This window comes from Phascolarctos cinereus, unplaced genomic scaffold (assembly GCF_003287225.1).
Source record: "Phascolarctos cinereus isolate Bilbo 61053 unplaced genomic scaffold, phaCin_HiC Scaffold_5;HRSCAF=322, whole genome shotgun sequence".
In the NCBI taxonomy this organism is placed as follows: Eukaryota; Metazoa; Chordata; class Mammalia; order Diprotodontia; family Phascolarctidae; genus Phascolarctos; species Phascolarctos cinereus.
In genome coordinates this window covers 221,634,517-221,778,695 of record NW_027555958.1, presented here as the reverse complement: position 1 = coordinate 221,778,695, position 144,179 = coordinate 221,634,517, and the positions used below count along the sequence as shown (strand labels likewise).

General features: G+C 38.1%; 4 protein-coding genes and 1 long non-coding RNA gene across 5 annotated transcripts in view; 1 reads left to right on the top strand and 4 right to left on the bottom strand.

Annotated features, from left to right (window-relative positions):
• The first annotated feature begins 26,453 nt into the window (after positions 1 to 26,453).
• Positions 26,454 to 44,914, top strand: LOC144457584 (uncharacterized). Its single transcript, XR_013487012.1, has 2 exons — positions 26,454 to 27,131; positions 42,254 to 44,914. It is a non-coding gene; the product is annotated as an uncharacterized LOC144457584 (long non-coding RNA).
• A 3,318-nt stretch (positions 44,915 to 48,232) lies between these two features.
• Positions 48,233 to 61,482, bottom strand: LOC110213513 (cytochrome P450 2K1-like). The gene is made up of 6 exons (XM_078155662.1): positions 61,356 to 61,482; positions 58,605 to 58,754; positions 57,377 to 57,537; positions 53,097 to 53,238; positions 51,849 to 52,033; positions 48,233 to 48,427 (listed from the first exon to the last, which is right to left on the bottom strand). The coding sequence occupies exons 1-6, from the start codon at positions 61,480 to 61,482 to the stop codon at positions 48,233 to 48,235; spliced, it is 960 nt and encodes a 319-aa protein (XP_078011788.1).
• Positions 61,483 to 69,866: 8,384 nt separating this feature from the next.
• On the bottom strand, positions 69,867 to 95,566 carry RHAG (Rh associated glycoprotein). The gene is made up of 10 exons (XM_020993894.2): positions 95,312 to 95,566; positions 84,374 to 84,554; positions 82,612 to 82,762; positions 81,910 to 82,060; positions 79,773 to 79,939; positions 78,574 to 78,711; positions 77,641 to 77,762; positions 74,811 to 74,884; positions 73,690 to 73,763; positions 69,867 to 71,482 (listed from the first exon to the last, which is right to left on the bottom strand). Exons 1-10 carry the CDS (start codon positions 95,484 to 95,486, stop codon positions 71,408 to 71,410), a joined length of 1,308 nt encoding a protein of 435 aa, XP_020849553.1. The 5' UTR covers positions 95,487 to 95,566; the 3' UTR covers positions 69,867 to 71,407.
• A 9,572-nt stretch (positions 95,567 to 105,138) lies between these two features.
• On the bottom strand, positions 105,139 to 105,811 carry LOC110213546 (5-hydroxymethyl-dUMP N-hydrolase-like). The gene has a single exon (XM_078156773.1). It carries the CDS (start codon positions 105,809 to 105,811, stop codon positions 105,254 to 105,256), a length of 558 nt encoding a protein of 185 aa, XP_078012899.1. The 3' UTR covers positions 105,139 to 105,253.
• A 31,528-nt stretch (positions 105,812 to 137,339) lies between these two features.
• The window catches only part of LOC110213545 (cysteine-rich venom protein-like), a 17,480-nt gene continuing 10,640 nt past the window's right edge, over positions 137,340 to 144,179 (bottom strand). The window contains 2 exon segments of the mRNA XM_020993929.1: positions 137,340 to 137,467; positions 143,752 to 143,840. Of these exon segments, the coding sequence (XP_020849588.1) occupies positions 137,340 to 137,467; positions 143,752 to 143,840 (217 nt within the window).

Genomic DNA, 144,179 nt, shown 5'->3' with positions numbered 1-144,179 from the left:
AGAATGAGAAATGCACTGCATGAGACCACTGATGGAAACGCAGCAGATATCAGAGTTAAGAAATATTTGGTAAATGGAAGCAAATGTCATTACCCAAAATGATTGCATTTGTCAATATCCACAGTGCCTTCTGAATTTTCTTGATCAGCATAGAACTTTTGCAGGATGTTCGTCACAGAACATTTACTGTGGAGCTTTTCATCATGAGAATTTACCTGGCTTACTCTTGGAGGTATGGTAATAGTCCAACCTTGTATTGATACCAAAACACTTGCTTCTATTTTGTGTTCTAATTTTTTTTTCTCCAGAAATGGGTGCAGAAATGAATGAAATTTAGAAAGGGAACATAGTGATTCAGTTATTAACATAGATTCAAATCATCCATTTGGCAAGCATAGGAGACAATTTAATACAGTTGTTTGCATGTTAATACAATCAATTGTATTAGGCATGATGAACCTGTGATAAATTTTATCTTATACTTTATTAATAGCATCTACTCTACTGAAGTCATTATTTTGTTGATCTCTCAGGTGTCCATTATTAACAGTCAGTACCTACACTGAGTAATTATAACTTGGCTGAGGACTCAATTATATTTACTTATTGGATTGAAAAGTCTTTTGAAATCTAAACTCATATCTAACATTCTGGGGAAGATTTGAGAGGGAATACACTTTGTATTAGTGCTAACTTGAATAGCATACTTGCAGCATGGAGTGAGTTACAAAAAGGAGTTGAGTTAGCTTGAGAAATTTAGACAGTTTCCATTTGTCAACAAGAATTTATTAAATGCTTAATTAAATTAATGAATTTGAATTAAATTAAATTAAAAAGCCAGACACTGTGCTAAGCAATGGGGATATGAAAAAAAATTTTTTTTAAAGTCCCAATTCTCAAGGAGAATTAGTGGAAAAGCCCTGGTTTTAGTTCTGGCTCTTCCCCTGTGACCCCCAAACTCCAATCCAAAGTGCAAAAAAGAGACAGGGAGGCACTCCAAGCATTTTCAATTTATTAGGGAGTCCAGGAGTCCCTAGTTAAATGGGTATAAGATCTTCCTTATGATCAGGGACCCCTCCCCTTGAGTGTTAGTTACTTTTATACAGTTGGGAGAGCATTAAAAATAGAATGAGAAAGTACAATTTCATGATTGGTTAGCACCAGAGCAAGGAAAACTCTATGATTGGTTGAGGGGCATGTCCATCAATCATAACAACTTTGTCAGCAAGCTTTTGAGTCACTAACTGCAGGTGTTTTCCCTGTAAAATCATTCCACCTGCCACCTCAGCAGGGATTTTTCTAGGAAGTAAAATATCTGGTGTTTTGGCCTGCAGTATTCTAGGAAGTTAAGGAAGTGGTGGGCACACAGAAAGATCACAATGGAGCAGTGACAGTGATTCATAGGGGTAAGGGGTGTCAATGCTGCTAGAACAAACATTAGGGTCAAATGTAATGTGCTACCCTAAAACAGTCATATGATTGCATCCTATAATCTACAATGACATCACAAATACATAATATCAATATCACTAATCCATAGGAGGTTATTTGGTGCTAACATATCCTTATTCTTATCCTAAGCATTATCCTCTTATCCTAACAGCATTAACTTATATAACTAATTTAAACTTGATCCTATTTGGCTTGAATTCATTAATACAGTCACAAGTACCCATTAAATCACAATAAACTGAGTAAATGATGATGAATTTGAGTAAGGAGCATCAAAACTATCATCACATAATTTACTATAGCTTTGGGTAAGTTATTTCATTTCTCTGGGTCTGAATGGGTTGGACTATATAACCTGTAGCCTACCTTCTAGCACCAACATTTCTTGATTTTTTAATTCCTCATAATTCAAGGTTTTCAGGGTACTTTTGTTTCATTATTTCCCTGGAAGTGTATTTTCTGAACATGACACACACTTTATGGTCAAATGTGACAACAAATCAGAGATGTTTTTAACTGGGGTTTTATTTTTCTTGCTTTCTAGATTGGTGGGAAGAGGTGGGAGAGAGAGAACACAGATCTAAAAATAAAATACAGCTTTTATTTTAAAGAACAAATCAGAACCTCAAGACAAATATTATTTTTTTTGCAGCAAATGTTAGAGGACCCTTGAAATTAAACTAGAATTAACTGAAACAATTACTTCAGCAAAATAGCGGAACATAAAATAAACATCTAGTCATTTCTGTATTTAACAAGGACTGGCCAGCTGTGGGCATTATTGGGACTATACTTTCAAAAGGTTCTGCCCACTGTAAACCCACCTGGCAGGGTTGAAGATGTACTCTCCCTGATTCACACCACCTACATATACTCTTAGACTGTTTGCTACCTACTCAGTGCAAGGTGAAGAAAAGCCTTTTAATTGTCTACCGATCCAGAAGTGAGAGTACAAAGGGCTCCAGTGAAGAAACTTGATCTTTCTCTCTTTTTCTTCCACAGTGGCTGTCAAGAAAAAAAAAACTGTAGGGGCAGCTAAGTGGTGTAGTGAATAGAGCTCTGGTCTTGGAGTCAAGAGGACCTGAGTTTAAATCCGGCCTCAGACACATAACACTCACTAGCTGTGTGACCCTGGGCAAGTCACTTAACCCCAACTGCCTCAACAAAAAAACAACAACAAACAAACTGTAAACCAAAGTTGCCAAACTCCCAGCCCACTTCCAAGAGCAGAGCAGAAGCAGATTAAAATGTAATTTGAAAATGTTCAACAAAATAAATAAAACTATATATAGTACAACATAAATGTTAATTTGTTGTTTTCCAAGTCAATATGCAGCTTGTGGGGCTCTGTTTCAATTTGAATTTGACCCCACTACTGTAAACAACAGGGTGGGGAGAGAAACCTTTGACTCTGATTTCCCCTAGCCTGACATGTGGTTTGTGAACACCTGGCTCTGTAATTTCTCCTTTCCCTGCAGTGTTTATTCTCTCCTATGTTAGGTGGAGTATTGGAGATTGAATGACCTTGTGAACTTCAAAATTTCATAAAAACCAGCAGTTTTCTAGCAACCAAGCCCCATGAGGAGCTAGACCTCAGGACTGACCTGCTTAATCCAAACCAGAAGTCAATGAAACCAGGGGCAAAAGCACCATGTCCTGTAAGCAAGGCAACAATTCATTGATCAGATACTCTGTACCAAGAGAATTTGGGAACCTTGAGATGCTATCTTCTCCCTCCCCCACAACTGAAATCTCATTTATCTTTTAGAGGCCCACTCAAAGCCCAAGTCTTCCATGAAATGTTTCCTGGTCCAACCACTCATTAATGACATTTCCTTCACAAGCATTTGGTTTCTACCTCTCTTAGGCACTTAGTACATTATTTTCTGTTTTAGTTATTTGCAGGAGATAAGGGACACAATAAATAGAGGGACAGATTTGAAATCTGGGGCAGCTAGGTGGCACACTGGATAGAGTACTCTGCCTGCAGTCAGGAAGACTCATCTTCCTGAGTCCAAATATGGCCTCAGAAACTTACTAGCTATGCAATTCTGGGCAAGTCACTTAACCCTGTTTGCCTCAGTTCTTCATCTGCAAAAATGAGCTGGAGAAGGAAATAGCAAACCACTCTGGTATCCCTGGCAAGAAAACCCCAAATGGGGTCATGAAGACTTGGGCACAACTGAAAATGACTGACCAGCAGCAATTTGAAATCAGGAAGAGCTAGGTTCAAGTTCTTCAGATGCATACTAGCTGTGTGATCACAGGTAGTTCAGTGCCTCAGACAACTCCAAAACTATAAGGTGTAGAAGAGATGGCTATCTGCAATTTGACTTGTGAAAGGACTTTCCATCCAAGAATTCCCAACATGGATCAAATCATTAATTTACCTCTCCCTCCACTTAAAAAAAAAAAGTTTATGAATGTCTTACAATTCCTATGAATTTATAAAGACCTCTAGGGAAGGAAATTAATCTTAACTGACCTTTATCTCTCTTCCAAGCACAGTACTCTGTCCACTGTAAGTTCCTAATAAATACTGATTTGAATAGACCCAGATTTTGGAGAGTTCGCTTTATTGTGATCAAGGCTATGCAGTTATTACAACGTGCACTAGATGGCAGACCTAAAATCTAAATGCAGTTCCACTGTAGATAGAATTGGCATTTTGGACACTAAGAGGGACATTGAAGCATCTTTAACAACTAGGGATAGTATTTTTGGTGGAGGGAAAAGGCCATCAGGGTACTTGACAGTCATATTATCATTTAGTCAGTTCTAAGAGATGTAGCAAATAAAGTGAAATTGTTTTTTAGGCCCCTTCTCACCATCCTTATCAACTCACTTCTCCTATGTCAGGTTGTCCTTCCTCCAATCCTCATTTACTATTTTATTTTATTTTATTTTATTTTATTTTATTTATCTATCTATCTTGTTTTTTGGTGAGGCAATAGGGGTTAAGTGACTTGCCCAAGATCACACAGCTAGTGTTAAGTGTCTGAGGTCGCATTTGAACTCAGGTCCTCCTGACTGCAAGGCTGGAGCTCTATCCACTGAGCCTTCTAGCTGCCCCTGTTTATTATTCTATGCTCTGTTCCTATTGGCCTTGCTCTCAGTAACCTCTCAGTAACATAATACTGTGTGCAGGATTCTGATAAAGGAAGCTGGACAAGTTGTTAGTTTTAACTTAAGGTGTTATTCCACTTTCTGGGAAGTATTTGCATTTTAAGGAGGTAACAATAATAACAACAACTCACATTTGCTTCCTTGAAGGGCCTTCTTCATTCCAGTCTTGTAAGGTAGATAATACAAATGCAGCTGAGAATACAAGGGCTTAGAGAGGTTAGGTGACGTAGGCAAAGCCACTAGGCTTGCTAACGAAGAATGAAAAAGCTGAAAACTGAAAGACTGATCTCCAATCTATTAATTATTCCATAATTTCTATTCATAGAGTTCAGACATATTGACAGCCTGATGGGAATGAAATTTATAGGCTAGATGACAGCACCTCTCAAATCATACGTACAATTCTACCTACTCAAAGTCTTTTTCAACACTATTGCATTATCAAGGGGAGGTCTGCTGTGGGACTTTCGCTGTTAGCTGGAAATGGAAGAAAGTGTGAAATATCACTTTCTCTTAAATAAATGACTATCACCACTATTTTACTTAATAATAAATAATATAATAGGGTCAGCTGGGTGTTGCAATGAATGAAGTACTGGGCCTTGAGTCAGAAAAACCTTAGTCCAAATCCAGCCTCAGACACTTGCTAGCTGTGTGAAACTGGACAAGTCATTTAATCTTTGTTTGCCTCAGTTTGCTCATCTACAAAATGGCACCTACCTCTCAGGTGTGAGGGTCAAACAAGATAATAATTATAAAATGATTAGTGCGGTACCTGACACATAGTAAGAACTATATAAATGTTGCTGTTTAGTTGTTTTCAATTATGTCCAACTCTTTATGTTCTCTTTTAGGGGTTTTCTTGGCAAAGATACTGGAGTGCTTTGCTATTTCCTCCTTTAGCTCATTTTGCTGATGAGGAACAGAGTTCAGTGACTTGCACAGGGTCAAGCAGCTATTAAGTGCCTGAGGCCAGATTTGAACTCAGGAAGATGAGTTTTCCTGCTTCCAGGCCCAGTGCTCTATCTACTCTGACACCTAGCTGCCCATATAAATGTGAGCTATTATTATTATTATTATTAATATACTCTACTTGTGCATTAAAATTACTTATGTAATTCCATAGCCTTCTGGTCCTGGGCATAAGTTGTAGAAAGAAGTAAATTTAAATTGGACATAATGAAAAAAACTTCCTAACAATTAGAGTGGCCCCCAATGTGTAATGAGTTGCCTTGAGTGGTATTGGGTTTTCCTTACTGGAAATTTTCAATCAGAGGCTACACTGTGTCAAGAGATATTTTGGTTCAGGCTGGAGTCCTGTGGGACCTGGCCAGGAATCTTATCTCCCACTTACTAGCTATGTATTCATAGACATATTACTTCCTAGTTTTAAACTTTCTCATATTTTAACTGGGGATAATACCTGTAGTACTTACCTTATGGTGCAGCTAGGTGGCGCAGTGGCTAGAGCTCTAGGCCTGAAGTCAGGAAGACTCCTCTTTCTGAATTCAAATCTGGCCTTAGACACTTACTAGCTATGTAATCCTGAGCAAGTCACTTAACCCTGTTTGCCTTAGTTTCCTCATCTATAAAATGAGCTGGAGAAAGATATGTCAAACCACTCCAGTATTTGCCAAGAAAGTCCCAAATGGGGTCATGAACAGTCGGACAAGATTCAACAACACTTATCTTATGAGGATTAAATGAGATAAGATATATAAAGTTCTTTGTAAACCTTCCCTTAATGCTTTGCCTTAGGACTTCCATTTTTTTCCAGGTCTTTTTTACATTCAAGATATATACAGAGAAGGGAATAAAAGATCCTACTTTAGAGTGACGACAAAGGGGAAACTGTGACTAGGTGACTGCTGGGGGTGGAGGAAGTTGATTCACTGAAGATCCCCTACTCTATTCCAATCAGTATCAATCAATTTGATATATTTGGTCCCAGAGCTGTGAGCTGCAGATGGTGAGATCACTTGTATAATCATGAGAAGCTGACTGGAAGCCCTCCACCCTTGTTTTTCCATGATGTGGTGACCAGCCCAGTGTGGGAGATACCCAATGTGGTGACTCAACTACCCGGAAAGTCCCCAAAAATTATTTTGTACCTCTGGACTATTCTCTCTTGTCCAGCATGCGCAGGTGCTCATTTTTGTGACCATCTTATGACCAACTAGTCAGCAGAGATGTACCTTGCTTTGCCCAACTCATGACCCTGGTGATATATTGGTTTGCTTATTTCGTCTATGTGTCATGTCAATCAATGAAAGTATTCCGTATCCAGTATAGCAGTTCTTGAATGCTTACATATTGAACGCTATAAAAATAGGGTCCTAGAAGGAGGGGGCATCTCAGATTGGAAGGAAGATCTGAGGTCCACTGCATTAGAGGGGACCATGGACCTTTTAATAAAGTGCCATTGACTTAGAGTTCTACCTCAGTTTCTCTTATTATAGGTTGAATAATTTTTATCCCCACAGGGTTATCCCAACATCCAGATTCAGCTGTGCTGTGATTTAACGCTAAAATCAGGATGTTATCCTCTTATGTCATCCTTCCAAGCAGTGCTGTACTCTAGAGATGTTTAAGGAGTCCAGTCCTGCCTGGGATGGTCATTTGTAATGCAAAATAAAGCTTTCTTAAACAATAGCGGCCATAGGGCAAAATTACCCATTTTAGCTTTAATTTATCTTTAGATCTTTATGGATTCTGGAGACACTGCTAGTAGACAGATTATGTGCAAAATTCCCTGGATTCTAGGACTGACTCTTCCACTAACTAGCTGTGGGACCTTGTTTGTCACCTCTTCCCGGGCCTCAGTTTCATCATCTGTAAAATAGGAGGGTTACAAGAGCAAACTCTGATGATTGTAGTAACTCATATTGATCCTGGAGGATAGATAGATGATCAAGAACACCTTCCCACTCCAGGTAGCAAGCTATTGAAGAAAGTTTAGTGGATGAACTGTGGGACTTGAAATCTGGAAAGCAGGTTTGGCTCCTGCCTCAGTCATTTACCAGCTATGTTACCCTTGGTAAGTGCCTGAATCTTTCTTGACCTGAATTTCTTCTTCTGTAAAATGGGGGTGGTGGTAGAATAAAATGACCTCTAAGGTACCTTCCAACATTCACGTAGTGCTTTAAGACTGTCAAAATGCTTTTCAAATATCTCATTTTATCCTTTCAAAGGGTAAGGAGAGGTGGGTGCTATTATTATTCCCATTTTACAGATGAGGAAACTGAGTCAGATAGCCATTAAGTGACCTACCTAAGATTTAACATCTAGTTAGTGTCTGAGGCCTATTTGAACCCAGCTCTTCCTGACTCTCAATCTAATACTCTATTACATTGCATCTATCTACCTATAGTAATGGTCTTATGACTTCAATTGAAGTATCATTTTTGCATAACAGTTTTTCCTTTAGAAGGTTATTTCTTTTTCCTATCACAAAATTCTCTCTCTCTCTTTCTCTCTCCCCCACCCCCGTGTGTGTGTGTGTGTGTGTGTGTGTGTGTGTGTGTGTGTGTGTGTGTGTGTGTGTGGTGGTGGTGGTGGTAGGGGTGGGGGGGCGCTCATTACTAATGACCATGGCATAATGACCATGGTACTTTTTAAAAGCATCAATAAAACTTCTAAAAAAAATAAAAATAATGAAAGAGATGTATTATAAGGTCTCTTCTAACTCTAATGTTTTATGACTCTCTTTATCTTAGTCCTTCAACCCAGCCCATTTCTCTGTTTACTTTAGCCAAGTATCACTTAGTTCAACCTCCTCAGGATATCTAGACTAGGGCATATCCTACACCCTTCTAATAATTTATTGAGCACTGATGGAATTTAGAGGATTAAGACATCAAGTGGTTAATTGTTGTGACTCAATACTGAAGCTAGCTTAGTTTCTATTCAATTATGGGCCTAGTCCAAATTCTTGTTTTATGAATTGTGGAAATTAGGAGAAAACCTTATTGTACTGTTTGAACCTAGCCCTTTGTGGCTAGAAAGTTGGACTACCTCTACCTGCTGTTTAGAGACTCTTGAGTAAGGTTTTGCTGACCAGAAACTCAGTCAGATCCAAAAATTGATGCAAGTTTTCTCACAATTGTACATCTCAAACAATCCATATGCCTTATCTGAAAACTGGCCAATACTGATCAATTAGTTATTGTTTCTGGGGGATACTTCCTTTTCTGAATTCAAAGAATTATATCTGTTTACTCTCCCCTTCCCAACTTGGAAAGTCTTTAACCTTTCATCCAATTAGAAATCAAATTACTAGTGTTACATTGTTGCCTTTTAATTAATTGGCCTTATTTGATTAATTGTTTTTAATATATAAAAGTCTATCTATCTCCCCTCCCCTGTATTCAAGGTCTAGCCTTACATTGAGGAAGGGACCCAGTCCTGCTTTATTGGACAATTGGCATGCATTGCTTAATAAATCAATATTCTTGGAAGATGGAACCTTTGTTTTCCTCAGTCATTTCATCTTTCATCCACCATAGCACCTACTCTTTGCAAGAGATTGTGTTTAGAATGTTATGGGGGCTATAAGAGGTGTTAAATTCAATATTGGCTTTCAAGGCTCACCTTGAATGGAAATGGAGATACAGCGGAAGTGGGCAAATAAAACATAAACAGATGAAAAGATAGTTAGCCAAACCAAGCAGTATACAATGTGCTAAACAAGTGATGGATGGAAACATTTAAGTAGAAAAAAAAAAAGAAACAGTAAGTGGTATAGTATTTCAGGGGAAGGAGAGAGAGACTGAAGGAGTTGTTACCTGAGCAGCTCTGTTCAGAGCTAATCTACAGTACATTCTCCACATTGGAAGCAGACCTCTACCTTAATAAAGAGTTTATAACTCAAGTAATTGGCTGGGATCATGAGCAAACCTCACAAGAAGTGTCAGACCATAGAATCTTTTTTGGTAACAAAGAAGATCAAAACATACAACCAGAAGAAGACAACAAAGTCAAAGCTCCTACATCCAAAGCCTCCAAGAAAAATATGAATCAGTCCCAGGCCTTGGAAGAGCTCAAAAAGGATTTTGAGAAGCAAGTAAGAGAAGTAGAGGAAAAACTGGGAAGAGAAATGAGAGTGATGCAAGAAAATCATGAAAAACAAGTCAACAGCTTGCTAAAGGAGACCCAAAAAAATACTGAAGAAAATAACACCTTAAAAAAATACCCAAAGGGCAAAAGAGATCCAAAAAGCCAATGAGGAGAAGAATGCCCTAAAAAGCAAAATTGGCCAAATGGAAAAGGAAGTCCAAAAGCTTACTGAAGAAAATACTTCCTTAAAAATTAGAATAGAGCAATTGGAAGCTAGTGACTTTATGAGAAATCAAGACACTGTAAAACAAATCCAAAAGAATGAAAAATTAGAAAACAAATAAATAGGTCCAGGAGAGATAATTTAAAAATTATTGGACTATCTGAAAGCCATGATCAAAAAAAGAGCCTAGACATCATCTTTCAAGAAATTATCAAGGAAAACTGCCCTGATATTTTAGAACCAGAGGGCAAAATAGAAATTGAAAGAATCCACTGATCCCTTCCTGAAAGAGATCCCCAAAGGAAAACTCCTAGGAATATTGTAGCCAAATTCCAGAGTTCCCAGGTCAAGGAGAAAATATTACAAGCAGCCAGAAAAAAACAGTTCAAGTATTGTAGAAACATAACCAGGATAACACAAGATTTAGCAGCTTCTACATTAAGGGACCAGAGGGCATGGAATATAATATTCTGGAGGGCAAAGGAGACAGGATTACAACCAAGAATCACCTATCCAGCAAAACTGAGTACAATCCTTCAGGGGGGAAAATGGTCATTCAGTGAAATAAAGGATTTTCAAGCATTCTTGATGAAAAGACCAGAGCAGAATAGAAAATTTGACTTTGAAATAGAAGACTCAAGTGGAACATGAAGAGGTACATAGAAAAGAGAAGTCATAAGAAACTTACTAATGTTGAACTGTTTACATTCCTGCATGGAAAAATGATATAACTCATGAGACCTTTGTCTCATGACTTTGTCAGTATTAGAGTAGTTGGAGGGAAAAAAATTATATGTATGGATACAGATATAGAAATAGATAGATAGATAGATAGATAGATAGATAGATAGATAGATAGATAGATAGATAGATAGATAGAGGGCACAGGATGAGTTGAAGATGAAGGGGTTATATCTGGAGAATAAAATTAAGGGGTAAGAGAGGATTATACTGGGAGAATAAGAAAGGGAGAGGTAGAATGGAGTAAATTATCTCACAAAAAAAACAGAAAAGAAAAGGCTCTTACAGTGGAGGGGAAACAGGGGAAGTAAGAGGGAATGAGTGAATCTTATTCTCATAGGATTTGGCTTAAGGAAGGAATAACACACACACTTAATTGGGTATGGAAATCTGTCTTACCCTACAGGAAAATAGGGGGGAAAGGGGACAAGACAGCAGGGGGATGATAGAGAGGACGGCAGATTAGGAAAGGGGATAATCAGATGCCAACACTTCTGAGGAGGGACAGGGTCAAAAGAAAGAATAGAACAAATGGGGGGGGCGGGATAAGTTTAAGGCAAATAGAGTTAGTTTTTCACAACATGACTACTATGGAAGTGTTTTGCGTAACTACATGTATATAACCTATACTGAGTTGCTTGCCTTTTCAGTGAGGGTGGGCGGGGAGGGAGGAAAGGAGAAAATTTGGAACACAAAGTTGTTTTGGCTTTTTTTGAGGCAAGTGGTGTTGGGTGGTTTGCCCAGGGTCATGGGGCTGGTGGGTGTCTGGTGTTTGGTCTGAGGCTGGATTTGAGCTTGGATCCTCCTGACTTCAGGGCTGGTGCTCTATCCACTGAGCCCCCTAGCTGCCCCAGGAACCCAAAGTTTTAAAAACACATGTTTAAAAGAAAATGTTTTCACATGTAACTGGGAAGTAAGAAATACAGGAGATGAGGTACAGAAATCTACCCTGCCCTACAGGAAAATAGAAGGGGAAGGGGATAAGAGAAGAAGGGGAGAGATAGAAGGGAGGGCAGACTAGGGGAAGGGATATTTAGAATGCATGCCATCTTGGGGGTGTGGGGAGGGGCAAGTTGGGGTGAAAATTTAGAACTCAAAATCTTGTGGAAGTAAATGTTGAAAACTAAAAATAAATGAATTTAAATATACATATGTATATATATATATTATATATATATATATACATATGTATATATATATATATATTATATATATAAAGTGAATGTACCTTTGTTACACAGAAGTATTGTTCAGTTTATTGAGACCCAAATCAAGAAGGTTATCTTCTGCTTGCCTTTAAGCTAAGAAAAGAGTGAAAGTACCTTTGTTTAATTCAGTTAAGAGAAGTAATCTTTTGAGTTCACCTTTGACCAGATTGAAAGGGGAATATTTAGAGGAAGTGGTTAAATAGGTATTAAAGGCTGGGGGAGGGGGAAGATATTTCTCCAGGGGTGTGTCGTATAGGAACATTTTTATAATTCTGTTTAGACTTTGTACCCTTGTATCAATATTTCTGTGGAATTTTTTTGTTTGTTTTGTAATCACTATAAAATGTAGGAAACTGCTGGAGTCTATTGCAATTCCACATCAAACAGCACTGATTGTTAGTAATAAATTGTCAGAATTTGGCTGAAAAAAATCAGAGAAAAGTTTTTTTTCCACAATTAGTGCCCTAAAAGTAGAAAAGTGGGAGTCACTGAATCATGCAACTACATGGCATTGTGGATAGTGTGCTAGATTCAGATTCAGGAAGACCTGATTCCAAATTCTATGTTTACTCCCCTAGTTGTATAACCCTGGTTGATCATTACTCTGAAATGAGTTCAGCACAATAATATTCCATCACATTTATATACCATAACCTGTTCATTCATTTCCCAATTTATGGGCATTCCCTCAGATTCCCATTCTTTGCCATCTAAAAAAGAGCTAAAAATATGTATATTTTTAAATATTCTTAATAATTTGCTCCATTTACAACTAATCCATCCCTTAATCTACCTGCTCTCTAATTCCTCAGTAGCTCTGGTCTTTTCATCAGGACACTTGGAAGTCTCCTATTTCATTTCTCCTCCTGCAGCATTAAATTCTGTTTTGCTGGATAAGTTATTCTTGGCTGTAAACTCATGTACTTTGCCTTCTGGGATATCATATTCCAAGTTCTCCCCTCTTTTAAAGTGGTGGCTACTAAATTATGTGTGTGATCCTGACTTTATTCTTTATTTTTCTTTTTTCTGCTTTCTTGTAGCATTTTTTCTTTGACCTGGAAGCTCAGAATTTTGGTTATGATGTTCCTGAGAGTATTCTTTTCTTTCCCAGGAAATGACCAGTATATTCTTTCTATTTCTCCTTTGCCCTTGGGTGCTAAGGGATTTGGGTTGTTTTAATACTTCTTGAAATGTGATTTCTAGGTTCTTTTTTGTGGTTGTGGCTTTCAGATCAATGATTTTTATTTTTTTCCCCTCTTCATTCTGTTTTCCAAGTTAGTTGTTATTGCCATGAGATACCTTATATTTTCTTCTATTTTATTTTTTCAGTCTTTTGACTTTGTTTTAATAGTTCTTGATGCCTCATGAAGTCTTCAGTTTCTATTTAATCCATTTTAATTTTCAGTGAGTTTTTTGGCTGGGCAAGGTATTGTACCTGTGGTGCCAAGCTCTTAATTCCCTTTCCAATTCTTTCTTCCACAGCTGTTATTTCTTTTCCAATCTTTTTCTCAAGTGCTCTCATTCCATTTATTAAAATATTTTAAATTCTTAAAAAACAAAACAAAACTCTTTCTTCATCTCTTTTAGGAATTCTAATTGAGTTTGTATCCAGTGTGTGTTTTTCTCTGAGACATTGTTTATAAATGCTTTGGAGTTATTCTCTTCCGTGTTTGTGTCTTGAGCATCCCTGCCACCAGAATAGCTCTTTATGATGGTCCTTTTCTCCCCCCATTCTTCCAGCCTACTTCCTGACTTCAGATTTAACATTAGAAATAAGCTCTGCCACATTTCTGAAGGGAAGGTCTGGGTTGGTTGTGTTGCTGCCTTCTTGGCATATTGAACACTACTCTAGGATCTCAGGTTGGGGACCTGTTAGCTTCCAGTGTTCCAAAAGTGCCATGATACAGGGAAAAGTCTGATTGCTGCCTCTCTGGTCTGAACTCTACAAGTTCCTGACCTGGGTTTGGGTCTGTGCCAGAGTAGACTGCTTTTGGATTCTGCTTTTATCAGCTAGCTAGAAAACTTTGTTGGTTCAAAGTGACAGAATTGTAAACTCTCCTTTGGTCTAGAATTCTTGTCTTGGTTACTGCTCTGCAGACTTGCTCTGAGACCCAACTCTGAGTCTGAGATCTGAGACCCACCACAGTTGCTGCTAGCTTCTGAATTTCCTCCTTTCTTCAAACACAACCCAAGACTTCCACCTTGGAATACCACCCCCGTGTGCAGGTCCCCTTCTTATTCCACTTTGGTTTTGTGGCCCAGAACTAGGTAGTGGGTGACTAAGCTACCAGTTTGTACCTGTCCCCATCACAATACCCTGGTTTGGATCTGGTAGTATCCCAGTACCAGTCTGGAACCTTTCCTTGCCATAGGCAAGTTTCTCCTTGGGCCCTGGAGTGTATTCACAATGCTCCTGGCCACCCAGTTACCATTTTGCTAAACATCTCTCCAGCTGTCTCCCTATATGGGCTGGGCTGGACAAAGGACTCACTTTGTCAGGATTTTCACACCCAGATTTGATCTTGGGGATTTTTCTAAATTGATTTGGAGGAGTCTGTGGACAGAAACTCACTGAATGACTTCCTTTCATGTCACCATCTTGGCTCTACCCTTACCCCAAAGAGTTTCTGTTTAAATGCATTACATATTGATATTTATTGTATTAGTAATTTACTGCATCAGAAATTAAAACAAAATTTTAAATATTTATTCATTTAAAATAACCATGCTAAACCATTACTTATTAACAGAACATATTTTTATGAAAAATACATTTTCCAAAACAAAAAAAAATAGTGAGAAGAGTGGCATTGATTTACACAACTTTGTAAATCCTTTTAATGTCGGCTTAATAGAAGACAGATAAATTTTCATATTTGCTTCTGCATTCAATCTGTTGTGATATGTTATTTTGGTTGAAGTGTATAAAGAAAATCTAGTCTTACAGACATACAATTGGAAAAGAGAGTAGTATTTTAATCAGCAAATAAGGTCTTAGCATTATTATGAAAATAGTGTTGACCTTGTGGACCCCCTGAAGGGGTCTTAAGGATCCCTAGTGGCCAATTATCCCAATTTTGAAAATTGTTGCTCTAAGAAATCCAGATTTTGAAAAGGAGACCATGCATCCTAATTATCATGTAATTTTCTTTAATATGAAGGCAAGGATGTGCAAGAAAAAGAGCTGGTTGTTAAATTTTCAGTGTGAATATTTTGCCAAAATTGGCAAACACCATAAATTGGGGTTTCATTTATTATTTTCTTAATTGTCTAGATTGAAGAAAGTAACTGAGAAAATGTTAATGATGCAGATTAAACTTTAAAGTGTATTGACATTCCAGATCTTTGTAGACATTGAATATAAGGTTGATGTAAAGTTGACCATCCACACTTTGTATCCTTAGCATAATACATTCATATGTTACCTTTGAAATTACTAGAAGGAGTTAGATATCTTTGGAGAGATGCCTTGTACACATTGGAAATCCTGTTGCTAAAATATTTTTTGAAGACAGTATCCTAAAAGACCAAAAAAAAATAGACTGGGAATCAACATGTTTGTGTTTTAGTTCTATCTTTGTCTCTGACACTAATCTACTACATGATAGGGCAAATTATTTTTTCTTTATTTTCGTAATTTTTTAAAATTTGGTTTAAACTTTAACTACAAAATGAGGGGGAAAAAAGAACATTGCCACGTACATAGCAGAGCATAAGAGAGGATTCAATATAAAACAATAAATTTCCATTTTAAGAAAACTTACCAAATAAATACTACCCATTGTTTTCAAGGTCACCCAACATTTCTTTGCTTCCTTGTAGGCATTTTTTGTTCTCTGTGTTTTCTTCTGTGCACTTTTTATTTCATTTCACCCTTTCCTTTCCTCGCCCCCACTCTAAAAAAGGCTACAATTAAACATGGATATGAGTGTGTATACATATATGTATATATATATATGTATATACACATATATATACATATATATATATACATATATATACACACACACACATACACATACATACACATATATACACATATACACACATATGTATGTATGTATATGCATATATACATAGATACTGTATTTCACTGCACAATCATCGCAGATTTTATGCTGAATTTTTTTTTTGCAAAAAAGTGGGGTGCGACCATTATGTGCAGCTTTAAAATATTCTTCTGGTATTACTTAAAAATCATTTATTCCTAAACTGTCTTTGGTGCAAGGTATTTACTCATAATCAGAAAAAAATGCTTCTCATGTTAATGTATCACTAGCCAACAAACTATACAGTTTAACTAGTGTGGGAAGATGCAAGTCTTACCGTATCATGTGACTTACTCATAGCAGCTTTGCCTGCCTGCCTGCTCCCCTTGTGCCTACAGCTCCTCATTGGGTTGAGTGACAATACCGTCAGTCAGTACTGCAGTGTTCTAAATAAACTCTGCAAGTTGGCCTTTGGAAATATACAGACAATGTGCTTGCTCTGAGAATTCTAGGCTTGGACTCCCAATGCTTAGTAGCTAAATGTGTATCAACATGGCACAGGTGAATACATTACTGCTCTGATTGCCTTTTAAGCTGTGTGAAGAACAGAATTATACTATGCCATGAGAAAGTTATGAACCAATACTTGGACTGGGAAAAAAAGTCCCAGGGTGTGACAATTATGTGGTGAGATATGGTATTTCTAAACATACATATATATACTCATACACATATATGTAAGACTATACTATGCATATTTTCCACTTGTCATCTCTCTCTGAAGGTGAATAGCATTTTCCTTCATAGGTCCAAATCTTTCCATATTTTTCTAAATCAACCAGCTCATCACTTCCTACACTACAGCAATATTCCAACACAATCACATCCCATCTGAGAGATTGTCCGTGAAAGTTTTTCCCAATTTTCTGCATTCCTCCTATACTTGACCACATTGGTGTTATTTATATAAGAAAAATTTTAATTTAAAATAATTGAAATTATTTATTTTACACTTCAATAATGCTCTCACTTTATAATATAGTTTACGGTCTTATACAATCTTCCTTTATACCTTTTTTCTCCTTGTTTCTTTAAAATTTCTGACCTTTTCTTTTTCCAAATGAACTTTATTATTTTTTCTAACTCAGTAAAATATTTTTTTCATAAATTAATTGGGATGGCATTGAATAAAAGATTAGTTAGGTAAAATTGTCATTTTAAAAATCATAATAGCTTTACCTATCTATGAACAATAAATTTTACTCTGATGACATGGTAAATTATTTTCCCTCTCTGGGCCTCAGTTTCCTCATCTATAAAATGAATAGGTTAGACTAGATTATAATTATATACAAATAAAACTATAGTGACTAATTATAAGGATGATTTTACTTGAAAATTTCCCTTAATAAATCCTAACTGGCTTCACAGTTTTCTTGTTGAATCTTCTGTATTTTATTGAAAGCTGTGAAAAATGATGAGCAAGTAATGCTTTCTCCTGAATCAGACCTCTGGTTATATTCAGGATGAATAAGGGCAGAAGCACACAGAGCTGCCATGGGGCTGCAGGGTGAGGGAAGAGGGGAATCTGGTTGCCTCATTATCATCATTACATTGTGAAGCAACTTCCTGTTACACATGTTGATGACTAATAGAAATCAGCAAGCCTTACCTGAAATCTCGCCTGAAGCTAGGATGAAACATTGATTGTGTGATGGGTGAGCATATGAAAAGAACCTCTAATAATGGAGCTATTTGATCCTAAAATAAAATCTGAATGAAATCCTCTTATTCAAGCAAGTGCCCTTATAAAGCAATAGGAAAGGCCCAATGAGAGTGCCAGATCCAAGAATTTGGCAGGCAAACTTATTCTTTGATTAAAAAAAAAAAGACATAAAAAACCAAACCTGTTAAATGCCTGCCATGTGCCAGGAACTGTACTATGTACTGTGGATACAAAGATGAAAATGAAATAATCCCATTCAAGATTTAATTACTGTACTGTGGGGAAGGGGGAAAGGGTCCATAGCACCAATCAATCATGCATATATTAAGTACCTAGTATGTGCTAAGCACTGGGATAGGCACAAGTGATATAAAGACATAAAAGAAACAAATCTTATGGTCAAGAAGCTTACATCCTATCTGGGGATACATACATACAAAATAAACATAAGATATGAGATGGAACATTAGCAGAGAGGACTGAAATAAGAAATGGCCTCAAATGGGTGGTGGTAATTGAGTTAACCTTTGAAGAGAACTAGGCATTCTAAGACTAAGAAGGAAGTGTATTCCAGGCATGGATGACAGTCTTTATAAATTCATGGAGGGGCACCTGGGTGGCACAATTAGTAGAGTACCAGCCCTGGCATCAGGAGAACCAGAGTTCAAATCCAGCTTCAGACACTTTCTAGCTGTGTGACCCTGGGCAAGTCACTTAACTCCAATTGACTCAAAAGAAAATAAAGGCATGGAGATGGGAGGTCTTGAGTGATGAATAGCAAGAGGCCAGTTTAATTAGGCTGAAGAATGGATAAATGAATATAATATTTATTAAGTGCTTACTAGTGCAAAGTACTGAAGGATATAAATAAAAAAAAAAGAGACACTGCTCTCAAGGAGCTCACATTCCAAAAAGAATAAATGGAGATTGTGTATAATAAGATTGGAAAGGTATTCTGGAACCATTTCTAAAGGGATTTAAATGTTAATCAGATAAAATTTTATTTTATCCTAAAGGTAAGAGGTAGCCCTGGAGTTTACTGGGCAAGGAGAGACATAGATATTTGCTTTAGAAATATCACTGGTAATTATGAAGATTCTGGGAAAGGGAAAAGACTTCAGGCAGAAAGAGCAGTTAGGAGTTATTAAATTAGTCCGGAGGAAAGGTTATGAGGGCCTGATCTAAAGTGGTGGCAATAAAAGTAAAGAGAAGGTTAAGGTCTGCTGGTAAGTTTAACAACTATCTCTCTGGGAAAAGAAAATTATATAATGGCACACTTTTAAATTTAATCTGAATTGTTAACACTTTTTCCATCTCTTTCTTAAGTCTAGACCAGGGGTGGGGAACCTGGGGCCTCATGCCCTCGTGGCCCCAGGTTGCCCACCCCAGTCTAGACAATATATAAAGTAATTAATCAGTCGAGCCCTGATTTGTGGTATTTGTGGATTTCCTAAATTTTAACAACTGGAACTCTAGAACCAAGCTAGCTGCAGAACACCACTGAGAGAAGAGCACGATTTCAAGAGATAAAGAGGTAGAATCAAAAAGACTTGGCAAGTGATTGCATGTAGAGAGTATGGGAGAACAAGTACGAGGGTATGACTCTAAGTTTGAACACAAAGAAATAATATGCAGGGTATGGATTAAAAGGGGGCAAAAGAGAAATTAGACAAAGCTCTAGAATTATTCAAGGAGGGAGAGAGGTAGCTGGGGTCATCAGGGAAGCTTTCACAGAAGAGTTAGCCTTTGAAGTAAGCCTTGGAGGTAAATAAGGAATCTGACAGGTGGAGATGAATGAAGAGAGAGTACATTCCAGGCATGGGATGGGGAGGGGAGATTGGGGAGGAACACATGAAGGCACTAGATGATATGCTAGAGTTGAGGATCAGCATCCAGTTTGGCCTGAATGTAGAGTTTGTGAGGAAAAGCAATGTGAAATAAGGCTAGAGAGACAGATTGGAGCAAACTTGTAGGCTTAAAATTCTACAGGTATGCCTCCATGATTCTAAGACTTCATTTGATCTTTCACAGTTATCCTGGGAGGTAGATTAGGCAGGCTGAGGAGTTTATATTTTGGCTTTGAGGCAACAAAGATCTAATGAAAGTTTTGAGCAGACACATATGGGGCCTGATCAGACCTATGCCTTAGGAGCATATTTTGGCAGCTGTTTTGAGGCTGCATTGGAGAGAGGATAGGCCTGGTGTCAGGGAGTCTTATCTTTAAGTCTCAAAAAACTTTGGCAATAACATTGAGGGAAAATAGTTCCATGCTACAGGTGAAAACAAAACAAAACAAAACAAAAAACTGAATCTGAGAGTAATTGGTGTGTCTTACCCTAATACAGAGAGTTAGAGAAATACAGACAAATAAAGACAGAGGGAGAGAGAGAGACAGAGAGAGAGAGACAGAGAGAGAGAGAGAGAGAGAGAGAGAGAGAGAGAGAGAGAGAGAGAGAGACAGACAGAGAGACAGAGAGAGAGACAGAGACAGAGACAGAGAGTCACTTGTTGAACCCCAAGCCTCCTTCCTTCTCTGGTTCACCCACATTAGCTTCATCTTTTAATAATCTGTACAAAGTAGGTTCAAAAGGTCCTCTGATGCTCACTAACTGAACGAATTTGACCAAATAATTTAACCACTCTGTGCTTCAGTTTCTTTCTTTGTAAAAGTGAATAGGCTGGCCTAGAAGGCCTCTGAGATTCCTTTCCATTCTAAATATATGATTCTATGACTTCATTTGCTCTTCACAGTTATCCTGGGAGGTAGATAGGGTAAATATTCTTATCCTCATTTTACAGATGAGGAAACAGAAGTTGTGGGAACTTAAATTGACTTGCCTAAGGTCATACAGTCTTTCAACTTCAAATCTAACCTCCTTTCCATTGTACCGTGCTGGTTCTGTTTTTTCTTAAAGTCATAGTGTCCTGAATCATAAAGACAACTTACACAGTATACTGCTCCTCCAAAAGAAGACCTTTGGCTAGTTAGCTATATACCTAACCATGGAAGGTCCACGGAAGATTTGTGGAAAGACCTTGATCTTGGCCTCCTTGCCATTTCTCTCATGAGGCATTCCATCTTCTGACTTCAGTTTCTGGCTGTCCCCTCCCTGTGCCTAGAATTCTCTCTCTTGTCTCTGTCTCCTAGCTTCCCTGGCTTCCTTCAAGTTTCAGCTAAAACTCTACTTTCTGTTTGAAGCCTTTCCCCATAATTATACTACCTTTCCTCTGTTATTTCCAATTTGTCTTGGATAATACTGTATCTTGTTTCCACATAGTTGTTTGTCTGTTGTCTTCCCCATTAGATTGTGAACTTGAGAGCAGGAATTGTCATTTGCCTTTCTTCATATCCCCAGTGCACAGTGCTTGGCACATAGCATGTGCTTAATAAATATTACTGAATGAATCTAATTGCCCGCTTTACAAATCAAGAAACAGACCTGTTTCACATATATTAGTTTCCCCCATCCAAATAGATAGTAAACTCTTTCTTTGAAGGTAGACATCACATCTTGTCCCCATCCTCCTTCCCTGCTGCTCTGTACATAACAAATGCTCAATAATGATTATAAAATTGACTGTTTGAGCAGCCTTCTGAAAAGAAAGTAACTAGGTAAATGAACACCACCTGTTTAAAGAGCTCAGGCCCATTTGTCTTCAATCATGGAAAGTATGAATAGGCTAGTCAACCAGTTAGCTAAAGGGTAAGAGTAGGTGGACTAAGAAGTGTTTTCTGAATAAATGACTGTTGTTTGAACAGCCCATCCTTTTGCCAGAGTCAACAAACAGTTCACCAATGTGGTCTGCCAGCTTAACCCACAACTCTGAAGAGCAAACTGTGATACTAGCCATGTCAAGCTACACAGTATGCTAAGCCCCAGGAGCCTCTGCTGCCAAATCTTCCTTAGGCAAAACGATCATTTAAGGGCAGTGCTGGTAAATGTTTAACAACTAGCTCTCTCTTTTAAGCTTTTAAACATTATTATTTTTTTTTTAGGCGACTAGGGTTAAGTGACTTGCCCAGGGTCACACAGCTAGTATCTGAGTCCAGATTCGAACTCAGGTCCTCCTGACTCTAGGTCTAGTGCTCTATCCATTATACCATCTAGCTGCCCCAACAACTAGCTCTCCAAAAAAAAAAAAAGTTTTCAGGATACACTTTAAAATTTAATCTGCATTCTTAACATTTACTTCATTACTTTTTGAAGTCTAGAACACCAAAACAATTTATAAAGCCCTGAATGGTATTACTTGCCAATATCTGAGGTATAAATTCTTACACTAAAAATTTAACAATTAGACAGACAGCTGGTTCAAACTACTCCAGACCCCTGTGTAAGGGTAATGGGTGTCTTTGCTACAGTAACTTTCCAAGCCTCTTGATACAATGTGTGATACAAAGCTTCCTGAGCATATTTAAGGAGAAAAAATACTCTCAAAATGCTTCATTATGGTCTTATTTTCAACATTTAATTAAACGAAAAAAGCCTCAAACACGGCATTTTCTACCTTTCCCCCACCCCCAACATTTGAAAAGCATACTTGATTACTGGTGACTAGGACCTCAGGCATTTACCAAGTGACAACTACCTGCTTGAACAGACAAATCGGTATATTCTCTAACCCACCTAAATTACCTTAAAGTGAGAAATTCTGTCTAGCCAGGAGGGGCAGGCAGTTCACTGTCTGTCTGGGAAGTCCTTTACTATGGAATGGCTATTAAAAATTAATTCTAGAGCAGATTAGCAACACAGGGCCCTACCCAGGCAAGATAATGGGGACAATGGAGGAGGTGGGCAGAATTCTTACGGATCTGAGAGGGAAGGTTATAGTCACTACAAGACAGTGGGACTGACATCTTTTCTATCCTCTTCAAAATCTCAGGAATTTGATATATCTTCTTTGCCATAGCTACTTCACATTTCCAGTTCAAGTAGGCAAGACAGAGAAGTAGGGAAGCAGCCCACCTTACTACTACTTATCTGTAAGTTTTAAATCATCCTGAATCATGAAAACCACTACACCCTTGTCAGTATTCCCTCCCTATTCCTGTCCTAAAGAGACCTGCCACTTGTTTCCCAGCTGAATTTGCCTTCAGACTTCATTCTTCTGTATTTCATTTACTTTGACTTTTCTCCATATGTCAGTTTTCTATGATTTTTGTTGGCATAGGATGTTCCTCTCTTATACCACAACTTTTGTATAGGATAGGAATAAAGATAGGTATTTTACCTCTAATTGTATTGGTATAGGAAATCCCCAGGTAAGAAAACTCTCTCTTCCTGGCTTCAAGGTCCATTCTCTATCTACTATGCCACCCTGCTTCTCAATACAGGGGATGAGGGAGGGCAGAGACTAGTGTAGGATAGTCAGAGAAAGAGTCAGAGAGCAGAATTACAGAGGGGAAGGGAACATACCAGAGGTTCCTTGGAAACCTGGTGCTAAATGATTCTGAGATAAACTCCATCGAGGTTGGGGTCTGCTTCACAGTAGAGCACTGTCTCTCCCTTTTCCCCTTCCTAATCTATTAAAAATTCATCTATAACTCAGTGGATAAATTTTAGGGAGTTGCCAGAAGCTTACAGAGATTAAGTGGTTCATATTATTCCGTCTGAGTTTGAATTTCAACCTTAGTATTATTATTTTCATATTATCTCTTTTTTTGAAAGCGACCTTATTGTTCCTCTTCTTTGGAGGTGTCAGACACATGGCCCACAATATTTCTGACTGCCAGATTAAAATGAAATTAAGAAATATTTAACAAAATAAAAATACAATAATACATAGATAATATTATCATGTGGTTTTCCAAGTCAATATGTAGACCACAGGGATCTTTATGTGGAGTATAGTGGACCCTTTTTCTATTTGAGTTTGATACCTCTGTTTTACTCCATGTTAGTCAATTAATAAACATCTATGAAATGCATACTGTGTACTGGCACTGTGCTAAGCTCTGAGGGGTACAAAGAAAGATGAAAGATAGTCCCTGCTCTCAAGAAGCTCACTAAGGAGACAACATGTAAATAATCATGTACAAATTTTATATATATGTATGTATATATAAAATTGGAAATTGAAACCAATCAACACCACCAACCTCTTGACCCATAGAAATTCTCTTTGCTTAAGCCTTTTGAATGAGGGGCAGGGTCTCCTCCCACTCATATATTCATTTCATTGTAGTTGCCACTTCTACTGACCAGATCCCTCAATCAGAACCCACCACAGATATTATCTCAGGAATCCTTACAACATTCCTAGGGGTGGAGATGAGAGAGAGAGAGAGAGAGAGAGAGAGAGAGAGAGAGAGAGAGAGAGAGAGAGAGAGAGAGAGAGAGAGAGAGAGAGAGAGTCTAAACTGTATTTTACAGAAAAGAAAATGTAATCACATCTCACACTGAGTCTTAAGCTTTAACCCCGTGTAGTCCAAATTTTTGCTATGTATTGTTTAGTACTTTTAGACAGTGTCTTTGATATATTTCCTGTACAATGCAATTAAAGGGGTGATCCAAAGCACAGTCTCCCTCGAAATATTTCCCCCTTCTGCTCTCTGGTCCTTTTTCCCTATCAGGCTTGAAATTCCTAACATTACACTTACTGTTTTGAGTTAGACACGGGTGTCTTCAAAAGGCTACTTTAAATTGCATACGGAGAGAGGGGAGGTCCCTGGTTATCTATAAAGTCTTCTCTGAGACTAGTTAATAATCCCACCAGTCCATTAGCTGAGATTTGTTTGTCAGAATAGTAAAGGTGTAAAGTGCTTTGAACTGAGGGAAAGACACACAAGGGGGATCATTTGGGATGGAAGAAAAACAGCAAGATTAAACTCTAAGTAGAGCACATGGGTTTCACTCAATATAGGGCTATCAGACCAAGTGCCAAGGCAGTCTCTTGAGCCTTAGAATGTCCAGGTTCATGAAATAAACCCAATATTGTAATGGAATGAGATATGATCATTTTGAATGGGACAATACTTGGCCAGATAGTCACTTGGTTCTTTGGGCTTCAACTTCTTCGTACATAAAATGATAAGTTGAGCAATATAATTTACAATGTCTCTTCACACCCTAAATGGATAATCCTATGATTCTCTCCCACCTTTTTCTATTGTCAGGGTTTGAAAATAAGATGGAAAAAATGCCATGGAAAGAATCAGTTAAAAAATTACTTTAAAAAGCTAATTGATACATGTCACTGCCAAATAGAACATTCTGAATAGATTTTATAATAATAAACATTGGTCAAGTAAAATGAGCATCGGATTTTAAAGAAAACAAAGATGGACTGAGTTGCTGTCTTAGAAATCCCCCAGAGGCAGGACAGATAGAAACATAATGATAGAAAATCCTATTTGCTCAAAGGCTTTAACATTCTAGCTTGATGATTCAAGATGTAGAGGTCAAAGGACATTTAGATGAGTGAAGTAGAAAAGGTAGCAAAAAAGCTTGTGGGTTTTTGGAGTTTACTTTGGTCTTTCATTACTTTGGAGTTCACTCTTTCATTACTTTGGAGTTCACTTTGCTCATAAGGTTAGCCAGCAAAGGACTGCTTTGACTTGGGGAAATTGGTCCAAAGGTCCTAAGTCGTTTTTTCATCAAACTTTTTTTAGGGCCAATATTATCCAAGCATTGTGTTCGTTGCAGAGAAAGGCAAAAGTTCACTCCTGTGCTGCGGAGAACAAATCGAAATAATGGACTAGGGAAGAGAAGGCCCGCTGCGGGACAGTTGGGAGGCATATGAGAAATGAGAAGGAAAGGAGAAAGGTGAGGGAAGAGATGGGAGAAGAGAGGGGTGAGTGGGAAATGGAGGAAGAAAACAAAGATGGGTCAGAGAATCAGAGGGCTGAGATGATAACAGGTAATGGACGAAGAAAGAAAAAAAAAGGCATTGAAAAAGAATACCCAGGAATGAGAATTAGCTATGGTGGATACTGCACCACATAGTCTGTTAAAGTTATACACACACACACACACACACACACACACAGAGAGAGAGAGAGAGAGAGAGAGAGAGAGAGAGAGAGAGAGAGAGAGAAATAAAACCTAGTTTTATTAGAGGATTTTTTTTTTCTTGAAAAGAGTTGAGGGAGGGGAATATGTTGATAGAGATGTTACAGGGGGCGGGGCAGGGAGGAGGCGGGGAGAGGCAAAGGTAAATTCTGCCAATTTCAACATTTTGCCCAAGGCTGCCCTGCCTGGATAGAGACCTCTAGTATCTTCACCTCTATTAGCCCCGTTAAACTGCAAAAGTATTTGTTGAATGAATTAAAATACTCCTACCCCACACGGGGATTAAAAGTCACTTCTGAACTGGAAGCCAGGCTGATTCACCTAACCGACTGACTTGTGATGATGAGTTGGAGCCAGTATGGCGGAACCCACTTGAATTTCAGAACGAGTTGAGTCTTGAGACTTCCTTTGCCTCTATCCTATTCAGTATATCCTTCAGAGTCACCCAGCAGCAGCGAGAGCCAACGGAAACTCCTCCAGAACTTCGGACCCAAGGAGAGAGAAATGCAGCCTCAGCAGCGACCGAATAAAGAAGAGGAGAAAGCATGGACCCCCATTCGAAGGTCAGGGACAAGGTGCTCTTTCTTCTCGACCCAGAACGGTGGCTCGGGATTCGCAAGGACTACGGGACAAGAGGGAATGTGAGCGGTGAGGACCTGAAGAATGGGGTAGAAACTGAACAGGACCTGCAGTGCCCTCTTGCCGTCACTGAGAGAGAGCCGGCCCTGGAGAGCAGTCTAGAAGGGTCATCAGGAACAGAAGCCAGGAACTTGCCGCCCAAACCCCCCAGGTCTGTGCTCGTGCGGGTCTTGGATTATCAAGTGAAGCAGGAGATTCTGCAGACCGCGTGGCAGAAAGGAGAGATGACTCTGAAAACAGAGGAGCGTTCCATGACTTCTGTTAGTTTCTGGACCTATAAGGGATAGAGAGTATTCTCTGAAACTACCTGGAAATAGGCGAGGGCGGTGAGGTGGGGGATGGGAAGAGGTGGGTGTATGGAGTTGGTTTATCTCAAAGGAAGCCACGTTGTTCCTAAACCCCCAAAGGAGTGTCTGATGAGACTCCTAAAGTCGTTATTCCTTGAGGAAACAACAACAACAACAAAACAGGGGGACTAAGGAAGGCTCTGAGTGGTAATGATGAAAATCTCCAAGAAAAAAGATGCTTTGGGAAACCTAAAACCTGTCAGCCCCCAATTAACAGACCAAAAGGTCCTCTTTACGATGCTGAGACAACACTGCAGGGAGGCGGAAGAGGTTATAGAAATCTCTGTAATACTGTAATCAAAATGTTCTCTTTTGTGACTCGATACTGTGACAGCCTTAGGAAGTTAAGTACTATTGGGGGATTGGAGGAAATAGCTTCCTGTGCTTAGTGGTAAGTAGAAGTTCTGAAAAAAAAAAAAGAAACCTGTTACTCTTTCTAACTAAAAGTTTCTCACTGATCTCCTGGGCTCCTTTCTCTTTCTGAGAAGTAAACGAAGAAGCTATAGAGAGGGTTTCGACTGCTCATAGCTAATGCAGCTACCTACAAAAATGAAGGACTTGCTTGAGAAAGTGCCAAAGAATTTGAGTGGGAGAAGGAGGACAAGACAAAGCAGTAAGTATAACTCTTTCCTCTCACTCTCTTAATTTCCCGATACACGAGTTTTCTGTTCTTTTGTCACTTCTGAGTGTTATGAAGAAAGAAGGAAAGGGAAAAAAAAATGAGAGAATTATGGTAGAGGCAATCCTTTCCATTAGGACTGACCCAAAGGATTGTCAGCAACTTTTTTTTATAAGCACCTACTACGTGACAGGCACTATGATAGGTCCATAGATTCAAGACAAAAGTGAAACAGTCCGTTAAAGGAGCTTACTTTCTATCAGGGGGAGACAACATGTACACACACAAAATAAAAGTAAGGTAATTTTGTGGGTGGGAACAACAGCCAAGAGATCCCTATTAGCCTAGTCATCACCGGAGGAGGTTAAAGGTAGTCCTTCAAGTGCACTCCCTTCCATCCAAAGGATTATTATGTTGATGTTAAAACACAGTACAAATGCACTTATAAAGGAAATATATTGGAATGTGCAATTTAATAAAATACATGAGTGGCTTACGCTTTTTTTTCTCTGCTTTTTTAAAAATACAGTTAATAGCCAAAACTGAACTGATGATGCATTTTTTTTCCCCTTTGCTTGGTGTTGAAGTGATCAGTTTCATTTAATAGCTTTTGTTTTTGTATGTTGTGTTTATTATAGTGGGTCATTCAATATCTTGTTTATTGATTGTATTTTTATCATTAATTTAATTAAATTTGATTTTCTGAATACCTAAGAATAACAAAATGTTCTGTAGCTAAAATTGATCTCAATTTAACCAGCATTTTTTAAAGTGCCTTACTCTGTAGAATATTCCAGGTACTGGAAGAGGTAAGGAATATAGATGTTCTTATTCTCCGGGCCATTAACTCTCTTGGTGTTCAAATTTTTTCATTCATACCCCAAGTGGACTGAACTAGATATGCTAGACATAAAAATTTTGTGAGTTAAAAAATTAAATAAACCAAATGGAGCCTTAGCTTTATATACTGTTTATATACTGTTTCTAAGTTTGAAAAGTATTTTACATATCCTTTTGAGACAGGCACTATTATTTCCATTTTATGTATGAGGGAGCTGAGGCACAGAGATTTTGTCACTTGCCAATGTTTACACTGCTAGTAAATATTAGATTTGAGATATGAACCCTGATCTTCCTAACTCCATATCAAACACTATCCATTAAACCTAATAGGCCTTTATGACACTTAACTTCTTTAGGCCTCAGTTTCTTCATTTGTAAAATAAGACTAGATGTTTTCTAGAGTACCTTCCAGTTATGAACTATAATCCTAAATAAATTGTTGAGCAATGTTTTATTCTAAATGGTTTACACACTTTTTGTATCACTGAACATGTAGAACTATTGACTGTAGAACTGGAAGGGGCCTTAAAAATCTTCTAATCCAGGCCTCTACGGTCTGGTAAAGCATGATTACAATCTTGTGTTAAAGGTGAGGTAAGAGAGGCCCAGAGAGATTAATGACATAAAGTTACACAGCTAGTTAAGTGGCTGTTTGTGGAACATATAATAGACTTTGTCTCTGTAGCTGGAGCTTAAACCCAAACACAGTTTAAAGATAAGGGGTGGGTTAGTCTGATGTGATAGCATCGAGGTTTTAGTGGACGGTGGGTAATTTGAAAGCAGAATACCTGGTTTCAAATCATAACTCTGCCGTTTAGTACCTTTGTGAGTGTCATCTTGGGCAAATCATTCCTCTAGGCCTGTTTCCTCATTTGTAAAATAAGGCAATTGGATATATGATCTATATTCTATAAGGTTCCTTCTAGCTTGAAATCTGTGATTCTCAGATAAAGTGCTGTCAGCCTAAAATGAACAAACGTTGGGTAGTCTAACATACCTTTTTATAAGGGTGAAAATTCCTTAACTCCAAAAGGGGCATTGCATACAGCACAGTGTCTGAAACTGGACAGAGCTTCTTGTAGACTGACTGTGGCAGCAATACTCCCATCTCCCCAACATGAGTGTTCAGGCACTACATTCAGGCACTACCACTTCCTTTTGGCACCCCCTTCTCTTCAGGGGCTTTTACTCACTTGAGGGAAGAATTTAGAAGTTGTGCTTCACTATTTTGCAAACTAGTTATTCCAGTTTACTTTGTGGTTCAGGAGGACAGAAGATGTGTGTGGCCTCTAGCTAAGCTTAATAATCATGCTCAATGATTGCTGGAAGTTATAACATATTTCCATGTTTTAGGTTTCATTAAGAGGCAAAATTCCAAAGCTGAATTCTCCTTATATTCATTTATGAGTCAGTAGGTTGGGGTTTTAACCAAGGAAATATTAAACACTGAGAAATCTCATTTTTCAGTGATCCAAAATGGAGATATCATTGATTTGCCTGGTCTATGTTTTCCATGTGTTTCCTTTTTAATTGGTTGTTAGGTTTTCATCCTAAGCTAATACAGTTAATTAGGAGACTGCCTACATTTTCCAGACAAAGAAAATCTGGTAGAGGTATCTCAAGATAATCTAATGAGCCAGCAGTCCCTTGAGCCCGTAGGAGTCAGTCCCTTCCTCCAGCTAATGGTGGATGCTGGTCTTTCCCTCCTCCCACCACTTTACCCCTTATGTACTTCCCAGCCATCCCTACCACCAGAGCGCCTATCCTTGTCTCTCTTTTCACTCATAGCTCCCTTTTATGTGTGGTCTTCCCTTATTAGAGTTTAAAGTCTTAGAGAACAGGGATTCTCCTGCTTACTTTTGTATCTCAAGCACCTAACCCAGTTCCTGGCACAGGGTAAGTGCTTAACAAATGTCTTTTCATCCATTCATTTGTCAGAGAAGTTTAAACCACCCAAATCTTCTAAAAACCAAAGGCCTTTATTGAGGCTTTGTTCTTGTTCCTTGACAAATGGTTTTTGCATTTAGGTGATTCTAAACTAATGGTTTTCCCAAAGGATCCCCAAAACTCTTTCAAGGGATACATGAGGTCAAAACTATTTTAATAATAATGCTAAAATATTTGAATTTTGAATATAGTAAATCTTGATATATCTAACCCACACAAACCAAAGTTCTTTGAGGGGAAGCTCCTCAAAAAAGGGGTCTTCAGAACAAAAAGTTTGAAAACTTCTGTTCTAAACTATAGGTAAAGAGGTCCCTTAGTAAGGCCTTCTAAATTTTCATTTTCAAGTTTTTTCCAGTTCTAAATCCAAAACACACCCTGGTTGTCTTCTCTATTGAAGCCTTATACTGGCTCTCTCTGGATCATTCATTCTAAGGAATTCAGCTCAATTGTTCAGGCTTTTCATAAGTGAGAAAAAAAAGAAAATTGTTTATTTCATTCTACCTCCTGTCAACCAGCAGGTATTAATCTGGGGACTCTTAAGTAGGTCTAACAAGGGCTTCTTATAGGCTTAAATATTTCCCTCACATATATACTTTAAAAATCCTTCCTCTGCTATATGAATGGGTTGCAAGAGAGCCACGTTGGTTGCGTTTCCTTCATTCTCAAAACTTCTCTTATTCTGGGAAAATACTTTGGTTTAGGTAGGGTTTAGCCTACAGCCAAGGTGGGGAAATTTAAGAGTACCCCTTTCCCTTTCTCCCCTCCCCTACCAGTAACTCAGGGCCGTAGGAAACTGGATAGATTATTTAAGTCATTCTACCTCAAGAGGCAGATTGTTTATTGATCATAGAGGTGGATTTGGAGTCGGGAAGTCCTGGCTTTGGTGACTACTTGTGTGATCTGGAGCAATACACTCAACTTTTGTAAGCTTCATCTATAAAATGAGGATGGTAGCACCTAATGTATAGGGTAGTATGTAAAGCATTTTGCTAGAGTTATTATTATTCTCTACATTAACTTCCTAAGGAATCCTTACTGGAATCTAGCATAACATAAACTCCCAGATGGCTGACACTTTTGTATCTTTATTTCCTCAGTGCCTTGCACCTGGTAGGCACATTAACCAATGTTTGTTGAGTTGAATTCCATACAAACCTTGAACTGAATACTTGTCAAGCTTCAGAAACCAATTTCATTTTCTTGAGGTCTTTATAACTAAGGGATGAATCATGATTGAGCGTGATAGATTAGACCAACGGTATAGAAGTGGGCAGCATATTGACTTAGCAAACTATAAAATAACATTATCCGGGTTGTATATTTTTATTTATTTTGTTAAACATTTCACAATTACATTTTAGCCTGGTTCTGGCCCCTTGGGCCACTAGTTTGACAACTTTAGACCTTTTTGTGGACCAATGCTTATCTGAACACTAGAGATTTGGAATGTGACTGGAATGTCCCTGTTTTTTTGAATCTCATACCTTTCCTTATCTTTTGTGTATTGACTGACTGACTTTGGGTTGTCCAGGTTCTCTATAAGGTAATGAGAATATATACGTGTGTTTTTGTGTGTGTGTGTATATTTTAAATACCATCCAGACTGTAAAGTAAATGTAAAAATTTAATACAATTAGGAAAAGAAAAAGATTACAAGAGGCATTGTGATAAGGTGGAAATAAAGTGGACATGATCTCTCAGCTCTACCACTTGATTCTGTCACCTTAGGCACATTCCTTTACCTCTCTGAATCTCAGTTTCTTTCTGAGTAAAATAAAGTAATTCAAACTAGAAAATCTGTAAGATCCCTTCCAGCTCTGAATCCACATTCCTATAATTTCTTGTCAATAAAAGCTGACATTTATTTATCCCCCTATGATTTGCAAAGCACTTTAGATTTCTGATTTCTTTTGATCCTCACAACAACACTGTAAGGTGGGTGCTCTTATCCCTTTTACAATTCAGGAAACTGAGGCATTGGATTTAAGCCCAGGTCTCCCTGACTACCACCTCAGCTTGCTTCCTCCCTTAAGAGTTAAGGAAAGACCTACAGAGATTGGTGAATATTTAAATTACTAATTAGTGGAGAGGTCTATAAAAAGATTGGCTCTCTCCTAAAGCAAAATAGTTTTTGGAATTCTAAGACAAAGTTACTAATATAAGGATTATATCAGTCTAGAGATGAACATGTTTCAGAAATGTTGTTAGTTTATGATTAGCCAAAGCATAGTGCCCCAGAGCTTACAGATGAGGAAATGAAAGCATAATGCCCCAGACTTTAGCACCATGTCTGGCACACTGAAAGTGCTACCTGTTGACTGATAAAGGTATGAAATGCATAGACTCAGAAACTCTTGTCAGGGAAAAAGTCGAAAGTTTATTGAAGAAGGAACATTTCCACATACTCTCTCCCACAGGCTGTCAGATCTCAACACGAGGGGAGTTTAGGAAAAAGAAAATGGATAGTGTAGTCATTTGAATTTTTAGATAAGAAAACAAATGGTTATAACTGTTGAATGCCTCCATATCTTTGTAATTACACTTCAGTGAACAATGTACAAAGGGACAAAGGTCTACTCAGGAAAATTAATTTTGTAGCTGAAAAAAGAAGTAGTAGACCATCTAGATGACTTTGGAAAGAGGAAGAATTTAAGGGAGTCTGGGTTTAGATCTGGAGAATTTAAGATACAGCCAAAAGTATCTCTAATGAAATCTTACATTTAGATACTTACAAAACAGACTATTACTGGAAATTAACCTCCAATTCTCAAGACTAAAACGTGGAAAACTAGGTTGATTCCATCTTTAAAGCTGTATTTTTGGGCATTTGTGCCATATTCAAGAGAAAATCATTATTGGTAATTTGTACAAAAGCAAAAACTGAAAACTGGAAACACCAGTCTGGGGCTTTATCAGATTCTTACACAAACATATTCAGCTCTAGGGCCACCAGAAGGTTATTTGAACTCTTTGAATCTCAGTTTCTCATCTATCAACAGATAATGATTCTTAAACAACTACTTCCAAGGCTGGTATGAGAAGCAAATGAGAGTATACATGTAAGGTTCTTTAGCACTATATAGATGCCTGCAGTCATTATAATTATGATCACCAGCTTATATCCCTTTAAAAAAAAAAGAATGAGTCAAAACGTCTGTCTGATAAGCAATCAGTAATTGGGAGGTGGAGGGTCAGAAGCCCTTTTGGGGATGCATGGCTTCTGGTTCATCATCCTAATTCCATACTCTTTTAGGGTGACCTGATCAAACTTTAAATGATTTAATAACCCTATAATAATTGTGATGTGTAGAGACACATTAAATTTTATACATATGGAGAAAGAAAAAGAAAGAAATGGATACTTAAAGTGTCCAAAAAAAGTAATTGAGCAACTGATAATGAGTTCTGATTACACAGGATCTGGTCTTTGCTTTCTAAAGAATTAACCTTTGAAAAGAGATTAGCATATTATTTTTTTTCCCTCTGTCTTTCTCCTCTGCCCTTCCGTTCTCTGTCTCCCTTTCTTTTCTTTTCTTGCTAGGCAATGGGGTTAAGTGACTTGCCCAGAGTCACACAGCTGGTAGGTGTCAGTGTCTGAGGCTGGATTTGAACTCTAGTTCTCCTGACTCTAGGGCCGATGCTCTATCCACTGCACCACTTAGCTACCCTCTCCCCCTCCTCCTCCCCTTCTCTCCTTGTCCCTCCCCCTCTCCCTCCACCTCTCCCTTTCCCTCCTCCTCTCTCCTTCCTGTCCTTCTCCACCCCTTTCTGTCTCTTTGCCCTTCTTCCTTTCTTTCCTTCACACAGTTTTACTTATTTGAATTAGGAAGTCAAGAAAGATGAATATTTTTTTGCTCATTTGACATTATTTAGAAAGTTTTCCTGGATTATGCTGAATTTGGAGGGATTTATGGGAAGAGAAAGAGAAATACTTATTTTGGATGGTAGATGGAAATTTGTGACATCATAAATGATTACAACACACCTCTTGTGTGTAGTAATAATAGTTGCTGGTATTTATGCAGTTAGTAAGTTTTGCATGTAAATACAATACCTCCAACACAAGACTGTGTTTGATTCTCCTTATTCTTCAATACTTTGATAATAGGACTAAGGCCAATGAGCTGTTTCTAACATTTGAAAGTGGATTTTCTTCAGCAGTGTACATATATGGAGGTGCTTGTGGGTCTACCAAGGGCAGAGTGTGGTCCAATTATCTTTGTGCTGACCACTTAAGTGGCTGATTACAGGAAGCTTTCCTGATGTTTGGGAGTAACTTGAAACTTCCATCTTTGATGAAAAAAAAAATCTGAAGCAATAAGTGGCTTCTTGACCAGCTGTATCAAAAGCCCTGGGCATCAGCACTTACTGCTTTGGCTCTTTTTCTTCAACCCTGGAGACAAGGGCATCAGAAAATTGCTGTTCTACAACAGGTAGAATGGGATGACTAGTTGAGAAAGTTCTGCTGGTAGGCCAAAAGGATCTCTGCTTAGACCAGAATGATCCCTTAAGCAAATGAGATTAGGGCAGTCATAGGACCTACCACATGTGGTTGGTAAAGCTTGAGCAGAAGAAAGGAAATCAGTGCCAGAGAGGAAAAAAAGAAGCATAGGAGTCCAGGTGAAGGAGCCCAAGAAAGACTTCTAGGAATATGGCAGAGCACAGATCTTGTGGGGCATTGGCCGTGATGTGAATCCAATGTCTGGGGTCAGATCCAGATCCATATTAGAAACACCAGGAGGTGGGTGGAAGGTGAATTTCTGAAGAAGGCTGGTAAAAAACAGAAACAATTCCATTTTGGCTAGGGACTCTCCTGCACACATCCTCTGACCTGCAAGGACAAATGTGGGGAATAGGCTTATAGCAAAAGTAGCATAAATTTAAAAAATCAAAACAGAATAAAATAATGTATAAGGTTATTTATATACCATATGGCCTTAAATAGGTCCTTTATTTATCCTCAGCCTCACTTTCCCATATGTAAACCCTTCAGAGAGAAGGTCTCACCTCCTTGTGTATACTAAGATGCCTAAGAAAGAAGGGCAGTCCACATCAGCATTGAAGTAAACAGGTTTTATTGGGGGGCCCTTACTCACAAGGCTGGTCCTTGACAGCAGAAAAACAATGGTGGACCTCTGTGCCACACTTAGGCCAGATCAGATATTGTATAGAAACAGAACAAAGAAGGCTTAGTTCCAAGAAATGGCCCATGGTCACATGGGTGGGTACATGTAAATTTTCCCATGGCAGCTATTTTACTGTTTACAGTGACTGTGATGCCATATGTCATGTTCTCAGGCTCTTGTTCCCATCATATAGTAAATATTTTATGTAAATATCTCCTAAATTACAACTAAGGTAACATTTCCTACATGAGGCTTTTTCTGATCTTCCTGCTCTTTCCCTCTTAAAATTACTCTTACTGCTTTTTTTATATGCTTTGTATTTTCTTTTGTCCATGCTGAATCCTCTCCACATCCCCCTTTCCCTGATTATTACTCATACTCCTTGAGGGTAGAGATTTTTTGTTGTTGTTCAGTGGTTTCAGTCCCTTCCAACTCTTTGTGGCCCTATTTGGGGTTTTCTTGGCAAAGATCCTGGAGTGGTTGGCCATTTTCTTCTCCAGCTCTTTTTACATGTGAGGAAACTGAGGCAAACAGGGTTAAGTAACTTGCCCAGGTTCACATAGCTAGGAAATATCTGAGGCCATATTTGAACTCATGAAGATAAGTCTTCCTGACCCAAGGCCTGGCACTCTTATCTTCACATTCTGGCTGAGGGTTGGGATTACTTCAGTTTTTTGTATTTGTATCCCCACTCTCTGGCCTGGAATTTTTTTTTTTTGGCAGGGGAATATGATTTCACTAATCTGGGAGAAATTCCAAAGTGAAAGCTATCCCTCCTATGTAGAGCTACTCCTGTGTTACTTATAAACTTTGTTGAGGATCTGGGGCATTGAAGAGTTAAGTGACTTACTCAAGATCACGCAATATGTATAAGAGTCAGAATTTGAATTCAAGTCTTCTGAACTCCAGGGCCTCCTCTTCATCCATTAGACCATGTTTTTAAAAAATTAAATTAATAAAATAATTGAAATGTGAATTGTCTTAAGAGCTTTGGGAGTTGTGGAAACTGAAGGCCTAAAACATGGAACATTTAAGAACAAAGAGAGGCTAAAGTAATGAAGAGATCTCATAGTATAAAGGAAAAAGAAAACTCAGCCAACCAAAATTGTGACAGAGGAATAGAAGGATTATACCATCTATAGAGGATATTATAGAGGAGATTCTAGTATAAGGTGCCATCCTTTTAAGATAAAATGACTTTATATTTCCATGATTTATGACATCCAGAATCCCCAAATCCATGACTTAGGACACTCAAAAAAAAAAAAGGTTAAAAAATCCCCCCAAATTCAGGAATTGATGCTCACTGATCCTGAACTCATTCATCACCCCTTCCACACCTTGTATGCTATTGGCTGTGAGGCTGCATTAGCACACCCAAGAGTACAACACAGAAAAAGCACCTCAGTTACTCCTCCCCTTTCCAGTGCCCTGGACCATGGCTCCAAGCAGTAAAAGTGTGTTCTGGCCTCAGTAGCCAGCTTGGCTAAGCCCTTCAGGAGCAAAAGCCAGATGGGACTGCAACCCAGGAAGCACTGGTGCTGGGGAAAGCAGGCTCTGCTTTCATCCAGTCCATCCAGGGAACCGAGGAAGAGAGGTAGTGGGACAGGTCCCCAGGACAGGACACCGTGTGTGTGTGCGTGTGTGTGTGTGTGTGTCTAGAAAGCTGTGTAATACCCCACTAGCCTAAGGGAAGAGCACAGCATTCAGCTAGGGCCAGTTCTGAGCACCCGAAAGTCCTTTGGAGCAGAGATCTAGGCTGGTAAACCATGAAATGTTCATCATGGGAGGAGGCTGAGACACATTGGGATCCGGCTCCAAAGGAAACCACAGTCAGAGGGGAAGAAGTCAGGACAAGAGTGATAAAGAAAATAAGAGGGGAAAAAGATTGGAAAGTACCAAAATTTCAGAAAGAAAAAAAATCCCACAAAGATTTTTAACATAAACAGATAAATCAATAGGGAAAATAGTAACAGAAAGAAATATGGCCTCTAGAGCTACAACTTCAGGCATCTATGCCTGCAAAATGAAGGAAATTACCCAACACTTGGTGAGACAGAGGATGTTGTGAAATTTGAGGAAAATATGAAACTACAACACACTTTTCCTGAATGTTTTGAAAGAGAAATTAGAATTATGAGCATGGAATTATGTCCTACATGGTAAAAATAATAAACAGAATAGAAAAACTTGAATCTGCAATGTCAAGTCTCACCAAAGAAACAGAAGAGAGAATAATATGTTGGGAATGCAAATATACAGACGTGAGAGACAGCCTAGAAGAAGAGAAACAAATGACAATAACATTAAAAGAAACTGTGTTCACTATGCAAGCAAAATATACTGAATTCAAAGACAGAATTTACCAAGATAACGTAAGGATCATAGATCTCCCGGAAGAACATCACGAGACAACAAACCTTAACAAAACCTTAACTATAATGAAGGAAATCATAGAAGAGAGCTGCCCAGAACATAAAATGAAACTTCAATGAAAAGAATTCAGTGATCACCTCCCAGGGAAGACAAACAAACAAACAAACTACAAAACAACACAAAAACTCAAGCTTCAGGGGTTGAATTTAAAAATCTAATTCAGGGGGCAGCTAGGTGGCGCAATGGATGGAGTACGGGCCCTGAGGTAAGGAGGACCTGAGTTCAAATCCAATCTCAGACCAAACACTTGACACTCACTAGCTGTGTGACTCTGGGCAAGTCACTTAACCCTAATTGCCTAGCCAAATTAAAAAAAAAAAGGAAAAGATAAAAATCTAATTCAGAAACAAGTTCCTCAAGCCATTGGGAGAAAGACCTCCAAATACAAAGAAAAGGACATTTTAATAATGCAAGACTGTATTGTATGCACTAGGAAAAGGAGAAAATGGGAAAATGTGTTCCGAAGAATAATGGAGTTCAGGATCCAGCCCAGGATGACCAATTCTGCAAATCTGAGTTCAACCATACAGGATGAAAAATGACTTTCAATAATAAAGAATTTGAAATATTTTTAAAAAGAAAATGAAAACTGAAGAGATATTTGTCCCTAGAACAAAAACAACAGAAATGCAGAAGTGAGTAAATGTAGCAGGGAAAGACAGTAATGGACAGCTAGGTGGCACAGTGGACAGAGTACTGGGCCTGGAGTCAGGAAGACTCATCTTCCTGAGTTCAAATTGGGCATCAGATATTTACTAACTGTGTGACCCTGGGCAAGTCACTTAACCCTGTTTGCCTTAGTGCCCTCATCTGTAAAATGAGCTTGAGAAGCATATGGCAAACCACTCCAGTATCTTTGACAAGAAAACCCCAGTCATAAAGAATTGGCTACAACTGAACCACAACAAAGACAGTAACAGCAACAGAGGGACCAGTAGGAATCTTCTTTCTAAAAGCTGAACACAAAGAGTCAGGGGTGAAGCAGGAATCTGGTAGAGGTAATAATGAAAAGGCAAACAACCAGTATTATGGCCAGAACCTGCCAATACCCAGCTTATGTAGATGAATGGTTCTTTTATGACACTACATTACAACGTGGGAGGACATATAAAATGTAGAGAGGGGAGCAGCAGGATAAGAGAGAAATGAATGGTGCATTGGAGTCCAATCAAGAGCTAGCAATGAGGGGAAGGTGACCATTGTGGTCTCAGAGAAGAGACTAGAGGCAGCTAGGTGGCACAGTGAGCTCCAGCCTTGGAGTCAGGAGGACCTGAGTTCAAATCTGGCCTCAGACACTTGACACTTAACTAGCTGTGTGTTCCTGGGAAAGTCACTTAACCCTGATTGCCTTACCAGAGAGAGAGAGAGAGAGAGAGAGAGAGAGAGAGAGAAGAGCCTAGAAGGAAATAATAGATGAAGAGGAGAGGGGAAAGACTGAAAAGTATCAGAAACAGAAGGAGGCCTCACTTTGGAGGTGAGAGGGAGTTCCACTGACAAATGATCTTATGAGAGAAGAGAGAAAGGTAGTGAAAGAAGATGAGGACCTTACACTGAATGGGGTCTTAGGGATTTATTTGGTACTTGAAAAGTCTATTTGCATTGGGGGGTAAGGGTAGGGTGGATGGGGGAGTTGGAACCTCCAGGGGAAACTGATACCTGAAGGAATGGGAAAGCATGGGCTCTGGAAGGAGATTTTCAGTCAAATATGGGAAGAAAAGTCAACAAGAGAGGATATAGATTAGTGATAGACTGCATAATTTGGGGCTTGGTGAGGTAAGGGCCTTAGCATGGGACAGGGCTAAGTGGCATAATGGGGAGAGAGTGCTAGAACTAGAGTCAGAAAGACCTGAGTTTAAATCTGACCTCAGACACTTGCTGGCTATGTGATCCTGGGCAAGACATTTAACCTTTGTTTGCCTCAGTTTCCTCATTTGAAAAATGGATATAATGGCACCTACCTCCCAGAGTTGTCATGAAGATCAAATGAGAAAATAATTGTAAAGTGCTTAGCGTGGTGCCTCGCACATAGTAAGCATTATGTAAATATTAGCTGCTATTATAGTTATTACAATTAATAATAATAACTGACTTGCACTGGAAATGAGAGACAGCGGAAAAGGTGAATCCATGGGACAAGACCTACAGTAGCAGAAAATGCCTAGAGGGGAAACCCTAGAATGGATACCCTGGAAACTGATGCCATGAGGAATATGGATAAATTAAGAGAGACCAGATAATTATAAGCTTACATTTACATAGCACTCACTATGTGCTGTTGTGCTAAGCACTTTACAACTATTATCTCATTTAATTCTCACAACTCTAGAATGTAGTTATTATTATTATCCCCATTTTACAGATGAGGAAACAGAGGCAAATGGAGGTTAAGTGACTTGTCCAGGGTCACACAGCTAGTAAGAGTATGAGACCGGATTTGAACCCATGTCTTCCTGACTCTGTCCACTTCAACAGTTAGCCTTGCTCCGTGGTAGGGCCCCTTTCACATCCCTTTTCCATATGCCTTTTGAGGATGATTCTAGGTAAAAAGAATCAGAGGGGGTCTAGAGTACATAGAAAGAAAAAATGAATGATGAAGAGAGTAAGAGAAATCCTTTTTGGAACAGGGCACCAAAAAATATGAAATTGAAAAACTAAAGAACAGCACTAGTTAAAGGGGAAGAGATGAGGGGGGATATCAAGTGAGAAGAGATCGGGGGTGATTGGGAAGAGAGCCAGTGGGACTAGGACCACTTTAGAAAAAGATTAAAGAAAAGCAATCGAAGGGATATAATACTCCATTTATAGCAGAAGAGGGAACTTGAAACTGAAAAGCTTTTGCACAGATATTAATACATCTAAGATAAGAAGGAAAGTAACCAAATGGGGAAAATTATATCAAAATTCTCTGAGATATATAAGATATATACATTCACTCATTCATACATACATACATATATGTGTGCGTCACATAGACATATATACATACACAATATAATATCTAAATAATATATACACACCACTGAATTATACACATACACAGAGTCAATCCTCAACCTTCTCAGGTGAAGCATTCCTAGAAAAGTAAAAGTACAAAAGTACAAAAGTAAAAAATGCAAATGTTGATACATTGAACCTATGGGAAATAGAGGGTTAGATTCCTACAACCACCAAAAACTGTAATTTTTCACTATAAAGTGCTGAAAATACACGTTTGTGAATACAATTCTTTATAACAAAACACCAATTCTGATAATATGTACTTTTCCTAACACAGCAACCATGAAATAACCCATAAAATGTAGTACGCAAAATTAAATTGGTAACATGCAAAAACATTTTTTTCTCACTAGTAATTTGCTAGAATTCTGTGACCTTTTATGCTAGCATCTCAATTAAAAAGAAAAAAATGATTGCTGCTGCTTCCTAGTATATAGGGAGAGAGATACTGAGACCTAATTGGATGACAAAAGCCCGGTGAATGAACTGATCAGGCTTGTTTCCCTTGCACTGAGAGTCAATGGGCTATATTTTTCTGTGGGCTGTGTAACAATTTGATTGAATGATGCAGCATCCTGGTGAGTGAATAAACTGGCTTTATCTACATGGCCCAGAGAGAGTTGGTTGGATGAGTTCCATTAATAATAATAATAGCTTACATTTACATAGCACTTACTATGCGCTATTGTGCTAAGCACTTTACAACTACTATCCCATTTAATCCTCACCACCACTCTAGAATGTAGTTATTATTATTACTCCCATTTTACAGATGAGGGAACTGAGGCAAATGCAGGTTAAGTGACTTGCCTAGAGTCACACAACTAGTAAGAGTATGAGACTAGATTTGAACTCATGTCTTCCTGACTCTATCCACTTTGACAGTTAGCCTTGCTCCATGGAAAGGCTCCTTTCACATCGCTTTTCCAAATACCTTTTAAGGATGATTCTAGGTAAACAGAACTTAAACTTTGTCCTTCTGAGACTAGAAGAGAATATTTGCCCGCTACAGAGTGCTAACGATCAGGAGGGAGGCAGTTAATAGAGAAATGGCTTTATGTGGTACAGATGTTCCTGAATGGAGAGTTGCATAGTAACTTGTTTGGGAAACTGATATTGTTTGGGCAGTATGGAGTGAGTGAGCCAGCCCAAATACTGAGTAGGTGTTCACATACCTTGTGTGAGAGGTGTGGAGTTAGTACATTGTGGGTAAAGACACTAGCAGTGGATAGAAGGTTGATCTATCTCAGGAGTTTTTAGGATTCTCTTTATTATAGATACCATGTGACAAATGTGGTGCGTTTGTTTCTTGAATTTCACAGTTAAAGTAATTTATTTGTCCCTTATATACTTCCAAAACATGATAGATGTGTGGATAGAACCCTGGAGTCAGGAGGACCTGAATTCAAATGCAGCCTCAGACACTTGATACTAGCTGTGTGATTCTGGGCAAGTAACTTAATCCTGATTGCCTCATCAAAAAAACAAACAAACAAACAAACAAACAAAAATCCATGATAGGTGTAACAGAAACAGGGTAGTATAATGAATAGAGTGCTGGACTTACCAAATCCTACCTCATATGCTTGTGGTTCTGGGCAAATTATAGAGTTATTTGTGGTATTCAAATTAGTGTTATGTAAAACACTTCTGTAAATATCAAAGTGATTTTTTTCAGCTAATATCTTTTTTCTTTAAAAAAGTTTTTTTTCAATTAATAAAAACTCTTTACTTCTCCCATTGAAATAATTTGATATCTTTTTGCAGGCCATCCAGAAATCACCATGGGCGGTAGGAAGACAAACAAGGCTTCTTCACCCCTGCTTCTGTAAATCCTGACCTACTCCATGTGTAGTGCTCATTATTATAGCCAGCATTTTTCTCTAAAGATGGGAACCAGGAGCAAACTTGCTACTACCGTTCATCAAATTGGTGCTGGGCTGTGACTGATTTCCCAGCCTTATCAATAATTTACTCTTTCTAGTATATGCTGTGTGTGGACTTAAGAGCAATACAGGCCTGACCTGGATATACATAGCCACTGTGAACATCTCCGTACACTCCAGTGAAGACAAGTGTCTACATTCACCTTTGGCCTGTAGCGTCCAGTGGCCGTGTGTGTACTCACTCCATCACCTCTTGCCACATCTTCACCACGTGAAATAATGCAGTCTCTGCTACTGCACTCCTGCCCTAGTTACTGGGCTGAATAAGAGTAGAACGATACAGGATATAGTCAGGGGACATAGGTTTCACTCCTGGCTCTTTTATGTGATCAAATAACAGCTCTCAGTGGCCTTCTTGTTGTCTAGTACCCCTAACTCTTCTAGAAGAAATTCTTATGTTAATAGTGTCCTTTCAATTCAGTTATTTGTGGAAACATCCAAGGAGAGCTTTTTGGATAATTGTCCATCTCCTAGCTTTGTAGTTTCCCATCTCCTTATATCTCCGTTAGCTAAATTATGTATGGATCCTAATTAGAAATCTTCTCCATTTATGATTGACCTATACACATTCTCCAAACGAGTTGGAGGTCTGTATGTACAGGGGGTGACAGGTACACTTGGCTTATACCACTAAAGGTCAAAGGGAGAATGAAAATATTTCTCATCATCACTTTCTGAAACTTCTGAGCAGAGAATATTTTTTTTTTCATTTGAAAGTGAACATTTTCCCTTCATTACTGAGATGGGAGTGGGGAACAACTATAAGTATTTTGTCAAAAGCAGTTGATGTCTTAGTTTTGTTAAAAAATGTTTCTTCTTTAAAAACTTTTTGTTACAAGGGAAAGCTCACTGGGTAGAAGAGAGGGGAGGAGGGGAGGAACTATTTGGAAATGAATGGGATGTAAAAGCAAAAACAATGAATGAACAAAAAATAGCTAAAACTATGTGTCTTGGTACTGAACAGACCCCACTCCCAGATCTGTGCATGGATTTGTAACAGATTAGGCTATCTCCACAAATTCCTTTGATGATAGTCAGGATTTTCTGGGATTTCAAGTTAGTGATATTCCCTCAAGCCCTGAGCACAGTTCCTGACTCATAGTATTGCTTAATAAATGCTTGTTGCCCATTCCCCTTCACCCCCCTCCACTAGATGAGTGCGTGATTGCCCTCTGGGGTCATCTGGTTGTGATGTCATTGAAGGAATTTTAGTACCTAAGGTATCTACCCATAGCCCAGCCTCCTCTAGTTCTCATTTCCATTTAGACCCCGAGTCTTCCTTTAGGCTGCCACTGAGGAGAGGCATTTCACTGATCAGTGAATTTATCAATAACAGTTAATGGAGGAAACTAATCTCATGGATAAAGAAAGAAATGCTATATGGAAAAATCAGAGATTAGAATTCTGGCAGGTCTGATTAAAAGCACGGGTGATTAAGACTGAACAATTCCACCTCTAGGTCCCTCCCTACCCTTAGAAAATAATACTTATCTTAATTCAGTATGTGATAATTAAATGGGACTATTTAGAAAGAAGGAACAGAACTGGAACAGAAAGTAAGAAATCTGAGAATTTGAAGAGTTTCCAGTTCGAACAGGTGTGCTGTGAAATTAGTTTGGTAAGATTGTTCTTTGGGGCAATTTCATTCCTAATTTATTTGTACTCTGATAGTGCTATTTACTGAGAATAGATGTAACTACCTTTTGGCTTCCAACCATTTTTCATTCAGAGATTAGCTTTGCAAAGCTTTGCTGCCTCAGGTCAACCTTTTAAAACAGTTTGAATTGAGGAGAAATCCTAGAACTTAGCAAAGCTGCCCAGCTGTGGGAGAATGGGGGAAGGAACTCACCTAGAGTCGTAGGCAAGTGTAGTTCATTTCATTAAGGTGTAAGGTGTGCACCCAGGGAATTGTTTTTTAAATGAAACATTTATTAACCACCAAACCATGAAGGACATTTTTATTTATTTACAACTAAACTCATTTTTTAATTAACTAAAATTTCTTTTTAAGAGAGACACAAATTATCCATTTTTTTAGATTGAAGTGTGTGAAAAGCCTATGCTTTTGGTGCTGCATTGGGGCTGATAGGACTTGGGAAATCTACCTTCTGATATCTTCCTATTTTAACTTATTCGCCAACAAGGAGCTAAGATCAGTTGTTTTTATGTGACTGAAGGAGTATAAATGCTGCTAGCATCGTCTAAGAGTCAGTGCCTGGGGGCAAAGCCTTGGTTCCCCTGCAGTGGTTACTGCTCTTAATAAGAGTAGAAACAACTCAGGCTATAGTTAGGAGATTTGGGTTTCACTCCTGGCTATGCCACTTATTTGCTGTTTGACCTTGGGTCAAGTCATTTACTGTAAGCCCTACTTGCCTCACCTATAAACCATATATGTTAATAAGTACCCCAGTTTATCTCATACATTTATTTTGTGGGATCAAATGAAATAAAATATGCAAGTGTTTTGTAACATAAAATACTATGTAAATGGACTTGGCTGTAATTATTAATCTCTAATCCTATGCTCTCCCAGACCTATTTCAAAAAATGCACCTTCCTTGTATTATATTATCTCTGTAGAGTGTATGAGGCAAAATATCTCTTGATTTTTAAAAACTGTATTTGGGAAGAATTTACAACAGTGGCCAGGGTAGCCTGGAAGTGATCTATTTCCTTTTTCCCCTCTCCCTCTCTTCTAAACCCCCTGCAATCTGGCTTCTGACCTCATCTCTGACCTCATCATCCAGCTGAAACTGTCCTCTCCAAAGTTATTAATTACTTTTTAATTGTAAAATACAATGGTCTTTTCTTGGTCCTCCTCCTTCCTTGACATCTTTGCAGTATTTGACACTATTGGTCATCTCCTAGATACTCTCCCCACTTGGGATTTTCATAACACTACTCTCTACATTTCCAGCTTTCTTAGACTTTACTTCCCTTTATGTACTCTTTCATCCAACTACCCTAGCCTAATTCATCCTTGCACACAACATTCCGTCTCATGTTCCTGTCCCTTTGCACTGGCTGTTTCCTGGTCCTGGAATGCTCTATTCTCAACTCTGCCTCTGTTTCCCTCTCCATTTAGTACATAGCACAAATCCTTCCTTTTGTAGGCCTTTTCCTCCGAGATTGCTTTTTATCTACCCTGAATACATGTATTATGTACCTAATTATTTACATGTTATTTCCCTGTTTCCCTCAAGAAGTGAGCTTTTTGAGGATAAGGCCTTTCTCTGTGTCCTGTTCCTGGCATCAAGTAAGGGTTTAATAAATTCTTGTTGATTGATTGAGATTACAGGAGGTAGGTGAAGGATAAGGGCTTCCCTGCCAGGACCAAATATTTAAATCAGCACAATTTAGAATAGTTAAATAGAAAATAGGCAACTCATTTTGGCCATAAGTTCTTATATTTCCTTTAACCTTTGTTCTAGCTACAACTGAAAAAAAAGTGATTGTAATTGTGCGGGTTTTCTCACTAAAGAATTGTATTCACAATTGTATATGGTTAATCCCACACCCAAGTGAGGGACTGACCGATTTATATTCCTGTTTTTCTGTTATTTATACCTGAAGAAAAGCTGTACCTATTATACTTGTTTGACCCTAAGCTACAGCCCAAAGAGGTTGTAAATTTGTGACCATTCACCTGGTGGCAGCTATCTGAAGGAACTGTATCTAAGAGTAAGTAATCCATATCCTTAGGGATGGATAGCTTCCTGTCCCACTCAGCCTATTTTGTGAAAGTAACATCACTGATTCTAAAAATAAATAAGAAAAACAAAACCTTGATTACCTTGGTTAACAATGAGTATATCCATTTGAGAGACAAACATCACATTGTTCTCCAAACCTAGCAAATACACTCAAATATGACTAAAACACCTGGAGGGTAAAATCCATGACTCCTCCCAGCTATCACATATCAGCTATGAATTGAGTTGTCTGACTCACATGCTAGAGTGAATCTGTGCTTTGTCTCTACTGCTGCTAGCAATGAGGGAGGGAGGAAGAAAGGAAGGGGGAATGAGAACTCTGCCAAGAATGCTAGCCAGAGAAAGCTTAGAATGTGGTTTGCAATGCTGATTTTTTTTTTCATATTCACCTCATTTTTCTAAGTAGTGAATGCTAATTATGATTTGATGGAGTTGGAGCTTTTGGTTTTCCTAGAAGACCTACTATGTGTAAGGCACGGAAGCCGTGTGAGTACAAAGATGAAAACTGACAGTCTTTGGCCTCAGGAAAGATTAAAGTCTAATTGGGGATATGTCATATAAATGAAAAACCATAGTACAAGTAGAATGTGGTAAGTGAGAAGCGCTGTGGTGTACTAGAAAGTACATTGGATTAGGAATCAGAAAATCTAAGTTTGAATATCAGTTAATCTACTTAGCTAGCTCTGTGACTCTGAATGAATCATCACCTCTTTGGCCCTTAGTTTCCTAGTTTAAAAAATTAGGGAGTTGGTGTAGATTGAGTTCTTAACCTGAAGTTTGCAAGCTTATAAAAATAGATTCTTTTGTAATCCTAAGGTATCTATAAATTTCACTAGACAGCTGAAAGAATCCAAAAACATTAAGGACCCTGTCCTAGGTGATTTCTAAAGGCTCTTCGTATTTCAAAAATGAAGAAACTAAGTGGTCTAATGGAAATTCAGAACCGTGAGGCATTGAGAAAAAGCAACTTCTGTCTTGGGGGATGAGTAAGGCAATGGTTGGAGATATGAACTAGGCCTCATGAGAAGGATAAGATTTCGATAGGGTAAGGTAGGATTTGCATAGGTGGAGTTATGATGAACAATAAGATTTAGTTTTAGCAATATAGACATTTCTGATAAGGGAAAGAAAAGATTTTCCTGATAAAATGTCTATTTTTTCAGGTATAGAAAAGGAAAAGAAACTTAAGATCATGAGGAACCTAGGATTGACCCTATGTCAAAGTAGGAATTGGCCTCCACCTAGCCAGGCTTACTTGACCCTCATTTATTTCCTTCCCTAAGTATGGCTTGGCCATCTATCCACTTGGCACTGTATCCGCTGTACAGCCTACCTGACCCTTAATACCAAGATGGAAGAGGCAAAAGGGGCAGAGTATATGACAAACTTTGTTTACTTTGCAATATTGCTAGCACCAACTTCAACTTGATTATGGAGCTACTGAGTGAGGAATTTGATTCACTGAAAACTACCTACCTACTCTATTCAAATCAGTATCAATCAATTTTATATGATTATAAGTTCTGTATATTTGGTGCCACAGCTGTGAGCTGCAGATGGTAAGATCAATTGCATAATCATGGGAAGCTGGCTGGAGGCCTACCACCCTTGTTTTTCCTTGTTATAGTGACCAAACCCAGTGTGGCAGAGGTGATTCAACTATATGGAAAGTCCCCCCAAATTATTTTCATACCTCCAGACCATTCTCTCTTGTCCAACATGAGCAGGTGCCCATCTTATGACCACCTAGTCCGTGGAGATGTTCCTTGCTTTGTCCAACTCATGACTCTGCTGATATATTGTTTTGTTATTTTAGTCTATGCATCATGTCAAAGTTCACATATTGAACCCTATAAAAATAGGGCCCTGGAAGGAGGGGGCATCTCAGATCGTGAGGAAGACCTGAGGTCCATTTAATTAGAGGGGACTATGGACCCTTTAATAAGGTGCCATTGGCTCAGAGTTCTGCCTCAGTTTCTCTCATTCTAGGTTGGATAATTTTTATCCCCACACAAGTCAAGCACTAGATAGCAAAGTGCAAAAAATAAAAATAGCTTATTGGAAAGTCCAATGAAGAATTCCCAACTCTAAAGTTCCTTTGTTTTCCCCACTGAATCCCAGAGATGAAGGGTCATTTTACCTGCTGAAAAGGGCAAGAATGCATCTCGCTTGACAAATTTTCCTTCCTTGTTGAGGAAATGCTGGGGATTGAAGGTGTAAGGTTTTTCCCACTGGGTTTGGTCTTGAAGTACTGAAGTTAACAAGATAATGGTCTCAGTTCCCTAGAAATAAAGTATTCATTAATAATGATCATGAAGGAATGGTGAAAGGTTTCCGTTTTCCTTCCTTGAATGTGACTCTTGATGGCTTATGTCAGAGCTCATGACATTTGAGAGGTAGGATGCCAAACCTCCCTTTATTCACCTCTAAAAGCCCTCTTGACTTCCTCTACCTTGCTCCCAAGGTAAACACTACATCTTTTCAGCTTCTTTTTATGTGTCATCTCCCATTAGAATTTAAATTCCTCGAGCACTGGGATTGCCTTTCTTTGTACTTGTATTTGTATTCCCAGAGTTCAGTACAGTGCCTGGCACATGGAAAAGGCTTCATAAATGCTTGTTGACTGACTGAGGATAGAAACAAAGGAGAAGAAAATGTCAACTTTCCTACACAGAGCCATGGAAACTTTTTATGTCACCTTTTCAATAAATAATTTATTAAAAACTGAAATTAAAGAAGGTAAATATTGGATTATTCTTTATTTCACCTTTTAATAGTTTCTAAACAATTTATATCAGTCTCTCATCTTTTTGGAATTCACCTGGGTATATGAGATAAGATATGGGTCTAAATCACTTTCCTGGCAATTTAAAAAATGATTTTTTAAAATTGTGAATTGAATAATCAGCAGCAATGGCCTGCCTCCCAGGACATAAAGAACAGGAAAGAAGAGTGTATAGGAGTTCAGTTTCTTTACCAAATCATATATATCTATCTATCTATCTATCTATCTATCTATCTATCTATCTATATATATATATAATTTGTGACCCCATCTGCACCTCCCTAGCTTTTCCACTGTGTACTTTTTAAAAGTGTTTCATTGGTGCTTTAAAAAAAATTTTTTTTGAAGTAGCTATCATATAGAGGACATTGTCCAGGCACTGAAAGGAGATATGAGGCAAGCAGAGGTTAAAAAAAAACCCCAACAAAACAACAACTTGCCCAGATTCACACAGCTAGTAAATGTCTGAGGTTGAATTTGTATTCAGATCTTGACTACTATTATACACATTTTACAAATGAGGAAACTGAGGCACACAGAGGTTAAGTGACTGGCCCAAGGTCACACAGCTAGTGGGTATCTGAGGTCAAATTTGAACTCAGGTCTTTCTGACTCCAGTTAAGTATCAGGGGCAGGATTATAATGGGCAGTAGATAACATCCAAGTATATTTCTTGGGTGGATGTCTGGACTCAGACTGGAATAGAAGGATGAGGGTGGACTGGATTGCCTTCAGAAAATTTCAAAGTCTCCTGAAGGGGGTAGGCAGACTGTAACATGTAACAAATGTGGAACTTTAAAGCACAAGAGTTAAAAAGAAATTAATGCAATGCATGATAGGAAGGTGATATGGACTGGTCATCTGGCAAGGTTATGAAATGACCAATGGGTAGCCAGTGTTCTACTGGTATCCCCATGTTATAGGGAGAAATTAAAGAAAGCCTTCTTTGGGTGTGCCCCTTGTGGCAAATTTATGAGATGATATAACTAAGAATCATAAGAAATCGCTGGGCACAAATGGTTAAGCTGTAACAGTGGGAGTAACAGATTCATTCTAGTATTTGAATTGTGTATAATGCATTATCTTCCATAGTCCTGCATTGCTGGAAGAATTTGAAATATTTTGATTATGAAAATATATGAGATGATATGAAGTACTTTGATCCCAGGAGAAAGAAGCCATGCAGTTTCAAGCTGTTTATTAGTGCCAGGTGCACCAATGCAAATAAATCTGGTAAGAATGCCTATTGCCATAGATCATACTAAAGAGATATCTTCCATCCAATGAGCTCCTTCAAAGCCACATGGTATGGGAACTGCTAGAGATGGTCACGTCTGTCCCAACTGACAAGTGGAGAGAGGCAACAAGATAGGCGGGGTGTCGGGGAAAGTGTTTGAGCTTTAGTGTGTCATGTTCCTATTGCTGTTTTGACCTTGAATTTCATTGTAGGAGTCATTTTACCATAATTCCTCTGTTTATCATGAAAAAACAAAAACAAACAATAAAACAAACCTAAATTCTGAATGTGATGTATAGGTAGGAATTGGAAGTGGCTCTATTTCCATCAATCAGGTTGAAAGTGAACATAGAGATGGGTAGACTTGCATGAATATCATGATGCTAACTAAAGTGGAACCAGAAGAATAATATTTAACATCTCTAAAGTAATATAAATGGAAACAACACCTTTATAGTCAAATCTGTCTTAGATGTAGAGAACATATAATGAAACACATTTCCCTCCTTGCATATATGCATATATAGTGCATTTGAACCCCCACCCTATTCCAATCAGTATCAATCAATTTGATATGCTACATAAATCATATAGGGATAGATAGGTTCTTATAGTGCACCTCAAACTTTGACGTAATGTTCACTAATTGTTTACCAAGTTATAAGACTCACTTGTGCAGCCACAAGAAGGAAGACAAAGTTATCTCCATCCTGTTTTGTTCAAATTCTATGATCAAATCAAGCATGAGTGGTGGCATGGTATGAAAATGCCCCTTGATATGTTTTAGAGTGTATGTATAGCTTGTACCATCTCCTTCTGCCTAACCTAAGGAGGAGCCCATCCATCTTGTGACCACCTAGTCAGTGGAGATATTCCTTGCTTCCCCCGACTTGTGATCTTGCTGACATATTTGCTTATTTTAGCTTATGTGTCATATGTCAACCAATGGAATTTTCTATTTTGTGTAGTTGCTTTAGACTGTATAGGTAATAAATTTGGTATCAAATCCTATAATAGTAGTGCCCTAGGAGGAGGGGGCATCTCAGATTGTGAGGAAGATCTGAGGACCACTTCATTAGAGGGAACCATGGACCCTTTAAATAAAATGCCACTGGCTTAGAGCTCTGCCTCAGTCTCTTTTATTATAGGTTGAACAATTTTAATGTCCATACACAGAACAGGTGGGAAGCTATGGATGTTGAATGTGGTCACTGTTTTGCTTATTGGTTTTCTTTGTTACAAATAAGTCTTCATTTGGAAAGTATATTAGAGAATATAACTGGTGTGAAACCCCCCAAAAGTCATGAATAAAAGCTTTTAAAAAATGAAATAAAATTGAGGAAAGAGGGAGAAAATGAGAGAACTCAAAGCAGCTAAAGGAAAAAGACCCTGGGTCAACATCCAACCTTTGATATTTACTACTTGTGCAACCTTGTCACTCAGTCTCTTTTTGCCTCAGTTACCTCATCTCCAAAATGAGGAGTTGGACTAGATGGCTTCTGAGGATCCTTCCAAATATAGATCTATAATTATATATTCTTATGATCTGAAGACATGTCCTTTAAGTGAGCTACTGCCCTCTTCTTGTAAAGATCACATCATAATGATGGTATTGATTCTCCAACTTTTGTCCACTGACCTTCATCTTCTCCACAGCTACATTCTATATTCTGACTCCTACCTTTGGGATGTAATAGTTTTTAAAGATGACATCCGTGGTAGTTTCCCGGGATACACTCATTGGCAGAATGTTGGAAAATCTCTGAATTTCATGGATGACGGCATCTGTATATGGCATTTGAGTTTGGTGCTCAGTTTGAGGCTGGGCTGGTGCTACAACTTTGGTGATCTCGTTGTGTACCTTTTCTTATAGGGTGAAATGTGGAATGGGAAAGTAGAGGAATTAGAATATACATGAGGATATATATGTGTGTGTGTGTGTGTGTGTGTGTGTGTGTGTGTGTATGCATATATATGTACATATATAATATAGTTGTAAAGTAGTTATTGAGATGGTCTATTTTGTGTTTGATGAAGACACCAAAAGTACCCTCAAATTGAGAGCTCCCTTCATTCAATGCTGAGTGGTTTTTTCCCCCATACTACTACCACCCAAGGGATAAAAGAGATTATACACAGTCCCCAAAGCTTTGCCTCTTAATATTTTCCTCTACCCCTCTTAAGAAATTCATGCAAGTTCATCAAGTCATTGTTAACCCAAGGTTTAGCATGCAAAATTTTCTCTACCATAATCTGAGCAGTCTAGAAAAATCATCCATATTCAAGTGATTATGATAGTAAAGTGAATATGGTTATGATAGAGAGGAACCATCAGGAGGTAAGAAGCAGTGGCATGATAGATAGACTGCTACACCAGCAGAGAAGCCTTGGTTCAAATCTGGTCTCTGATGCCTAGTAGCTATGTGACCCTATATAGTTACAACCTCTCAGTGTTCTAGGCAGAAAAGGCATAAACCTTCATTGGTAGAGAGAATTCCTTTATGTGAGAGTTCTCTATATAAATAAAATTACAGGTCCAGCCCCTGTCCCCTATTCTAATATATGTGGGGAAAAAACAGAAATGAGGCTTACATTTCTTATAAAATATTAAAGATTATAAAAACTAATCAGTAAAAAGCAACAAAAATTGGTGAATAGACTTCACAAAGTCCAGATATAGGGACAACTCTGTTGGAGGAAGTTCAATCCAACAATAAGGCCCATCTTTAACGAGGACAAAAACTACATATTTAAAATATTACATAAAAATGAAATAGAATATTATATATTGCATATATTAAAAAACAAAACCAAGAAAAAAAAGGGAGGAGAAGTGAGAAGAGAAAAGGAGAACAGATAAATCTAGGAGATGTAAAAACAAAAGACATAAGTAAAAATTTAATTTTCAAAAGACAATAGAGGTCCTTACTTTGGATCTCAGGATACTTCATCATGAGCAGAATTCCCCAGCATAGGGTAGAGGAGGTGGTCTCTGTTCCAGCAGCAAACAGGTTATTAACAAGGGCCACCAAGTTATCGTTGCTGAAGTAGTCATAAGGTTTGTCTTTCTCCTGAAACAGTAAAATAGGTAATGAGGGATAAAACAATAACAACAAAAACCCAAAGTCAGGTTCCAGATAGAATGATGACAGTCAAGCACATTTATGCAGATTTCAAACAAAACATTTCATTTATCCTAATTCCTTTTGAGGAACTCTGGATAATAAGAATTCACTGGAAAGTTTCAGGAAAGAATATTAAAAAAATAACTATTAGCTGAAGATATATTTTTTCAGGAAGGAATATCTTAAACTCTCAAAAGAAAATGGTAACAAATGTCAGATATCATTTATACTTTAGTTTTAACTGAGAGTGAAAAGAATCTAATAATAATATTATATAGCTAGAGATTGGAAGCTCTCAAAGCAGTTACACATATTAGAATCTCTAAGAGTTGGAAAGGAACATAGGGATAGCTCAATTCAATAATTCATAGAATTGTAGACTTAGAAATGGAAGGGAACTCCAATTAAGCCCAATCTCCTAATTTTACTGGTAAGGAAACTGAGACTCAGAGAGGTTAAGTGACTTGAGCAGTCACATAGCTAGAAAAATAATCTGAGGCAGGATTTGAACTCAGGACATCCTGCTTAGATGAGACCCTCCTATCACAGTGCCTGACTATATTCAACTAACGTTTATTTAAGCATCTTCTATGTTCAAGGAACTGTGTTAGGCCACAGGAACACAAAAATAAGCAAACAAGTAAGTAAATAAATGAATAAACAAATGAACAAATTCATGGATAGATAGATAGATAGATAGATAGATAGATAGATAGATAGATAGATAGATAGATAGATAAAGGAAATGGTACCTGCCTCTAGGAGCTTACATTCTTTGGGGAGGGGGGTAACCTAAACACAAATATATAGAGATTAAGTCTAAAATAACTTCAACCAGACAGAGTGCTAATAAGTGGGATATGGGAGAGAATCAATAAAGAGGTCTTAGAGGAGGTGGTGCCTGAGTCATGCTTTGGAGGAAACTAGGAATTCTAAGAAGCAGGAATGGAGGGAGTAGGGAAGAGACTGCATTCCAGGCACGGGGGACCATTTTTGCAAGGATAAAGAGATAAGATACGGAATGGAGGTATAGGCGAATGTAATAATAGGAAATAAGCCTGGGAAAGTAGGTTGAAACAATTTGTAGAAGTCTTTAAATGTCAAGAAGAAGATTTAAAAAAAATTTATTTTATATCCTAGTCCAACCCTCTCCCTAATTGATATGTGAATATGTTATTTCATTTCATCTTTGAACACAAATCCATAAGTAAATGGTGGGAGGGGAAAAGAAGGTCCATGTGAATTAATTGTATGAGGTATTAACATTGTCGGTCTGGCCAACTGGGCCTTTTGTACCTGAGAAACCTTTATGAAAATATCTTTGATTAAGTCAAGCTGCAAAGCAAAAGTCTACTACCTCCTGTTGTCTGATAAGAAAGGCATCGATGAAACTTCTTTGATCATCTTTATCCAGTTTTTGAAGGTGGCTTAAGAATGTCATTCTTATAAAAGAAAATAATTCATCTCTATTCCTGAGTACTGTTTTGTGATCTTGTAGAAGAAACCCCAAGGCTGGGAACATATTGAAAAGCTAAAGGAGTAAAAACAGCAAGACAAAATATGCATAAAATCTTGGAGTTGTAATAGTTCTAACCCCCACTTTAGCATGAAATCTCCTCTGCTAAATCCCCAAAAAGTAATCAATCAATCAATCAACAAGCTTTCCCCACCCCCCCATTAACTGTTTAGCAACTGTATACTTGTTTCTGGTTGTAAAAAGGCAAAGGAGTCTGCAAGGAGCTCACATTCTGTGGTAGAAATAATGAGTATACACGTATAAATAAATGCAAAGTAATTTATGAGGGGTCACATTAGCAGCTGGGATGAGAGGGTCTGGAAAGGCTTCATCTGGAAGATGGAATTTGAGCTAAGCTTTGAAGGAAGCTGGGGATTCAAGGAGGCAAAGGGAAACTATTCAAGGCATGTGGAACAATTCTTGAAAAGGGTCAGACCCAGAGGATGGAACGTGGTGTGTGAGAAAAAGCAGGAAGGGCCGGTTTGACTAGGCTGAAAAGTTTACCAAGGAGAGTAATGTGTATCCAGTAACAGTTCTGGGTAGACCAGAGTCAAATTGTTGAGTTTTAAATTTTAAAAGATTTTCTAAAAATTTAACTTATGGGCAATAGGGAGTCACTGAAACTATTTGATTAGGTAAGTTACATTATCAGAACTGATCTTTTAGGAATATAACTTTGTCAGCTATATGGAGGATGGATGAGAGAAGGGACAGATTTTAGGCAGGAGGACCATTTAGGACATGAAATAGTCTAGGTCAGATGTAAAAAGGGCCTGAACTAGGCCATGTGAGTGGAGAGGAGAGACAGGGACAGACTTTGAGGGGTATTGTGGAAAAAGAATTGATAATAATCCAATCTTTAATGAAATACTTTCAGTGACAGAGAATTTATTACCTATATAGTAGGCCTGGGTCGTTGTCAGACAACTCTTATTTGTGAGATGTTCTTCCTAACCATATTGACTGAAAATCTGTCTTCCTGTAACTTACAATAATAGAATGATTGACTCTTAGAACTGTCAGGAACTTCAGAGGCTGTCTGGTCCAACTTATGACTGGACTTTTCTACCCTTTTTTGTTTTATTTTTTTTTGTACCTGTATTACTGTTGTTCATTCATTTCAGTCATGTCCAACTCTCTATGATCCCATTTTGGGTTTTCTTGGCAAAGATACTGCAGAAATTTGCAATTTCCTTCTCCAGTTCATTTGATAAAGGAAGAACTTAGGCAAACAGGGTTAAGTGACTTTCCCAGGGTCATACAAGTAGTATCTAAGGCTGAATTTGAACTCTGATTTCCTGATTCCAGGCGCAGTACTCTATCTACTGTGCCACCTGGCTGCCCTTTTGTACCTATGCTAGTATATAAATACTGTAAGACTCTGCTTCTGGTGTTGATTTCATTGCCATATTTAAGTATAATGATAATGATGTACATTATTATTTTTAATAATAATGCATATTATATTTAAGCCTATTTAAGTATAATGATAATGACCTACATTTATCTAGTGAGTTACAGTTTACTGAATTGCACTTTTTTCACAACATCCCTATGAGTTTATAGTTAAAATGATCTTTTTTCCATTTTTCAGATGGGGAAACTAAGGCTTAGAAGGGTTGAGTGATTTGGCAAGGCTACGCAGCTAGTAAATGCTGGCACTGGGCATTGAACTGAGGACATTCATAAAATGAAAAGCAGAAAATTTGGAGCAGGCCTGAGTACATAATAAAATCTTCAAAGAAGAAAAAGGACAAAAATACACCAGAACTACAGGATTGCTCTTATAATTATATACTTGTATATTTCATTGTCCTCAGCAACTTGTGTTTATAGTTAATGGAGCTGACATTTCCCAAGGAAAGGGGTATTTTATAGTATTAGTAGTGTGATTTTCAAATTATGAATTGTTAACAAGACCCATTCTTCCATACTTCTATGATATATAAAGGTGGTTTGCCTGTTACCTTTCCCAATTTGAGATATCAGCAAGTATGCTAAGTGGAATGCCCTTCTTGAGAACACATCAGTTCTTGAGCTTCTATTGAACACCTCATATTTACTAACAGTTGTCTTTTTCAAATTATTGCATTTTTCAAAGCATTTACTCTAACAGATCAGTTTCTGAACTGAGATTCTCCTTTCATAAATGGGAAAAGATGGGTCAAAAAGGGCTACTGGAATGACTGAGGCCACATAGGGAGTTTATGTAATGCTTTAAGGTTTGCAAAGTGCCCATTTGTGTTAAATAGGAGGGCTGAACCAGAAATAAACATCTTTGCAAAGGATGAGAGTCACTTGGTACAGAAGAAAGACTACTGGATTTGGAGTTAGTGAAGTTAGGGTTAAAATTCCAGCTTTGCCACTTGCCACGTAACTTTGGGCAGGTCGCAGTTTCTCTGGGTTTCAGGTTCCTCATCTGTAAAATGAAAGGATCAAACTGGGTGATCTCTGAGATCCCATCTATCCTTATATCTGTGATCCTTAAGAAGCATGCACTTTCATTCTTATGATTACTTGAGTGTATCTGATGGGGAATGACATTAGACAAGAAATAGAGACAATTACCGTAATGCCAGGACTCCCTGCAAGTCTCAAATTTTCACTAATCAAATGTAAAAGTCTCAGGAATTGAGGATCTTGGTAGTCAAATCGCTTGCCAAGCAATATCGACACAATGATGTTAGTGACAGAAGCATTCATTATTGTACTGATATCAAATGGCTTTCCTGGAAAGAAATTTGTTAGTTGAGCTGTACAGATTCACATACACATTTTTTTTCATATAACCAAGTGCTAAAATGTGTTTTTAGATCCTATAACACATTAATGTTACAAAATTTTAGGCAAAAGAGGAATTAGTGATAAGACTCTGAACTAAATGTTTAAGGATAGGGAGAATTTTCTTGGAGGATTGATACATGTAGTGCAATCAATCAACCAACAGGCATTTATTAACTTCCTAATATATGCTCGGGACTGTGTAATGCAATTCAAGACAAAACAGATTTATCAAGGACCTATCATATGCAGATAATGAAAATAGCTATCATTTATATGGTGCTTTGCACTGCACTTTACACGTATTTACACATATTATTGATCTCACAACAACTCTGGGAGGCAGGTAGTATTATTATCTCCATTTTTGTGGTGAGGAGAATGAGGCAGACAGAGAAGTTAAGTGACTTTCTCCAGGTCATACAGATTATATGTAACTGAGGTGGAGTTTGAATTCAGGTCTTCCTTATTCAAAGTCCAGCATTCAGTCCTCTGGTTCATCTAGCCTCTCTGCAGATCACTCCTTTGGGGAAATAAACAGCTTAGTAAGATGTAAGATTTGGGACCACCATCTACTTCAATTTCTCTATTTTGCAGATGAGAAAGATGAGGCTCAGAGAGTGAAATGACTTATTCAAGGTCAAGGTCATGCAACTAGTAAGGAACAGGTCACAGATTCTATTATTCCGTGAATAAAATGAGTTTTTAAAAAAATTATCCATGTTTTCATTGTGCTCCAATTGATATAGATAATAGTGAAATGATGATATATTATTTGTAAGGAGAAAAGAAATAATTCTGGGTGTCATAAGTGTGTATAGAACATGGTGGGTATATTGGCACACTCTAGGGGAGCAGTCCCATTAGCCCTCCCCCTCAAAGGACAGGGATGGTCCAGTGGGAATGTTCCACCAGGGTGTATTGGATGCACTGGGCCCATATTCCATGCATGCCAATTCCTGTTAATTTGTTCTACTCTAAAACCCTAGATTCTTTGATTAACTGCACAACTCACCTTGATGGGATTCAAAGACTTGTATTAGATATTGACATTCTTCCACAATCCTCTCCTCTATGGGCCTCTTGCCCATGCCAAAGTTCCTCAGAGTTGTCAAGCTGAATCTCCTAATGATTTTCCAGTTTTCGCCATGAGAAAAGACGATTCCTAAAGGTAGGGGAAATTTTTTCAAATGTTTACTTGACAGTTTATTGGATTAAATTAAATTATTTATCAAACTCCTACTGTGTACTCAGCACATAGTAGGTTTTGTGGGGGCATATAGGAAACAAATAACTAGTATTTATATAGCACATTAAACTTTAAAATATACATTATCTCATTTGAACCTCATGATCCTTTGAGGCCAATAATGTTAGAAATTGCACCTGTGATTTTGTTGTTACTGGTAATGTTCAGGTGAACAAATTCTCTCTACCAATGTGACACTTCTGAAACTTATAGTTTTAGAAAGCTATCTAGAATACTGAGAGGTTAAGTGAGTTGACCAACATCACACAGTATATGTGAGAAGCAGGACTTGAACCACGTCTCCCTGGCTTCAAGGATTGATATCTCTCCACTGTACCGTGATGCCTTAGAGATGAGGAAATTGAGGCTGGGGGTTAGTGACTTGCTCAAGGTCACAAAAATACTAAGTATCTGAGGTGGGATGCAAAACCAGCTCTTCCTGATTGGAGGGTCTGCTGTTCTTTGAGTATATATTAGGATGCCTCTGAGAAGTATAAGATACGGTGTCTACCATTAATGACCCTATACCAGAGCTTGTCCCAGGGCACCAGAACTTAGAGGGTCAGCTCCTTATCATGTTCCTCCATGATTATAAAGAAGATAAAGTTTCAGACGTAGGGTTCATACTGAAGCCTTCTGACTGTAAATTTGATATTCTTTCCATGACAACAGCTTCATCACATTTGAGTCATAGCCCCACCTAATGGGTTGATGATGGACTGGCAAAATCATTTCCTAGCATGTGTGAGCAAACCCATCCTCCCAAATTGTTTCCTGCTTCTCAGACCAAAGGTGTTATTGCATTTCTCATCTATTTTGTTCATGTTAAAGTGACCTAGAATATTCTCTTCAATTCCTTGATGTTGGATTAGTGCAGAATATTAGTTTTCCCATTTGAATAGCTACCTAGACATCTGTGGAGGCCACAAATAAATTACTGGCCTCAAGAGCTTTGAGTTTTGCTTTTCTGCTTAGGTGCCTGCTTCTCAAAAATCAGCTTCCAAAGCCTCCCCACCCAATTCAGAGATAAGGAATAAGGATACCACTGACTCTGGGTCTTGACTCTACTCTGACAGACAGGCTGTCCCAGAAGAGATAAATCACTTATTTTTGTAGGAAGCAGATTTTTTGACATCTGAGAGGTAACATAATTTAGTAACTTGAACATTGCAATAATAATCAGAAGATCTGAATTTTAATCTTTCCTCAGATACTTATAAGCTGTGTGATTCTTGGCAAATCACCTAACCTCTCTTTGACCTCAGTTTCTTCTGTGAAATGAAGGGTCTGAACTTGATGAACTATAAGTTTCTTTTTCTCTCTAAATCTACAATTCTAAAGGTGACCAAGAATTAGTCAGTTTACCTCCTATTTGAAATGATGGAGAGCATGATATACATTACTAATCATTCCTAGATAGATTTACATCCTCTTAACTACTTCTTGATAGTAAATTATATTTGAAGCAGCAGCTAGGTGGATACAGTGCTGGGCCTGGAGCCAGAAAGATTTCTCTTCCTGAGTTCGAATCTTGTTTCAGACACTTACTAGCTGTGTGACCCTGGGCAAGTCACTTAACCTGTTTTCCTCAGTTTCCACATCTACAAAATGAGCCAGAGAAGGAAATGGCAAACCACTCCAGTATCCTCGCCAGGAAAACTCCAAATGGGATCACTCAGACATGACTGAAAAATGACTTAACAGCAACAAAAGTAAATTATTTAATCAATTAATCACAAATAGAAAGTTAATTAGTTGATTATTAAATAATAAATTTTATTAAGTACTCTTATGGGTGCCCAGAAAGAAAAATCACAAGTCCAGGCCAAAAAAGGTATACATTGTGTGTGTGTGTGTGTGTGTGTGTGTGTGTGTGTGTGTGTGTGTGTTTAAATATGTAACTTGCCTGCAAAAATTAGAGGTGGAAGGAGATTCAAGGTAATCTAAAAGTACCTGGGTGTAGTGAATAGAGCACTGGGCCAGGATGACCTGGGTTCAAATCCTGCCTTAGACATTAGGTATATGTCTCTGGGCAAGTTACTTAATTCTCTGTGCCTTTGTTTCCTGATGTATAAAATGAGGGGTTTGGATTTGATGGCCTGTAGGACTCCTTCCAGTTCAACATCTATCATCCTCTGAACTGAGTTCAACCTTCTTATTTTTCAGAAAAGGAAACTAAGGAACAGACTTGCCTAAGGTCACACAGGGAGTAAGAGGCAGAGCCTGGATTCAAACTCAAGTCCTTTGACTCCAAAGCAGAATTCTTTCTTCAGCTGCATCCTCCGGCTGACTCCGTGCTAATCATTAACAATCCTTTTACTTTCACTGTAAGCATCTTGGTAAATAACTCTACTGTTTGTTGAGAAAATAGGTGATGTCAAAGTAATGCTTGTCCTATACATTGCTGAAGAGAAAAATCAAACCACAAAAGTTTAAAAAGGCAGAAGAAAACACTGAGCCTATAAGGAAGCAGAGAAGTTAATATCCTAGGAGACATTTCCAATAAAGTCTGGTTACCTTTTCCTTCAAAAATTTTTTCAAAAATAGGCACATGGGCCCTTTCTCCAAACTCCTCAGAGTAGTTCACTAGGGCATCTTTCACCGTCTCATATCCTGACAGCACGACCACCTTCTTGGGACCCATCCTCAAGCTGAAGATGGAGCCATATTTTTGGGAGAGCTATAACAGAGTAAAACAGAAAGCAATTCAGAATGTGCAGTGCAGTAGAAAGAGACCTGGTGTGGGAGATGGGAGATCTGGGTTCTAGTCCTGGCTGTGCCAAATCATAAACTGGTGTAAATGGTCACTTGGATTCCTCCCAAGTCTAAGATGATGTAATCAAATCTCCAAGAAATAGTGGTTTAGTTCTCTACTTTGACTTTAGGAGACCAATGGCAAATTACATCCCCCTTCCCTCCAGCATACATAAAGTTGAGAAGCTCTGCTCCCCACTTTTGTTTTCAACAGACCTACACTTGATTTTCCAGTTTATCTGACAAATGAATTGGTCAATGAATAATATGTTTATTTATACACTAACAGTGCTCATATGTATACATATATGCTTATATATACATAATGTATGATAATATATATATATAATGTACATTATAGAACAATAAATCATATCATAGGGTATATAATAATATATTATTCTACATGTATTCAATACCATAACATAATAATATTTATTATAGGTTATATTATAACATATTATATAATAATCTAAGAGGTGATATTGTATTATAATAGATATTATATGGTGTGCTATATAACATAATAATATATTGAGTGTTTAGAAAGTACATCTCATAATAGATTTGCAGTTTCATGTGCAACCATATATATAGTTATACTATGTCATGGAAATGCTTGTTTTATTCCATAAATTAAAAAAAAAATAAAAAAAAGACATCTCAGCCAGTAGACTCGCAACTTCTCCATGATATATGGTACATCTAATTTATTGTATAACCAATCCCTATTGACTCTGTCCTGGGGCATCGTTCTACAACAGCTCATGTCAGTAACAAAGGTGAATTAAATAGGAATTAATTATGTTGGGCATGAGAGAAGTGTTCTCACATCATTCTGTGCAATCCTTCTTTTCCTTTAAGGATGAGAATTAGGAGCAGGGCCTTGAGCAGATGTCCAAGTAAGAGACCAAATGAAGAACTTTTATGAATGAGTGTAACTCTTCCTCTAAGAAACTGGAGCTTAGGTGGGGGTGGGATTGGGAAGGGCTGGACAAAAATACTATTGTAATTACAATGGAAAGGGGTTGAAGAACACAATAATTTGAGAAGAGAGATCATCATTAGATTAAAATTATAGGGCAGTGGAAATTAAATTAAAAATAAATTATGGATTAGTAATAGAAAAAGGAGATGAAACATTGAGAGGGTCCTATCTGATAAGAATACTCACAATGAGAATAACATTGGGGTGGGACAATGACAAGTGAATATTAGAGGCAAAGCTCAAAATTCAGACAAGTGACCTTTGATCTAGTTCTCAAAGAAACTAGTAGACAGGAAATTTAAAGTAGAAAACAGCATAATCAAAGACCCAGTGGTTGACTCTGGGCTAGTAACTTAACCTCAAGAAGCCTCAGTTCCCTCCTCCATAAAATGGGGAAAATAATACCTATTTGTTTACCTCATAGGGTTATAGTGAGGCTCAAAGGAGATGATGTAGATAGTTAAATTCTTTGCAAACTTTGAAGTGCTATAGAAATGTCAGTTGTGTACGCGGCGCTGAGTGTAATTCAAATTTTAGATAATTGGGAGTCAATTGTTAAAGTCCCTCAAAGACTTTACGTTCTAGCATATTATATCACGAAACCTGACTCCAGCATTTAGCTCTGCTGAACACATAAGCTGAAATTCTAATTTGATTAATATTTTTTAAATTTAAAGGAGGGTGGTGTTCAACATGTGCTACATAAGCCAAGAAAGCATAGAATAAGAATCTTAGATCTAGTGTGGACCTTAGAGACCTTTCAACCCAATTCCCTCATGTACAGAGGAGGAAATTGAGGCCTACAAAGGCAATGTAATTTACCTAACGTCATACCTATTCTACATTAGAGTAGAAGCCACAGAAACAATAAAATGTCCCAGAGTGGCTATACCACTTATCGTGATGGAAATAAACTTAGTCACATTTGTTATCCAGAAAAATTTTAAATCAATGAATGGCATCACTTGATAGCTGATCTATATAGTTACTTCTCTTCTAGTTATCTATTTATGTATCTGTGAACTGGTAGTTAGTAGATGCCACTACACTGAGGCATAACTAGTATGGGGCAAATAGGATTTAGCCTCAAGGTGCTAACACGGGTGTAGGCTTTCTCTGCAGGAGGACATTTTTATAGTCATACTCCCCTCATTGCTCCTTTGACTTATATTCCTCCAGAGGCATGTGGTAGAATTGCCCTGTGTGGGTTTTCTGGGAGATGGATGGCCCTTCCTAGGTGTTGCTACTCCCATTGCCCTTTTTGCTCTAACTCCCCTCATCCCCAAGCTGCCCAATAATATCAACCACCAGCCTCAACTACCATCAAATAACCACCAGCTAATAACCAATGACAAACGACCAACAACATGTAAATAACTCTGAATTTGTCTGAGGCCCAGCTTCATTTAGTTAAGTCTCTGTTATTCCATATTGCTTGAACCATAATTTTGAAAGGAAACTTTCTGTGTATAAATTACTCATTTTTACCTTTAGCATGGTTTGATAAGGCCTCTTCAGATTGAGTATGTGCAGGTTTCCAATGACTGGCAAAGGCCTTGGTCCTGGAGGAGAATGTCTCTTGAAACTCTTAGTCAGAGTGAGCTTAATATTTAAAATAAAAATAAAAATGAAAATCAGACTCAGCCCTGAAGGTATGGAGAACAAATCCAATTCACTCATTTTCTATCAGTAGTTGCTAGGGTGGCAACACCAATGAATATGGCAATATGGCAATGGAACAGAGTGGGCAGATACTGGTGTTGCCTGGAAGCAGGAGGGAGCCTTGGGTACCGCCAGCTGCTCTCTGTCAGTCCTCCTTATTTATAGGAAGCAAGTAAGGAAGTAGGAGAGTTTTTGTGGTCATACTTAACATTTGCCTCCTGGGTTGGTGTCTGTTTCCTGTCTCACTTTCTTAATCCCCAATTTACCTATTTTCACATGTAGATATAGAGTTTTATGTCACTCATAATAAGGATTAGTATTTAAAATAAAAATTTCAGAGAGAGGAATGAACATATTTAATCTTCAGTATATAATTTAGGCTATACACTAGAGTGAAATGTTTTGTGCCAAGATACACACCAGAATTTGCTACTAAAGGTATGGTGGAAAAAGGGATAAGAGTCAGAAGATCTCAAATTCTGGCTCTGTCATTTGCTACCTATGTGACCTTGGACATAATATCATTTAACCTTTCTAGGCCTCAGTTTTCTCAGCTATTAAAAAAAATTGGACTAGGTTAGAGGTGGGGAACCTGTGGCCTGCAGGCCATATGTGGCCTTCTAGATCCTTAAGTGTGGCCTTTTGACTGCATCCAAATTTTACAGAAGAAATCCCTTTAATAAAAGGATTAAAAATAATAAAACTGGGACCTATAGTAGACTTATTTTACAGATAAGGAAATAAAAATTATAGAGGAGAAGTGATCGTCTAAGGTCACGTGGGTGACCCTGGTACAGCGCATATTCAAAGCAAAGTCCACCAAGGCATGCCCAAGGTCACAAAGCTTTGTGTCAGAGCAAGAACAGGACTCCAGGTTGTCTAGCTTTTCACAGTAAGAAAAATTTATAGAAATTCAGTCACTCCCAAGGCAGTTTAGTGCAGTAGTTAGAGCACAGTGCCTGCAGCCAGCAAGAAGAGTTTAAATCCAGTCTCAGACACTTATAAGGAGTGTGAACCTGGGTAAATCACTTAGCCTCTCTTTTCCTTAAGTTCCTCAGCTGTAAAATGGGGATGATAATAACACCCACTTCTCTGGCTGATATGAGGTTCAAATAAGATAATATTTGTAAAAAGAAAAAAAAAACAGCACAGTAACTATTGCTTAGTAAGTAGGCACAATATAAATACTTATTCCCTTCCCTTCCATATCCAGCTTGATGGGATTCTCTCACTTGGATTAAGACAAGAAGTGACAAAGAAATGGTAAGCAATATGTGTGTGTATGTGTGTGTGGGGAGAGCATGAGGCCAGTAAAAGAGATTGGGGAAATGACCATGTTAATCTTTTTCAGTTTGTGTGGTATTATCACTTAGATGTATTTGTTGTTTTCATTGAGTTGTTTTAGTGGTATCCTACTCTTTATGACCCCATTTGGGGTCTTCTCAGCAAAGATACTAAAATAGTTTGCCATTTCATTCTCCAGCTCATTTTACAGATGAGGCAAACAGGGTTAAATGACTTGACTAGGGTCACATAGATAGTTAAGTGTCTGAGGCCAGATTGAACTCAAGATTATGAGTCTTCCTGACTCCAGGCCTAGCACTTTATCCACTGAGCCTTTGTAGTTAACTACTTTGTAGTTACACAATGTTAATATACCCAATTAAAAAAGAAAATTTTGGTCAGCTTTTAAAAGTAGATTTTTTATTGTTTTTTTTTTTTGTTTTGCATCACTTAAATTTCCTTATTTCTTTCCTCCTCTTTATGCCCAGAGAGGCATACCTTATAACAAAGAATTTAAAGAAAAAAATAAAAACCAATCAATATCTAAAAAAGATGACATTCTACATAATATTTTATATCCATGGACCTGGATGACCTGCAGAATGTCAGCTAATTTTTTTCTTTAATATATCATAATTGACTGGCTAAGTTCTCTTGTCTCCCACATTTTCCAGGTTTTTTTTAAAGTGTTTACTAGATACACCATAGTCCTTTAATAAGCATATTAACCTATCCTCTTGTAGAAATAAGAAAAATGAACACCTAGTCTCATGATTCATTATAGACAGAACTGAATTTATGATGGTTAAGGTCTACATCTGCTGAATCAAAAATAATGGATTTAGGGATGAAGGATAATTAAAGGATCAGAAAATCTCAGAATCAGAAGGGACTTTTATAGATCATCAGCCCAACTCAAGCAAGAATCCCTGCTCCAATATCCCTGATTTATGGTTGCCCAACTTCTATTTGAAGACCTCCAGGTATGAAAAACCTCCTGGAGCAATCCCTTCCTATTTAGGTAGCTATAGCTATTAGAATTTTTTTTTTCCGGACATGGAAAATGAATCTGTCTCCCTGACTCTTTCACCCATTGCTTGTAGTTCTATCCTCCTGAGCCAACCCAAACAAGACTACTCCCTTTCCCATGAGAGTTCTTCATGTACTTGAAAGACAACTATTACACTCATGCCAGTTCCTCTCTTAGCTATTGAACTTTAATTTCTGTTGTATTTGAAGAGATCATTCCTTCTTTGGTGAGTTTTTCTTGATTATCACAATCATTCTTTTACTCTCTTTTTAGCAGTTTCTTTCTTTGCTGTCTTTCTATCTTTTATATCTTTTCACTCCTTCACCAACAAGCTTTTGTATGTGTTTCAGTGGTACTATTCTCTGGGAGGGTGTCTCTCTGCACAGTATTCTTTGCTTCAGTTCTTCACAAGTCAAGACAGGGACCTTCTGATGTCATTGGTCCTCTTTGAGAATGGAGGGCAAACAACTATCTTGGTATATTCCCCCTCCGTGGATATACCCCTACCTATCTCTCTGGAGACAACTCTTCTGGTTGACTTGCTGAAACTCGGTAAGAGGGATTAAAATTCTTGGTTTTCTTTTAGCCTTAAATTGATACTTTAAAAACACAGCTGAAATAGCACCCACCTGTGCTGAAGCCTTAGCAGCTTCCTTTTATCTCAAGGACAGGTGACTAATTCCTTTGTTTGACATTGAAAGTGTTCGTAATCTGTTTCCAGCCTGTCTTTTCCAGACTGATTTCATATCACTCTCTACCGTGAATTCTAGGTTGAGGCTGAAGGGACCTGTTTGCTGTTACTCCAAAACAACATTCCATCTCTTTCCTTTGTGCTGTCCCATATGCTGCTTCCCTTGCCTAGAGTACTCTTCCTTCTTACCTCTTCAATTCTTGGAATCCCCCTCTCCTAATAACAACAACAGTAGTAGTAATCATCATTGTTGTAGTAGTAGTAAAGAAGTAGTAACAATTTATACAGCACTTTAAGGTTTGCCAATATTTTTACGTTTGTTATATCACTTAATTCTCATAACAGCACTACGAAGCAGATGCTGTTATTATCCCCATTTTACATATGAGAAAACTGAAGGAGATTAAGTGACTTGCCTAGGGTCATACAGCTACTTAATGTCTGAGGCAGGATGAAAACTCAGGTCTTCATGACTCCAAATCCCATATTCTACCAAATGCATCATCTAGCTGCCCTTCTAGGCTCAGCTCAGGTGCAGACTTTTTGTGATCCAGTTGTTAATATACTTCCCTACTTCAGGAAATGTTATTATTTTTTGTTTTTCCTCCTTCATTTTTTTGAAGAAGACCAAGGACATCACAGGGTGAAGTCTTGCCTTTCAAGTGAATTGGATTTAAGTGAGGCAGAGTTGCACAAAGTTGTTGGCCTCATTATTTCTTCCCGAGTCAATGAAGTCCAGTGTCAAGACAAAAGTTAGGATGACTAACTATGGGCCAGCATGCAGTGGATGACCTTTGCTGTCTTCCATGTCTGACCAAGCTTTCAGCGCTCCAAAGAGCCTGCTTCAGCTGCCTTCATTGCCCTTTGAACAAATTGTTCTCATCTGACCATTCCACCATGTGACATTTTCACATGGGGTATATCGAGTTTTCAAGGAAGACTAGCACCTCTGGTGTGAGGGCTTACCAAGCCTTTTTCAAGGCTGCTTATCCCACTTTGGTATCTACCTTTCACCCAAACCTCACCTGTGGCTCCAAGAAGCTGCGGCATGCACAGTGGCCACACTGTGTAAAACCATCTCAGAAGATGGGCTAAACCAGGTTAAAGGTAATGGATAAGCCTCAAACCAGTAGATGAGCTGGAAGAGTGTTTATCCCAAGCATGTGAAGACTCCCCCCTGAGGAATGGGTGGATGAGAGTGCCCCAGGAAATAACTTTATATTTAGTTACCTGTTTATAAAAGTGACATCCTTCCAATAGAATGTAAATTCCTTGAGGATAGGGATTATTTTATTTCTGTCTTTATGTCTCCAGTGCATATTGAATTATAGGTAGTTAATAAGTGCTTACTGAATTCAGATAACTGATTAATGCAAACAATATATCTTATGAAAAGAACAATTTAATTAAACAAATATTTATTAAATGCTTATTATATACAAGACATTGTGTTGCTGTACTTTGACTAGGAAAACAAATGAATTTCTGCCCTTAAGAAAATATATTGTTCCTTGATCCCTTGATAGATGATGTAAGATATGAGATATTTAAGTGGGGTGGTTAAGTAAATCAATCAAGTGATTAATTTAAACCACTTAAAATGATGAGATGCTCAATCAGTTTAATCAATCTTAATCCTAGGCTTTAGGTTAAGTTTGCAAAGTACTTGAAACTGGAGTGACCTTGCACAAAAATCCTATTCTGAAAGGCAGAGGAAACTTGGCTGCACCCTATGGCTCCTATATAAAATCATCATGCTGATAGAACCAGAATCATAGAAAGTTTGGAGTAAACGTTAAGTTCCAGTAAAGTCCTCAGGAGAAAGGGTCTTCATAGAGGATGGAAGGCAGAGGGAGGAGAGGTCTCAGCTTCAGCTTTAGCTATGATCTGGGAGGGAGGGTACCAGATAACATCTTGCTTCCCTACTAGTCACTTTTACAAATTTCAAAAGTCTTCTAGAGTGATTCCTAACACAAGATGGTGCTTAGGTTAAATTTTAATAAGAAATATAGCAATAACTTAAAATTTTGTTACATATAGGTTACTCTGTCATTATGCATTATACATTTGACAATTTTGGCTGACATCTTTCCAGACTTGTGGATCAGTAGAAGATACCCTCTTGCTTACCTACCTCTATTGCCTATTCTATTTCTGCTAGACTTTTTCTTGTAGGGTCATGTCAAAACTGTCATGTTTGCATCAAAATTTCATTCTTTGAATGATCTTAATGTTAGGATTACAAATGCAGTCCTTAAAGGACCTATTTGTACAAAAGTATTTGTAGCATCTCTTCTCATGGTGGCGAAGAAGTGGAAACTGAAGGGATGCCCAATAATGGGGAATGGCTGACCAAGTTAGGGTATATTAATGTGATGAATGTTTATTGTCCTATGAGAAATGATGAAGGGAATGGTTTTAGAGGAACATAGGAAGACATATGAAGTTATACAAAGTGAAGTGAACAGAATAAGAACAATTTATATAATAACAACAATAGTATAAAGATAAACAACTGAAAGACTTAGGAAACTTTACATAACACGATGACCGACCACAATTCAGAGTACTCATGAGGCTATGTGCTGCTCACCTTCAGAGAGAGAGGAAATGGATGGATGAAGCGTACAGATTGAGGCTTTATTTTTTTTTTAACATGGGTAATGTGGGAATTTGTTTTTCTTGACTATACATGCTAGTAATAGGGGGAAAATGCAATTCTTTCAATCAATCAGCAGCAGCCTTTCTAAGTTTCTCTGAATTATTTACACTTGTACTTTCTTACACCACAGTAATGATTCTATTACCATTTTATACACCATCATTTGCATGTAATGTCATCGGTCTTTGAAAACAGAGGACAGGCAACAACAGCCATTCTCCAAAAATCAATGGACATTGACTTTGTTTCTACTTTTTTTACCCTACCACAAGGAATACTGCTATGAATATTTTGTTATATGTAGGAAATTTCTGTCCTTGAGCTCCTTGGGGGTAAATATCCAGCAATGGAATGCTGAATGAAAGGGAATGCATAGTTTTGTGACAATTTTCACATAATATCAAATTATTTTCCATACTGGTAATTCTATTCTGAAAAATAAGAAGAACTTGCCTAACTTTACATTCTTTTCATAGTGGATTAAAATAAAATAAAAAAATACACTATGTCTTTCCTTATATTAAGTACTTAGTAAGTGCTTGTTAAATGACTCTAAACATGCTAAGAAGCTACTAGGTTTCAAAATGAGAATCAGAGACAAACTTTGTACTTTGTTACGTCATTTAATCTATTTAAAAAACCCATAAAAATTAGCTTCAATTAGTTTGGATTTTAGTGCTTATTGCAAATAGTGAACATGCAAAAACATATTTTAAAATAACTATTTCCATCTTTCCAGCAAAAGGAAAGAAGTATAATTCCCCTGAAAATTTGACCTCAAGAAACTATAAATCTGACAAAAACCAACCACATTATTTCTGTTATAGACAAAAAAATTCATTAATACAAGCAGCTGTGTATTTCTACTTATATGAGTTATTATTCCAATGCATGTTTAATCACTAACATTCCTACATAGAGCACTGTAGATATAGGATCTAAAAGAATTTAAATTCTGAGATTGAATACATTATATGTTTCCCACATCTATAAGTGCTATTTTTAAAAGTATATAAATGTTTTTGTGATCAATAAAATACAAATTCATTTAAAAGCCCTACTGAACTCATAGTAGCCTTTTGTCATTATGTATTTTCTCAATCAACAGATACTAATAATAAAACTACAAATCATTTGGGGATAAATTTTTTAAAAATGTTGTTAAAACACTGTCTTTATACATGAAAAAACTTGGGAATCCTTAATTTTGACAATACCATGCATAAGAAGACCCAGTATGGACTGTCTATGCCCAATGGTGGTCTTGGAGAGCATGCATGGGATCCATGAGACTTGCGAGTGATATCCTCTCAGGCAAAGAAGTAAACCAAAATTCAGCAGACATCTGTAGCACCAGTGAGATTCCTCTGCTGATCTTTTGGGACGTAAAGTCTGTTCATTATTGTCTGTATTAAAAATTTGAGATATTATTTGGATAGTGCTTTAAAAAAAAGTATTCTGGGAGAAAATTAGATGAGGGCAGAAAATGGAACTGTTTTTAGGCCTCTGGCTGCAGCTGGCTGTGGTCACCATTTTCATGGAAATAATAGTTAGGTCCTTCCACTTCAGGAACCTGCAAAAAAAATAATCAGATTGAAGTATCTTAAATTTTTTTTTAAACTGGGGCTCTTTGTCTAGTTTGGAGGTAAAAGGTAATTTTTAAACTGGTTATATAAATGGAATGATTTGGGTAAATGCAGGACTTGAAAGGGGTGCGTGTGTGTGTGTGTGTGTGTGTGTGTGTGTGTGTGTGTGTGTGAAGTACATTACCTTCTTTTTTTTTTTAACCACCCAGAAACCCAGTATGACCTATAACCCAGATAACAGACACTGAACTGCTTGTGATTCTGGCCTGCTGGGGACATAGGAAAGAAGGATAAAGGAAAGGAAGAGAAGAAGTGGAAAAGAGGCTGATAGCTTGCCATTAATAATTAACACCTGCTTGGCCAGGTGTTGCCTTTCTTAGCATCCTTATATAATTTTCCCACCAGTAAGAAGGTGGGGAGAAGGCACAATTTGTGGCTTGTGCAGCCTTAGGGATTAAAGTAAACTGAATTGTCAGAAATGTGGTTTAATTGCAGCCCTGCAGTGGCACATTTTAAAAACAAAATGAACTGCTTTACAACAAGCTCTACAGGAGATGTTCAGGAGAAGTCATACTGAAAATTGGTTTGAGATATAGCTTGGGCAGGAAAAAGACATATAACAGGAATTTATGAGGCACTGGATCTCCAGGCCAGATGGTGATATTGGAAATAGAGCAGGGGGTCCTTAACTTTTTCTGTGTTGTCAGTCTGGAGAAGCATATAGAACCCCTTCTCAGAAGAATGTTTTAATATGTATAGAACAAAATATATAGGGTTGCAAAAGAAACCAATGATATCGAAATACAGTTATAAAATTATAAAGAAAAAACAATCAAAACAAACAACCAACCCAGGTTATAGGCACCCTCTGGAGAGTAGATGATGTTCTCCTGCTGAGTGACCAAGAAGTGGCACCAGCCTGTATAGGAGTGGGAGTAGGGTTAACTCTACATAATTCCTCCGAGACTTTTCGTTTCTTCTCTTTCTTTCTGAAATGTTGAGGATGGGGTAGAATAGGATTGTATGGAGGACTAACTGATAACCCACTTCTGCAAATGTCCTCAGGGAGCATCTATTCACTTGGCTAAAATGAAGATCTTAATAGGAGCACCAACTTCCGGGGCAGCTGAGAGCTCTTTGTGGGTGTTAATGTTTTATCTCTTTATTTCTGATTTTGTCTAGTGCTCATAATGTATAATAAAAAAAAATTATTCCTTTGGGTCACACAATGTTTCTCAGGAGATAAAAATCTCTAGGGGAAATGGGGACAATTGAGCCAATTTTGTTGAATTTTGCAAATACTATGTGGTACTTATCTTTACATTTTAAATCCTAGATCAAACTGAGGTAAACCTCAGGCAGGCATTAGAGACTGAGAGTACAGGGAACACAGGCTGAGCTATTTATTACCCACAGTGGAGTTCAACTGGGAACTCAGAGTAATTGCTGAGAGGCATCCAGACTGGCTCCTGGTGTTTGCAAGAACTAGGCTATTCTTGTGCAACATTGCACAAGGAAACCAGAACTGGAGAAGTTTGTAGTAAGAGCACCACCTGGTGGCAATGAGAAATTGAAGTCTGAATTTAGGTAGCTGGTTCACATCCCAGAGAGGCATGTGAATATTACTGCTTACTTACCTGTTTTTTCATCTCCAGTGCCTGTGTAAGAACAGGTACTTTACAGAAGAAAATATGTTGCCTTACAGATAGAATACTGGAATCATGCTGAGTACTCACTGAGGTACCCCTCCCTTGCTTGGCCCACCTGCCTGGGTGCTCTTGGCTGCACCCATCTCAAGTGCTAAGATTACATCACAGCACAAGATTCTTTTTTCCTTTGATGGGAAGAAAGGGGGTATTGTGTATGTAACTTTTCTGTCTGGCCCTTTCTTGTCTAATTTTATTTCTATCTCCCCTTACCCCCCAACTTTAGTGCCATCTTCATTCTGTCCTAGAACTTTCTCTTTCATCTCAGTATTTTTTTTAAAGAAATAAAATTCTGTCTCCTTGATTTAGAATTCTGTCTGAATCTTGGCTTCTGTGTCTTAGTTTGTCTTCTTGTAAGGCCGGGAATCAACTTATCTCCCTATGGCTATGGGGAGACATGATGTGGCTTGAAAGAATTCTAGCTTTGAGATGAGCAAAACACTCTCTAGCTGTGTCATTTTATGCTATCATAAAATAGTATACTGTACCTCCCAATAAACAGAGTCATCATAGCAATTTTGGTCAGGTGGCTCTCCCCATATGGGTATCTTTAGAATTAAACCTGTCACAAAGAAGATAACCAAAGGTGAAAACAAAGGCATACTTGAATATAGTAATTAAGATACTACAATAACAATCATCTCTACTATTTACATAATTCCTGAGTGCCAGGTCAGACTCTTTCAGAGTCTGATTGATAATCTTACTAAGTATCTGACTGTTAATTGTATTTATCAATCAGTTTTATTATTTTTGCATGGTGATTTGTCCAAAACACAGGCTTCAAAGAGTTCAAAGTCAAGTTCAGGAGATAAGACACATAAAACATTATACACCAAAACTCAAGACAGTATATGCACCAAACAAGTTGTTAAAGCATCTGCTAACAGCAGTTTCTTCTGTGTGATCCTATTTGTGACTGTCTATTATCACCAACGGAACCCTCTCCTCTATCTTGGATCAATGTCCCATTTGGAGTACTACAGAGAGACATATGGGAAGCTTATATGAAGACGATGACTCCTTCTATATGGCAAACCTTGCCTATTTCACAAGTTTGATTGGAATTGGCCCTGGTGGAGAATGAAAATCTTGTTTCTATTGAGTATATGTTCCTGGTCTTTGAAGATATCTTTGGCCTTATCTTGCTCTGTTCTAGGCTTCCATAGCACTTCTTGGGCATCTCTAGATATGCCATCTAATGTCCCATTCCCTTCCCTTTTCCAGTCCCAGCTCTCATTTATGTGTTGTCTTTCCTCATTAGAATATAAACTCTCTGAAAACAGGACCTGTCTTGTTTTATTTTATTTGCATCTCCAGAACTTGGCATAGACTCTGGCACATAGTAAGTACTTAATAAATGGTCTGTTTTCTAAGCTGGTCACACATTTCATGAATGAGTCGACCTCCTTCAACTCTTTTATTCTTAACCATATGACTAAACTAGTAGTCATATCACAATAGCAGTAAACTTTTACCACCTCTGATGTAATGTTGGTTTAAAACTTATTTCTAAATTAAGTATGTAATCAAAAGTGCTCAACAGGGGACTTACTATTGCATATCTTAAAGCCACTTAGATTTAGGAAATTATTTGTATATTACTAACCAGTTAACAATCCTCCAACAATTGCCGTTCCTAGGGAAGTACCCAGGGCAGCTGCTTGCATGGCCATAGTGGTCCTAGGAAGCCAAAGACAAAAGCAGAGTTTGTGTTCAACAGCAGGCCTTTTTCTCTATAGCATAGTAATTGTTGCCATCTACAATCCTGAGTGCAACATTGCATACTGATGGAAAAATTCCAATGAAAAATTTTGCCCAATTCTCTTTAGTTTTATATTCTATTTTCAGAGAAATATATGGTCAGTGTTAGAAGAAAACACCCTTATCCCACACTTGAAAGTATTAAGAGACTGCTATCACCACCACCACTACCACCCTCCTCCTCCTCCTCCTCCTCTTCCTCCTCCTCCTCCTTCTTCTTCTTCTTCTTCTTCTTCTTCTTCTTCTTCTTCTTCTTTCTTCTTCTTCTTCTTCTTCTTCTTCTTCTCCTTCTCCTCCTCCTCCTCCTCCTTGTTCTCCTTCTCCTTTTCTTCCTCCTCCTCTTCCTCCTCTTCCTTCTTCTTCTTCTTCCCAGATGAACAAGTCACCTTATTAAATGTAGGGGTGGGACTCAATGACCTCTAAGGTCTCTTCCAGTTCCAAATCTGTAGATGACTTCATGGATAGGGGTCTTATTAGTAACTATTATGAAACTTACAGTTTTACATTGCTTCCTGGGACTCTCAGAGGCACATAACCAGTATGTATCAAATGCAGGACTTGAACTTGGGTCATCTCTTTTTCCACTAAGCCTGTGGACTCTCACAATTAATGTCTGGTGGCTTATCTTCAAGATGATCAAGAAAAGGGTAATGCTTTAAGCCAGCAGCAAATAGTAAAACAGAGGCCATAACCTCTATGCAAGTTATGATATCTGTTCTTCATTTAATTCAATTCAACCAACATTTACTAAGTGGGATCAAGCCCATGAGTAGCTGTTGCACTTCCATCCTGGGTGAGACAGGGAGAACCAGTCTTTTTGTTTTTTTTGAAGGTAGAAGATGAAAGAAGACCCCTTAGAATTGAAAAAAAAATGGTTAAAGGTTATGCCCAGTGTGTTCAATAGATAGAAACTATGCTTTTCACAAAGATGAAACTTAAAACCTAAGGATGAGGTTAGAAAGTCTTAATCTCTTAAAATCAGCAAGTCGTTGCTACTGACAGGTGTCAAAATGTCATGCTGAAGATGAGTTGTTTATAGGAAGCAACGTATTTCATCATGTGATGGGGAGAGTTTATTGATTCAAGTATTTCCCTATAGCTTTTTTTTTAACAGTAGAAAGAAAGTACTGTTTGAGAACTAGTTGAGTGAAATGAGCAGAACCAAGAGAACATTGTATACAGTAACAGCAATATTGTTTTAAGAACAACTTTGAGAGAATAAGTCAGTTTTACTATTGTAAACAGCCAGATTAACTGCAAAGGACATATGAAGAAAGAAGCAATTTGCATCCAGAGAAAGAACCAATAAATAGAAATAAGTAGAGAATGCTTTACATATATATGTAAGTACATATATACATATACATATATATTTGTGTAAAATGGTAGACATCTCTAGAGTGGGGGGGGAAGGAAGAAAAAATGTTACATGATGACTATTATGTATTTAAAAAGAATAGGAAGTTGTACATAATAGATTTGCAGTTTCATGATTTGCAATCATCTTTTTAAAAAAATTATACTGTGTTATGGAAATGCTTGTTTTATTCCATAAATTAAAAATAAAAGAAATTTAAAAAAGGGAAAACTAGAGTGGTCAACTAATCATTCCTCTTGAGAAATGATTGGCCTTTAGCAGCCTTTCCCTACTATATTTTCTTCCTATAAAATTCTATGCCATGCCACTTTTGATTCAGAGTTATTTGGGGATTGTTTTCAAGTTTATTTATCTCATAACCCCTCCATTTTGGTGATGGGGAATATGAAAAATTTAACAGCCTTGGATTGCCTTTTGATGTCTAGATTGCTATGGTCAACCAAAAAAGAGGCCTATCTTTGATAGTATTAGGTAGTGATTATCTAGGTTAAATATGAATAAAATTAAAATGTTAAAGTGGTAGCAACAGTGCAGCATCATTGGATCATAGGATTTAGAACCAGAAAGGACAACCCACCCGTTTTATAAATGAGGAAACTGAAATTCAAGAGACAGAGCCATAACCAGGGTGGAAAGATTGGGCTCTATCCCAAAGATGCAAAATTTAGAAGTCACTGGCCTTACAATCTATTCCTTCAGCTGTGTAGAAAAACAAACAAAAATGAAACTGAATTTAGCATCTAGTCCCCAAGAAAATTATTTAAATTAAGAAGCTATCAGTTCACTCATTTCTTCTTCTCATTGGCTGCTTTCCAGGTGAATTCCTCCCTGGTCTGCCCTTTCTACCCCTCCCCTCCTCATTGGTGGTATCCTACTAACCAGCATTGTTATGGTGCCAGAGTCCAGGGTTCATTATATTGGAGTACCACCCTGCCCACCCCTGCATATACGCAATTGAATTTGTTTTAAATTGTTGATTTGAGAGCAGTTCACTTTTGTCTCACATACAGTTTGTGCTGCTTGTCCCAGCTACAAAGATTTCTAATTATGGCTCTGCTGTGAGGTAACATGATTGACAGTCCAAATAATGCAACTTCAGACAGTGTTGTAGATTTTTAAACCTTCTCTTGATATAATGTGTACTAACATTGCTAAGCAATGAAGCACTATAATCACTAGATATTTCAAGGCTTCTCTATCACTACCCTGAGGGCAATTAAAAGTTCCCAACCACTACCTTGAGGGTACTTAAAAGTTGGTTTCATGAAAACAAAGAACAATCATTTTCTTTACTCACTTATCAGTGGCTCCCAAGGCTACTGCCACAATGCTTGCAATACCTCCAATCACTCCAGGTAAGCCATGCAAGTTATGAACACCACATGTATCATGAATCCTCAGTTTGGTAGCAAAAATTGGCTAAAATAAAAAAAAAGTAGCTCAGAAGTTTTATAGTTTCAACAATTACTTTCTATAGAAGGAAAGTCTCCAAAACAGAGCCATAATTAGCAATTTGGATATGTAGGGCCAGGAGCACACACTATGTAAGCGGTACAAAGTTGTGCTCAAATCAACTTACAATTCACGTGAAAAAGATAGAAATAATTAATACTGTTTTAGTTGAGTTGGGAGAATTAGAATACTTTGAGTCTTCTAAATTTTGATGCACTGGGACAAAGCCCTATAGTGCCATACTAATTATGACTCTGGTGTGACTTCCTGTGTGGTACTATAAAGCTTTGGTTTCAACTTAGTTCTCCCATATGTATTTGAAACCCAGTGAATCCAGAGCACCAGAGTATAATGATATATAAATCTAGCATTACTAGTTATAAGTAAAGATGGGGTAACTTCAGGGATATCAGTAAAGGCCCTCTGATCTATTCTTCCCACCCCAATTATTCTTCTATATTGTTTATGCTTTAATTCTTTTAATTCAGAAAAAAAGCCTTAAAGATTTAAAAATGCTAACCATGTAGGAAATATGTTAAGTAAAATGTATTTACATTAAGGTGTTAATGTCTAATATCCTTAGTGACATCAAGAAGAATGAGAGAGAACTAGAAACCGTGAGGCACCTGAAATAGGGGTGGGCAACCTAGGAGGAAAGAAATCCATGAGGAGGAGACTAAAAAAATCAAACAAATTTCCCCCCACTTTTTAATGTTGCCAGTGATCACCATGCTGATGAGAGAAGCAAAGCCCGAGTCCCACTTTATTTCGTACTTACTGTCAGAAATTTGAACCCAAGGACAGAGACAACCCCGGCGATGCTACCGATTAGCATAGCACCATAGGGCTGGATTGCCATGTCTGCACAGGTGCCCACAGCTACTCCTCCTGCAAGGGTTGCATTTTGAATATGAACCTATGTGGAATACAGAAAGTATAAGGGCAGTGAGATGATATCCTGCTGAAGAAACAAGAGAGTGCCTTTTGGAGTGTGTGGTATGCAATAGACTACTTTTTCTTCTGACACACTTGATAAAGTTAACAAGCACCTACTATGCCCCAAACATAAGGCTAAGTGTTATGGATACAAAGAAAAAAAATTGAAATAGGATCGGTTCTCAAGGGTCATAGTATTATAGATTTAACTCTGGAAGGAACGTTAGAGGCCATGGAGTCTAACTGCCTCATTTTACTGGTGAAGAAACTGAGGCAGAGAGAGGTTAAGTGTCTTATGTACATTTGCACAGCCAGTAAATGTCTGACTCAGGTTCAGTGTTCTATCCTTTAGGCCACCTAGCTGCCAAATAGGTTTTTATGTCCAGTAGGGGGTGCTTTGGTTCATATGTTTTTATGATTTTGTATTTATAAAGTGATTTCCCTCCAAAGACTTCAATATTCATACTGACATCTGATTTTCACAATATTTTCATGTTGATGTCTGACTTAAGGCAATCACTAGGACTTAGAACAGGAGTAGTGTTAAGAAAGCCTTGAGAAGGCCCAGTGGGAATAGGTAGGATGAGGAGAAGCACTGAAAGACCGACGTGCTTTCAATTATTTTATTCTGGAAACGCTTTTTCAATCCTGGTTGACTAAAAAGCCTATGGTAGTCTAGGATATTATAATACAATTTAATATAATGTTATTATATATTACATAATAATATAACATATTAATATATAATATAATAGTCTAGGATAATTATAATATAATGTTCTAAAGAAATTAAAGTCTTGAAAAATTGTAAGTTGCTTTTGAAAAGATCTTATATCACTGAAATGTCAAATACTGCCCCACTGCCCAAGATACATTGCATCTCTTTCTTCTCCTTGCTTCCATCCAACCTGGCTAGCACTAGAAGAAAGAAGCATAGAGAGATGTTTCCCAGCATCCCCTAGAAAAGAGTTTAAACACTAGGGCAAGTAGGATCAGTTCTGTGTCAGGCTATGCTGTCCGTTTGCCCATTCTCATGCTCACCATATCAAGTTTTCCACGGTGCTCCACAAGGCTGGAGAATGCAAAGGCAGTGAGTACACAGGCAGCTAGCGAGAAATATGTGTTCACTATAGCCGTGTGCTGGTGGTCTCCGGCATCAGCAATTGCAGAGTTAAAACTGGGCCAGAACATCCAAAGGAAAAGTGTGCCTGTTTGTAAACCAAGAGAATCAAGTATCATGTTCTAAACATATTTTGGTACTTCAGTGATCCGTGGTTGCTCTTTCTACCAAGGAAGATCTCAATTTCTTTGCAACTTGGTAGATAATTTTTGAAAAAGCTGTAGCCCCAAACTCATCTCCTTCAACAACTTTGGTTAGACTGGTCCTCAGAGACAATCCATTGCTAGGAGTATACTTGAAACGTTTCTGACATTGTAAGTCTGTATAGAGGTTACAGTCTATTGGTATGACCATTGAGAACTCATGGTCAATTCCATGCCACAGTGGAAAAGATGATAGGATCTAGAGCTAGGAGGGACCTCATAAAGCATCAGGTGGTCCCATGGTAATGTGGACAGGAGGAGACAGGAGATTCCTCAGCAAGGGGCAAGGTATAGGGGAAGTCCAGCCTACCAAGCAGGGTCCAGGCTGGGTTGGGACAAAATGATTGCTGGGTGGAGAGGAGAAACTTCTTCCTGGTGAGTGGATTGAACCTTTGGGGTGGAACAGCTGGGCAGGCTGCTCTGGCCTCAAGCAATTATCTAACATTTTTAGTTTCCTGTGGGCTTTTTTTTTGGAGGGGGCAGGGAATGGTGGTGTTGGACACAGGTCTTGGACCTTTGATTTCACTAGTGTAGGGAACTTGGGTAAGGAAATTTCCTCAAGCAAAGCAGATGAGTAACTTCTTTGAAATTTATAGTCTCAGGGACTTACCTATTTAAGGGCACTGAGAGTAAAGTATCTTGGTGTCATGTTCTATCCATAACACTGTGTTGATTAATATTTTAATGATGCTATTTTGAAAGGGCAGTTGTTGAGGCAGTGCTATGTGTGTGGGGTACACTTGTTCTCTTTTAATACATTCATGTCCCAAGTGGTGTAATGTTTATTTGTAAAGTCATACCTTCCTTATTGTAAGATCTTTGGAAGCTGAGATTTTTTTTTAAAAAAATCTATCTTTGTATCTCTTTTGGTACCTAATTCCACACATTGTAGTTAAATTGGATCTTAGTATTACAGACACTGGAGTTGAAAGAGGTATTTAGGGATTATCTAGATGAATCTCCTAATTTTATTAAGGAGGAATCTGAGGGTCATAGTGAATGTGACTTCTCATGGTCACTTAGCTGTTTAGTGTCAGAGCTAGCATTTGAATCCAGATCTTGAGAATACAAGGTTAGCATGCTTTTCATCACACCACATTGCCTCTTCTAATTCCCTCATAGACTTATAGGTTCATATATCTGAAGCTGGAGGGGACCTCAGAGGCCACCTGATTCTAATTTTACAGTTGAGGAAACTGAGGCAAAAAAAGGCAATGTGACTTGACTTAAGGAAATTCAGGTGGTAAGGAACAGAGCTAGAATTTATACTTAAGACCTCTGAGGTCAATATCTAGTGCTCTCTACACTACTCTGGCATTTCTTTTTCTTTTCACAAGGCAATTGGGGTTAAGTGACTTGCCCAGGGTCATGCAGCTAGTAAGTGTCAAGTGTCTGAGGCCAGATTTGAACTCAGGTCTTCCTGACTCCAGGACTGGTGCGCTATCCACTGAGCCACCTAGCTGCTCCTATTTTGGTATTTAATATATTTTTGTTGAATGAATGAATAAATATAATGATTATAATTGGTGAGTTATATAATTATAATTGCACTGAAAAGGCCAGTCTTATTCACCTAGTGCAGGTCTTCGAGAAAGCTATGGATCTCTTCTGAGAATTATATTTTTAAATACATAAAATAAAACATACTGTTACAAAGAAAACCAATCATATTGAAATAAACATACGCACATATATTTTTAAACAAATTCATACACTCCAGGTAAAGAGCCACTGAACTACAGCAATATGAATCAGAATTACCTGAATAGTACTACCACATTAACAATTACTCTAGACATCATAGGTTTCTCTTCCTGAGGCAAGGTAGAACTGGGGAAAGTTGATGTCTACTCACCAATCATAGCAAACAAATCCGAGTGGTACGCAGACTCCTCATTGTCATGCCTTCTTCTCCTGAGACCTGGCCGATATAAAACACCTGCTACTGCCAAGCCAAAATAAGCTCCAAAGGCATGAATGATCATTGATGCCCCAATATCAGTGGCCTGTAAAGAGGAAAGCAATCTTTGTATAAAAAAATAATCCAATTACTATTGATCGACTGATAGAGAGGGCCAAACTTCCCTAACTAGAAAAATTAGTTCAATGTGGCCCCAAAGGTGAGAGCTGGGAACTATCTAATTATCTAAAACTGCTATAGACTGCTTTGGGAAGTAATGGGGTCTTGCTCACTTGGAGGTCTTTAAACAGAATCTGGATGACCCATTGACAGTGAAGTTGTAGAAGAGATTTCTATTCAATTCATGGGTTGGACTAGATGACTTATGATCTGGGGTGGAGAACCTGTGGCCTCGAGGCCAAATGTGACCCTCTAGGTCCTTGGATGATGCCTTTTGACTGAGTCCAAGTTTTATAGAACAAATTCTTTTATTAAGGATATTTCTGTGAGGTTTGGATTCAGTTAAAGGACTGCACTTGAGGACCTGGAGGGTCACATGTGGCCTTGAGGCCGAAGGTTCCTTACCCCTGGACTTAGATGATCTTCTAGTTGAGATTATATGAACTTCCTCTATATATGAGACCTCTCAAGACTCACCTTCAGTATCTTACCAACAAGATGTTCATTGGCTGCAAAGACAGCAATTTCTAAGATCACCATGATTAGCATCTGGACTGGGCTTGTTTTCCCTAGAACAGCTCCAAAGGAAATCAAAACTGTGGCTGTACTGAAGTCTGCATTTATCATGCTAGAGAGAACAAACAAATAATGAATAAAGAAGCAAATAAACAGACAAATAGACAAAGAAAGGAAAGAAAGAGAAAAGGAAGAAAAAAGAAAGGAAAATAAAGTTAAAGCAGGGAAGGGACATAATGGAATCCTCCTCCTTCTCAGCTAGAACTCACTCAGAGAAGCCCTTCCCCAAAACTCCCCATGCTTTGGATTTCCTGATACCCCAATAAAACAAACAAATGTTGTCTAATTTCATAAAATATTTGAATTGAAAGGTACCTAAGAGAATATCTAATCTAATATCTCATCTTACAACTGAGGAAGCTGCAATATGTATAGTAGAAAGAATACCAGGTTTGCAGGGAGAGGAATCCTGAGTCTGCCATTGACTACCTGTTTGACCCTAGACAGATCACTTCATGTTTCTGGACCTCAGTTTCCTTATCTACAAAATGAGAGTGATTAGATGATCTCTAAGGTCACTTCCAGCTCTAAACCTATGGTCCTATGAAGCTCAGAGAAATCATTATTTTTCCAAAGTCACACAGTTATATTAGTGGTAGAAAAAACAACAGTAAGTCGAACTGGAACCCAAGTTTTTCCCAATCTAGTGTACTTTGCTACCTTCCACTGTCTCTCTGTTCTGTGTTCCCCTCCCACAGAGTCTACATCTAGTCACTACTAATCTGATAAATGAATTCTCCACTGATATGTTAATGGTATATAAAGATGTAGAATAGAAACCCAGTAAGATAACATATTTGTATTTAACTGGAGACTTCAGTGCTTAAACCCAAAGGTGTATCTAATATAAGAATTTCATATGCTGTGGTAGAGTTTATGGCATATTTTTTGGGCAGTGATACATTTTGTTACCCCTCAAATTACATTCCTGAAAGAAGATTTGTTTACAACATGTAAGACTGCATCTGCCCATCAGAATAAAACAATGTCCTGTATTGTCAGAAAGCATTGACCTTCAATATAAAGAATGTTGGACTAAGAGATTACAGCCTTGGCTTTGTTGTGTGCCCAGACAGGTCCCATCACCTCCTTAAATTCACTTCTCTGTAAAATATAGGGGTTGGATGAAAAGATTTCTAATGACCCTTCCAGATTGGTGAAGAACATAAGATAACCAGTTCAGAGACTAAACAATATTTAAATCAATCAGAATCTAGAATCACAGACTTATAGAATTCCAGCTGGGAAAGACCTTAGAAACAATTCAATGCAATTCATCAGACATCCATTAAGCACTTTTACTTTGTTCTAGTCGTTGTGCTAGGTAGGCTCTGGAGCAACAAAGGCAAAAACCAAGGAGGTCCCTGTCCTCACGTAGCTTACAATTTACTGAGGTGATACAACAAGCAGACAGAGAAGTATATAAGATAGTTACAAAAGGAAGAGAAAATAATTTGTAAGGGAAGCACTAATAATTGGGGAAATCTCAATACCTCCTCACATTTTACTAGTGCATAATCTGAGGCCCAGAGAGGAGAAATGTCTTTCTTAACAAACCATAATGTCAGAACCCAAGTTGATTTTTTCCTATCCCAGTATTCTTTCCAGCGTCTCATGCAAAACACACTATCATCTAACACCATAAGATGAGAGTTATGTTTACCTTTTGATGCCAATGTAAAATTTCTTGTGGTGATGTAATATCCCCTGCATGAGGGTGCCCCACTGCAGACCCAGGGCAGCGATCAGCATGTTGATGCCCACACTGCTGAAGCCATACTTCTTCAGGAAGGTCATGAGGAAGCCAAACCCCGTGAAGATCATCACGTGGATGTCCTGGAACACTGGGGAAGAGCACAGAGAAACCTGTCTGTTAGGGAAGCATCCCTCAGATTCCAGTCACAACTGTGGCAAGTGTCCCAGGGCTTGGTTGCAGTTTCAGGGACAGGTGGGGGGAAGGGAAATCCTTTTTGTGGTGGTCTTGAGACTACCCTTTGTTACTTTGCCCTCTGTGTACTGTATACTCTCTATATGTACACAGTAAATATATATATATATGTGTGTGTGTGTGTGTGTGTGTGTGTGTGTGTATACCCCAATTAAAACATGTATATATGTATAGAATATACATATACATATATTTATACACACACACTTGTGTGTGTGTGTGTGTGTGTGTGTGTGTGTGTGTCTTTGCAGATGTAGTTAGAACAGATTGTCAGAGGCAGCTAGGTGGCACAGCAGATAGAAAGTTGGGCCTGGAATCAGAAATATGTGAGTTCAGGTAAAACTTCAGACAACAGCTATGTGGTCTTGGTCAAGTCACTTCATTTTTGTCTGTCTTTTTCTTGACTGCAAAATCGACATAATAGTACCTACTTCCCAGGATCTTGTGAGGATTAAACGAGATAATATTTGTGAAGCACCTGGCATATAATAGGCACAATAAATTCTTGTTTCATTCCTTCCTTCCTCCTGCCACTAAATATCTCCTCTTCTGTGCTCTAATGACAAATTATTCACTGCGCATACTGAAAAATTAAGTCTTAATGGGGCATCTAGAGGGAGAGTCATAATTAGCACTTTTGGCACACAGTGAAATTCAATTTAGAAGGTATGGGGAAGGGCACTCCTATAATGTTTCCCTGTGGGAGCATAAAGACCTAGGACATTGGTCCTATGGGTGAAGACCCAAGAATACATTAAGGAAGGGCACTAAATAAAAGGTCAAGGGAAAGCTCACCTGCAGCATAAAGTTTCCTATTTAATTGATTTTTTTGGGGAGGCAGTTGGGGTTAAGTGACTTGTCCAGAGTCACACAGCTAGTGAGTGTTATGTGTCTAAGGCTAGATTTGAACTCAGGTCCTCTTGACTCCAGGGCCAATACTCTATCCACTGCACCACCTAGCTGCCCCTTAATTGATTTTTCTTGTGAAGTAGAAGTTAAATTCATGCGCTGTGTCAGTATTGCAGAAGGTGTGTAAGTGTGATTTATCAGTATGTATTAAATTTCAGTGTCCTAGGACAATACTCCAATTGTACCACTCCAGTTATAGTTTTGCTGGGAGATTAGTTAGGCTGCTCCCCAACTTTCGAGCAGGACTTCACTTAAATTACCTCTACGAGATTCTAAAACTCTTTTTGTGAGTGGTTAAAATATTCAATTTCATTGTGAAGAAATTCTTAAAACCATTTTTTTCCATTTCTCTTATTTTATGGTTAGTGGAGATCACAGAGTTACTGAAACTTAGAATTGGAAGGAACCTTAAGGGTAGACTAATCCAAACAATACCAAAGGAACATCATGCCTTTTGCTTTAAAATCCTGTTTGAAGACAGGATTCTGAAGTTGGAAGGAGCACTGTGAGGTGAATTCATTCATATTTCTGCTTTCAGGGAGGAGTTCAATTAAAACATATTCTGGTGCCTCTCTTTGCTTGGTGCAGTCAGTCAGTAAGTCAATAAAACTTTATTAAACACCTACTATGTGCCAGGTACTGTACTAACCACTGGGGATACAAAAAGAAGTAAGAGACAATTCCTACCCTCAAGGAGCTCACAATCTAAATAGGGAGACAAGAAAACAAGTATGTACAAACAAGCTACATAGAGGATGAAAAGGAAATATTTAAAAGAGGAAAGGTACTAGAATTAAGAGGGGGTTGGTAAAAGCTTCTTATAGAAGACAGAATTTTAATTGGGGCCTAAAGGAAGCCAAGAGGCAGAGATGAGTAGAGAGAGTATGCCAGATGTGGGATATACTCAGAGAAAATGGCCAGAGTCAGGAGATGAAGTGTCTTGTTTGTGGAACAGCCAGGAGGCCATTATCGCTGGATTAAAGACTATGTGTTGGGAGGTAAAGTATAAGAAGATTGTAGAGGTTAGAGGGGGTCTAGGTTATTTCACACACACACGTATATGTGTGTTTATATATGTATCTATGTGTCTATATATACACACATAGGCACACACATATGTATATATGTGTGTATATACATACACATATGTACATATACACACACACATATATTATATTTGATCCTCGAAGCTATAGGGAGTCACTGGAATTTATTGAATAGTGGGGTATGACTTGGTTGGAATTGCAGTTGAGGAAAATCACTTTCAGGGCCAGAGGATGGATTAAAACAGGTAGAGACCTGAAACAGACCCACCGGAAGGCTGTTATGGTAGTCCAGGTCAGAGGCCTGCACCAGAGCAGTGGCAGTGTGAGAGAAGAGAAGGGGGTATTTTTGAGAGATGTACAGGTGAAATCTATAATCCTTGGCAATGGATTGAATATGGGGAGTAAAAGACAGTGAGGAGTTGAGGATGGCATCTAGGTTTTGAGCTTGAGAAAATGGGAAGATGGTGTTGAGCTCTACAGTAATAGGTAAGGTAGATTTAAGGAAGGGTTTAAGGAAAGATAATGAGTTCAGTTTTCAATATGTTGAATTTAATATATCTACTGTACATCCCTTTTGAGACATTTAGTAGGTGGTTGGAGATGCAAGATTGATTGTGCAGTATGATAGAAAACAAAATAAAACACCCAACTGAGCCAGGAAACCTGGGTTCAAGTCCTTATTCTGTCACTAGTAATTCTATGACCCTGAAAATGTTGATTAACCTCTCTGTGCCTTAATTTCTTCATCCATAATGTTAGGATGTCATATCTCTAAAGTTCCTTTCACCTTTGTGATTCAAATACATAATAATTGAACATTTATTAATGTATTTTTCTCATTTTGGTTAGTTCTATTTTTACTGACCTTATGCCTTGAGGCCATTTTTGCAGTGGGCACAATTTTTAAAACCCAATAAATAAATATGCCTCTAAGGCCTAGGGCAGAGCCACCACTCAAGTTAACAGTTTTACCACCAAGGAGCCATTCATATCAATATAAGTGTGTCCATAATCCTTACCCCCAGGGCAGTTTGGTAATGTATCCAGCAAAAATAGTACTAACTAATGACTCCTATTTCTAAAGACCAGAGCATTTTTCATTGATCACTTAAAGAACGCTTCCTTTCCCTGGGAGCTGAACACTTCTTGACTTCCCTAGTAGCTTCCCAAGGGGTGGTTGGCAGCAGGTTGCTCCTAGGCAAGAGTAAAGACTCAGTTCATTAAAATCTGCACTTCGGACAGAGCTCCAAAATCCATCAAGCTGACACAGTTGTTATCTACTCTTTAGGTATTTGGAGTTGTGCCCCTTTTCTGAACAGCCCAAGGGTCCATGGGCACTGTGTGAATTAAACAAGTTATTCTGAGTAACCCAGGACACTAACCTCACTTGAGCATTTAAAAGCATAAGCTCAAAAATCTTATCTTGCCTCATTTAGGAAGGCAAGACTTAAAATTGAAAGACTTAAATCATTGACCCAGAAGGGTACATACTTAGAACACTGAGGGCAGATTGAAAAACTGTGTGAGTACTATCACCTAGAGGAGCAATCATGGCCTTATAAATAGCAACAATAGGTAGTTTCCTATCAAACAGGCCTACCAAACATGTCCCTACATCTCCTCAAATATCAGTCTCGTTGCCTGCCATTCCACCACTGTAACTTCATTTTCTTTCTTTCTTTCTTTCTTTCTTTCTTTCTTTCTTTCTTTCTTTCTTTCTTTCTTTCTTTCTTTCTTTCTTTCTTTCTTTCTTTCTTTCTTTCTTTCTTTCTTTCTTTCTTTCTTTCTTTCTTTCTTTCTCTCTTTCTCTCTTTCTCTCTTTCTCTCTTTCTTTTTTTTTCTCTCTCTGTCTCTTTCTTTTTTTGGGTCTTAAATGCTTTAAAAATTACTTTGTCTTTAGTAGTTGTTTATTTATTTATTTTTAGGCAACTGGGTTTAAGTGACTTGCAACAGTCACACAGCTGCTAAGTGTCAAGTGTTTGGTCTGATGCTGGATTTGAACTCAGGTCCTCCTGACTTCAAGGCACATGCTGTCTCCACTGTGCCACTGACTTGCTGCTTTTAGTAGCTGTTCATTGAAAAAGCAAATAACACTAGGTGGGATCTCACTTTTAGTGGGCTCTCATTCCTTTTGTTTTTTCTTTTAAATAACCTAACAATTTGGAAAGTATTAAAAGCATAGAGAGTTTGAGGATCCTATGCATAGTAGGAGCTTAATATATGGTTAACTTGTTGAGTTAGGACTTGAAAAGACCTTGGAGATCATGTAGTCTAATCTCTTATTGACCACCAGTGGATAGGTATTGCTCTTTGGTAAGGAACAAAGGATACAATTGGCTTGGGAAGAATGAAAATGAGGGGACAGAAGAGGGAATGAGTGTACTTGGGGAGTCAGATAAGTCAAAGATAAACTTAACCTATTTTGCTCAGGTTGGATAAACAGTAAGCACTATTAGTTGCATAAGCATAATGAGAGTTAGCATTTATATAGCACTTCAAGGCTGTCAAAGTGCTTTACATATGCTTTTTCATTTGAGCCTCACAACTACCCTTTGATTTAGGTTCTATTACAGTTATCCCTTACACATGGGGGTGGGGATTAGAGGTGAGATACCCCTTCTGGAAAGTCCGCCTAAAATTTTTTGGCCTTCCCTTTCTATCAGAGAAGAAGTCTTAATTACTATGGTATTAAAATATAAATTATGTTGGTATTATGTGATACTATACATATATTTTACCCATTTCTGAGTTTCTAGACTTTTCCTGTGTTGTCTACGGGCCTCCGTATGTTGTCTGTGGCTTCCACAAAACTCCTCACAAATTTACAATAAATTATTAAATTTAAGATAATCATTTAAAAAAATTCTATATTTTATAATGATGCAATTGTCTTCTTTTCTTTTTTTAGGCAATTGGGGTTAAGTGAGTTGCACAGGGTCACACAGCTAGTAAGTATCAAGTGTCTGGTCTGAGATCGGATTTGAACTCAGGTCCTCCTGACTTCAGGGCCAGTGCTCTATCCACTGCACCACCTAGCTGCCCCTGTGACCCAAGTTTCAAAAAAAAAATCATTAAAGGGTTAACGTAGATTTCCAGGGGGTGTTGAGTAATTTCTTTTTAAAGGGAGCAGTAGGCCAAATGAGTTTGGGAACCCCTGCATTAAGATATACATAAGGACCTGTGGGCTGCATATTGACTTAGAAAACCATATATTAAAATATTACCTGTTACATTGTATTTTTATTTATTTTTTAAAATGTTTCCCAATTTCATTGTAATCTAGTTAGGGTTACCAGGGAGAAAGAAATGGCAAACCACTCTAGCGTCTCTGACAAGAAAACCCCAAATGGGGTCAAGAAGAGTCAGACACAGCTGAAACTAATGAACAGCAACAGAGTCACACTCAAGATTGTTTCGAGCTTTGTGTTTGATGTCTCTGGACCAGATGACCTTTAGGATTCCTTCCAGATCTAAATCTATGTCCCAATGATCCTATGTTTGAACCTTAGCTTCTGTTAAGGAAGATAGTAATTTCTTTCTAAGAGGATCTAATAATAGCAATCACATATATAGCTCTTACCAGGCACTGAGCTTATCTTATTTGATCTTCATAACAACCCTAGGAGGTAGGTACCATTTTTATCTCCATTTTACAGATGAGCAAACTGAGGCAAACAGAAGCTAAGTGACTTGTCCAGGGTCATATAATTGGTAAGTGTCTGAGGCTGGATTTGAATTCAGGTCTTTCTGACTCCAGGTCTGGTACTTTATCTAGCGTTCTGCCCCAAATGAGATAATATTTGTACAACTTAATTAGTACAGTCCTTGACACGTAGTCCTTCTCTATGTATATTTCATGAACTTTTCTCAGAGAGGTAAAAGTTTTCAATAGGTAGACATTTATGTATACGCATTCCTCTCTCAGTTTTGTACTCAAAGATTCCTGATTTTATAACTGTTCCCCCAACTCCCCTTTCACTGCAGCACTTTATGTCACAGATCATGACCCCTCTATGCCTTAATGGGTGATTCTTCATGAATTGCTTTGCCTGAAAATAATCATGAGCTTGTGGTCAACCCTTTGGTCTGGAGACTCTCATAATTTGGTTGGCTTGCCCTTAAACTACAGACACACTATGTTCTTTAGCTTATATTTGAAAGCTTTCTAGCTTGGTAGGACCTATCTAACCTAACCTAACCTTAAACTACAGACACACTATGTTCTTTAGCTTATATCTGAAAGCTTTCTAGATTGGTAGGACCTACAACTGGCTCAGTTTTTGAGAATATCAGTTCACCTGTATGCCTAGGATTTTAGTAGAAGTACACTCACACACACACAGAGTATGTATATATGTTTATATATACATGTATAAAACATGTATGTTTATATGTGCACATACATATACACACAGAATGTGTCTATGTTTAGAATACATGCATGTATAAAACATGCATGGTTATACACACACACACACACACACACACACACACACACACATACACACATATAAAAGTACCGACCTTAAGATGAGGAAGCTGAATCTCGATGAATTACCAGAACCTAGGCTTGCCAATCTCTAATTGTCTATCTATAATTGAACAATCATTTATTAAATGTTTAATCACCTGATTTGTGTCTAACCCTGTGCTATGGAGGATACAAGAAAATTGTCTCTGTAAAGTGAATTCTAGTAGGCTCCAAAACACCAAACCTACTTTCATCATTGCCCCCATAGCTATTAATTAGGGGAGAAATCATTGTGGGGAAGTGGCCCACTTTCCTCATCATCACAAGCAGGCAGAGTGGCATGAGAGTCCTGGGAGTGGTAGTGTCCTCCAGACCACTGATCCCACTTCCCTCCCAATCCTCACAGTAATGATGGAGAGGAAGCCAGCTATCCCTACCAATTATCAACCACCTGCCACACACAGGGTAGGCAGGCCAGGCTAGCTGAAGTAGCAAGGCATCCTGAGGGACAGAGACAGTAGGCAGCATGTGCCAGGCAAGTCATACCGCTAACAACGCTTTGACCACCATCTCTCCTTAGACCCTAATGGAGACAGTCCAGGACACTGAATGCAAGAGCCTTGGGAATAGCATTGCATCCATTCCAGTGCCCTCAGACATCATCCTGAGAAAGAACCAGTGTGCAGATGCAGCCAGGCAACTGCTCCCATAGGTGCTGCAGCTACAGCTACTGAAGAACCAGACAGCAAAGTTCTTGCCACCAAAAGTCCTTGGTGCTGTTAAATAGTTCAATGTCAGAGAATGCCATGATCAGTGGAAATGATGTTAAACAAGACACAGCAGAATCTTCTTTGCCTCTGCACCTTAAGGACCATGAGACTTTTCAGTCTAACATGCAGTGGAAACCAGTCATATGTGTTGTCTCCCCCATTAAAATGGGACTTCTTTGAGAGCAGGAATTACCTTGCTTTTCAGTTGTGTCCCTAGTACTTGTGTTTTGCACATAGTAGGCTATTAATAATGCTTTGTTGATCAATTTATCTACGCATTTTGTTCATTAACTCATTCGTTCATGCAGTCATTCAGAATGTGGTATATTGCAGAAAACACATTTGTAAATCAGTCATTTGGACCTTGAAAGACATTCTCTGATAGGAAAAATGTGATAAATGGTGTTTAAGTTCCTAGACTATAACAACAAACCCCATTTAGCTCATAAAATAACATCTAACTTTACTAGTCTGAGTTTTGGGACCTGGAGCAGGGGGTCATGCAAAGGAGGGAGGAGTAAAGAGGAGGAAAAAAGTTTACTTTCCCTTTTCTTGGCACTGGGATAACCTAAGGAAAATGTCTGAAAAAGGTGGATTTCATTGGGGGAATCTTTCCACCTCTTCCTGTTTTGATGACTTGTTCTGGTTTTCTCATGTTGTCTGGTCTCTCTTCCTCTTAACCCGCTCACCTCCAACCCCTCAGTCACTGTGATATTCCACTCAGTTCTGCACTGCCTTTGTGGAGGATAGTGGTAGTGTCAGCTGTTTATCTATATGAATTGATAGTAAAATGGACTTTGCCTATAGTTTTATGTTGATTCATGCTCAGTATTTGCCTCACCATTAATTTGCTGAAGTATATTTAGTAGTTGTCATATTGTTATTCAGTTGTTTCAGTCATATCTGACTCTTCTTGACCCCATTTCGGGTTTTCTTGGCAAAGATACTGGAGTGGTCTGCCATTTCCTTCTCATTTTCAGATAAGGAAACTGAGGCAAACAGTTAAATGTCTTGTTCAGGGTCACAGTTAATGTGTCTGAGGCTAGATTTGAACTCAGATCTTCCTGACCCTAGGCCTGGCACTCTTCACGCTGTCACCTAGCTGCCCTCTGTAGCTGTCATGAAAGTCCCTTAAGAAAGCATTTAAAAAATGCCATGATTTGAATCTCTTGGAATTGGGAATCTGAGGATGAAGTAGTTATGCTCTTAAATAAATGTTCATATTCGGTATTCCTCCTCTCTACCACTCTTCTGTTTTTGTGTTATTCTCCGGACGTGAGGTATGCTCAGCTGTGCAACACCAAAGTGATTTGGCCACGGAGCTTGGATACTTCAACACTGACCATACAGACAGGTTTTGGATTCCATGCACATCATTTCCTTCCCACATCTAAGCAGATGGAGGATGTACTAGATAATAGATTGAGATAACACAGTGATCTCTCTGGCCTGGTGCTTCTCAATCTTGTTTGGTATTTCACATGATATAACAGAAAGAGCTTGCACTGGGAAGGAATTAGGAGAATAGGTTCTGGTCCTGGATCTACCATTCACTTGATATATGTAACTTTTAGCAAGTCACTTCACTTTATCGGGTCAGTTTTCTCAATTATAAAGTGGGAATAATTATACCTGTCCTTCCCACCTCATGGAATTGTCGTGAAAACTGAGATAACATACATGAAAGTACTTTGATGAAGGTCAAGGGTCGATACTAAACAAGTGTAAGGCGATTACATTCATTTTACAGACCGGCTTATCAGATTTGAAACTGAAGCTTCTTGGGTATCCATGAGGAGTCTAAACTTTACTCTTAAGTCCCAGAATTACAGCTATTGCTCATCTACTTGAGTATCTAAGTCTTTTTTTAAGCCTATCAACATCATTCTTTAATCAACATGATGGTTTACTATGGAGTAATGCAAGATGCTTCATTAAAAACATTCCAGGAAAGCTTCTGGCCAGAGAAATTAAGATCTGATTAATATTCAAGAGCTTCAGTTATTACTGAGCAGTGCAGTGTACTCCTACCTCACTGACTTACTTTAAATATAAAAAATACATTTCCATTATGAATTACAGGAAGTTTACTTTCACAATATCTTTTCATTTTTGCCCTCTCTTAAATTTCTTCTGCATTTATTCACACTTAAGTTTGGATTCTAGCTCTGACATTACTTACATTCATTCATTCATTCATTCATTCATTCATTCATTCATTCAGCTCATACTCATTGTGCTCAAGGTATTATGTTAGATTATGTGGAGGACACAATGATGTTCAAGACAGTATCCTTGAAAGCCCTTTTCAGAGTTTCTGTAATATATAATGAGTTTGCCCTCACTCTTTTAATAAGTGAACCATAGGAAAAGTGTGGGAAAATGATAAGAGAGTGAGTATTGTTTTCTAACTAAGGCAATAGAACATTTTTATACCTCTTACTCTCTGAGCTGCCCCATGAAATTCATAGTAACCTTTACTTCCTAGCTTTTAGGACCACTTCCCCTCCCCTCCCCCGTCCCGGGGATTATGGCTTATAGTCTCCCTCTCCCATTATTTTAAAGTATATTTGTATATTTGTTTGCTTCTTGTTTTTCCTAACCACCCCGATTAGATTGTGAGCTCCTTAAGGGCAGAGTCTGTCTTCTGCGTCTTTTTAAATTTTTTTTCATTAGCACTTAGTACAATGCTTGGCACATTGTAGGTACTTAACCAATGCTTAATGACTGACTGACCCTAAGTTTTTTGTATCTAGCTATACAATTCTGAACTCTCTAGTCAATTCAGCTAATTCATCTTAACAAAGCAAAACAAAACTAAGCAATCAAAGAGATTGTTTTGCATCATTGAGGAGATATAGTACATTGGAAAGAGTACCTACTTGGAAATCAGAGGACCTGATTTAGAATACCATTATTGCCACTTTTTACCTGTGGGACTTTGGACAAGTCATCTGATCTCTCTACACCTCAGTTTTCTCATCTGTAAAATGGGCGAATAGGGCTAGACAGCCTCTCAGATGCCTTCTTGTGTTAAATCTGTCATCTTATAATGATTGGCATAGTATATTATGGTGGCAGTCATAGCATCATAGAAGTGGGAGAGACCTTATGTTCATCCACTTCAATCTCCTTATTCTATAGATGAAGAAATTGAGGACTAGAGAGGCTAAGGCACTTGCTCAAAGTCACACAGGTGGAAAGTAACAAAAGTGAGATTTGAAACCATGTCCTTTGCTTGTAGACAGCTCTATCTATCTGTGTTATGCTCATATAGATGAGATTATATGCAACAGCAAAAATGTGGAAAACCAGTACTTTTTCTAAATTCTGGAAAGAGCCCAAAAGAGAATTTTAAGAGTCTGAAGGAAGCCAAGGGGAGAGAATTGGAGAACACCAATGTCCCATAACAGAGAAATGAAGAATACCCATGACTCACAATGAATGGCATACTCACAAGCGTATAGCTCAAGGAATCCGTCAGGCTGCCTGGAGCTGTTATTCTTCTGGACATATTGCCACTTATTTTCATAGCCAACAAAAAATCCAAATAAAATGATCATGGAAAGCTGCAAGCATATGGCCACAATTGGGAATTTGAACCTCATGTTGGTATCAAAGGACAGTGGCATACTAAGAGCCTCAAGGACTGCAGGAGCTTGATAAAGAAAAAGAGGGCTGCTCTTTGGGTTGAGCTAGTCTGCATGTTCAGGACATCCCAATGACATGGCAAGAAAAAAAATAGAATAAGTAAGACCAGTTTAGGTGTCCCACCCACTAAGGAGGAGCCCATTTCTGTAATCTGATTCTTGTTCCAAACACTGATGTTCAGTCTATGCAATATGAACTGAAAGAAGACACACGATGATAAAAATGTTCTTTTTCACAGGTATATTAAAGACGCTAGCAGATGTTGACAGACTGGGTTATAAGGGGAAAAACTGTTCTGTCATGCAATGTACTAATTTCATTTGTAAATAAAATGCTAATGATTTTTCTTAATCATTTTTATGATTTATAAAAAAGAAAATGACCTTGATTACACAAGCCATTATTCATGATCTGGAAATTATAGCGTCAGCTTAGAGGGGGGAGTTATAGAGCTAAGCAATGTCTAGACTAACGGGTAGTATAAAGAACATGGGACAAAGTGCCAAATCATTCAACATCACCATTACAATTCCTGGATCTAACCTGGAATTGTTCTCATGGTGTGGAGGAGGCCTGAATCTTGTGAGAAAGTCAACACTGGCACTTCAAAACAAGTTCTGGCATGAAGCAATCCTTCTAAATGAGATAGCCCTGTTTTCCAAGGATTCCATTAAGGAAGGAAATGAGGGACCGTTAAGAATTACTATAGTTGGGGGGAACTAGGTGGCACAGTGGGTAGAGCCCCAGCCTTGGAGTCAGGAGGACTTGAGCTCAAATCTGGCCACAAACACATGATACTTACTAGCTTTGTAATCCTGGACAAGTCACTTAACCCTAATTGCCTCACTAGAAAGGCAAAAGAAAAAAAAAAGAATAGCTATAGTCCAAGAATGCAATAAGAGTTTAAGAAATGTTTGTCAAATGAATGTTGAGTAGGCATCCATGCATAACAACTTATAATAGATAGTAATGAGTTTTCTTATAGGACTGGCAATTTCTATTTATGACAAAAAAACAAAGGCAGTTAGGTTGCTCAGTGGATAGAGCTTTGGGTTTGGAGTGAGGAAGATCTGAGTCCAAATCTAGTCTTAGACACTTACTATCTGTGTAATCCTGGGCAAGTCACAACCTTTATTTGCCTCAGTTTCCTCATGTATAAAATGGGGATGATAATAATATCACCTCTTTCCCAGAGTTGTTGTAAAGTTCAAATAAAATATATTTGTAAAGTGCTGAGTACAGTGTCTGGCATATGCTAAGCACTATATAAGTCTTAATATTACTAGAAAACCTCAATTAAATGAAATAAATATATATTTAGTGACTACTATGACAGAATCAGACAGATATAAGTATAAGCAAGAATACACAAATACACATGATGTTTTGAATTTTAGGCTTCCTAGTGACAAAAACAAAACAGAGCATGGGACTATAAATAAAATCAGCAAATTTGTACATGTAAAAAATTTCTCTTGTTAACCTAAATTTATGTTATCAGATAGACATGGGCAGCAAGTTCCACCTCTGACACTAACTAGCTATATGACCATGGGTAATCTACCTAATGTCCCTGAGCCTTAGTCAGCCCAGCTTCCTAAGATTCTCTAAGTTATAGATCTATGGGCTATGATCTATGTGTAGTTGAAAGGTGTTCCTATACTAATAAAATCACAGGTCATTGATGTAACATGTTTACATAAATCAAATCACGAAGATATCAGGAGCTTCTAAACAACCTGCAATTGAGCACTGTGGTTTTAGGTACTCAATAATGAAAGCTCACATTAATATTATACTTTCTGCATAAAAAAAACTTTAGTCATTAATTCTATTTTATAGATGAGGATCTTGAAGTTCAAAGACACATAGCCAGGTCCTGAACAACAGTTTTCTGAATTCAAGTACATTGCAGTTTTTAATACCATACTACCTTCTCACTACATGTTAGCATCTGATGATTCATTTTCTTTATGTCATACTAGTAGCTCATTGGCCATTCCAAGGTTGCCAACAACTCAAAGGCAGAACATTCTGCACCTCTAGGTGTCCGAATTATGAATCTCTAGACAGCTTAGGAATGAGCCTCAGGAACCTCTTATTCCACGGTGGTAATCTAGATTTCTTCTCTTTTCTCATAGGAACCACCAAGGATCTTATCACTAGACTGTATTGAGGAGTCATTAGCATACCTGGGTATACTCTGGGATTTGAGAAGTCCTCTCAATTTCTCTCTCTCTCTCTCTCTCTCTCTCTCTCTCTCTCTCTCTCTCTCTCTCACGTATATATTCACAAATGTATATCCACACATATATGTGTGCAAACATATATATGTAATTTTTGGGTATACTTTATTTTTAATATCACCTTCCCTTCCCTTTAGAGGACCTCTTTAATAATCTATTTTTTAAAATCATTCAGCAAAATTTACACAGTAGCTGACTTTAATAGTATATGTGGTATACCGCACCCATAGTCTTCACATCTGCAAATAGGAGAAAGTACATTCTCATACCTCTCCTTTGGGGCCAAGCTTGGCAATATAATTACATAATATTTTTTTCTCTGTCCAATTACATTGTAGTAGTCATTGTGTATATCATTTTACTGTTCCTGCTTAGTGTAATTGACATCAGTTCATTTGTCTTCCCATGGTTCTCTATATTCTTAATGTTCAGCATGTCTTATAGCATAGTGATATTCCATTACATTCATGTAGTACAACTGATTTTTTATTGCCATTTCCCATTCAATAGGCATCTACTTTGTTTCTAGTTATTTACTACTATAAAAAAAGTGTTGATATAAACACTTTGGTGTATAGAAGACATTTCTTCCTATCTTTGGTTTCTTGGATTATATTTTTAGCAGTAGGATCTTTTGGTGACAGAATATTGATTTTTTGGGTCATTTTCTTTCTAAAATTCCAAATGGAAGCATTCAAATTAAAGAGGAGGATTTATATAAATATCCATATATATGTAATATAAATAATTAGAAATAAATCTTGAATATCTTTTATTTTTTATTCATCACTATTATTTATTTTTACACTAGAATTTTGCACACACTTCACTCATTCCAATATTTTCAAATACTTTCCTTTCTGTATCAAGGTCAGGTTCCTTGTCATCACCACATCCTTCTTGGTTAAATAAGGCCAAAAAAAAATATCCCACACAAAAAGTTTGACTGTAGTGTTGATTTTTAAAAAAAGGCTAAACACTACGATGCTTCTTTTGTCCTTGAAAAATATTCTTTTAGTATTGTTGTATATGGCAGTGTCCAAAAAAGCTTTTATCTGAGTTGCTTGCTCTGTGTTGAAACAAACTCACAACTTTATGGTCATAAGCACCCTACTCAGTCATGAAAAATATTTTCATATGGCCAGGTAGCATCAGATAGAACTGAAAGACTTAATTTGATTCAATTCAAGAAGTCTTTGTTAAGTGCTTCCTTAATGTCAATGTAAGGTACTGTTCCAGGCACTAGGAATGTAAAGCCCCTTTCTGGGACCAATTGATGCCTTACTTAGTTAGGATGCCTGATATGCCTAAGCCCTACTGCAACTCAGAACTCCTCAACTCAAGTGATCCACCAGTCTCAGCTGGTAGCAGGGATTATATGCATGTTCCACCATGCCTAGATGCATGGGATATTCTCCATAACTGTGGAGAACACCTTTGGTGAATGTGTCTCCATGTTTTGTTCCTTGCTTAACATTTGATGCCAGAGGATCATTGAATAAAATTATCTCTGTTGTGGAATCTATCAAGGAATCTTAAATCATCTTACCAAGAGAAGTTGGTGCTGGGTAGGTAAATTAGAGAATCATCAGTATAGAGATGATAATTAAATCCAGGGGGGCCAAAGTGAAATAGTATAGAAGGAGAAGAGGGCCCCGGCTAGAGCCCTGTGGAAAACCCAGAGTTAGTGGACATGACCTGAATGATGAGCACCAAAAGAAACTGAAAAGAGGTGGTTAGATAGGTAGAAGAAAAACCAGAAGAGAGTAGTGTCAAGAAAACCTATAGAGATCTTTTTGGAGGAGTCAAATGCTGTTAACATAGCAGTAATTGACATTTATATAACATGAAAATTTTATTTGGGCAAAGGAAATTTGTCCCACTGACAACAAAGAAAGGATGCTAGAAAAGTACCCACTCTTCCAACAAGGGGAACAGCTGGAACCTCCAAAAAGGGGGCAAGACAGGGAAGGTATGCAACAAAATATTTTGATGGAGGCTTGGTCTTATGAGAGTCTACTGCCAGGTTTTGAAATATTTTTATACCAAGCTTATCCTAGTTCAATAGATGAGATTCCAGTTGCAACCTATCTTTCCAGCTTTATTATCCATGTAACAGGGTATTGGCCAATAGGGGCCCAGTCCTTCGATGATGTACTATCTTTTCTGCCTGATGCCAATCCATATAGAAGCTTGGGAAGCCTGCTTTAAGAAATATGTGATAGTGCATGATAGTTTCTTCTGTCTTTTTGTTTTTATTCTTTCTAATACTAGATAAATGAGTAGCAGAGATGGAATGAACTTGAGAACTTTAAAAGGTTGGAATAGCCACCAGCTCTCCACAAATGGTCACGTATAGCAGAGTGTCCGGTATACACAGAAGCCTAGCTCTTGACAGCAGCCTGCTTGAAGCAACCCATCAGTGGATTAATCAAGAAGCTGAGATATAGTGTCCTGAAAGCAAGGAGAAAACTTGTCTATTGGCCATGGCAACCTCAACAGTGAACTTGGTAGGATGAATGCTTCTTAGCTACCACTTTAAGTTTGAACCCAGTGAACTCCAGTGACTAAGGTGGTAGAAGAGATTGTGTCCTGGTTCCAGAAATGTTTTTGTATTTTGGTTCTTACTGTATCCTTTAGCAAATATCCCCCTGTAAAACTAAATTATCTTTATTGTTTATCAATGATATGATTAAATATCAACTGGTCAAAATTATAATAGGTGCTAAGTAATGGTTGGATGATATTCGGGAGATGTTAACTTGTTGAATAATTTTGGGAGCATAGATTGAATGAAGGTTGATGAGAAATAATATTAGAGAAGTCCACAATCCCATGGGGTACCCCTAGAATCCTGAGGGAGGAGGAAACAATAACCTTGCTCTGGGGTCCTGACCTGCTTGTGAGAGTAGCTCCACGGTCTATGTGTTCTACATGTATTACTCCCCTTCCTGTATACTTTGGTCCAGTCAAACTATACTTCTTCTTCATATGCTGTGCATTTTGAGCTTTTTTTCTATAATGTTTAGGATGTACTTTTACCTCACCTCCACTTTTTAGAACTCCAAGTCTCCTTTAAAACTCAGCTCAAGCTCCCATTTGTGGATGAAGCTTTCCTTAGCACACAGCTACTAGTGCCTCCACCCACCAAATTACCATATCCTTATTTTGTATATCCTTATTTGTGTACATATTGCCTCAGCCATAGAATGTAAGCTCCTTGAGGGCAAAGGGTGTTTGATTTGATTTTGAACTGAGTACAGTGCTTGACACACAGTAGGTGCTTCCTAAATGCCTATTAATTGATTGAATGTATCCAGCAGCTCAAGGATCCTAAAGAAGACTGGGTGTTTTTATAGAGAGGGGTTGTGATCTAGCCCCATGTACATTGGATAGATTTCCCAACTCTGGTGTTATATGAAAGGAAGCTGAATGGGAGATGAAGCATGAAAAGTTCCTGGCAGATTCTAGAAGAGGGCAAGAATAAGAGATGAGAAGAGGGAGCCTATCTAAATTCTGTCACAAAGAAGAATGATGCCCCAGCCCAAAGTTTTTTTTTTTCCAGACTATCACACTTCACACATAACAAATGTGATAGGATTTTTAATTTTTTTGTAGTCATCCTGGACTGAGCACTCTCATTCAGAATACTGATAGCTTGGGGTCATAGATAATCTAAAATTCTACAACTTTAACATCATCTTCCCTTCTGCCTTTCTTTCACTGCTGCTATATATGGGATAAATTTAAAATAATCAACAGAAGAAAAATAGAAAAATTAAGGAGAGCAGGAAAGGCGTCCTGTAGATGAGATTTTAGTTGGGATTTAAAGAAGCCAGATGATGAGTGAGAGAATTATTGGCACAGGGACAGCTAGTGAATATATTCAGAATCAAAAGATGGAGTGTCTTGTTTGAAGAATGTCAAGGACCCCAGTGTCATTGGATTACAGAGTGTGTGGAGGGGGGAGGGGCTATAAGATATAAAATAGGAGGGACAGATTATGAAGGACTTTGAATGTTAAGCAGATTTTCTATTTGATCCTGGAGGTGATAGGGAGATATTGGAGCTTATTGAATGTTTGTGTGATTAACATGGTCAGACCTGTGCTTTAGGAAGATCACTTTTACAGTTGAGTGGAGGATGGACTTGAATGAGGAGAAACTTGTGGCAGGTGGACCAACCAGCAGCTATTTCAGTAGTCTAGAAGTGAGGTAATAAGAGCCTGTACCAGGGTGGTGGCAGTGTCCAGGGAAAGAAGAAGACATATTGGGAGATGTTATGAAGGTAAAATTATAGGCTTTGGCAACAGATGGAATATGGAGGGTAAGAAAGAGTAAAGAGTCAAGGATGATACCTAAGTTTGTGATCCTATGTGACTGGAAGGATGGTGGTACCTTCATCAGTAAAAAGGAAATAAGGAAGAGGAGAGGATTGTGGGGGGGAAATAGTGAGTTCAGTTTTGGACATGTTGAGTTTAATACATCAATGGGATATCCAGTTTAAGATGTCCAATAGGCAGTTGGAAATGCAAGATGGAGATGAGGAGAGAAGTTGGTGCTGGGTAGGTGAATTTGAGAATCATCAGTATAGAGATGATAATTAAATCCAGGGGGGCCAAAGTGAAATAATATAGAAGGAGAAGAGGGCCCCGGCTAGAGCCCTGTGGAAAACCCAGAGTTAGTGGACAGGACCTGAATGATGAACCATCAAAAGAAACTGAAAAGAAGTGGTTAGATAGGTAGAAGAAAAACCAGAAGAGAGTAGTGTCAAGAAAAACTATAGAGAAGACAGTAATAGCAAAAGAGGGTGATCAACAGTGTCAAAGGCTGCAGAGGTCAAGAAGGATGAGGATTAGAAAGTCCATGAGATTTGACAATTAAGAGATTACCAGCAACTTTGGAGAGAGCAATTTCAGTTGAATTATAAGGTCAGAAATAAAACTAAAGAGAATTAAGAAGAGAGTGAGAGGAAAACAAGTGGAGGCATCTGTTCTAGACACCTTCTCAAGGAGTTTAGCCACAAATGGAAGGAGAAAAATGAAATGATCACTAGCAGTAATGGATGAATTACGAGGATTATTTATCTGTTTGTTTGTTTTTGTTTTTATTTCCCCCCTACTTAATTGTATTTTGTTTTTTCCAATTACATGTAAATATAGTTTTCAACATTCATTTTTATAAAATTTTGAGTTCCAAATTTTTTTCTCCCTCCCTTCCCTCCCCCTCCCAAACACAACATACAATCTGATACAGACAATACATGTACAATCACATTAAATGTATTTCCACATTGGTCATGTTGTGAAAGAAGAATCAGAACAAAAGGGGAGAACCATGAGAAAGAAAAAAAATGAAAATAATATGCTTAAATCTCATTCAGACTCCATAGTTCTTTCTCTGGATGTGGATAGCATTTTCCATCATGAATTTTTTGGAACTATCTTGGATTGTTGTATTGCTGAGAAGAGCTAAGTCTATAATAGTTGATCACTGCACAGCGTTGCTGTAATTGTGTAATTCTTGGTTCTGCTCACTTCACACAGCATCAGTTCACGTAACGCTTTCCAGGTTTTTCTGAAATCTGCCTGCTCATCATTTCTTATAGAACAATAGTATTCCATTACATTCATATACCACAACTTATTCAACCATTTCCCTATTGATGGGCATCCCCTCAATCGCCAATTCTTTGCCACCCCAAAAAGAGCTGCTATATATATTTGTTCATGTGGGCCTTTCTCCCTTTACCCCTTTTTATAATCTCTTTGGGCTACAGACCTGGATCAAAAGGTATGCACAATTTTATGGCCCTTTGGGCATAGTTCCAAATAGCTCTCCAGAATGGTTGGATCAGTTCAAAACTCCACCAACAATGTATTAGTGTTTCAATTTTCCCACATCTTCTCCAACATTTATCATTTTCCTTTTTTGTCATATTAGCCAATCTGATAGGTGTGAGGTGGTACCTCAGAATTGTTTTAATTTGCATTTCTCTAATCAATAGTGATTTAAAGCCTTTTTCATATGACTACAGACAGCTTTAACTTCTTTATCTGAAAAGTGCCTGTTCTTATCCTTTGACCATTTATCATTTGGGGAATGCCTTGTATTATAAATTTGACTCAGTTCTCTATATATTTTAGAAATGAGGTCTTTCTCAGAGACACTGGCTTTAAAATTACTTCCTTGCTTTCTGCTTCACTTCCAATCTTGGTTGCATTGGCTTTGTGCAAAACCTTTTAAATTTAATGTAATCAAAATGATCCATTTTGCATTTCATAATGTTCCCTATCTCTTGTTTGGTCATAAACTCTTCCCTTCTCCATGGATCTAACAGGTAAACTATTCCTTGATCTCCTAATTTGCCTATGGTATCACCCTTTACATCTAAATCATGTACCCATTTTGACCTTATCTTGATATACAGTGTAAGATATTGGTCTAAGTTTTTGTCAAATAGTGAGTTCTTATCCCAGAAGCTGGAGTCTTTGGGTTTATCAACAGTAGATTACTATAGTCACTGGCTACTCTGTCTTGTGTACCTAACCTATTCCACTGATCTACCACTCTATTAGCCAGTGTCATATAGTTTTGATGATTGCTGCTTCATAATACAGTTCTAGATCTGGTATTGCTAGGCCACACATGAGGGTTGTTTTTTTTTTTAAAGATGAGGGAGACATGGGCAAGTTTATAGGCAGTAGGGAAGCAGCCAATAAATAAGGAGAGATTAAAGATAAATGGGTGGATAAGAATAGAAGGTGGATAAGGATAGAAGAGGAAATCTGCTGGCAAAGATAGGAAGAAATGGAATTACCTGTAGTTGTGCACGTAAAGGTCAAGGAGTAGGACCACTTAATTATGTGAGATTGTTTGAAGGTGGAGAGTGACAGAAGTCATCTTGGTGATGTTAGATGAGGAGGAGGGGAAAATAAGGATCTCTCAGCTGTTGGTCTTAATGTTTTCAGAGAAATATGAGGCAACGTTTTCAGCTGAGAGGGTGAGGTGAAGTTGAGACATGACAGGTTTAAGGAGGAATAAAAAGGTTTAGAAGTGCCACTGTGGTGAAAGGGATAGTGGATTAATTAAGGAGGTATAAAGAGATATAAAAGAATTGTCTTGCAGCAAGGAAAGCCCAGTTGATGCTATGTAACATAAACTGGTAGTGAATCCTGTCAGCACTGGGTTCTTCAACCTTATTCAGCAGTACATATGTAGAAGTGAAGGAAATAAATTATGGGAGTAATCTAAGGTTGAGGCATAACTTCCCATCTTGATTGAAACTGATCTTTCCTTCCTTCCTTCCTTCCTTCCTTCCTTCCTTCCTTCCTTCCTTCCTTCCTTCCTTCCTTCCTTCCTTCCTTCCTTCCTTCCTTCCTTTTTTTTTTTCAACTTGAACACACCTGTTAATTCAGGATTGGGGATAGGGGCCAAGGATGGCATATGGAAGAAGTGGAATCAAGCAGGTTTTGGAGTAGAAATTTAGATATCAAGGTTAAGTCAAGAAGTCAGAGTTGGAGAGGGGGAGGCAGCTCCAGGCTCAGGAGGATCGGTCTCAAAGTACCGGTCCAGCAGCGTCTCCACTTCGTTCTCTTCATAATCCCACACCTGGAATCGTGTTCCATCAGCTGCACCCCGGATCATGGCTGAGAGCACTCGGCCAGACTGAGGGCGAAACAGGCACAGAATTCTCTTGTTGAGGGCCATGGCTCGGCCCAGCTCATAGCCAACACCTAAGGAAGGCTGGGTCACTTCAGCCACCACCACATCTGCCTGCTGCAACCAAGCCAGCTCTCGCTCATGAATGAGTCTGTCACCCCCTGCTGCCTCTTCCCCGCGCGCGCCCAGCTCGGCGGCCGCCACGTGCTCGGTGAGCACCGTCCCGAAGCGCCGCAGTCTTGACACGATGCGCCCGTAGAGGGCCCGGTCCTGCCTCCCGCCTCGGATACTCCCGCAGAAGTACAGGCCCCGCCGGCCCGACTCCCCCGGCTCCCGGGGCTCCGCCCCAGGGCCTCGCTCTCCGCTCCGCTCCCGCCCGGGAGCCGATGCCGTCGCCATGCCGCCTCCGGTAGGCCACTTACAGGCTCCGCCCCTCTTTCTTCTTTTAAACAGACAGGATTTGGTGTGTGAGTCTAGGGCAAAATTTCGTCTTCTCTGTCACCTACGCCCAGATATTCTTAGATGATAAGAAACCTATCTAATATTCGTGTAACATATAAAAAAGTAATATGCCAAATAGTGTGATAAAGAAGAAAAAAGCATTATATTTGGAAGCAAAATTTTCAGGAGACATGGAGGCTACCCACTTTAGAGTTAGAAGATAGAGTGTCATATTTGAGGAATGGCAAGGAGTCCAGTATCACTAGATCTAATTCTGTCTGTCATCAGTTCACCCTGTGATATAGGGCATATCACTTAGATATCTTTAAAATGGAATCATAGCTACTCTATTTAAATATAGTGGCCCTTTAAGTGTAACATGTCTCTTCTGTTATATACATCCATCTAAGTCAGGTTTTGGTTCATATCTGCTCAGACTGATGATCTGAGACCTCATTGCCTCTTGAATTTCTTTCCCATGACCAGCCAATAGTGGATCATCTTTCAACTTTCAGGTTCTGGGTTCAGTCTTCTTCCATTCAGCTTGCCTTTTCTTACAGTGGAAGAAATCCAAGTAGTTTACCAGTAGTTTTGTCATCTTCAACATAATTTGTTTCCAAAGCCTTTAGGAGGAGCAATATCTCATTCATTCACAAAAGCTAGCAGGAAAACTTACTGTAGCTCTTGGGGTATACTGGGAATTTCAGTAGCAGAAATGAAAAAACACTTGAAGTCTGCAAGAGTGCCTTCTCAGGACACCAAGGGCAATAGAAGTCGCCTCCTGTTTACTTTTACCCAGAATGCAAAGCACTGGAACGATCTAGATAAATGTAAAGAGAAGCCTCTTAGAAGGGGACTGTATCCCCACATATCCTTGTCCTGTTGCCAGAGACACTTCTGCTGTCAATGGTTGTCATTCTTCTCCTTGCCATCTAGCTCCAAACTTCCCCCAATGTTGTCTTTAAAACCTCTGCTCATTTCACTGTCCAATATGCTTCATTTCCCACCTGGCCACTGTCTGGATTTCATGATTTCCAAAGACTCATCATTCACAGCTCCTCAGCAGCCTCTGCCCATGGGGTCTCTTTCCTCTCTTCCTTTGATTAAAGTGGATAGAGGGTGGATGTTGAAGGACTCCTCCCAGATTCTCCACACCATTTTAGAAGGGTGCACAAGGAATTCATCTCATCATTTCCCACCCAGCTGCTCTGTTAAATTTCATGATCTCCAGAAACTTATCATTCTGCAAATAATTCAATAACTCATAAGTCCTCAGATCATTTCCCCTGGACTGTAGCACTTTATGATGCTCCCACACTGGGTACCTTCCTCTCTTCCACTTTTAAGCTTTTACTTATGTTGTCTTTCCCCACTAGTTTGTGGGTTTCTTGAGGGCAGGGATTATCTTATGCCTTTCTTTATATATTCAGGGCTCAGCGTAGTGCCTGGCACATAGTAGGCACTTAATAAATGTTTATTGGCTCTGACATTGTGGAAGTTCTTGCATGGGTTTATGGGAAATGTAGTTCTCTAAATGGAACTTGTCCAATCTTTTGACATACAGACTGAATGAAATAATTTATACAAAAAATATTTAAAGAAATATGATGTGTTCTACAAATGTAGTTTAAGTACCATGTTACCACAAGCGCAGAACATATGTAGAATAGCTTCAAATGCCATTGAAATGTTCATCTTTTTAAAACCACTGGTTCACGTTTCATAGCTACAAATCCCCTTCCCACTGCTACCTGAGTACTCAAGGACCCTTTCCTGAACTCTTTTCCATATATCCACTAATGATATTAACCATGATAACCCTCTTCTTGCTGATAAAGTAATAATATTAAGCAATCTTAACAAGATGAGCAGTACATTGGTATTCCAGAGAGCTCCCACAAGATTCTAAATCTACTTTGTCCCCTATGAAAGTTTACAATATTGATGAATTGGAAACCACTTTTATCAGCCAAGGCAAGCTGCTCTCCAAAGATAAGGGTGGATCCTAACTTTACACTTTCATTTTTTTAAACCATTATCTCAGTCTCTCTCCTCACTGAATTTTATCTGAGCACCTCAGTTGGGTGCAGCTGAGCCACCACCATGGCCTCAGTGTTACCACAAAGTGACACAGGTCAAGTTCTCCTCAGATAGCAGCAATTAATGTCTTCTGTAGAATTACTGTTGGCAGGGCTGGAGAGCTGCATAGCAGTAAATGAGAAGGGTGTCTTTAATATCCTTCCATCTTTTCCTTCAACCCTATTTCTCCTTCAATGTCAGATAGCCATCTTATTTTAAGTTTGTTACCAAATAGTCATAGTACTATGTACTTTTCTTCATTATTTATTGCCTTCTATGTCTGTTTTGGGCAGTTAGGTGGCACAATGGATAGAGTCCCAGGCATAGGGTCAGGAAGACTCATCTCTCTGAATTCAAATCTGGCCTGAGAAACTTAGTAGCTGTGTTACCCTGGTCAAGTCACAACACTGTTTGCCTCAGATCCCTCATCTGCAAAATGAGCTGGAGAAGGAGACAGCAAACCGTTCCATAATCTTTGCCAAGAAAACCCCAAATGGGGTCATGGAGAGTTAGACAAGACTGAAACGACTGAACACCACCAACAAATGTCTGTTTTGCATGATCACTTATATGTCTCAACTTTCTTGCTAGATTTTAAACTCTTTGAGGCAAGAGACTATTCTTATTCATTTTTCTGTCCTCCATAGGGCCCATCACAGTGCCTAACAGATAACACTCAATCCTGAGAGCAAGAGATACATTGATATGCCAGGTATATACAGAAAAGGGCAACCAGAATGGTGAGAGGACTTGAAAACATTCTATGTAAGGAAAAGTTAGAAGTACTAAGAGATTTTAATAATAGCTACCATGTATATAGTAACAGTTACAAAGCACTTTACAAATATTTCATTTGATCTTCACAATAATCCTTGGAGGTAGGTGCTATTATTATTTTCATTTTACAGATGAGAAATCTGAGGAAGACAGAGGTTAATTATTTGCCTAGGTTCACTCAGCTAATTTCTGAGACAGGATTTGAATTCAGGTCTTCCTAACTCCAGGGCCAGCACTCTATCCATTGTGTCATCTAGCTGCATAGTCTAGAGAAGATCAAAAGGGTTATAGGATCATAGATTTGAGAACTGGAAAAGATCTTCATGATCATCTTGTCTAGCCCCTTCACTTTATCCATGAGGAAATTAAGGCCCAGAGAGATGAGGTGATTTGCCATAATTCACAGAGATTTTAAATAGTGATGAATTGAATTGAAGGCAGGTTCCCTTCTCCAGATTAACCATTTTTTCCACCATACTGTGATGTCACTCAAGTACCTGAAGGATTATTTTGTGGTAGAGGAATTATGCTTATTCTACTTGTCCCTAAAAGATGTAACTAGGATCAATGTGTAGAAGTTACAGGAATGTCGTTGGGGGTGGGGCAGATTCAAGCTATTAATACAAGGTGTCTCACAAGTCCTAATGCAGTTTTAAGCTTAACAGTGAACTCCCAAAGATAGAAGGAATGTGAAAGGAAAAGAACTAGGCTAGAGGAGAATTAGAAGTGGAAATGTATGGTACAGTAGGCTAGACACCAGGAGAGGGCTAGTTGTTTCCTATTGGTTGAGAGTTTTGCTTACTGCTATTGCTATTGCTATTCCTGTTTTTCCTGCACTGATTTGAGACATCCTGTATGGGAATTTGAGGTCAGCCCACCCTGGTGGAAAGTGAATTTAGGGAAGGGTTGGGGGCCACAGGACCTTGGGAAGCAGTGGGGAGGGTAGTCCTGGAACTGGCTGGAAGACCGAAAAGCAATTGAAAGGCAATGAATAAATAAAATACTATAGAAAAAAAAAGAGAAAGGCTATGAGTTCTCTGCTGGGATAAGTGGGAAAAAGAACTTCAGCATATCTAATAGAGCTACAAAAATCGACCCAACAAAGAACAGGCTGTCTTTGGGTATTTGAAGAGTTAACAGTGCATAAGCACCGCTCACAATATTATCATTTATTCTTGATGCTTACCATTAAGACAAAACAAAACTCAAATGCTACCTCCTCCATGCAGCTGTACTGATCTCCTCTACATAATCCATCCATAGACTTCATATAGCAAATTTTTTTGGTAGGCAATTTGCCTATTGGACTTGGAAATAAGAATACCTGGGTTCAAATCCTACTTCAAACGTATAATAGCTCTCATACTAGGCAAGTCACTTTTTGAGTCTCAGTTTCTACATCTATAAAATTGGGTTAATTATGCCATAGCTTTTGTTGAGGATCAAATGAAATATAATATTGTATGTAATATATATTTTTTTAAACTCCAAAATGTGTTATTGTTCCTCTGGCATTTATAGAGTTCTCTTTTCTGTTAGGTCTCTTTGAGTTTTATCCTTCTTACTAGACTGTGAGCTCTACGAAGGAAATGGCAGTGAATGTGTAATTCCTGAGGGTCTTGTACATACTGTTCTCTATATTCTAGGCGATTAGTACATGTTTGCTCAATTTGAATTTCAAATTTGAATTTTAGATGGGCACATTAAAATAATTCATTGAGACTTAGATTTGTGGAGACTAAGTGATTATATTTAAGGAATCAGTAGGAAATGGAAAAGGATGCTATTCTTGTGAGTCTCTCATTCGCTGAACTTTCTTTTAAGTAGCAGGAAGAAGTTCATAAATCCTTGGTGCTCCAGTGACGGCCATTATTGTCTTCATAGATTTATGCCTTCCTCCCTGGTGTTTGGCCACACAGTGAGTCACAGAAGTAGAACATTCCTACAGACTTGTGAAGTCTCTCTGCCTGACATTCCCTACCCCTGCAAAAAATGGAATTAGTCTTGTGGGGCTTCTGTCCAATTTTTGGAGAAAAAATAAGTGGATGGTGGTAGAAAGGGTGAAATACTCCAAAGAGTTTCCAAGTAAAATCAGAAACATTCCAGATAAGTTTTGTAAATGACAAAGAGATTCAGAGAGTTTATGTATGTAGACTATTTGCTGCTTTGGAGTGTGTAGGCTTACTCCAAAATTCAGGAACAGACTCTTGTGAGTTTATCTTGTCTCAAATAAGAAAGGTGAGTGGGCAATCCTCAGTTGACAGATGCGGAAACTGTTGTGTACAGAGTCCGACCAAACCAGTGGCAACAATAGAAAAATCTCTAGGTTTTTTGCTTACTGATTATAGCTATATGTGTAACTAAAGGACAATAGGTTAATTTGGTCAATCAACCATCTCAATGGAAAAAAAAGCAGCAGGTTTTTTTTTCCCCACAAAATTTCCCATTCATTACAAGAGGTCACTTTATTAGTCCTTTGGCTACACTTGATGCCATGTTCACATCTGAATTGATCGCACAGGAAAACTAAGCAGATGAAGAATGCTCCTTGTCTAGCCTGTGATATATAGTTAAATGGGAGACTTATAGAGCTAGCCCATTGATATATTTATCTTGGACAAGCATGTCAAATGGAGATTGAGTATGGTCCAGAATTGAACATTAGAGGAAGAATGGGATGGATTACTTTTGGGAAATTGCAAAGTTTGATCCCAGTGTCAAGATATGATCTCAAGATTGTATTTGAAACAAAGGTCTGTATTTTTGCCCACCAATGACTTTACATGTATAAATTCTACTAGTCTTGGAACTCTAGAGTAGTTGAAGAATTGGAGTTATAGATCAACTAAAAGGTGAAGGAGAGATTAATGGTGAGTGTGAGGAGCGATTATTTTTACTCTTGTGTTTATATCTCCAGGACTTAGCATGGTGCTTGACATGTTATAAGTGCTTAATAAATGCTTTTTTCCCCCTAGGGATTCTTTGCCTAAGTTGATGACTACTTTATGGCTTCGTTTTCTGACGCTCATTCCCTCTTCATGTAGAATTAGAAAGTGTCACTGTGAGTTTTTAGTGTTTGTTGTCATTGTTGCTGTGTTGTAAAATACCCAAGGAGCACCCCTCCCTCACCCCCATCTTGTGTAAAGTCTCAGAGAACTTTCCTCAATTGGCCCACATAGTAGTTGTGTGTTAGATAAAAGTGGAGCCTACTTTTCACTAAGAATGGAAATGATTTCTATGTCTTCCTCCTCCCATGTGAGAACAATCATCATTTAGAAAACTAAGTGCCGGACCTAGCGCTAAGAAGATTTCAGTTCAATAGTAACAATCAGCTAGCATTTACATGTGGCTTTAAGGTTTGTTTGCAAAGGATTTTTCAAATATCTCATTCCATCCTCACAACCATCCTGGGACATAGGTGCTATTATTATCCTTATTTTATATATGAGGAAACCAAGGCAGACAAGTTAAATGACCTGCCTAGGGTCACACAGTGAGTGTCTGAGATAAAATTTGAACTCAGTTCTTACTGATTGCAGACCCAGCACTCTCTCCCCTGTGCCTCCTAGCTACCTGTAAAACCTACTTCTGTCATTTACTAGATTAGCTGTGTGACCATGGGCAAGTTGGCAATTTTGTCTCTTTCTATCTTCTCCCCATCACTCCTATTTTTGCAGAAGAAGGTTTTGCTGCCTTTTGTGTGATCTCTTCAAATACTTGAAGACAACATTCATGTCTACTCCTCAGTCTTTTCCTCTCCAGGCTAAAGTTTCTTAAACTTATTCTTACATGCATGCTTTTAAGGTCTTTTACCATCCCACTTTCCATATACTGGATGTCCTCGAGCTAATAAATGCCTTTTACATAATATGGAGCTCACAGCTGGTACTAGATGTTGAAGATCCAAAGAAAAAAATGAAAACAGTCCCTGCCTTTGAGGACCTTACATTCTTGGGGGCTGGAGGAATGAGGAGGGCATATGTAGATAAGTAAAAACTAAATGTATGAAAAATAAGGGAGCAGCTAGGTGACAAAGTGGATAGAGTACCTGCACTAGAGTCAGATTCATCTTTCTGAGTTCACATCTGGCCTCAGATACTAACTACCTGGGTGGCCCTGAGCAAGTCACTTCACCCTGTCTGCCTCAGTTTCCTCATCTGTAAAATGAGCTGGAGAAGGAAATGATAAACCACTCCAATATCTTTGCCAAGAAAACCCTGAATGGGGTCGTGTACAGTCAGACATGACTGAAATGACTTAACAACAACAAATGAAAAATAAATCCTTTTTTTTTTTTGATGGATGGGTGAGAGAGCACTACAACTTATGATTCCAGAACCATTTCTAGGACATAAAGCAATCTAGACTATGTCTTTATTGTCAGGGGAAAGGGTCACCTCTATTTAGACAAATGCTGAACAGTGATCTGATAATACCATTGCCCCCAAGCAAAGATTAGGCTAGATTTTTCATAAGTGGAAACAATGGACTTTGACTCTGGAGCAGGGCTAGGCTCAAACTATGTTTGAAGAAGCTTCCCAGTGGCATCTGTCTGCATTGAAATAATTTCCTGCTTACCTACAGGCACAAAAATTCCCATCTGTATGGGGTCAGTGATCTTTAGCTGTCTGAAGACTGCTGTCATACCCTGCCCTGTTGATCAGATGTGTTCTGATGGGAAGGTGAGGGGGTTATGACTCTTGATGCTAAGTGCTACTGTATCCTTGTTGAATATCCTTGCTGTGTCAGAGCTAAGTAAATCTCCTTTTGGGCACATGAGATAGAGTGCTGGACCTGGAGTCAGGAAGACTCATCTTCCTGAGTTAAAATCTGGATTCAGATACTTACTCTGGTTATATGACCCTTGGCAAGTCCCTTAGATCTGTTTGCCTTAGTTTCCTCATCTGTAAAATGAGCTGAAGAAAGAAATGGTAAATTACTCCATTATCTATGCCAAGAAAACCTCCAATGGGGTCATGAAGAGTCAGACATAATTGAAATGACCCACAACAAAAACTCCCTTTTGTTAATTGTTCATGACCTATGAGAGCCTCATTTCTTCCTTGAAATCTTGAACCTGAATAAAGAGGACATTGCCAGTTTAAAATGAATAAAAAATTTACTATGTATGTATATATGTATATGTATATCTATGTATGTATGTATGTATCTATTTATCTATCTAGAGAAGGAGGGAGGGAAGGAGTTGAAGAGGGTGAGGGAAAGAGGATATTGACCTCTGATAAAGGGATGGCTTGAGAATCCTGTAGTACAAAACTTCTGGGGAGCTCTAGTGCTAAAAAAAAGACCGGAATCTTAACACATAACATCAACAATACTGTCCCCCTACCTTTTCACCCCCCTTTCCTTCTGTTAAGTCAAAGAGAACAGGACTATTTCTACCCACTCCCACACATTCCCCTCATTCCCCCTCAGGCTGCCCTTTGGTGACTTCTTCCTTTTCTCCTTGACTCCTCAAGTTAGTTCTTGACCTAGCCTGATTTTACTTTCATTAAATATTCATCTATTAAACATCCCCACTGTGGGAGATATTATACTTGCCTTCCATGGTATCTGGAAGGATTTGGGGGATGGAGATAGGAAGGCAGGAGTATGAATTTAGATTTAGCCCAGCCATGAATCATTTAGGCACTCCACTGGCCCCTGGATGTCCTCTAAGGACAGCTTAGCCTCTAGTTTCCCTACTAAGGATGCTCACAGTGTGACCTGTTTTTAAACTTTCTAGAATAAGAATGAATTCCCTAACCCTTAGGTTGGAAAATAAACTTGAAGAAGGGGCAACAGCTTTTTTCTGTCTAAGCCATTTGTCTGTTCCCTTGAGTTAGAGGACGCATTAAATGAATAAGTAAACAGACTCATTTGGAGGGAAAAGAATGTTATAGATTTGACCTCTCCTTGGAAGCTTTACTTTCAGCAAAAATACAAGCTGATATATAATTCTTGGAGCAACTATGGTTAACATATTCTTCTCCAGATTTCAGGTTTTTCTTGCCATATAGGCTGTTGCTCATCTGGGCTACAGCAATGCGATATCCAGGTATAACCTTTTACTAGTGTAACTTGGCATCTAGCTGGCACAATGGATAGAGTGCTAGCCCTGGAGTCAAGAAGACTCAACTTCCTGAGTTCAAATCCAGCCTCAGACACTTACTAGCTGTGTGACCCTGAATAAGTTACTTTACCCTGCCTCAGTTTCCTCATCTATAAAATGAGCTAGAGAAGGAAATGGCAAACCACTCCATTATCTTTGGCAAGAAAGCTCCAAATGGGGTCAAAAATGACTCAACAACAACAAAAAATATAATCTGGCTTTGGCCCATGATCAGACTATTTAAGATGAAGGCACCCATGTGGGAGATGGCAGGGATCTGCTTCTGAGTGAAGGCATCTTGCATTTCCTTACCACATAGGTGGGTGTAACCTCTTTCCCTTGGCTGCAAAACTGGAAAGGGCTGAGTCTTTGAAACTAGCAAACTAGGACTCTCTCTCTCTCTCTCTCTCTCTCTCTCTCTCTCTCACTCTTTCTGGCAGTATTCAGGAAATGATAGTCTTGTCTACTCTAAGCATAGGCACTATGTCTTGAGCTATGTGTGGACAGGAAGGATTACCTTTCCTCTCTCCTTGGAGGCAAGATTTCAGACTGGATGCTGCTGCCAACCCAGCAGGGAAGCATTGAGAAGCCAGGATATTAGCAGAGAAGGCCAGGGGGATTTTGGACTTGGAACTTGGTCATGTTATATAAAGAACTGAGTTAAGAGGTAGGGTGGGGGGGCATTAGGAGGATTATGCTTTCCCACCCCCACCTCAATTTCCTCATCTATAAAATGGAGATAATAATAATATCTACTTCACAGGGTTGTTATAATGAATAAATGAGATGATATATGTAAAGAACTTTGTAAAAATTAAAGTTAGTTTTAGCTTAATAGACAAGGAAGATATTATAACACATAAGGTACTAGACTTAGAGTCAGGAAGACTTGTTTACAAATTTGGACTTAGATACTTACTAGCAATGTGACCCTAGGTAAATCTTTCGAATTTCAGTTTCTCTATCTGTAAAATGGGGATAATAATAGCACCTACTTCACAGGGTTATTGTGAGGATCACATGAGATCATGTAGAAAAAACCCTTTGCAAACTTTAAAATGTCCTATAGCTATTAGCTATTGTGACATTGTCATTTATAATAATAAGCTATGTACTCTAGGAGATTGACACAATAAGACAGTGTATGTCTGTGTAGAATTATATGGTGAATGGAATGATGTAGACTATAAATACTTTGTAAATTCAGAGAAGGGAGAGCTCAGTGAAGGCCAATGTCATTTGGTGTGGTCTGAGTACCCCAATTCTTGTCCTGGCTCTGCCACTAGCAAGGTATAGAAATAAAGCAAAAACACTTTTTAAAAATTATGAACTTAAAGAAATCACCAACCTACACAATACTTCAATATGCAAAAAGCAAAAAAAAAGAATTGTATATGAAACTGAGTAATATTATATACAGCTTACTTTTTAAATATATCCTAAATATAGCAAGGTTGTAACAAAATTACTCTATTCACCCTTCTGAACTGCTTTTTTCCCACCTTGTGCATTCTTTTAATATTTTATTACTAAATAACTGTTGTTTACTTATTTGTGTATATTTGTTTTCCCAAATGCCTTACTACAATATATTGTACATAGTAGGCTAGAGATAAGTTTGGGGCTTTGATTTCATTGATATTAGGAAGTCATAGCTGAGGAAATTCTCTGCAACAGCCAGTACATATTAGAGGCAATGTCAAACAGAGGTCTTTCTGGCTTTAAGGCTAGCTTTCCAGCCATTACACTGTGATGCCTCTCAGTTACTTAGCTTTTGACTGTTATAAAGAATTAAGAACTTAGACCTGAAATCCCTTGCCCATTCTTCCGGTTGTCACACTTACAACTTTGTGTCCACTGAGATAGGTCAGTGACTACAATGTTTACAGGCATTAGGTGGATCTAACTCCCCCAAACCATTGACTGATTTCCCCATGAAAAAGTTGTTTCGTTTTTGCCTATTGCTGTGTCCCATAGACATATTTTCACCAAGACCAAATTTGTTGCAACTGTCAGAAACGATGATGAAAAGACTTTGCCATAGTTTTTCATCCACTTCTGCTGGGTAAACGGTAGGCAAGGGCTTAAATTAGAAGGCAGCTATTGGAGAGACTTCAAGAGGCAGTTTACTTTGGTCTGGTTAGAGTCTACTTTAATTCATAATATGAATCAGCTGAGAAAACAGGATGATTTGTTGAAATACTGAGCCTGAAATGGAACCAGATTTATTAGCTGGTGGTGTTTCCAAAAAGTAAGTTCTAGGAAGAGAGGAGAGCAAAGGTGTCAAACACAAGGGTAAGACACAAACATAGCCCATGTAGCATGGGCTACAGAGGCAAGTTGTGTAGAATATAGAATAATAGATAATAAATAACGTAATTAATGGATAACATAGAAGTAAGGAGAATACACAAAAGAGAAAATAGAACTATAGGTAGTTTAGGTCAAAACAAGATAGGCCTAACTTAGTGCCAGAATTAAAGCAAATCGTTATGATAACTGGCCTCAATATAATGCTTCAAAGTGTTCAAGGTACTTTATATACATTATCTTATCCTTACAGTAATTCCATGAGATATGTTCTACAAATATGATCATCACCTCTATTTTATACAGATGAATAAACCACAGAATGAAAAGATTGTGATATGCCTAAGGTCAGAGGGCTAAAAAGTATTAGAGGTGACCTCCAAACCCAGGTTTTCCTGACTCTAAGTCCTGGCCACCTATACACTATACCATGTTGCCTTTCACAGTTGCTATTGATAGAAAGCATTGAGTGACAAAGCGAACAGTATAAGTATGTGTTCCTTCTGACACAACCTGCTGTCCTGATAACTCCATCATACTGAAGTCCCACAGGCAACACATCTCAGTTATTCAAGATCCTGTCAATTATTCCTTTTCATAATTTCCTCATCCTCATTTTAACTTATAGTAAGATGATGGCAGAAAGGTCTTTAGTAGATTTCACCTGATATTCCATTTCTTTTCAACTGAAAAGTTATTTTAGTATAGTCATGTTAAAGTATGGTTAGACATATTTGTGTTTGCATGTTTTATGGTCTCCTTTAAGGAGTTGTTGCCATTCAGGCATTAAAGTGGTCTGAATTTTATTTGCATTCCTATGGTTCTTTGGTATAGGTACTCTCTCCACTCTTGCAGACTACAGCCACTCTGGGGATTTAGATTTAGATGGTCCTTGAGATTTTTCTATGGTTGAAAATTTCTCATCCTGCAGCTAATTGGGTGATGAATTTCTCTGGACTTAATTGTATTGGTCTTCTAACAACAGTCATATAGTCTATCACTTAACCAGTACTTTATTGATGGAAAATTAAAAAAAAATTTTGTAATCAAAATAATATATCTTTTGTGTGTCTACCCTTTATTTTGTTAAGAACCTTCCTTCTAGCCCAAAGTTATGAATGGTAACTCACTGGCTTCTCTTTTGATTTTTTTTTTTGATAGGGCAGCATTTTAATAATTGACATCCTGCATCCATTTTGAACATATTGTAACATGTGGCGTAAGATGTCAGTTTGAATCCAATTTCTGCCAAACTGCTTTCCAGTTGTCCCAGAGGTTCTTGTCAAAAAGGGAGTCCTTCCTCAAGTAATTTATCTTGTTGGGTTAATCAAACCCTGTGTTACTGCGTTCCATTGTTTTTGATTCTTGTTTATCTAGTCAGTTCTACTGTCTTGGTCTTCTTCAAGAATGAAGGACAAACAACTGTCTACTTTTCTATTTCCTTTTGTTGTTGTTCAGCCATTCAGTTGTGAACTTCATGACCCCAGGGACCATAGCGTGCCAGTACTGTCGATTGGGTTTTCTTGGCAAAGATACTGGATCCAGTGGATGAAAGTAAACAGAGGGTAAGTGACTTGCCTGGGGTCACACAGCTAGCAAATGTCTGATGGTGGATTTGAACTCAGATCTTCCAGACTTCAGACCCAGTGCTCTAACCACTGTACCACATAGCTGCCTCCTTTTTATTTCTTAGCCAGTGACAAAATGGTTTTGATGATTACTGTTTTATAACATATTTTGAAGTCTGAAAGTGCTATTTCCCCTATCTGTCCTACTTTTTTTTATGATTTCCCTTGAGCCACTAGAGTTTATGTTTCTCTAAATGAATTTTGTTATGAGTTTGTCTAAGTTTGTAAAATATCTCCTTTGGTAGTTTGATTGATACAACAATAAATCTGGAAATTTATTTAGGTTCTATCATTTTTATTATTGATGCTGGGCCAGAAAACATTTCAGCTTGCTAAGATGGCCTTTGAGAACCCAAGGCCATGATGAGGCATCAGAAGAAAATTCTATCATGAATATTACAATAACTTATTGGTTAAAAATATTAAGATAGATGGAAAATAGGACTCATTAATGGAAAACTATTAATATCTGAGAATTGTGTTAGAGAATTGAATATGTTGTAACCAATTTAAAAAGTGGTACTATGGAAAGTTTTGGACTCAGGGGACATGGGTTCAAATCCCACTTCTGATGTTTATGTGCTCTTGAGCAAATCAGTTATTGTCTCTGGACCCCATATCCTCAAATGAAAGGGTTGGATTAGATTTCTTCTTGCTTTAGATTTGTGATTAACTTAACAAGATAGTGCATGTCACTTTGAATCCATCTTCACTTAAAAACATGATAAACGGTTTTAGGAGCAATTATTTTATTAACTAAGATATCTTCCACTGATACAGATTGAAATCTTGCTCTATCATAATAGACAGTCTTCATGTGCTGTGATATGGGAAAAAATCTCCATCTAGTGGTCAAACCTTCTTGTAATGCATCTCTCTGATGTTGAAGAATAACAATCTCTCCCACCTCCTACTTACTAACCCCTCCTATCTCCTTCCATTGAATTCAAAACAATGAGGTAAAAAACAAATGAAAGTGATTTATAGGTCTCTTTTAGAACTATACAAACTTAGAGAGAGATAGGCCTTAGGGATTACTTGGTTCTATTCCCCTCCTTCCTGGCCCTGCCCTACCCCTTATCTTGAAATCATTATTCTATTAAAGAATACTCGGAGCAAAATAGTTTTTACAACCACATCCCAGTAGTTTGCAGGTATCTAAAATCTCTAGACTACCCTCTTGCATTCCCCCCTCCTTTTACAAAAATTTACTGGAGCTATTTTCAAGTCTTTCCTCTGATACTCATTAGTTGTATGATTATGAGAAATTCACTTAATCTTTTTGAGTCTCTATTTCCTTGCCTATAAAATGAGACATTTAATGCCTTTACAGGGTTGTTGTATGGGTTCAAATGGGATGGCATATTTGTAACATGATGATAATAAACCTGTAACAACTGCTTTATATGGTTGTTGTGGGCATAAAATACAATAATATATCTATAAGGCTCAATAAAAATTAAAACACTATATAAATGTTAACTGCTGCTGTTGTTAATGCCACATCTCTATTTTGGCAATTAGGATTTTTGAACATAAGTGCAGTATTTTACTTTTATCTGTATTAAGTTTTGTCTTGTTAAATTTACCTCATTGCTTCAGCAGGCAAAGATCATCTTTGATTCTGATCCTAACAACCTGAGTATTCACTATCCCTACTAATTTTGCATCCCACATTTGTTAATAATAATAGCTGATATTTATGCAGTGCTTTAAGGTTTTACAAAACAAATTATATGTACCATCTCATTTGATTTTCACAAGCCTACAATATGGGTGCTATATGCATATCATTATTTTTATCCCCATTGTACAGATGAGGAAATAGAGTCTCAGAGAGTATAAGGGATTTGGTCAAGCTCATATAGCTTTTAAGTTTCAAAGCCAGGATTTGAATTTCAGATTACATATCCAAAGCTACTTTCACTATATCAACTGCTGTAATCAAAATACACCCTGTGTCTATTTTCAGGATGGAGAATTCTGAGTACAGACTCCTACAGTACCCTATTAAAGATTTTTCTACAGTATGACATTGGTCCATTAATTAATATCCCATTTAGGTAAAATAAGGGGTAGCTAGGTGGTGCAGTGGATAGAGTGCAGGTCCTGGTGTGAGGAAGAAGACTCCTCTTCCTGAATTCAAATCTGGCCTCAGACACTTACTAGATGTATGATCTTGGACAAGTCACTTAACCCTGCTTGCCTCAGTTTCCTTGTCTGTAAAATTATCCAGAGAAGGAAATGGCAAACCACTCCAGTATCAAAAAAGCCCAAAATGGCATCATAAAAAGTTGGACATAACTAAAATGACTGAACAAGAACAGGTCAGGTCATTTATTAAGGCAAAGGATTACAAAAATTACCCTTCCCCAAACCATTGAATTAAAAAATGAGTGAAACCAAACAATTTATATAGATTAAAATAATTTTTATTTGTTTTTAAGTATTGAAATTATCATTTGATTTGCATTTAATCAAACCTTGTATGTCAATTTGCAAATTCAATTCAATTCAACAAAAGATGTATGGTGAAAAGAGTATGGGGATCAAAAGCTGGAAGTTGTGGGCTCAAATCTCAGATCCGCTATGAGCTGTGTAACATTAAATAAATCATTTTTCCAACCTTCAAAATGAAAGGGTCGGACCATATGACCTGTAAAGTCCCTTTCAACTCTAAATGTGATGACTTCCTATGTTCAAAGCTTTATGGTAGGTATTGGAATAATATTATATATGTACATAAAGGACCATATCTGTATACAACATAGTATTCTACATTTCATATATATATGTATGTATATATATATATGTACACACACATATATAAACACATATATGTTGATGAATATAGAAATTATGATCCCCACCTTTATGGAGCTTATATTCTAGTAAACAAAATATAAGAACTATATAACAGCTCAGCATACCAATAGTTTTATTAAGATGAAATAGATAAAAAGCCCAAAACTATTATGGTCTTTTTTAGATGGAGTCTGCAGTCTCTTTTCTTTCTAAGCTGACTGCTTTTTGGGTAAGATTTCTGAGTTCAGAAAATAAATGAATTTCCTGTTAGTTCTGGGGATGAGCCAAGGCTGTTCGTATTGCATGGAAAAATGATACTCATGAGTTGGGGATCTTGAAAAATAAGTAGGGTCAAATTGAGTAGAAATCATTAAAAGCACAAGAAAAAAATGTCTTATTCAGAATTAGTGAACCTTAGTAACACAGTTATTGTATTAAATAGAAATAAAATTTTACCCACAACATTCACAGACTTTGTATTATGTATAGGTGGGAGCAACTGTTTCTTTTCTGGCCAGAAATCCTGAGGGTTTTTCCCTCCCAGTTTGATTTTTTTTTTTGAGTAAGCATACTAGGCTATCTTTTGCCTCATTTATTACGTCTTAAATCACTGAATGGATGTTGCCTCAGACAAAGTGGGACCTGGGAAAGATCTCAGCTTGAAAAAGGCCAAGGTTTCCCATTGCATGTGGGTCATCTCCAGTCATCCTGACCTATGTAGGAAAGAATGAGGCTGATGACTTCATACACCTCTGCCTCACTTAAATCCAATTCACTTGCAAGTCAAGACATCACACTTTTCATATCATTGGTCCTCTTCTAGAATGAAGGACAAACAACAACAATGCATAGGTACTTTGTTGTGAACTGAAACAGATTAATGTGCACTGTGATACAGAGGGAAGAACACTGGACTACATCGGTCTCCTCTTTGTTTCAATGGAGAACAATACAAGAGTGGGGTTAGAGGGTGGGGTAGAGAGAGCTGTCCACCAGTAGCCAATTTAAAGAAAGCTGGAGGCTGGGGCCTATACCAGACAAATTTGGTATGAAAACATGTACATGGCCACAGAATGTTAAGTATAGAGAATTGAGGAATTTGTTGATCCTGTTGTGCTGCTCACCATGCCTCCCACCTCACAACCATGTCTTTTTGATTGCCTTTCTTGAATTTTGCTCTTGATGATGGTACTGACTCTCCTTCCACTTTTACCCCCTTGACCTTTATCAACTCATAGATATCCCAAGTGATTCTGGATGATCATAGGATGCTTCTGATATGAAGCCATGTAAAAATATTCTGACACTAGTCTTTTTTCCATCTTCTGCTCATATGGCCTCAACCTGTCCCCTGGAACCCATTCAGTCTTGAAAAGTTCTCTCTGGGATAGGGATGGAAGGAAGATAACATACTGAAAATTAAGTGTGGTGGGGGTCTTATCCTTGCTTTTCCAATAACCAGTTGTGGGACAGGACCATCTTCTAATGTCCCATTATGACTTAAAGATGACCCTGGGTTCTTGAAGTCTATACGAATGTACTGCAAGCTCCAGAATGACTTACCAAGCTAGAAAGTCTTTGAATAGAAGCATGATGATGGATCTTGTGTCTGTTGTCCAAGGACCAGTGTAGCCAAATTCATCACCATGCTGGGCATAGGGAGATAAATGTTTTGGTAGCAGCAACTCTTAAAAGAGTTATGAAAAAGTAGTTGGGACAGAGGGTCCCCAGGAGGCAAAAAAGACTGTGCTGGTGGTTTGGGACTCCCAGGACAGCTGCTGGGGCTCCTTCTGCGTTCAAGGAGTCTACCATGACTCAAAAATCATCCAAAAATTCAGCTGCAGAAATTCCAGTGACTAGCAATTCAACCAGAAGTTGAAGATTCACATAAGCATGGCTTTAGCAGGGTGGCCAAAGAATACAGCAAAAAAGTGGACCAGTTATTTTTAGCAGATAAAACTAAAAATCCGGCAATGGAGAAATTAGAGCTTGTAAGGAAATGGAGCCTAAATACCTATAAGTGCACTCATCAAATTATCTCTGAGAAGATGGATTGTGGCTCAAGACCTTGAACTGGAAGCTCAGATTGATATATTACGGGAAAATAAGGAAAATATGACAAAATCTACAATAGCATATTTATCAAATTAAAATTTCTAGAGGAAAATAAGGTTAAAGTATTGCCCTACCAGCTAGTTTTTTTTTTTCCCCACAATGTATCGCAGCTTACTTTTCTGGGAACCAGAAGCAGCTTGAACAGACGCTCAAAACAGTTCCACATCAAATTGAAAACTGCTGGAATGGATGCCCAATCCTAGCTTGAAGAACAGTAAATCAGACCTGGAAAAAATAGACCCTTTGTCATCTGAGAACCTAATAAGAATTAAAAGGGGGAAGGAAGAGGGAAAGAGGATCCTTATGTTGATTCTTTCACAGACAGTTTTAATTTTTCTCTTTTAACACCTTAATAATTGAATTGTTCAGTTTGATGATAAGATTGGTGGCTTTAAAGGAAACATAATTTCTATATTCCAAACATAGCTTTTCTTTTGGAGAGCTTTTTTTTTTATTGTAAGGATTGTTGATATTTCTGTTGTTTGAAAACATCTAAAACAGCTTTGCACTGACAAGATACAAATTTGTGGTTTCTGGTCCTCAAGATGTGAGCCAGTTATGATTTTTCCAAAAGGAGGTTTACATTATTTGTATCAACATCTAATATTTTATATGTGAATATATTAAACATCTTTAGAAGATTTTTCCATATATTATTTTAAAGAAGAGAATAATACTATTTTACAGAGTAAAATTCTAGGGCATTTATGCAGTATCCAAGCAGAGGAAGTAGCTATACTAGATGGCTGGTTAACTGGAGGGATTGAAACAGATCCCTTCTTTAAGGATGGAGCTGTATCACTAGAAGGTTGTTTTGAAAATTTTAAATGAACAAGAATCATACTGTCCTTTCCATGAAGCTTCCAAGATCAAACTTGTATTACATAAAGACTTTGATTGAGTGGTTCTTATTAGTGATTTCATTTTTTACTAATAAGTGAAACTTACTTGATTGAAGAGATAACCCACTTGCCATTTGGTTGATCTTGGGAGTTTTGACAGGTAAACTTTGGAATACAAGTTCTTGGTCATTTTTAGCCTAAAAATCTGTGATAGAAACTTTTTAGGCAGTGTTGCCCTTTCATCTGCGGCTTGGAGGCCACATGTGGCCCTCTAGGTCCACGAGTGTGGTCCTTTGACTGAATCCAAACTTCATAGAATGAATCCCCTTAATAAAAGGATTTGTTCTGTAAAACTTGGACTCAGTCAAAAGGCTGCATCCAAGGACCTAGAAGGTAGCCCCTTCCAAGTAATGTTTGCTGTGTCTGTCTCAAGCAGAAAGGGGGACTGCAAAAACGTTGAATTTCTTTGCATTCATTAAAAGTGGAAAAATTACTTTTTGAAATTTTATTCCTTTTGAGGAACAATAAATGGAAGGGCCTTTTCCCCCCTTCTTCTGATAGGGGGGAGTAGTTTGGGTTGTAGGAGGATGGAAGGAGAAAGTCAAGATAGCCAATGATCTCTTAGTTCCTGGGCAGTGTTGACTTCCTGTGAGTGATCTCTCTCTTGTTTTCCATCATCAGTAGTATAATCCTATTAAATGTACAGTCTCTGCTACTTTTTTAAAAAATCACAGACATTATAAACTAATATAATTTTGAGAGCTATCTCTTGAAAATGTCCATTTATTTTGTCTGAAATGAGGTGCTCAAAAACTGCTGTTGTTTACAACTATGTTGACTATATGATTTGTTGTATATGTTCAAATGCCTTTCAGCTGAAAGGCATTTTGAATTTTTATGCCCATTTCAATGCCTAACAATGTAATACAACTCTAAATCATAAGCCTATTTTAAATAATTCCTTACTATGTGTTTGTATTTTGACAGAGCCTTAATTTATTCCTTTGGCACAATTTCTTCTTCATTTACATTCCCCAGAATGTGCCTCTGTTATGAATTTTGTATTCTTATTAAAGATGTTTGCTGCACAAAAAACGAGTTATAGAAAAACTAAGCCTTGGAATGATAGAAGCACTATGAAGCAGTACATTGACAAAATTATAGCTATGAAAAGTATCAAAGCATCACAGTAAGTCACCTTACATAAGTCATTTTAGCCTTTATATGCATTTGTTTTCTCATGTTTAAAATGCAAGTATTCTGACTAGGTGGGAGCTGGAGCCAGATTATACTGGTTTGTGAGAGCAAATTGTTAAATTTTCAGTGTGAGCATTTATACCTCAAAAGTGGCAAACACTACAAATAGGGGCTTGGTTTATTATTTTGTTAATTGTCTAGCTTTAAGAAAGTGATGGATAAAATGTTAATAATGCAGATTAAACTTAAAAAGTGTTTTGTGCATATGTTTTTCTCCCTGGAAAGCTGACTGTTAAATCTTTAGGAGGATACTCCTAGTTCTGAGGTCTAAGACAGGCAGAAAAGCATTGGAAAGGACATAAGCTTTGGAGTCAGAGAACCTGGAATCTCACCTTGGCTATTTATTACCTGTATGATAATGGGAAATTCACTCACCTTCTCTGGCTCCAAGTTTCCTCAGTTGTATAATGAGGGGGATGGACTGGATGACTTCTGAGGTCCTTCCCAGGTCTGGATCTATGATACTGTGATCACTTTCATAGGCTGAGGCAGGACCTGAACTGTCAAGAAGCAGCATGGGGGTGCTATACAGCTGGTAGACTTTGACCGAAAGTACTAAACTTTTTTGGGGGTAGGGTAAGACAACGGTGGCAAATGTATTTAACCCATAATTACTTTTTTAAAAATTAGAAACGTCATTAAGCATCAGTACAAAGACTAAACTTTCTTTGCACTTAAACTATTTACATTTAAATTATTTAATTTTAATGCCTGAAGTATCACAACCTTTTTTCAATGTGACCAAGTCAGGATTCTTTATCTGTTCTTGTGGACACTTCATTTTTTCCATGTTTTATCCCATAATGGTAGTTATTGCATATATCATTTTTCTGGTTCTTTTTGTTCGATGGAATGTTTTTTGTACCATACTATTTCCAGATTTCTGTGTATTGCTCATACTTGCCCATCTTAATTACATTATACTATTTTATTATATTAGAACCTTGGGATAATCAATTCAGAGCTTAAAGGCCATCTAGTCTAACTCTGTTCTCTTACAAGTAAGGAAACTTTAGCTCAGCAAGATTAAGTGACTTGCCTGTTGTTATACAAACTCTAAGGTTGTTCAGTCATTTCAGTCGTGTCCCTTCATGACCCCTAAAAATATCAGAGTGGTTTGTCATTTTCTTCTCAGGGAAACCGATGCAAATAGGATTAAGTGACTTACCCAGGATCACGCAGCTAGTAAGTGTCTGAGGCAGTATTTGAACTCACAAAGCTGAGTGTTCCTGAAACCAGGTCAGGTGCTTTATCCACTATGCCACCTAGCTGCCCCAAACTCTAAGTAGAAGAGTTAATATTCAAGACAAGGACCTCTGACTCCAAAGCTATCTTTTTGTCTTACACCTTTTTCCCCCCAGGGGAAAAGGACCTAGATTTGTGATTTATTTGTTACAGCAAATTTTTGATGAAGAAACACTCCCTACCAATGTGGATTGACCCTTGCCATCCAATTTACAGTTACCCGAGGCACTAAGAAAGCGAAATAAATGACTTTCTCAAGGTCACACAATCAGAATATGTCAGAAATGTGACTCCTGATTACAAGCCTAGGTTTCTATTCACTACCTCACACTATGTCCTTTGAATATACAATAGTATATTTAACCATTCTCCTACTGTATATTTACACTGGCAAATTATGTGTAACTGCAAAGAATACTGGATTAAATTATGTTCTAATCTTTCAATTGCTGAGATAGCTTCTGTGAAGACCAGGTTGCAGATCAGTCTTCTATAAACCTGAGGAGCAAAGGTCTCCACAGGTTTATTTGAGTTATTTGGAGGAAATAATATCATATCTCCATTTAGTGATGCTGTATCATGAGGAATCAGTCAAATGACCGACCAATAAATACTTGTTAAATGCCAGTGATGTCAGCCTGCAGTGGGGCAGCACTGTTTGGGATTAGGGCAGGACTTCGAGGATCACAGAATCCTTTCCTTTATTTTCACTTTAAAGCTATGCTTACTAAAGTCAGATTAGATGTTGACAGTTACATTGGGTCAAATGGATGGAGAATACAGTTTTTCTCCTGTTATCTTCTTACCCTGAGGAGTCCCCTTCACATGTGTGCCAAGTGAGATAAGATTTTCCTAAGCCTTATGATGAAGATATTCACTCTATTTACAGTTATAAAGTATATTTCAAGGATATTTAATTTCATCAGTGTGATTACAACTCCTTTCTAACTTAGAAGATGATTCTGGGGGAATGAGAAGGGGATTACTGTGGCCAAAATATCATCACCTTGATTATAGCCTGGTGATTAGCATCTCTGAACTTAATTGGATGAGTCTTTGAATGATGACCATATAAGCTATGGCAGTTGTAGAAAATACTTTCTCTTGCTTGTTGATTGTCAGGGTTTCTTTACCCCCTTCCTTATATACCAATAGCCAAATAAGTACACAGAGGGGATTTTCAAAATTCCTTTTCTAAGGCTTTTGTTGTATATCATGTCATATTACCTTTATAAGAGGTATTACAGATTCAGAGCAAGAAGAGGCCATAGAGGATATCTATTCTAATCTCTTCATTTTACAGATAAGGAAACTGAGGTCTTGAGAGGTTAAGTGATTTGCTCAGTGTTACACAAATTGTAACAGAGGTAATATTTGAACCTAGTTCTCCTGACTCTAAATCTTATGCTATTTTCACTGCATAATACTAATAATAACTAGGATGTATATAGTGCTTTAAAGTATGCACATAGTGTCATATAAATGTTAAGCTAGTATTATTATTATTTACCTATTATTAATAACAACAACATTTATATGGTACTTACTATGTGTCAGGTATTGTGCTAAGCGTGTTACAAATATTTTCTCATTTGATCTTGCAAACAACGCTAGGAGGTAAGTGCTATTTATTATCCCCATTTTATAGATGAGGAAACTGAGGCAAACGGATGGTAAGTGACTTGCCCAGAGTCACACAGCTAGTTAGTGTCTGAGATCTTTTGAATTTCCCTCTTCCTGACTCTTGGCCCAGTGCTCTATTGCACCACCTAGCTGCCCATGTTGATAATTATTTTTATTACGACAGTTATTTTAAACCAGCTCATCTTGAGCCCTTGCAATGAAATCAGAGAAAATAGATTAAATCCTGATCTTCGCTGTGCAACCTTAGATAAGCCATTTTCCCTCTCTGAGCCTCAGTTTCCTTGTCTTTAAAAGTGAAGGTATTGTACTAAATGGCCTCTAAGGTCTCTTCCAGTTCTAATATGATTATCCTATCATAGCACCCCATTAAATAATAGGAGCACGGACTGAGTAATCTAGTTCAACTCCCTCATTTCACAGATGAGGAAAATGAGAGTGAGAGAAGAGAAATGATTTGCTAGAGCTGTTATTCAAATTCAGGCCCTCTCACTCTACATACAGTACCCTTTCTACTGCACCATGCTGTCTCCTCCATCCAGTGCCTCATTTTACAGAATAGGAAATTGAGGCTCAGAGATAGGGGAGGTCATACAGGTCGTGTGTGGAGTAGCTGAGATTCAAACCCAGGTCCACTAATTTCAAATGCAGCACTCTTTCTACTGTACTGACTGATTTAAGGGAATTTTAGACCTAAATGTTTACATGATTTAAGATCTTCTAAGAAAAATATCACTGTTTGATATGATTTGTATAATTTTTATCCCCTTGCTCCCGATAACTAAAACAAGTGAAAGACAGGGTCCTTGTCAGTCCAAAGATTGGCAGGGAACAGGTCCTTTTGGAAGGAATGCTTAGCTGTAATGTCAAGAAGCAGAAAAGGCAACAAAGTTGATGTGAAGTTCTGTCTACTATACATGTAAATCACATCAATGTTGTGAACTTGAACACAGCTGAGGCTGAGCTCCTCTAGAGAAAGGATGTGATACAAAGCCTAGTTTCCTGAGTGTCACCATATGTATCTGGGTTAGTCTTGGCAAGGCAGACTTGTGCCAGGTAAGGCATATGCTTGAAAAAAAGTAGAGGAGCTATCAGTTCTGTTGGAACTGATCTTTTACTTGCCCCCCAAGACTAGGATTCTTCATAGTAGCACAAGAGGTACTGAAATGAGCAGTGAGTTCCTCTAATAGCCATAGAAAACTGGCAATGGGGTCAGTGAGGACAGCTAGAGGAATCACCAGCTGGGGGCAGCAGAGAGCTATAAGTAGGGAGTCTGGAAGTCTGTGGAGAGAGTAATTGTCAAGGAACCCCGCATAGCAGAGTCAAGATATCACAGGATTTACAGTTGGAAAAGATCTTAAACATCATCCATTCCAACTCATTTCACACTGGAAAAAATCACAATACTAAAAGGACTGAAGTGACTTGCCCAGGGTCACACAACTAGCAAGAGATGGAGCTAGAATTTGAACCTAGGTCCTTTCATTTAAGTTCCAGTGATTTTTCTGATGAATAGAGAGCCAGAGCAACAGTTTGTCATAGTTACAGGATATTGAAGCTGTCTCTGCAGGAGCAACACAGGAGATTTCCTGCAAGCAATCTACTGGACCATGGCATGAGATGATTCTTTATGCTACAACTGGGGACTACTAAGTGTTCCCCCTTATGGGACTTAGGGGCACCATAATTTATAGGTTGTAGAATATATGGTATTGGTTCTTATTTCCTTTCAACACAATGTGCTATTGACATAGCACAGACAATTTGCTGGCAAGTGGAAGCTGATGGCCTCCTCCTCCCCCTACTGGGCTGTCTAAAGTTTCTTCCTCAGTGTCTGGGTGTAAGCTTAAACCAAGAATAATATCCTGGAAAACAGCTTGCCTTCTTTGTACTGTGGAAATCTCTGAAACAAGGGTTATATTATTAGTTAGGCTTCTGATCTAGGATAAAATTTTTAAAAGACATAAAGCTTTTTGTAGGATTGCTCTGACTTATATTTCCATACTTAATTCATGTTAATTTACTTCTTCACTGATTCTATGAATCAGTCAAATTGGATGCTTTCGTTGTTGCTCAGATATTTCAGACTCTTCATGACCCCACTTGGGGTTTTCTTGGCAAAGTGATTTGCCATTTTTCCTTCTCCAGCTCATTTCACAGCTGAGGAAACTGAGGCAAAGAGGGTTAAGTGACTTGCCCAGGGTCACACAGCTAGTAAGTGTTGCAGGCTGGATTTGAACTTCATTCTTCCTGACTCCAGGCCTTGTGCTCTATCTACTGTGCCACCTAACTGCTCTGAGCTATTTCCAAAACTTGACATTCCATGTTCTAAGTCTCTGCCTTTTGAGCAGGCCCTGAAGGCTCTCCCTCTTCACCTTTATTAATTGGAAATCCTAGCTTCCCTCCAGGCTCTGCTCTACTGATACTTCTACACAAAACCTTTATTTATTTATTGATCCTAGCAGTCATTCACATTCTCTCCCTTGTCCAATTGTATTGTACGTACTTACCTGTTTACAAGTTGCATCTCTCTGTTAGAATGATGTAAGTTCCTTGGTGGCAGAGGATATTTTTTCTGTCTTTGTATCCTTGGTTCTTGGCCTTACGTTTATTAGGCTCTAAACAACTGTTTGTTGAATTGAAATAAATTGAATTGATCTATTGGGATCATCAATATCAGTGTCAGTATCAACTATTGTCTGTAAGATCTAAACATAGAGTCAATTTTTTTTTGGAATAAGTTCAGTAGTAATCTTTATGTTATGGTTTGAAGGGACCCCAAGAATCAATATCTCTTCTCTGTTGGTCTGCTCATATTGCCTAAAGTTGCCAATATTGGAAATATATTGCTTTGTGTTAAGTATTCTTGTTGCCAAGGAGTCCCCTGTAACATGCAAATCCCTCTGGCAGGGACATCACCATGTTATTATCAGATAGCATTACTGTGAATAGGATAATCAGGGAAACCCTTGATTTCCTGGGGTGGGGTGCTTCCCATGGTGCTCTGCCTAGTTGATTTACTTCTACCCCAAATTCTCCATGGATGATTATTATTAAGTCATAAGTCAATGAGTATTTATCAGTAGCTCCTATGCCATCCCAGCAAGGTGCATATCCAGCCCTGCGGGCCGTGTACCAGCCCAGCTAATCAGAGGTTCACCTGGTCACCTCTATTTCATTGCCTTATATTAATATATTTAGCAGAGATTATTTTCAAGTGACAGAATCATAGGTGGAAGTGACATGAGTCCAACTCTCATTTTATAAGGAAAAAAAACCCCTCTAGAACAGAAAAGTGAGGAGATTTGCAAGGTGATAAATGTGGGATCAGAACCTAGGTCTCTTGGCTTTAGTTCATTCAATACCTCTTCTATGTCTCACTTTCTCAGGCAGTTATGTAGCAAGCTCCTGAAGGACCGCGAACAACAGAGGTTGAGGGAATAGAGGTATATTGAGATTTTGGGCTTTCCTGGAGGTGTAAAGCACACTAGAGCATGGACTAGACGACTTGGGGAGAAGGCACCAAGAGGGAAAAGGTTCTTTATATACAAAATCTGGTGTTATTTCACTTGATCCAATGTCTTTCAAAGACTTTTCATACTCATTATAAAGGAAGAATTCTAAATAGAGTGTGTGTGTGTGTGTGTGTGTGTGTGTGTGTATGTGTATGTGTGATGGACAATTTTGGCCATCTGGTGAACCCTATGGACTTCTTTTCAGAATAATGTTTATAAATGCATAAAATACATATGATTATAAAATAAATCAGTTATTGAAATGAAGAGTTTTTCCCATCCAACTTCACAACTCTCTTATAATCTATCCATGTTCCTCTTGTGGGGTATTGTTGACCCCAGGTAAGGAACTCCTGGTCTAAAACCTATCATTGACTGATTAAGCCATGCTTTTTTTTTTTTTTGGTTCGGCAATGGGATTAAGTGACTTGCCCAGGTCCACACAGCTAGTAAGTGTTACGTGTCTGAGGCTTTATTTGAACTCAGGTCCTCCTGAATCCAGGGCTGGTGCTCTATCCACTGCGCCACCTAGCTGCCCCTAAACCATGTTTTTATATAAAGTATCAAGGCTAAAATGGGGTAGTTTTGACCCTTCCCTTATGTAAGTGCTTTTTTTCTCCCCTTCCCCTTTCAGGTACACAGTTAATTATTAGGCATTGGTCAGACAATGGTTAAATGCTAAATATCATACTTAGAGACCCTTCTAAAAAGCCAGCCAAGAATACCTTTTCTGCAGTGTTTCTTCAGGGGGAATACTACCTCACTCTAGAATATCAGATTGAAATCTGTCACATACTTTGTCCAAGTACATGTTAAAAGAAACCTAATTTAGCAGTGGATAGAGATCCAGTCTTGGAGTCAGGAGGACCTGAGTTCAAATCTAGACTCAGACACATAACACTCACTAGCTATGTGACCCTGGGCAAGTCACTTAACCCCACTGCCTCATCAAAAAAAAAAAAAGAAAGAAAAAGAAAAAAGAAAGAAATCTAATTTAAGAACAGTTTCTGTGGAAATGACTTAAGGATTTCAATTGGCTGCAAATCCAGTATAAGTCAATATTTTAGGAGATACATTGACAAGACAGAACATTTACAGGGAGAGAGACCAGTATGCTGAAGGGTCTGGAAGCCATGTCACATGAAGATCAATTGAAAAAACTTTAGATTTCTAGCCCAGAGGAGATAAAAATTTAGGGTAATAATGTTAGCTATTTTCAAGTATCTGAAGGAATATTCATGTTATGAAAGGAATTAGATTAATTTTGCTTGTCTCTAGAGGGGAGAACTGGTGCATCTGGGTACAAATTACAGGGAGGTAGATTTTGACCAGGCGTATTACTGAGAGGCAGCAAAGGCATAATGACTTGGGCTTAAGTCCCACCTGTAACACATATTGACTATATCACCCTAGACATGTCAGCTAACCTCTCAGTTTAATATGTAACACTTGCCCTCAAGGAGCTTACATTCTTTTAAATTTTTTTCTTAAATTTTTTTTTAATTTATGAACTAAAACAAGCATTTCCATAACATAGTATAATCAAAAAGGTGGTTACACATGAAACTGCAAATCTATTATGCACAACTTTAAATATATAATGAAATTATCATGTAGAGAAAAGTAAAATGTAAAGAGACAGGAAGGATAGGAAGGTGCCAGATTATGGAGACCTTAAATACCATAAAAAAAAGTTTATATTTGCTCCCATAAGTATCGTGGTTAGACTTATGCTTTAGAAAATTTACCTTGGCAGCTGAGTGGAGGATGGATTAGAGTAGGGAGAGACTTGAGGCAGAACGAACAAATAGAAGGCTATTGTAATTATCAAGAGGACTATATGAATAGAGAAAAGAGGATGTGCAAGAGAGATGTTATGAAGGCATAGATGACAAGGTTGGCAACTGGATATGTGGGGTGAGTAGGGAGCCAAGGGTGACACAATTCTGGCAATGTCCTTTATGGTAATGGGAAAGTTGGGAAGATGGGGAACATTTGGGGGAACAGTTAGTGAGTTCTATTTCCATACCCAGGAGTTTTCTATGTTAGTGAAATCACAGGTCCAGTTTCTATTCTTAATATTAAATGAGAACTTTCCAATAATTAGAATAGTTTAAAGATGGATATGGGATATCATAGGTAGTAATGCTTTTTCCTTCCGTAGATGGAACCAAGGCTAGATGGTCACTTATTAATATTGTAGAATGCATTCATCCTTCCTGCAGTTGCGAGTTGGGTGAGATGACACTCCTATAGTCTGTTCCACCTCTTAGGTTCTGTGATCCTGTGACTCTGAAACAATGGAAATGATTCCAAAAGACAGAGACTCTGTCATTATTTAAGGGATCTGATCTTGGTAGTTTCTCTGGAGCCCTGTCTCTGACCCTCCGTATGTGGCCTCGGGCAAATTACTCTACCTCCTTGGACCTCATCATTAAAATGAGGGCTGTTAAGCCATAATTAGGTAGGAGAACCACAGTAAGAGAAGACTGAGTTAAGAGTTGTGTATTTTGTTGAAGGAATGAGTAGATAAACAAATAATGGTTCACATGAATATAGTGCTTGCTTCAAGACTTGCAAAGCACTTTACATATACTATGTCATTTGATCCTCATAATAACCCTGTGAGGTATGTACTATGACGATCCCCATTTTACAGTTGGGAAAAATCAAACTCAGAGAAGTTAAATGACTTCCTTATGGTTGCACAGCTATTATGTGTCTGTGGTAGAATCCAAACTCAATTCTTTCCAGCTACAAATTCCACTTTCTACAAGCCAATGGTTTACTTCAGGAGAGGAACTCTTAGAACTCTTCTTTATATACTAAATCAAGCTTCTGTAGGACTACGGGTCTTATTGAACACTGTAATACAGTCAGGGTACTTTGATGGACCAGAAAATGAACTGTAGGCCCTCAGGTGGGGAGTGAATGGATGTGCACTGAATTAATTTGCCTTCAGGGAAGGTTTTGCAGTGGAGTGTGAACTCATATTCAAACTGAACCCTACCCCAGAAACTCTAAATCACTCCAGAGAATGTAATTGAGGAACTCGGGACCCTTGTAACCATATCCTAATTCCATAACCTCTAATATCGTTTGTCATCCTTATAAGTGGTGTTGGTTCCAGTGAAATCTAGTTGACAGCTTCATTCAATTAATCAGTAAACATTTATTAAGCACCTACTATATGCCAGGCACTACACTGAGCACAAGGGACACAAAAAGAGGCAAAAGATAGTCCCTGCCCTCAAGAAGTATACAGTTTAGTGAGGGAGACAAATGTATACAAAGCAAACTATATACAAAACAAATAGGAAATAATTAGAAGAGAAGGCACTGGAATTAAGAGGGGTTGGGGAAACCTGCCTGTAGAAGATGGGATTTTAGTTGGGACTTAATGGAAATTGGGGAGGTGAGTAGTCAGAGTGGAAGAGGGAGAGAGTTGTGGGCATAGGGAATAGACAGAGAAAATTCCTTCAGCCAAGAAGTGGAATGTCTTCTTCACGGAAAAGTAAGGAGGCCGATGTCACTGAATCTAAGAGTTCATGTTGGGAAGTAAGTTATGAGAAGTCTAGAAAGATAGGAGGGGGTGACATTATAAAAAGCTTTCAATGCCAAACAGAGGATTTTATATTTAATTTTGGCGACAATAGGGAGCCACGGCAGTTTATTGAGAAGCAGGATACCATGGTTTGACCTGTGCTTTAAGAAAATCAGTTTAGAGGCTGAATGGAGGACGCATTCGAGTGGAGAGAGACTTGAGGGAGGCAGACCCACTATCAGACTATTGCAATAATCAAGGCATGTTGTAATGAGGACCTGCACTAGAGTGGTGGTGGTGTCAGAATGGAGAAGAGAGGATATTGCAGAGATGTTGCAAAGGTGGAAATGGACAGTCCTTGGCAACAGCTTGGATATGGGGTGGGGGGAGGGAAAATGTAGTAAGGAATCCAGGATGATTCCTAGGTTTTGGGCCTGAGAGGCTAGGAGGATAGTGCTGCCTTCTATAGTAATGGGAAAAGTAGGAGGTTGTGGGGAGATATAGAGAGGATTCTTGCTTCAGGTAGAGGTTGAATCTGATAACCTTCTGAGGTCCCTTCCAGATTTGTGAATCTGTGGTTATTATATATAGATTCTCATTTGCATACTTATTGGATGGCATATTTTTCAGATGGACTTTTGGGGTCAGTGTACTAGTCTATGCAGTGGGCTTCTGGATGGGGGTGGTGGTTTCAAGCCATAAGAATACTCCTGAAAAGTTAAGTCAACCCTTTTGTATCATTGTTGTCTATAGAATCAGAGCAACATCTGAATATCTGATGTAAAGCCTCTCTTTCTGTATTGGTAGAACTTTTCTGTAATATATTCTTTGACATCCCATGGAATGACCCCATACTAAATGGGTAACCTGTTTTACTGAAAATCTTTCCCCTTCATCAAAGCTGTTGAAGTTAACCTTAGGATGCCACAAAACACTTATAACTTTTCTTCAAAATTTCCTTGGTTATGTTGAAATATAACTGCTCCTTTTTATTCCCAGGCACATATTTAATAATTTGTTTTAAAATGAAGGAAGTGAATCTGCCATAAAAGGAATAAAATTTAGACTTTTTATTACTATTTTTAAATGGCCAATTTAAAATCATATACAACATAGATAGCTAGGATTTATTATGCCATGAAAAAATATTAAGAACCAGAAATTGTTATTTGGTCAGTTTCAGTGGAAACTCTTAACGGTACAAATAAGAAAACAAGCCTGAATACAATTTTATATTGCAAGTATGTACTACAAAATGGGAATGGGAATCTGCTATCTATATCTATATCTATATCTATATCTATATCTATATCTATATCTATATCTATATCTATATCTATATCTGTATCAGTATCTGTATCTGTATCTGTATCTGTATCTGTATCTGTATCTATATCTATATCTATATCTATATCTATATCTATATCTATATCTATATCTATATCTATATCTATATCTATTGTATTATACCAGCTAGAAACAGGGATATAGTTTATCATAGTCTTACCTGGAATTATACACATTGGAAATACAATGAGAGAGGTATTACATAGTCATAGCTTACATCTTGGCTCTAAAATAATTGTCCCACAGCAGAGGGAAACTGGAAACCAACTCTATTTTATTTCACTGGTACACTTGCATGTAGCTTTACAATAAAGCTTGACTTCATTCAAGTTACACGTAAGCTTATCTTTCAACTCTTGGCAATTTGAATATTTATCTTCATACTGACAAGGATTGGCTGAAGTGAAGCAGAAAGAAGGAAAGTTGTTACGAAATACAAGATATATTGCTTATCATATAGATTTCAGAAATGATTTAAATGAGACTTTTAGGAGGAATAAAAGTGAAAATAGGCCTAAGTTTTTTTTAAAGGAAAGAATATATAATAAGTTCTCATTCATGAGGTACCCAGTTAACAAGTTCAAATTACTTTCCATCTCCTATGCCACACTCTTTGTATACTATATGATATGATATTAAAATGCCTACCTAGAATCTTGCAGTGATATGGAAGTGACCTTGAATTCTCAAATGCTATATAGTATACTAGAGGCCCACAAAGCCAGAAAGACCCCTGAAAAAGCAAGTGATTTCTTTTGTCCAAGTATTTTTTTTGGCCATATACATTACAAGTGTACTATTTACTACTGTGGTTTATATCTTCATTCAATCCATTAATAAGGATTTATTTAGTGCCTAATATGTTCTGGGCTCTGGGTTACAAAACCAAAAATGGATTAGTCTCTGCCCCCATAGATTTTCATTTGATCAGAGGAAGTAACATATACATATAAAAGTATATGAATAATAAATAAGTACAAGATATTTTAGAGAGGGAAGGTGCTAGTGACTGGGTTGGAGGGGGAGGGGAATTAGACAGGAAAACCTTTATGTAGAAGGTATAGCTTGAGTTAAGCTTTGGCAGAAGTCAGTATTTTATTAGGTAGAGAGTGTGAAGGAGTGCTTTCCAGGTATGAGACACAAATAAAATGAAAGTATGGCGATGATGGAGTGTTGTGTGTGACGAGCAAATAAAAAGATCCTAGGTTCATATACAATCAACATATAATTTGATAATGAGATGTTGTCTATAAATTGTTTTGCAAACCTTAAAGCACCCTTGGCACCAAGGCAAAGATGAAACTACCTTCATTCCTTTCCACAACTCTCAGGCCTCCTTTAGGTTAATTTTCCCTTACAAAGTTGCTTTGACATTCACTTTATACTGAATATATTCACTACATTTCACTTCTATAAAAATATGGGAAGGGTTAAGACGGGGTGGGGAACTTGCAGCCTCAAGGCCACATGTGGCCTTCTAGGTCCTTGGGTGTGGCCTTTTGACTGAGTCCAAGATTTGTTCTGTGAAGTATGGATTCAGGGCAAAGGGCCACACTTGAGGACCTAGAGGGCCACATGTGGCCTCACAGCCACAGGCTCTTCACCCCTGGGGGAGAAAGCAACATGGAATGATTGACTTTAGGCACATACCCTGTTAATATTTAAATAATGATCAATACAAATAGAAACAGAAATAATATTGTAATTAAAATTACACTATGGATCACCTGGACAGAAACAGAAACAGATGAGGGACTCGGTGATTAAGTCCAAGATAATCCAGGTCTCTTGGTTCTGACAGGTAAAGTTTTGCCTTATTTTGCTGGAGTTCAGACCTGTATAACAAATCCTGTCCTGTCCACATGCCCACTCCATTCACTTCTCCTTTGTATGTAATCTTTTCCCATTTGACAGTAAGCCCCTAAAGGGTAGGAACTTGCTCTTTTTTTTTTCTTTGTGTTTATATCTTTTCATCCCTTAGCCTAGTTCCTGGCACATAATGAACTCTTAGTAAAGTCAAGAAACATTTATTAAGAACCTATCATGTTCCAGGCATTGTGCTAAGCCCTGGGGATACAAAGAAAAGACAAAGAGTGTCTCTACCTGTAAACAGCTCACAGTCATAGAGGAGAGAACATAAACACAATTATGTACAAACTAGGTATATCTATATCTACATATGACACACATATGATATATACACATACATATAATATACACATATGTTACATACATATGTGATAATGTATAAATTAGAGGTAATCAATGAAGATAAGGCACTTAAGGGGGGGTTAGAAAAAAACTTTTTGAAAAAGATGGGATTTTAGCTGGGACTTGAAGGAAGTCAGAGAGTTTCTCTCTCTGTCTCTCTTTCTCTGTATGTCTCTTTCTCTCTTGCTCTGTTTTGCCTATGTAAACTGGGAGAGAAGTCTCTAGTGCAGAGTTTCAGGGATCTTTGCTTGGCTTTCTACTTTTTAATATTTTTTTAATTAATTACTAGAATGAAGACATAGATGTTAACCAAATTTACAGATGACACAAAATTGGAAGGGATAGATAACTCATTGGATGATAAGATAAAAAGGAGAAGATCTTTATGGGTAAGAACACTGGGTTGAATATAAGAAGATGAAATTTAATAGGGATTAATGTATAGTCTTATACTTAGGTTCAGAAATTTTCACAAGTACAAGATATGGAGACATGCCCCAAACAGCCCTTTTTTCTAATAAACAAGAACTTGGGAAATCGTAAGCTCGGTATGGATCAACAAACTGCGAAACAGAACATGTTAATATGATCACATGCTAAATTGACAGGTATCATGTCCAGAAGGAAAGAAATGATAGTTCTCCTGTATTCTCTGCCCTGGTGAGACTACATCTGGAGACCAGCTATCGGACGGAGCAGGCATTGCTCTTCTGGAGGCAACTAGATGGCATGGTGGATAGAGAACTGAGTCTAGAAGATCTGAATTCAAATTCAGCCTCCTAATTAGCTGTGTGGCCTTGGGCAAGTCACTTAACCTCCCTTTGTCTCAATTTCCCTAATTGTAAAAAAGGGATAATAAAAACACCCCTGTCACAGGGTCAAATGAGTTAATATGTTTAAAGCTCTTAGCTCAATACCTGGTGGTAGTAGGCATTATACAAATGCTTATTTCCTTCCCTTCTTTCCCTTCCCCCTTAACCCCAGAGGGCAGAACTAAGAGCAGCAAGTAGAAGTTGTAAGGAAGAAACTTCAGGTTTCCTGACTTCCTAACAATGAAAGCCCTCCAAAAGTGGAGTTAATTGTCCTGGAAAATAATGGGTTTCCCTTTACCAGCAGTCTTTAAACAGAGACTGTGTTTGCATTTGCTGGGTATGTTGTGAGGGGGGATGGGAATCTTTTTCCTGTATAGGTTTTTAGATTGTATATGAGATCCATTTCACCTTTGAGGTTTTACGATTCTGTAGTTCTTTGAATGAACCCACTTCTGAAGAAGTATAAGAAGAGCATTCTGTATATACCTATATACATTCATGTTGTCTCTCCCAAGAGAATGTAAACTGATTGAGAGTAGGGATTAATTTATGTTTTTGCTTTTATATCCCTAGAGCTTAGCATAGTGGTAGACACATGGTTGGTGCTTAATACATGCTTGTTGCTTATTGTCAGTCAGCACGATGAGGGTAACCAGTCAAATGTCTGATGACTGATTGATTAATTAAATAACAGGAAGCTCAGTTGGCCTGATTCCTTCCTCACAAAGTCACTTTATTAGATGGAGGGAAACGCCAGAGGGCACAGGATCAGAAGGGATTGGTATGAAACTTTTCTATTCCTCGAAGGCAGGCCATGGAGTCAGTGTCAGACATAGCCGTAGGTACAGTTCAGAGTGATATTAAAGCATTTCTTCAATGACTTTCTCTAAAGGTACACGACATTAAAAAAAATCACTCTCTAACCATTGGGTTAGAAAGCTCCTGGTGAGAAACTTTCTCTACCAATACAGATCTGCATGTGCTCTGCAATTTATGGTTTTAAAGTACTCTGGGCTGACTTGTCTGGGTCACAGAAGCAGAATTTGTTGGAGGTCAACTTGAGCCAAGGTCTTTCTGATACTGTAGCCAGCAGTCTATCCATTATATCAGGCTGTCTCTATGTATTTTAACAGAGTTAACTTAAATCTTTATGTACAAGGTCCTTTACATAGAATGTTCAATAAATATTTGTTAGATGACATTCCTAGAGGATAACATATTAGCAAAAAGTCTCTAGACAGTGTGATATTGCTTTAGACTCTGTGTATGTTTGTATGTGCATATGTGTATGTGTGCTTGTATATGTGTGTGAGTGAAAGGGTAAGCAAGAGTTACTTTGAACAATGCAATGTTCCGAGACAATTCCAAAGTATTCATAATGAAAATTGCTACCCGTCTCCAGAGAGAGAACTGATGAACTCTGAGTTCAAATTGGAGTATAATTTTCTCACTTTATTTTTCTTGAAATATGGCTAACATGGAAATATGTTTTGCATGATTTCACATGTGTAATTGATATCATATTGCTTGCCTTCTCAGTAGGTGGGGAAGGGGTGGAAGGGAGGGAGGGAGAATTTGGGATTCAAAATTTGAAAAGAATGTTAAAAAATAAACAAAGAGAAAAAAGAAAGGGTATCAAGAGGAAAGATGGAAGATACTGAAGACAATCTTTGCCTAATAATAATTTTAACGTAAGTAGCAGTTTATGATTACTGCCTTGCTTAATAATTTAAAATGCTATTTTTAATATATTAATGAAAATAAAATAAAGAATTTCTTCCCAAAACAGAACTAGGAAAAGGTCAGGAAAAACTTGAAGATATTATAGGATGGAACAGGAAAAGAGACATCACAGTGGCCTCAGAATATTCAGTTGTAAAGTGCTTATGATTTCTTGGGCCAATTTAAAAGCATTAGGATGTAATTTAAGGGCCTTAGGTCTTGTGTTTGATCCCAGAAGACTGAGCATATGGAGGTGTGAAGAAAGAGAACTAGAGTCTATTCTGAGAAAGTTTTTTTAAAATTTCATTAAGGGTACATTGAGAGAGATTGACTCAGGGGAGCACAGTAAAAGGGAAGATGTATATTGATAATGCTGAGACTTGACAAGGTAGAAGCAGAGGGTGAGAGGCTGACTATGGGTGAGATGACAGGAAAAGGTATTTGTTGAATAATAAGGTTCTACCTGGAGCAACAGAAAATGGTTGTGCCTGCCTTTGATGCTGAGAAGGAAGCTGTTGAAACATCTTACTCCCCTCCCTTAGCTCATTCTTGTTCTCATGCTGAGCTTATATCTCATTTCTCATTTCTTTAAGAGTCCATTTGCTTCCTGGACTTGCTTTGTGTACTTAAAAGAAACAGATTTCTCTAAACTATTGTTCATTGCATGTGTGTCCTTGGGAGATTAACAGGAGGTGAGTAAGGAGGCCATGGTCACTCAAGGACACATCCACAGAGAAATAGCTTCTCTTTCTGGGGTTTTCACTGGGTTTTTCATTGCTAGGGGCTTGAGTCAAATAAAATAAATTTTGTTGACACATATTATTATAGTGCCCCCACCACAGAGAAAAGATTAAGTGAATCTGGATTGTCTAGGAGGGGATTATCCAGCAATTTTTTGCTGGGAGGGGGCTTGGAATTAAAAGTAGAAGGAAGCTCCTCTGATACAGTAGGCACAGGCAATTTACCTCCTATTGCCTCTTAATTTGGGGGTATAATGAGGGCACTGAATAAGGGAAAAGTTGTGGCCACTGAGAGACCTGAATGGGAAAGAGTAGCTCTCTCCACACAAGACTGATAGCCAGAAAGGAGTAGTTAGTTTTCCCCTTCAGCCAAATAACTCCTAACTCCTAACCACTGTCACGTACATATATGCTATGATATGATGAGTGCTTCTGAATTAGATTTTGACATATAATATATATTACAGGAAGTTTTCAGAGAAGTGCCTAGTTCTGTTCTGGGAACACATTCTCCCTTCTTATATCCAAAAATAGACAAGTGGGGTGTAATGATCTCAGGGATGGGGTATGTGTGAATTAAAGTTTCATGACACTGATTTCATTACTATCTATACTCCATTCACCAATTCAGATCTTCAGAGGCTGATGATTAAGCCTCTCTGAACTTAGCCAAATGATCCTCAGACGCTGGTCCAAACCTGGACTGACTTGCTATTTTTCTATATGGACCTAGGGAGTGTGACTGACTTTTACAACTAATCACAAAATGTTTCCATTGAACCAACTGAATAATCATTTATGCTGATAAAAGTATGTCAGAAAACAGAATATCTTGTTTAGATATTAAAACATCATGCCTTTATATAAATTGAGGGTGTCAGGGAGGTATCCCCCCTTCCTTACATAGCTCATCACCAGGCTTGTTTTCAAAATCCCTTCCAATTGGTGGAATCTACTTTCAAGATAGCACAGCTTTTGAGAACCCAAGGTCATCTCCATATTATGATGGAACATTGATGGATAACTTTAGTAATCTTTCTCTCTCTCTCTCTCTCTCTCTCTCTCTCTCTCTCTCTCTCTCTCACACACACACATACACACACACACACACACACACACACACACACACACACACACACACACACCCAAGGTAAAGAAAGAGAAACAAAGAGAATTAATTATTTTTCTAAACTTACTACAGAGTCCATTTTGGCAAGAATGAGGGCAGTCAGCACATCTGTCACCTTTCTTGTAGGGGGTTGCTAATGAAGAGACTTTATTCCCTCTGCATGGCAAAAGAAGAAGTGTTTTAAAAGAGTAAATTTATCATAGATATTCACCAGCCCCAAAGCATAGCCCCCATAGAGGCTAAATTCTTATAAAAAGCACTATAAATTGTATACAGAATTCTGACTCTGAATTTCAAGCAGGAAAGTTACCATATTTAGTCATTAAAGAATTCATTTTTGCATCAAAAAAAAGGCAGAAGACTGTGTCATGGGGAAATATGGCATGAGGCAAAAAATATGAGAAAATATGACAAAAGGTATGAATTGTGTTTGTGTAGAATTTGAAATATATGATCTTATTTGATTTTCACAGCAATCTTAGGAGGCATAGTATG

Coding starts and splice junctions, on each gene's coding strand:
- LOC110213546 (XM_078156773.1), bottom strand. CDS start 105,811: ATGGCGACGGCATCGGCTCCCGGGCGGGAGCGGAGCGGAGAGCGAGGC.
- RHAG (XM_020993894.2), bottom strand. CDS start 95,486: ATGCCACTGTCCTTTGATACCAACATGAGGTTCAAATTCCCAATTGTG. Junction 79,940..81,909: donor GGATTTGTTTGCTATGATTG/GTGAGTAGACAT, acceptor GTTTACAAACAG/GCACACTTTTCCTTTGGATG. Junction 71,483..73,689: donor ATGACTCTGTTTATTGGGAG/GTACAGTATACT, acceptor TTTTTTTTGCAG/GTTCCTGAAGTGGAAGGACC.
- LOC110213513 (XM_078155662.1), bottom strand. CDS start 61,482: ATGGGTCCCAAGAAGGTGGTCGTGCTGTCAGGATATGAGACGGTGAAA. Junction 52,034..53,096: donor GAAGTATCCTGAGATCCAAA/GTAAGGACCTCT, acceptor TCACCCTATAAG/AAAAGGTACACAACGAGATC. Junction 48,428..51,848: donor AAAACTATTACATCCCAAAG/GTAGGAGTCAGA, acceptor CTTTATTTCTAG/GGAACTGAGACCATTATCTT.